Genomic DNA, 144,179 nt, shown 5'->3' with positions numbered 1-144,179 from the left:
ATTACGCAAATCAATCACTTCGTCATAATTTACCGCAGTTTCTTAATGAACAACTCAACAATAGTGCTGCTCTAAACATATGAACTAAAAAAGATCTTCGAACTTTATTTGTTAAGAAATAGAAAGTTAGTTTTTCATCATCACCAGTTTTTCACATTGTTATTTATTTCACGCTCGATAAAAATACTGATTTGTTATCATTAGTTTGTGTGTATAATATATGACATGATGTATGCTGCTGAAACTTTGGGCGGCAGAGCCTTGTCAAGTTACTCCCGGTAACTTTTAGCTTTGCTGTCCCACCATGTAATGTGGTAAATCAATAAATTGAATTGAACTGAACTGAATTGTGCAGTGGACCCACTAAAAATGTAAAGAATGTGGCATTGCCCACAGTAATGCACCAAGTTCAACACAAGTATTGTAGAACCCAGGTCTTTTATCTTACATGACAATCCAGTACCACTATCCAGTGTGAAGCTGTGACAAATAAATAGTTCCCATTTTTCTTAGCTCTCAGAACAGAGACAGTGAATTAATAAGAGTAGACAATGTTAACATGAATTCTGGGCTATTCTTCAATCAAACATTCACAGATAATAAAGGCACCTTCCTCAATGGACGTTGATGACAGTGAAAATTCTAAAACGTTGTCAGAGACGACATCAGCTTCTGCCTGTCAGAAAGGATTGTATGTCCAACAGTAATCCAGCTAACAGTAACAAAAATGTATAAAATACAAATTAACTGAACTAATGTAACATACCTTCTATATCAGACAGTGAAGCTTGTACCACCCCATCCACAGGAACCAGTGTCCAGACAGCAAAAGTGCTTGAACTTGGAGATAGCAGCTAATCGGAATGGCGACCTTTGTTTTCCACCCTGAAAGCACAGGTCGTAACATTGAGGGCAGATTTAAGAGTGGTGTCAAGATGTCTGCATGAGAGCGCCCATGAAAAGCGGAACATATAGGTTATACTCAAATTATAACATCACATTGTCATACCTGTTGGTGGCAGCTAGACTGTAACTAAGTGTCAGCAATTTCTTCATGAACCAGATGCAAGGCAAATCCATCATTTCCGCCTTCAGCGTGCACCTGTGGTAATTCACAAGTTAGATTATGAATACTGTTGTGTCGTTAATCGTGGCTATGTGCAGTAGGACAGCTGCACAATCGATTCATGAAGCTTGCTATTTTTATATCTGAACCTCGACTTAACTTTCCGCTCTCGTTGTTTGTCTTGATCCTCCGTGGCAAGTTCAAAATTTGTCTGTCGGACATCTCAGATTTTCATCAGACGATTTCGTGCCGAGATTCCAAATTGCCTCTGGAGTCGCGCGTAACCCATGATAACATTCGTGGACGAAATCCTTGGAGTGGTGGAACTTAGCAGGCACCTCTGTCAGCCAAGAGCTTCGCACTGCTTGGTCGTTTGGCAGCTTATAATAGGTGACACTTGAATGCCCCGATGAATTGTTCTAACAGCGTAGCACCGTCGCATTCTCGACAACTTCGCCCTGGCATATCACGTATCATACGCCTGGCATATCACGTATCATACGCCTGGCATATCACGTATCGCCGAGTTCACTTCCGTGAACTCGGCGATGAAGGATAAATGGCGAGCTTCGCGCGGTGAGCGGTTCGTAGAGTTCGACGTAATGGCTGAGGTGAGCGGCTTGTGGTCAGTGCACACGAAGAAGTTACGACCTTCCAAGAAATGTTGAAAATGACGTACAGCACTATAGACGGCGAGCAGCTCCCTGCCGAAAGTGCTGTACCGTGTCTCCGGTGGTTTGAGCTTACGTGAAAAATATGAAATGGGTTGCCAGACGCCATGCAACTTCTGTTGAAGGACAGCTCCTAAAGCAATATTGGAAGCATCCACCATCAGGCATGTTGGGGAGCCTGGAATTGGATATACAAGGAGCGAGGCATTCGCCAATACGGCTTTGATGGCGCTGAAAGCTTCGATGGCCGAAGGTGTCCAGTCGAGGGTGGTACGCGGCGCAGCAGAAGAAAGCATCGCTTCCAGATGGTGTATGATAGCCGAGCAGCCGGGAATGAAGCGCCGGTAGAAATTGACCAGTTCAAGGAACTCACGCAGCTTGCGTTTGGTGGTGGGCTGGGGGAAGTTCCGGACTGCCGCAACCTTGCCGCAACGACGGAAAAGTTGACGGAGGTGCATCATGTGCTGTTCCTCGTCGGCGCTGGCGACGAGCAAGTCGTCGAGATACGCAAAGCAGAAGGTAAGGCCTCGCAATGCTTCGTCAATGAATCTCTGAAATGTCTGTGCAGCGTTTCGCAGACCAAATGGCGTCCTCAGGTACTCAAATAAACCAAGTAGTGTGGTGATGGCGGTTTTTGGGACGTCGGAGGGCTGAACCGGAATCTGATGATATGCTTTGATGAGATCAACCTTGCTGAAGGTAGGGCATCCGTGCAGATGGGCCGTGCAATCTTGTATGTTCGGCAAGGGGTATCGATCAGGAACTGTCACGTTGTTGAGCGCGCGGTAGTCGCCACATGGTCTCCAGTCGCCGGTCTTTTTAGGGACCATGTGTAATGCGGATCCAGTACTCCATACTCCAGCCCATACGTGATATGATACGTATGATCATACTCCAGCCCATAAAAGGCAAGGTCAGAACAAGGAAGTGCACTTTCCAAACGATGCTGTGCCAAAAAATATTCACATGCTTTGTTTCCGGCTTAGCGAATAACATAACAGCTGCTCGCTTATGTACGATGCACAGAGGACGAAACAAAAGAAGCCAAGCGGCCAAGCCAAGAGTCCATGCCAAGCCAAAGACAGATAAACCGAGAGCAGTGACGTTGCTGCGCCCGTGCGCAGGGTTTGCCGACGGTCTGACGGGCTGGCGTGGGAACTAAAAACAATGTTTTCTAAAAAAACTACGAACAGTTGGACCAAGATATTTCGCACACATATTCAGTGTTCGCTAATGAACACACAGCGCGAGTACCGCTCAATTCTGCGGCGCTTCAAAATCTTCATATCTGACCTTTAAGTACGGTAGCAGCCCTGACGTGCCCGCTCAAAAGGGGATGCAATCGTTGCCGATCGTTCTGAGGGACTTGGTGTTGGCTTAGTAACAGCGTCCCAGGCTGAAGCTCGAGGTTGGGGTATGTGCCTCGACGTGTGTCATCTTCTGTGAGCTGCCGGGCTCTTAGCGACTCGTTCGTGCCGGTGAGCGGTCTGAATTTTCATGCATATATTTGGAAGGCAGCTACTGGTCGTGTAGGCTATGAAGTGTGAACGTGAATATGGCATCTGGGAATTCGATTTTAATGTTAACGAATTCGATGCTTTCTCTGAATTACTAGGCATCTGGGCGTCAATGGTGGCTCGTCCAGATTCCTGGTTGGAAATAGACCAGAAGCTAGGGGACGTCATGAGGAAACTTACACACACTGGCTTGACACAACAATAAAACAAAATTTAATATGACGTTTCAATTCCTTTCATATTTCTGGTTACCGTATGACACAATTCTAGCATGTATACAGACTGGTCAACCAACCATGATAGAAATTCATAGTAAAAAACGTAAGCCCCGGAGAGACATGCGGTCAAGGGATTTTTTTCTGCCAATACCTTTTGCCACATATTGGTAACATTTTTATTTCATTTCTATTGACGGAAAGTTGATTTCTTGAATTCAACTCCGAAATCTCCCAATGCAACCTAACGTTTTCTTTGCGGAAATGGGTTCCCCGTGGTCATTTCACTCAGTATAGCACCTAATCCCACTCGTAATGCAATGGCAATTGCCGAAATAAATTCGCCGAAAATCCGTGGAAATGAGCCCATGGCTCCGCCTCTTTTTTGACGGCTCGTAGTTTGAGCGCGAAGCTGCGAAGAAAGGATGTTACATTGAGACGCCACACGAGGTGGAAAGGGTTACGAGCCGTCGTGTGACCTCATTTTTGATGAGATAGCTCTGATTCCCGCACTCACCGAGCGTGTTTGTTCCGTTGGTAAGGCTTGTAACCCTTTCTCCCCTTGTGTGGCGTGTGTCAGTGTAACCTCCCACTTCAGCTCATTTCCGCAATGAAAACGTGAGGTTACCTTGGGAAATTTCGGAGTTCAATTCAAGAAATTAACTTTCCATCAATTGAAATGAAATAAAAATGTTACCAATATGTGGCAAAAGTTATTGGCAGAAAAAAATCCCTTGACCGCATGTCTCTCCGGAGCCTACGTTTTTTACTATGAATTTCTATCATGGTTGGTGAACCACCCCGTATATGGCAAGGGCGTGAAAGGAAGGGTAGCTGAGTCGATGAAAGCTGAGTGTGCACGTGGGGAAGTAAACACTGGAACTCTTCTGTGCACGTCCGCCTTTTTATTTCCTGTTTGTTAATTTCTTATGAGTGCCGTTACAGTGTTCTGTCGTGCTGATTGTGAGTACCTTATCATAAGCAGAGATAACCACAGCAACGTGCGGCTACCGAAAGCGTGCATGTCCGCCCTTGTCCTCTTTCTTTATAATAAATGCAAGGTCACTAGTCGCGTGACCTAATGACGTCATCGCGTCACGTGGTGTCGTGACATCACTGAATCAGTGAACGAATCACTAAAGCGAACTGAATCAAATGAACCGATTCACTAAATAGAGTTATTTTGCCCATCACTACAGTCTCGCCGTTTGAATTTAAGCCGGCTACAGGTGCGCCTTTATAGTTATTGCATCAGCCTCTGCAACAGACCTCTCCCTGTTTGTAAACAAATGACGTCATAGTGTTCTACAGCGCCACAAAGTTGGTAGAGTAGAACTACGCTCGAAGCTAGAGGTGAACAAGGTCGCGCCCAAAAGCGATGGTCTTGAGGGGATGGGCCTTTTTCACAGTAACCTATGCCCATGCGTATGACCTTGAGGCGCTGGAGAGGATTATCTCCGTCTTCAGTAGATGGCGCACTATGGGAACGACAAAAGTGGGGACCAGTGTGGAGACCACAGGAATGGCGCGACCTTGTCGGTCCCGCTCCGGACCGGTTTTGGTCCTTTGTGCTATCCACGTGGATGTGTTTTGAGGCGCGCCGAGCATGGTTCGTTGGAGAGCCGCTAGGATACGACGCGTCCCACACAACCAAGGCACATCCTGAGGATGTCTATATGATGTCACCAACTGGGCAATCAGATGTCCGTAAGGTATCCCGGATTGTCCGGATGACATACTATTGGACATCATTCGTACTTCCATTGCAACAGCCGGGGACTTGATTTCGGCAATCCTGGTGGCTTCCTTTATGACATTTTCGGGATATTTTTCTAGGCATCTCAGGATGTTTTTCTGGACATTCCAGAACGTTAATGCAGTATGCCCCCTGCCCCGTATGCTTTGTATAGATCTTATAATGCAAGCTGTTCCATCACACAAGCCTGTTCACTGTGACAAGACATTTTATTGAATATTCTGTACTCCCACTCAAAAACCCATCTGTATATCACCTGGCAATCAGCTAGCTAACAATGTATCAAGTTAACATCAGTTTTTGGAATGAGCAGCTGATCTAGGAACTGGTGTTTCATCTAAGTGGGTGAGCATCCTGAGTAACGGAGGTGGTGAATTTAGTTACCAGCACCATAAAGGGCATATAGATGCGAGCTAGCCCAGGCACTTTGGTACACCAAAAATGTGAAGTAGGCAATTGTACTGAAACAGATTTGCCACACAAACTTCCGCTTGCCCTTTTGAACAACCCAGCTGAACTCTGCAGCAACGCAGTTCGTCAGAAGGTACTCGAGTATCTTTCGTGTAGATTGCTTTACTTCACTACCGCCAAGCTGATCAAGCTCTTGAATCTGAAATCAGGAAATGTTCCAAAAGCTCATCACACTGACAGAAAAAGATTACCACTGACTTAACACAACACATAATTGAGACTTTTCCTCTCTTATGCGGAAGACTGGTGGTGTCCCTGCGGTCTGATGATGCTTCCTCCATATACTTTATCAACATGAGTAGAGCCTGAAAGGGTTTAATCTGCTAATTCCCCGAATTTACAACACAAATTGAAGGTTGCTTGTTTAGGGTGAGATTAGTTTTTTACAAAGAAAATTGCCCTCACCGAAACTTACTGAAAAATAAACCGAAGAAAACAAACTAAAAAGATGCACACTAGCTTGTTTGGCAGCAAAGGCAATTACTTCATAATTTCTATGAAACCTGCACAGTTTGTTTGAGTCAGATTTCTCCTGAACTTTAGCATGAAGGAAGATTTCTACCCAGAATTCGCATGAATTTAGATCGTATGGTTATTTCTCTGATTTTTCAACCCCCAATTTGGAAAAAAATATTTCCCGAAACCTTCAGGCTCCAGACATAAGCTCATGTAATTATATGACGCCTAGTTTGATATGTTTCTGCATACGTAGTGAAATTGACGGATAGAAATAGTTGACTAGTACCGCAATGCTTCTGTTTCAGGGATCACTAGAGCCGAACCGAAACCATGCGATGCAAATCAGTACTTTGTAAGCGTTTACACAGAACATAGGCATATCATGCATTATTGCATCTGATAAACATGGCAAGATCACGTTGGTAATACTAGAGGTTTTAAGGGATTCGAGTGGAGCACGAGTACACATTATGAATGCAGTTCAGATAACTATAGATAAATATCTGGTCACCTGCTGGTTCGGAACTTCTACACACGCCGCTTCCCCTTTGCCGTAATAGAGCTTCTGCAAAGCTTCAGCAACAAAATCCATAAGGAAGCACCTCACTACACAGGTGAAAAGGCGTTCACATTTTTATACGTTCGGAAGAGTTGAAGGACAGGAGGAAACACAATTCACCAGGCTGCGTAGACGCTAAGCCAACAGAAGTTTCAAAGTTAAAAACAGACTCCCAGTTGATGCCGATGCTGCTTGGTCGCATGTGACGATGAGAGCACTGTGGCTATAGTTAAGTTTCGGTTTGAAAGACCGGGAAAGCTCACGTATCGCAACGTAACTAAAGCCAGGAACTATCGTATTCCACAATCAGTTTTTGCAATACTCCGGTATTTGTAGTTGTCTGCACAACTTTGTAAACTTTTGGTATATATTTATTTTATTATTTTATTTATTTGTTTTATTATTTAATTAATTAATTTCTTTGTTTTATTATTCGATTTATTTATTTTTATGTTTGAGCATGAATTATTTGCACACATTTGCGCACTTTGGACAATTTCCTAAATAGTGTATTGAAGACACAGAAACCAAACAAAGGGCAATAACTGCAGTATTTGGATTCCCTCTAAGGTAGTGGGAAATTGAAGTGACTTGATACCCGAGCTCTCTAACTGCGCTGAAGAGTCTTATGACATCTACTGTTTTGTCTCGTCACACACAATACGCCAAGAGTGAGTGACGGGAAATGCTTCAATCCCCGTGTAACTTCGACTTGTCTGCTCAAACGTTTCTGCACAAATCTTGCAGTGGAATTTGTCAAAGGACTGTGCAACCACAGTGGCACTTGACATTAACCATTTTAATATGCTGTTGTACATATCCTTTTGTGTTCTGTGTTGTTTGGGACGACACACAATTAGTGTGAAATCATTCATTAGTGAGATCAGATTGAGGCAAGACTCCGTGCTTCATGCCAGTAAGAATGGATCATCCAAGAGATCCACAAAAAACATTAAATCAAGTAATGAAAAACAAAATGGGTATTGGACTAATTATTAAAATATTTGTGTAGCATGTCAATAGAGCTTAGCTATTTTGCCTTTTTGCTATACAATACGTACATTGTATTATTAATGTGGCATGCAAGCCGGGAGAGAATTACACCCACCACACACTTTGGAAATTCATACCACATGATGTCAATCGCAACTTCTGATTTGACATGAGGCATGAGTCACAGGATGACTGCAGGATATCTACAGGATGTACGGTTTTGTTGTCCCAACGGACATCACAAATAGACATCCACAAGACATCCTATTTACGTCACATTCCGACAAAGATATTCTGACCATTTCAGGACGTCCTCTGGATATTGGTGGTTGTGTGGGGTATGTGAAAAAGGTCCATTGCGATGGTCCCTGAGAGGGACGCGACCTTCGGTCCTACTTCTCTTTCAATGAGAGGCCGAGAACAAGTACCCGTTCGTGAACGGGCACCTTGAGTCACTAGAGTCACAGCAGTAGAGTCGTTCGTGGCACCTAGAGTCACTAAATAAGCTTCGCTTCAGAGTATCGACACTGAGGTCCAAGGGAGAGCAGGAACGCCATCTTTTTTCCGCACTACACCGGTACCAATCGAGTTGAGGGTCAAAGACGGATAACATAATGCTCCCTGTGCGATGGAGAAGCGTGTGTGATTGTTGTGCGATAATCCATGTATTGTCAACCACAGCGTACCGAGGACGGCAAGATGAGCTCAAGGCGGCTAACTTTGATGAGCTGGTAGCAGTCATATCCTCCAAACGCCCATTTTCACCGACGTCCCAAATCAACCAAAAGCTCATTTCCTCCGAAAAAATATTCGGAGCTTCTGGGCTTTTTGGTTGATCTGGGCACGCGGGGGGCAGTGACCCATATCCCCCAAATGCCCTTTTCATCCGAGCGCCCAGAACCATTGAAAGCGGGATACTTGAAAGGATACGCTTCCCCCGTTTAACAGGGAAAGGAGGAAGGGTGAGCGGTTCCTAAGTGTGCGGGAATCCAACGTACAGCTCGAAGCAGAGTTAACTGGAACACCACTTCGACTGGCGGAGCTAAAGTCGGGGAGAGACCAGCCCTACCAGAAATAAAGGAAAAACAGTGTTTCGACTGTCCCACTGTTGCTGCTGGAGCGTCCACCTTGCCATGAGCCGTTGACTCAGCATTACCCTCAGCTGTGATGTTTGACGATAGCGATGTTTGTTTGTGTTTTCGGTGATTATGTGAAGGTGTACGAAGGCCCCACGAATCGCACGGATGCGATGATTTTATCTCATTGATACACGCGAAGGTGGTCGCGTTCGCTCAGTGGGGCATTTTCAAATTTCTGATGAAACAAATGAGGATGCAGGAATTGCCTCAAACCCAAACAAACGTCGCGGTGATAACCACAGTTGATGGCAATGCCGAGTGCACAACTCTTTCCAAGGCGGACACCGTCGCAGCATAATGACGAATTTGGGTGGTCATTTCGTGGCAACTTTTTTTTTCCAGATCCCGAACAGTCATGTTCGCTTGGTCGAAACAAAGCCAATTGTCCTTTCTATGTTGTTCCAGCCTCAGAACATCAGTTCTCTCAATCTCGCATGTTCGAGCGCCGAGAATTTGCCAGCTAGCACTTTTTCGCGCGGTCTCGAAACTATCGAGCGGCGGGTTGCCCAACTATTCGCGTTTTTCATGACCTGTAGGTGGCGCATCTAAACTCCAACATGGCGGGCGTATCCATGTTGTCGCTTAGTTTCGATTTTGAGATTTCTGAACTGCAATGTTAATTATCGATGCGTTGAAGGCGAACGAGTATTAAACGCTGCTCATATACAGGGTGTGTGCAGAAAAACATGACCCGCATTTAGGCACATAGCTTGTTGCCTACCTAACTAACGAACTTCCGGTGGCGCACGATGGCGCATTTATGCATGCGAAATCTGCAGAAAAATTCTGAAAGCCATACTCAGCTTAAAAAATAAACGGAACAACGAAAACGTCGGCTTCCGTGCATCAGAATAGGGCAACATGGTGAACAACAGGGTGAATCTGAAAGGGCAACATGGTTATCGTAGGAGAGTTGTGTTCAAGTACCGCTAGGGGAGCTATCGGTGCATAAATCGAAACGATGTCCCACATGGATGCTCATCGGCGTACCCCTAGCGGTGCCTGCACATAACTCTCCTGAGACCGAAATGCACTACCATGCACTGTCATGACCGCCCTATTCTAATGCATGGAAGCGCATGTTTTCGCGTTCTGTTTATTTTTTTACACTGAGTATGGCTTCCAGGATTTTTTTTGTAGCTTTCGCATGCATAAATACGCCGTCATGCGCCACCGGAAGTTCCTCGGCTAATTAGACAACGAGTTACATGTAAAAATGCGGGTCACGTTTTTCTGCACACACCCTGTACTTCTGGCAGGCGTAACCGGGTTGTCCAAAGAGAAGACGTTAATTGTCGCGCATTATTTGCGAAGTTCCGGCGTGTTTGATCAACCACATTTCGTGAAGGTGAATTTCACGTTTACCGGTTGCGAGGTCGAAATAGCAAGCAGCGAGTGTCCTGCGCTGCAGGAATGTGAGAGACATGCAAGCACACGACATCTGTGCTGCAGTTCTCTTACAGCTAACATCTTCTAAGTGCGTAGCGCGTGTACGAATGTAGTTTACAAGTTACACGGTAATGTTGCGACATCCGTGTGTCACTGGTGCGCATGTTTTTGGGAAACCTTAACGAAACGTCGCATTCTTTCTGCATTCTTTCCCAAGTGATTTGACGAGCTCATTCAAATACAGAGTTACAAAACTGACTTGGTATACGTTTTCACGCTATCTCTTGCGCTTTCTTACACATAATAGCTATTCAAGTTTGAAACAAACTTGTTCTGTTTTGTATAGACAAGTTTTTGCTTCCCTTCGTCAGTTGCACAGAAGTGTGCTTCAGAAAAGAAAAAAAAATAGAAAGAACGTTCATCAGATATGTAGGCAGTACCGCTCCAGGAGCTCTGCCAGATACACACAAGGCTGATGTAACAGATTTGCTGATTTTGAGTCGCTCAATCCATTTCTTCCGAGGATGCGTCGAAGTAGACGGTATTCTATGTGTCGAAAGAAGAAAACGCGGAAAGACAAACTGGCTATCCCCTCGGCGCGCATAGTCGCATTGTGACACAGAACAAAACTAGTTTGGTTTAGTTCGCTGGTCGTTGTCTGCAATGTTTATTTCATCCATGATTTCAACAGCAAAATACGGGTGCAGCTCACCGATTCCTTCGAAAAGCAGCAACTTCTCCGCAAGTGTACGCGGGGTCGGCCGGGCGTACCTGGTTTGGCTATCCAAAGTTTCACCGCTGTGCGGCGTCAATTTGGCGAAAAACGCGAATATCCGGTGTCGTCAAATCGGCACTGCAACGGTGACGAGCGCCCTCATTGGCCCGCACGTCGAAGTTCACGTAATTTAGCAGACGCCGGAACCCGAAGTCGGGCGACCGCGATGCCCCTAGCTTGATCCAAGTGTACGAACTCTGCCCTGATTCAAAAGGGATGAGGCGAGCCTGATCCTGATCCTAAAATCACTAGATCCCTGGCACTCATGTTCGGGTGGCTACTGTCACGTGATCCAGTTCGGGAGCCGACCTAGCAATTTGTCATAAAATGACCACCCGAATTCGCCATAAGTAGGACAGTCGAAACATTATTTCCCTGTATTTCTCCTAAGCGCCGCTAAGGTGGTTCTCTTCCCGATTCGGCTCTGGATTCGGCGGTCGAAGTCGCGTTCAGTTCCGTCTGCCTCGAGCTGTACTTCCTACAACTCACCAGAGAGGGTCACGTAACCCTAGCCGTCACGTGGGTCCCTGGGTGCTGCTCATCCGGTGCTCGGAATGTTCTGTAACGTGATGTATGCGGCCCGCTGACTTCAACAGCTTCTTTTGTTCCCGTGCTTAATAATTCTCCTTAGAGATCTAGCATCTGTATCTCTGAGAGATGGAACAGATATGACTGATATAAAAATGAGAGCTGATGCACGGAATTTATATTAAAGAAGCCTGAGCTTGGGTGGGTAGAAATGATCCGACAGCCGGTGTGTACAAATCACGACCATCTCTATAATACACGACCATCACACTCGCACCTAGCCCCAGCGCCACTGATGTAGTTTCGCCAAGCGGCCGCCGCGCGTTTGTGGCGCTGAATACGGTACCCTCGGCAGACGACGCATGCTATGCGGATACCGTTGCTGCCGTCATTCGCGTTTGGTTTTTGCTATTTTTCACGCGGTGGCAGTGTTTGTCTCCAGTGCATCTAATATAGCTGAGTACTTTTTACGCATCTCTCGCTTAAAAAAAAAAAAAAAGAAAACGAATAATGAACCGCGGCCTCCGACCAGGGGTGGACATAAATGCACTTTTTGAGTATTTAAATATAAATACAAAATACTTTCTTGAAAGGGGTGTTTAAATACTCTTCATAAATACTTTTCGATATGAGTATATTTAAATATAAAATATACAGTATTTAAATGCCGTAACTAGTAACATAAATACTGTGATGAAGATGTCATCTGGAATTACAGAAATAACGATGAACATAACAACAAGTCAGCAAGGAAAAATAGCATTTATTTGTTAGATTATCACGGTAATTTTAATATTAGAAGTTTTTGACTGCATCACTTAGGATTCTTGTGATCGGCCGTACAATCAGATTCGCAGAGGAGAACAGCATTTTCACTGGTGTCGATGAGCAAAGGCTTGCATTAAATTTCATGAAGATGCTTCGTACAACAAAGTAATCAGCCGCGACCATTGTCTGCAACAACAGCGAAAAACTCTCCATCTAAAATCGTTTTTCGCCTGCATGCTAGCTCGAACTCTGCGTGTTCTCGGCATTTCAAGCCCGAAGACTTTAGCATCGGCGCAAAGCGCAAAATTCTCGGACGTGGCACCGTGGCTACGGTACCTATACGTTTAGTGATCACGAAGTTTACACAGCCTTGCATCTCCCAGGAGTGCAAAACGAACACAAAAAAGGCACCAAAAGGTAGCGTCGCAGAAAAGCCACCATCAAGAAAAATTCTCAGAGTGGCTTCTATCCGAACAGCATAATAAAGGTTAGCAGAGCATTGTAATGGCAAACCGCAAAAGAAGAAAAAAAAGTGTAAAAGTAAAATAAAAAGGGACCAATAAGTAGGAAAACAAAACAAGCAACTGCTGATTTAACACTGAAGTGCTTGCTTATACAACAAATTCTGTTGGACGTCGTAACAGGTGTCAGTCATCTCTTTGCCAGGAACAGTTTCTTCTTACGGTCGCATTCACCCATTCTCTGTAACTGCCATGTATGTTAACACGGAACGCCTCTCACGTGAAACGTAAAGTCTGAACGCACTTGCGTCTGACAATCGTAAACGCATGATAACTGGCCCAACACACAAGGTGCTGCTGCCAAGTTTATGTGTACGATGTACGGCACATAGTGCGCGAGTTTCACAAGTTTACATGCCACCTACGCTTCACAGCACAGCCTCTTTCTGAGTATTTAGTTTCAGAACTCTTAGCTCTACGTGAACAGAGAACCTGCGACAATACACAAACATGTACGCACGAAGAATTAACCACAAGGACCACTCATATTGCACACAGCTGAGCTACAACAAACGCTCTTCTGGGTCCCGCAAGTGGCGCCCCTGGCGGGCGCTCCGCGCGTAAATATTGCACTTCCGCTCCTGGAGGCGCGGACGGAAGTCCCATAGGCGGACGGGCGAGTGTTATGGTCGTGTATTATAGAGATGGTCGTGGTACAAATGAGATCGCGTTCAAGAAGTGGTCTGAACAGAGAGATAGTTCGAAAACGAATTTTATTCGTATGCACGTTCTCATGGGAGAAGCACTATCTCCGGAAGCTCATGGAGGTCCGCGTCATGAGGCACGGAAAAAGAACATGGTGGGAATGGTATGTCCTGTGGCTGGAACATGTAGCGGGACGGCGGAAAACATACAAATCACAAGCGCCTTCTGAGGAAATTGACAGTTCAGACGATATGTTGGTTTCATGCATTCATACTGCTTGCAAGCTTTTTCTATGGGTTTTGTTTCAGACGGCTAATAGAGCGTTTTCTGAACGTCTGTACTGTATTAACAGAAAGCATGAAAGAAAAGTAAAGGAAGAGGTCCTTTTTGTAACCTTTTTCGGGACCTATGCCATGGGCGCTTTCTTACTATTCGTTTTCCACTATCATGACGCACACAGTGCCTGGACTCCAGTCACTCATATAGAAAATATCTCTTTATTCGGATAGGATCACTTCTTGAACGCCATCGACATCAATAGTACCTTTCCTTGGCAAACTTCACTTCTGAGTCAGTTGCAGGAAGTACATTGGATTCCCGCACACCCAAGAACCGCTCACCCTTCCTCCTCTCCCTGACAAACAGGGGAAGCGTGTCCTTTCAAGTATCCCGCTTTCGGTGGTTCTGGGCGCTCGGATGAAAAGAGCATTTGGGAGATATGGGTCACTGCCACCCGCGGGGGGAGATCAACCGAGAGCCAAGAACCTCCAAACATTTTTTTCGGATGAAACGAGCTTTTCGGATTGATTTGGGACGTCGGTGGAAATGGGCATTTGGAGGATATGATGCCTAACCGATGAGCTGCTTACAAACGAAAGGGACATTTCACCCGTGTACGATAGATAGCATCGTGCGCTGAAGTGCGCCAGAAGTACGCGTGTGCGTGGGCAGCGTGGCGCGGAAACAAGATGGCGCTTGCTCGCTCTTGGAACTCAGTGTCGATAGCCTGAAGCGTAGCTTATTTAGTGACTCTAGTGGCACCCAGCCCTCTCATTCCGATTTGTTTCGGTTTCAGTCTGTTTACCAACATCATGACGACGTTTCTCTGGTAGAGGTCTATTACCTATCCTTCTGTGCTCTTTTTCTAACTACTTAGCTTAGCTTTTGTCGTTTTTTTTTTTGAATGCGTCTTTTGACATTTTGCTAGTGCTATATATCTTATGATAATCACTTTTAGATGAAAATATGAGCATAAATTGAAGTTACAGCATATATTTTACCGCATACGCAGCTGGGTAAAAAGCAATAAAAAAGTGCATATGCTAAAATAGGTCAGAGTAATAGATCAAACAATACCAGAAGGGTGTATAGCAAGCATGGAGGAAAGAAGAAAAGGAGGCGCCCCAACGGCTCTTCGAGAGAAGAGAGAAGCGTGGGGCAAGTGACATGTTGATAGGACGTGAGCTGTGGTGGCCACTTTCGGGGCCACTTCGGCGCGCTACCACCACACCTCTCCAAGTATTCCGAAACTATGCGTTATGGGCTCCCATAGAGATGTATGTAACCGAAACCGGAAGTGTAGTGTGGAAACAATGGGATGCGTGTCTGCGGTAGTGACCGCGTTTGGTCGTGTTTATACGGTATTGCGCTGTTTTTAATTGCAAATCGTCATCAGCTACACTTGGAATAAACTTCCAGAACTAGCCGAAACATGAAAAGTTTATAATACTATGATTATCTTGATAATCAAGCTGCGAAATGGAAAGCAAGCGCCAGAAAAATTGGTGCCCTATGAGGCATGTTCGGAGCATTTTGCCGAAACGTACGTCAGAATGAAATAAAAGGGTAAGGTATTACTTGGTGGACAGGAAACTGCAATAATATGGTGCTCTTGGTTTCCCGTCCAGATCAAAAAAATTGTTTTCAGGAACGAAATATCGTGCCGTCAAGAAATCTACCCACGAATGCTCGACAAGCCTCCAAAGGCGGCCTGAGAAAATCGTCATTGCGCTGCACTGTCAGATATGTTTTTGGGCGATTTCGTTTATTGTGCTATCGATCTTCGTAGTGCTTTGCCGTTGTCGCAGTATACAGATCAGGTCTCATACCTGAAGAAAACTTGTATCACATCAGTTACATAGCTATATAGTTATGTAGGAATAAAAGTGTTACACTGCTGTGTGGTTTCCACTGTAGAGTAGTTCATGGACTTGGACATCGCACTGTACAATATAACAATAATAATAATAATGAAACAAACAAACACGAATACATACAAGTTCCTGCTGGCGTCCGGAACGAAACTACTACGCACACACAAGATAGCAACACATATGATCACTGATGACAGCGTTCAATGTATGCAATATGTAGCTCCTTGAGGACTGTCACTGTAGTGCTAAAGCGGGCGATCAAACTTGCACCTCACACAATTGCAGACCTGTCGTTATTTGTTTAAATGAAAAAGGATGAAAACTGTTAGCACCTATTATTAGCATTCGAAAGTTTATCTGTATTGAACAGTGCCAGATTTACAGTGGTGGGGGCCCCGGGGCACTGTGCTGTGGGGGCTCCCTCGTGTACTCTATGTCTATGCAATGTGTTATACGGGGTCGATATGCGTGGACGGAGGACAGATTTTTACCAAGTTTCCGTTTCAGGAATGCGTTTCAGGCTCCTCCTCTCTTTAATTCCTCCATGATGGCAAGGGTGGAATGCTTCCCCATGAGATCTATAAGAGGGAAGCTGCCCACCTTGGAGTCAGGAGGAGGAGGAGTGTCGTTGAGAGGAACCCGAGAGGTCTGCCTGCCTGATTAGGCGGCATGTTTCTCGGGAAGGGAAAGGTGGTGGAGAGGAGGAGAGGAAAGGGTGAAGTGGACGACCGAGCGGAATCCGCTCGGGGGGATAGCTGCGTCCATGGGCCGACTTCAGGGGAACTGTGCAGGCGATACGCCTATTACACATCTGAGGGAAACCCAGGAAAAACCCCAGACGGCACAGCCGGCCCGCGGATTCGAACCGCGGACCTCCCAGTCTCCAAGCGCACGCGTTACCGCTGCGCCACCGGAGCTGGTACCTTGGAGTCACAAGTGGGTTAGTTGAGCATTCTGGGAACAAAATGGTACCTGTGATGCTCCAGCTGGACTTGGGCTTCGGGAGAGGAAAATGAGTTGCGCTGCGCATGCGCTGGAAGTGATGTCACGTGTCTTTCTTTGCCGCCGCCGTGCCTTCTGCTCGCTTCGGGTGCTCATGCGCTAGCAGACAGCGGTTTGTTTGCTTGAGGATGCGATTTGTGGTAGCGGTGAAGCAGCTTTGCCAAATATTCCGTTCAAGTTCCTCGCTGGATGTCCCGCTCGTCCGTCGATGTCCAACAGGTGAGGGGACGTTTCAGCAACGCCTGCGAGTTTCATGCTCGGTTCAAAAGGGTCTGTTCAAAATTGTTCAATGGGCCGCAACAAGTGCCAGTCCACTTTATCTCAGCTGCACCTTCTCAGTCCAGGCAGCAGCAGCACCAGGTGAATGTATACACAACTTCAAAGTGAATTAAGACGCACGAATGCAATTGTGAAGCTGGTAAGTACGTCTCATATGCTCTGTACACACATACCATTCGCGTTCAACGCACTTATTTTGCATGTGTTGTAGCAAATGATTCGGTGGCATAAACCGGCAGATTGGTGCGTAATGTACACCCATAATGCCGAGTTGGACTAATTCGGGTGGCGTGTTCGTACAATCTGTGCAATCGAACTGTCTAATTATCACCTGTTCTATCTTAACACCGAAGTCGGTATATGAGTAAGAAATATCGTGGTTTCGAAAATTATCAGTAATCTTTCGTTGTGCTTAATGATTCCTATTATTTTGTATTTGTGTTTTTACTCAGAATGATCACACTGTATTCTTAGCTGGAGCAACAAAATCACGAAACATGTGAGGATTGTGTTAAAACTGAAGACATTGCTTATTTTTACTGATTTCAGATTTTCAGGCATGGAGAGAAGAAATGCTGGATGCAGCCAAGAGTCATTTTACTAAAGGCACAGGGGTAAAAAGATTGAAAGATGGAAGTTTAAAGTGTTGTTATATTTGTAACTGATCAGAGAGCTTTTACAGAGAGGACACATCAAAGGAAAAGGTCCATCAAATCACAAGGTTCCGTCAGGCGTGGGGACACCTGCATTGCTTATATGTCTGCAATGTTCCAACCTGTCAAGGTCTCGTTTGTCTTCCAAGCTTCCTATTATGCACATGACTTTGGGCTGTGCCAGATCCCACTGACAAAAACAGAGGAAGATGCAATAGAGGTGGCCAGTGCAGGCACTTTTAAAACGCTATGTTGTACTGGAATGTCTTTTTTTTTTACCTTCAAGAAACTATTTGTTTGTGTTAGGGAAACTACGTGACGTCATTGCACTCAGCGTACTATGCAGCTCAGAATTCGGGGTGTGCTGGATGGCACGTTTCAAAGGATCCAATTCACTTCACTACAAGGCAGTACTTGTACATCACCATGAGGGACTATAATATACAGGGTGTGTACAGAAAAACATGACCCGCATTTAGGCACATAGCTTGTTGCCTACCTAACTAACGAACTTCCGGTGGCGCACGATGGCGCATTTATGCATGCGAAATCTGCAGAAAAATTCTGGAAGCCATACTCAGCTTAAAAAATAAACGGAACAACGAAAACGTCGGCCTCCGTGCATCAGAATCGGGCAACATGGTGGACGTAGGAGAGTTGTGTCCAAGTACCACATGACAATGCTGCATTCATAAGTAAATGATGTAGATGTGAAGGTCGTTAAGCATGAATTCAACAGAAATCCTCTGGCTGGGTGTATTTCCTGCTGCTTGGCACATTGCTTTCTTCACACCATCTGTGCATCACTATTCGTACACATTGGGACAAAAGTTTACGGAGCACCGGGGTGTCGCATGTCTTCATGGGAGCGACACTCTAGCAGCAAACAGGAGTGGACACACACACTGAGAGGTGCAATAAACAGCCAGTCACCTGTTTCTTACTCGATATTGTCCTGCTGGCCAGCAGGGGGCCGCTCCGATGAAGTGCAAGGCAACAGGTTCATTGATATGGTGTCCAGCTGGAATTTGTGGTATTTTGGAACGATGTATTGCTAACAAGCAAACGAGACCAGTAAAAATATCAAAAACTGGACCTAAACTGCGTGAGAGAACATCAGAGAACTGATGTTCTGAGGCTGGAACAACATAGAAGGGACAATCACATACAAGGCCTCAAGTTGCCTAAGAAATTAACGATGAAAGATGAAAGTCACTGAAAAGGTTAGGAAGGGAGTTGCCTCAGGACAGAAGCGGCTTCTGTCCTGAGGCAACTCCCTTCCTACATTCTACCGGTTCGCTGGATTTCTACCCATCTACTGAAAAGGTTAGTCAGCTGTAGGACTCGAACCCACACCTTCTGGTAATCCAGAAGATGTGGGTTCATCCTAAACTGCGTGTTTGGCTCACTCAGGTTACCGAGGAGCTATGTTTCCTTGAGGTGTGAAACAAAGCTTTATAAAATGAATCAACCAAGCTGTGTGATCTAACTGGCCTATACTAAGTAGACTGAGTAGATCTGGAAGACTTTTGCCTCTCTTGTCACAAACGCTAAATAAATGCAATGAAGCATACATTGGACCTCAGTTGCTGGGGCCAAGACGCATGAAAATTTAAACATTTGTGATTGTGTGCTAGTTATTTTCACGCACAGTATGATCTTCTGAATTTCCAGTAACTGTTCGAACATCAGGTTCCGGAACTGTTGTTCTTATTTGCATTTCTGCAGTGGTTGGCTTTCACATAGCTGCACCCGTTTTAACTCCTTGCATCTGTGTTGAGACAAAGCGGAGTTGTTTGGCATTTTTGTTCAGTAGTGTCACAGCAGGTTTAGCATAGCCCACAGGGGCGTAGCCAGGGGGGTTCAAACCTCCCAAAATCGTACCTTTGGTAGTGCATTTGGGAGAGGGAAACTAGGGCAAAATCCTCCTTACCCATGTAAAGTCCCCATAGAACCCCCCATAATATTTTCTGGCTACCGCACAGACAGCCAACACTAGCATGAGACAACATAATTTATTCCACTTCTTATTGGCAGAATATTAACACCATTCTTTTTTCTACAAGATTTCTCAGGTACTTTATAGGATATACAAATTGCCACTTATGTGTGTTATGTGTATGTATGTCATCACACTTAAATATATTTACCTGCAGTAATATACCCCAGACCAAGCTCAAAATGTGGGATATGGTCTTCAGTTGAAAAGTCATAATGCAGGAGAGCATACATTGCTGTAAAGTGTTTCACCTGAACCATTACCCAAAATGTAGGAAGTGGCAGTACACAACTGTCACATAGAATGACCCATCTGTGGTGCTATGTGTAGAATTGATGCACACTTCTCTTTTGATGTTAACATTGCCTTGAGTTTGAGGGAAAACACAGGACGAACACGGGACGAGACGAACACATAGACACACGAACCTGCAATGAAGCTTTAATACACAAAGTGAAGGAGAGACAGGGTAAAAGGAAAGTGTACACTTTGGTATTAACATCAAGTCAACACCAGCTAGCTTGCCTGCTCCTCCTATGTTCGTCACACTTCTGTTGGTGCCCAAATGCCTTAACAGCTGTTTTTGCATGCCTGTCATGAGAACTAGCAAGAAATACTCATCTTGCAAGAAGTCAGTATTTCCTAATTGAAAAAAGAGTGAGATCATCCTTCTTGCCTTTGTGTGTGAGGGAAAGCACTGAACTGCTTGTTTGGGCTCTGATAGAACTGACCAACAGGGCAACACTGTTTTGATTGTCGTCGTGTTTCCTCTCACCGTAACATACAGGGTGTGTGCAGAAAAACGTGACCCGCATTTTTACATGTAAATCGTTGCCTACTTACCCGAGGAACATCCGGTGGCGTATTTATGCGTGCGAAAGCTACAAAGAAATCCTGGAAGCCATCCTGGAAAAAATACTGAGCGTAAAAAAATAAACAGAGTGCGAAAACATGGGCTTCCATGCATTAGAATAGGGTGGTCATCACAGTGAATGGTAGTGCATTTTGGTCTCAGGAGAGTTATGTGCAGGCACCGCTAGGGGTACTGCCGATGAGCATCCATGTGGGACATCGTTTTGATTTATGCACCGATAGCTCCCCTAGCGGTACTTGGACACAACTCTTTTACGTCCACCATGTTGCCCAATTCTGATACGCGGAGGCTGACGTTTTCGTTGCTCCGTTTATTTTTTAAGCTGAGTATGGCTTCCATAATTTTTCTGCAGATTTCGCACGCATAAATGCGCCATCTTGCGCCACCGGAAGTTCGTTAGTTACGTGGACAACAAGCTATGTGCCTAAATGCGGGTCATGTTTTTCTGTACACACCCTGTATATTATAGTCCCTCATGGTGATGTACAAGTACTGCCTTGTAGTGAGGTGAATTGGATCCTTTGAAACGTGCCATCCAGCACACCCCGAATTCTGATCTGCATAGTACGCTGAGTGCAATGACGTCACGTAGTTTCCCTAACATAAACAAATAGTTTCTTGAGGGTAAAAAAAAATAAGACATTCCAGTACAACATAGTGTTTTAAAAGTGCCTGCACTGGTCCCCTCTATTGCATCTTCCTCTGTTTTTGTCAGTGGGATGTGGCACAGCCCAAAATTATGTGCATAATAGGAAGCTCGGAAGACAAACGAGACCTTGCCAGTTTGGAACATTGCAGACATACAGGGTGTCCCAGAAAACGTGTCATTGAGTTATAATAAAAAAACTACACCACCTAGAGTCATGCGGTCAACGGCGTTTGTTCTTACTGGGTTTTTGCCACCTCCTCATGTGAATGTCGTGTAACGTAAGTTTAATTATGTAAATTTTTGCGAGCTTAAGTCGGAAATTTGCCTAGTAAAGGTCACTTTTTTACCCCACCAATGTGAAGAGCGTGTCCAATTTACTCTAATGATGATTGACAGGGATATTCAGGAGCTATCCCATCGGAAAAAATAGCCGAACATCATGCTCTACGGAGGTCGCACAGAATAGCGCACGATGAATTTTTCAGCGCAATCTTTGTCAGTCCGACGAAAGGGGGTTGGAAACCCAGCCCACCGCGGCATCGCAGAAAGAGATAACGCAGACATGGCTTATCACGGCCGACTTTCGCTGGGATAATGCTTTCCCTCTCCCAATTTTAGGAACTGTTACATTTTCTACTATCACTCTGTGGGCTAGCTTCGGAACCTCCTTTCGTTGGACTGCGAGCGATTGCGCTCAGAAAGACCTCGCGCGTTATGGTCCGGTGCTCCGAAAAGCATGATATTCCGGTATTTTTTCCGATGGGATAGCTCGTGAATATCACTGTCAATTATCATGAATTTAAGTGAATTCCACACGCTCTTCATATTGGTGGCGTAAAAAAGTGACCTTGCCTTGGCAAATTTCTGAGTTTAGTTCTCAAATATTTGCATAATTAAACTTGGGGTACATGACATTAAGTTTACAAGGTGGCAAAAACCTAATAAGAACAAATGCCGCTGACCGCATGATTCTAGGTGGCGTAGTTTTTTTATTATAGTTCAATGACACATTTTCTGGGACACCCTGTATAAGCAAGGCAGGTGTCCCCACGCCTGACGGAACCTTGTGATTTGATGTATCTTTTCCTTTGATGTGTCCTCTCTGTAAAAGCACCTGATCAGTTACAAATATAACATTTTAAACTTCCATCTTTCAATCTTTTTACCCCTGTGCCTTTAGTAAAATTACTCTTGGCTGCATCCTGCCTGCATTTCTTCTCTCTGTGCCTGAAAATCTGAAATCAGTAAAAATAAGCAGTATCGTCAGTTTCAACACAATCCTCACGTGTTTCGTGATTTTGTTGCTCCAGTTAAGAATACAGTGTGATAATTCTGAGTAAAAACACAAATACAAAATAATAGGAATCATTAAGCACAACGAAAGATTACTGATAATTTTCGAAACCACGATATTTCTTATACTCATATACCGACTTCGGTGTTAAGATAGAACAGGTGATAATTAGACAGTCCGATTGCACAGACTGTACGAACACGCCACCCGAATTAGTCCAACTCGGCACTATGGGTGTACATTACGCACCAATCTGCCGGTTTATGCCACCGAATCATTTGCTACAACACATGCAAAATAAGTGCGTTGAACGCGAATGGTATGTGTCCACTAGTGTAACAGAGCATGAGACGCACTTACCAGCTTCAGAATTGCACTCGTGCGTCTTAATTCACTTGGAAGTTATGTACCTACACCTGGTGCAGCTGAGAAAAAGTGGACTGGCACTTGTTGCGGCCCATTGAACAATTTTGTACAGACGCCCTCACCTTTTGAACCGAGCATGAAACTCGCAGGCGTTGCTGAAACGTCCCCCCACCTGATGAACATCGACGGACGAGCGGGACATCCAGCGAGGAACTTGAACGGAATATTTGGCAAAGCTGCTTCACCGCTGCCACAAATAGCATCATCCTCGAGCAAACAAACCGCTGTCTACTAGCGCATGCGCACGGGAAACGAGCAGACGGCACTGCGGCGGCAAAGAAAGGCACGCGACATCACTTCTAGCGCATGCGCAGCGCAACTTATTTTCCTCTCCCGAAGCCCAAGTTCCAGCTGGAACTTCTGGAACCATCTGGGGCCAGAGTCGTCCCGCTGATTTAAAGCCGACTACCTCACTTGGGAATCCAGCTGGGACCATCCAGATTCAACTGGAACCATTCCGGCGCCATTCCAGATTTTCGCCTGGGATAAGCCAGTATCAATACGTCCTAATTTCCTTTAGGAATACCAATGTATCATACCATCGATATAAATATCGGTATTTTAATCGACATTTTGTTTAAGATCTGGATTATTAAAAATAGTTCAAATGCCTGGAATAGTCACATTTATTCCATTTGTTACACACCGGCATACACAACAAGTAAAAACTGTTTAAAAATTAACGTTTCGAATCCAACCGGATTCCATCATCAAAATGACGCGCTGGTGCCTGCCCGTGGTATTCCTACAATGGCCCCGGATGTTTGTCGATAGCGCTATCTGCTTTTTATTTTTTTATTTTTTATGTATATATATGCAAGCTATTACTTGTTATACAGGGTGTCCCAGCTAAGTGTATACGGATTTTTTAAAATATATATAACACTTTTTCCAAGATGAAATCAATTGCAATATATCATATGCTGAAGGGCACTCCCTCGGAGGGCATCAGCAAAGTCCAAAGGCAACGTCTTAATTAACTTTCATTAATTTAATTATAAAGGCTACAAAGTTGTCCCAATGAGAACATCTGTTCCTTTCGGTCACCTGATATCGTATCCGTTTTGAGAACAAAAATCCGTTCGATAGGTCGCCGGCAAAAAATTAGTGAAGGAACGCCATTTTTTTCTTTATTTTGTTCATTGCGCATCTTCGCAGACACGTATTTCCTTCATCCCCAGCGTGAGACATCCCCATGCGTCGAAGATGAGCTTTCCCAAGCAGCACAATGTACTGAAAGTCGAGTGCAATAGGGGTGGTCGGTATGTGTCTTATCAGAGTACTTCTGTTTCACGAGTGTGTTCAAGGCCTTCCACCTAACCGTCCACCCCTATTGCACTCGACTTTCAGTACATTGTGCTGCTTGGGTTAACTTGCGGAAACAAAACAAAAACAAATGTATCGGGTGACTCTATCGGAACTGGCCTTATCTTGGGTTGCATGTTCTGTTTCCTTTTAATCTTTTTCGAGGACGCGAGGGGCGATAGTGTGCTCTTTCTCTCTCTCACATTTGGGATGAAGGAAAGACGCGTCTTCTAAGAAGCGCAATGAACAAAATAAGGAAAAAAAATGGCGTTCCTTCGCGAATTTTTTTGCGGGCGATCTATCGAACGGTTTTTTGTTCTGGAAACGGCTACGATATCAGGTGACGGAAAGGAACAGATGTTCCCATTGGGACAACTTTCTAGCTTTTATAATTAACAAGTTAATTAATAAAAGTTAATTAAGACCCTTTGGGCTTTGCTAATGCCCTCCTAGGAGTGCCCTTCAGCATATGCTATATTGCAATTGATTTCATCTTGGAAAAAGTGTTATATATATTTTTTAAGTATCTGTATACACTTAGCTGGGCACCCCGTATACCTGTTGTTACTTGTTTTGTATGCCGGTGTGTAACAGGCGGAATAAATATCACGATTATTATCGACATTCAAAATTTCGATATTTTTGGGTACCCATTACGCAACTCGAGGGAGGGGGGATATATATTATGAATGAAACTCGAGCGAAAGAGTCCACTCCTGTGTTTCCTTCCTTCATGCAATGAACCTCTCTCTACCCGACAAACGACATCATGACGTTGGTAGACAGACCGAAACCAAGACAGATCGGAAGGGGAGAGCTGGGTTCCACAAATGGGCAGTTGTTCGCTGCCTCCTATTAAAAGAAAAGTAGGACCGAAGGCCGCGTCCTTTTCAGAGACCATCGTAATCCCCTCAAGACCGTGGCTTTTGGGCGCGACCTTGTTCGCCACTAGCATTGAACGTAGTTCAACTCTACCAAACTGGTGGCGCTGTCGAACATTATGACGTCATTTGTTTACAATGAGGTAGAGGTCTATAAGCAATCACAATAATATTGCTGCCGACAGAAGGGACCTTGTAGGTCGGCGTTACCCGCGTTGCCTCAATCGGCGGCGGCCGCACAATTTTGTGGATGCGACCTCGGGCTCGGATACGGTTACGATCCATTATCCAATCCAGCACTTGTGCGTCTTCATACAATCCAATACAACCGAAGGCTTCGCGTTTTTGTGCATGTGCGGGAAGTTTTGTCCGCGGAAGTGCAATGAAAAAGGTGTAGTATATTTTATTCGTGTCACAAGCCACGTGCTGAACTGTGCATGCTTGTAAATTCATGTGAATGCAATATTGGTTTGCATGAAGTTATGACAACCTTTCTTTCGAAGTTGTGACGCGATATTTATCGCAGCGATGACGCGATACTGCAGAAAAAGCCTTTCAGAGACATATATGTATTTTGTTGTCAGGGTTGTCTGTTAAAAGAAAGGATGTAGTTCCGTATCGGGACCACTGGCTTTTTTTAAAGAAAAACGAATAAAAACAAAAATCTAACGCTTTTACGTGAAAGAGGAAGTAATTAGTAACGAAATTCAACAGGAATGTCCCTCGTATATTGCGTAAAATGTATAAAAATTAAATTTTATCGCCGGTTTCTTGATGGCGATCCGCCATCTTGGCTGAGGACCTTACTGACCTAACCCGAGGCACAGTCTCGACGCCCGCACCGCCTAGTGCGTGCCTGGGGGGGGCGGCGCCCCCCCCAGACCCCCCCCCCAATCTGTAGAACCTAACTTAACCCAACCTCACTAAAGTGAGGTGATTTAGCCCATTTCGACGACCCTACCTTTCGCAAGACGGCAAGTTTCGAATCCGTTAGGCTTAGCATTCCCGTGTTTCTCCTGCGCTAAAAGTGAATCAGATGGGGTTGTTTAAATGCATATAAAAAAACTTCTAGTCCACAGAATTTTATAATTCTTACATTTTTAGATTCAGTATATGATATTCTTCCACTTCTATGCAATATTTACTTTCCTAACCGTTTCAGTAATTTTTAAAAACGAGTGGTCCCGATACGGAACTACACCCAAAGAAAGGTGGTGCGATTCATGTTTTACGAAGTGTGCTAATGGTCTACACATTGGCCTGCAATCTAATTTCTCCTCGTCCAGTGTGGTGTGGAGACTGCGAACACAATGTTTGGTTGTGTTAAAACTGTCGTGAATGCGTCGAGCAGAATTTTGTATAACTTCTGTGCATGTCAGAGCTGCCTCGAGGGTAAGATCTGCCCAAAGAGAGGAAAACATATAACCTTACGCCCGTATTCGACCGAGCAATGGCTTGGCAAACGTATTACGCAGGTGCTAGCAACAACGGTAATGGCAACATCGTATTGAGCTAGGTAGCAGTTAGATGCAAAGGTGCCAAAAAGAGTTAGGGTCATGGGAAACTCTTCGGACTTGTATTCTATTGACGCTCTTTTGCTCGAGCTGAATATTCAATTTCAATTTATTTCCTTGCGGTTGGGAGAGCAGCAAAAAGCCCTGTATTAAACCTGTATATTAACCTAAATTAAACCTATAAAGTAAACCTATATTAAACCTGTTCCAAAAATCTATACTTACCGACTGCTCATAGCGTATAGGAAGGCATTAAGGAGTAACAGCAGTGCATTCCTTCATATTCTTAAAGGGGTACAGAGGGCCAACCCAAAAAATCTCAGATTAAGACGTCTGATCGAAGTGTGTGTGTGTCATTTTACCAAATAGCGTGCAAGGTTTTGATATGTGCAGTTTGTTTCCCCCCAAAAAACGCACATAAACGTGGCTCCGCGCGTTCACCCTTAACTTGCCACTCTGGGTATAACGAGGAGAAGTATGGTGCCACGTCACCAATGACGTCACAGGGGCAACTCGTTCTGATTTGCTGGTCAGTGGGGGTCAGCGCGCTGTCCCTTCACCGCTGTAAACCAGTTTTACCAGTTCCCCCTGAGAATTTCGGATAGAAGGAGCGGCCAAATCACTGCCGAGCCAGGAGCAATGCTTTTTCAGACCTCCAGACAGCCAAGTAGCCCCTGTAGCGTCAGCGCGAGGTGCCAGGCAGATCACAGGATGGTACTGCTCTCCACCGCCGTCGCACACGGTCGCTTTTTGCGGCGTACTTTAAATTCAATTTCTGCTGTAATTATGACTCTAAGGGGTGAAATAATTCTTATGGTGCATCCTACTGGCCCGTGTCGGCTGACTGCCAACAACTTGAAAATTGCTCATAGTTGCTGGAAAAAGTTGTCCCGTGTGAACGCTGCCTTTGGGTTACTACACTAGCCGTCACTGCAGATCATAGTTTGAACAGAACGCCCATGTTATAACAATGTCCGACGATGGCGTACAACCATGGTAACGGGCGATAACAGTAGTAAACATACTGAACGAACGCTAAGAAGGACACAGGCAGAACACACACTGGTCAAGCATTCAACCACAACAAACATTTAGTGGCAACCCCGCCGAAAGGCTAATCACCAAACTCCCCTGACAGGAAGGTGACTTCAAACGGAGAAAGGATTAGGGACCTCTGACTGATATTGTTCTCAGTTCTCTTGTAGAGGAGGTGGTGTTCCTCTACATTTTACACTCTCTATGTAATAAGACTGAGTAACTTCCTTGCCAAGAAGGGTGCGATGCCGACCTAGAACCTTCCTTTCATTGTAGAGGGGTTTAGCAGTTTGCGCAAGACAGACTGTGCTCTTTCATCGGTGGGGGAGAGGTGAATATTTAGACTTGAATTTGCTGCAGTGCCGGGCAGGGTTGCGTAATTGAAATCATTCCGATTGAAATCACTGATATTCATCATGATTTTCTAAGAATAATTTCTCCTGAGAAAGAAACGGATTCAAAATTTAGAAGGGAGCTCCAGAACATGTGAAACGGGCACAAATATATGGTTAGTAATAATTTAGGCAATGCTCACAGTAATAATTTGTTGTTACAGTGATGCTGTCTATATGTACCCAGTACCCACAAAGCATCGTTTTCGACCAGACATCGTAAGGCAAACGATTATGGGCAACATTGAGCTTCACACCAAGCTTGCACATAGCCTAAATAATCCACTCAGGATTCTCTATCTCAAATACTTTTGGATGTAAGTTGATATGTTACAGTGGCCAGTGGAGTCTCGAGCACCCCCTACCTGCCACAGGCAGACCCATGCAAATCGTGATCGGGGGATAAAAAATTATATATATGGGAGGGGTTCAGTGTGACAGTTTTGAAAGTTCTTGCTGTTACAACAGTCCATCTAAGCAGCATACTTAAATACTGTTGAAATTATGAGCTTCTCAAGCTACTTCAAATCTTGTGGCACAACCTCACTGGTCATGACACCCCATATGTAAATGCATTATTAAACGTTAAAATATGGTATATTTTCATCTGTCATCTCACTGCATGCACAAGTATGGGTGTGTTGGCATACCCAGGATCTGCAGGGGAAATGGGTTTTCGTATCAAGTCGCACCACTTTGGAGGTCTGACTGCGCCACTGGAGCCTTACTACCATTCAGTGTCGTCACTAGGGGGTGCAGGGGGTGCGATTCGCACAAGGTGACATGACTGAAGGGAGTGGTGCCCTGCACCAGTAGCCCTCTCCAGCGACCCGAGGAGCCCTCAGCAAGAGCGGGATTTTTCTTTTTGTGCCGGTGGTATGATATTGTTATTTATCGCTTACCCATCTGTATGGTAAGAGATCTATTATAGGGAGAGGGGGCTGACGCAAAGAGGTCCCTACCGGGTGACGCATGCCCTCGTGACGCCACTGCTACCATTGTTGGAAACAGGTCCCCAAGGCCGCCATTTTCCCATGTATTTGTTCCTATCCCGATGCGTGCAATGCCGGAGGCCGCCCTTAGGTACCCCATTGTTACCAGAGACGTTGACTTGCATTGGATTGTGGCACGCTAAAGATCCAGTTGAAGCACAATCCAAGCCAGGCCAAGTCACCGAAGGAGAAATGGACGACTGTGCCTGCGGCGCCTGGTACGACAGGTACGCTATGTGATGCACGCAGCCGTGCACTAGATCCTTCCGATCGCTCAACACGTTTAAAAACGGGACCAAAAAGTGAAACACAACACAGAAAGTTGTTATACGCGTTTTATTTGGACATATAAAGACTAGATTCATTTGCAGAAACAACAAAAACATTTTGCCGCTAAACTTAGCACGCTGAAGTGATCCGCAATGGCAACAGTGGGGTATCTAGTGGCGGCCTTCTTCGTTGCACGCTTTTCCGAGGTGAGTTTGGGGGGCCTGGTTGGAAATACCTTTTAAATGTCATCATTCAGTATCTGTGGAAGACAGGACAGTGATCAGGGATGATGACACGACGTTTATTCACCAAGGGCAAGTGAAGGAATGAGCGAGCTATAGTCGCGCAGTAGCGACCAAGAATAGTGACGCGAGCGATGACACAATGAGCTGTCATCATCTTTGGTGCATTCAACAGCTTGCCGCCTGCGGCAATGGGTGTTGTTGCATGATTCGATGGTAGTTGCGCTGTCCCGGACTCGATTTTGTACAGACGCAAGCCCAAACCTTCTCATCTGAACTTGGGTGTGCACTGCACCATAGTACCATTGAATTTGTACAGCTTGCAGTAGCGCCAACTCGGAGTACCACGCTCGACAAGCACTTTTAGATCTGTGGGTAACGGCGTGTCCCATTTGAGTCCTCTTTTCCATATCGACTGTAGTAGCAGTCTCCCCATTATCGTGAAGAGCGGGACGAATCCCAATGGTTCGTAAATTTGTGCAACAAGACGCAAGACCTGTCATTTCGTCGTGGGACCCTTCATGCCGTCATGATCTTTTATAGGGAGGAGCATGACATTGGTTTCTTGGTTCCAAGGCATACTGAGAACCTTTGTAATGGCCCTGATCACCACTGCGTCCTTCTCAGACCGGAATCTTCTGCGCATTTTGGGACAACTTGATCCCCATTTTGGCAGCTTTATAGAAGCCTTATGGAAGACCTGCTGAACTTGGAGGTACACCTGCTCTTCCTCCTCAGGGCTTGCAGTTCCGAGATGGGGTCTGAAGAAGCCGAACAGTCTCAGGATATTCCTTAGCAAGCACCTGGAGGTGATGGGATATGGTTGCAGCCAAGTACCTGGAGCTGTTCGGAATGTGACCCTTGTCATTCGCCACGTTTCCACCTTAGGCAATGGTTTCCCCTCCTGGGGTGATGTCTCATACCAAAGATATTGCAGCGCGTCTCTGCTTTTAGGTCGAATGGCTATTTGGAGAAACGCTTTCTGAATGTCGGCGATTAAGGCAACGTGGTACACCCTGAAGTTCAGTAAAGGAGCGAAAATGTCCGGCTTCAGGTTAGGACAGGGCTCCAAGTTGTTATTGAGTGATGTGGCGGAGTCTCCATGAGAAGAAGGGTCGAGGACTATCCTTATTTTCGTTGTCACCCTTTCTTCCTTGATTACAGCATCATATGGCATGTGCTTAACACGCATTTTCGTTCATTGCATCTGTGACCTTTTCTGCGACACCTAAGGTTAGATATTCTCGAATGGCGCTGTCATAGCACTGCCATGAAATCATCATTGTCACTACCGGACCTGTGAACTCGACGTAAAATATCACGGTTATGTCTACTGCACAAAATATACCGTGCCAACCCCATTCTCAAGGAATCGTGACTACCATCCTTGTGTCGGGTTGTGTCGATCATCGAAAGAAGATTAAGACTGTAGAAAGTAAGACAGTCGCACATTATCATTCATTTCTAGCATCTACTATTAAACAGTGGATTGACCTGCCTCCTTCAATCATAAACATTAACGACGCTGCACATTTTCGTAGTGCAGTATGCGCATATATGCTGTAAAATTTATTTATTTAGTCCTTTCTGTGTTGCTGTTATCACGGTTTTTGATAGTGGTATATTTAATCTATCACATTAACATTATCTTTACTGTTTTTTTTTTTTTTCAGCAATTAACATGTTATAGTTATGTATGTGTTATCGTGCCCAATCCCCTCTGTAATGCTCCCCAGAGCCTTGAGGGTTGCAATAAATAAATAACTAAATTAATAAAAATATGTGGTCCATCATGCCTTTTACCTCCTGCTGGTGCACTGGGCCTACGTGCAGCACGATGACATTGTTACAAGCAGCTGTTCTTACACTGTTGATAGCAGCGTATGGCCCATGCAACGTCCATCCCAGCGTTTCTGTCGCTTGCACGCCCTGTGTAAGCTTGCGTGAATTCTCAGTGCCGAGCTGCCAATAGTAGTCAGCCCCGATGAGGATTTCAGTCGGTTGTGATGAATTGAGCTACATGTCAGCCATGGCTAACCCGCAGCGTTGCATCTGACTCTGTATATCTTCCGAAGGGACCTTGAGAGCCTTTGCACAGATCCGTCCAACAACATGGGCTAAGATGATGTGATATTCATCAGTGAACTGGCTCCTCAGCTCTCCTTCCATGGTATCGAGAAATTGCAGACACGGGGAGTGCCCAAAAGAATGAATGAACACACTTTCAGATTGAAGCCGCAGACAGCTGAGTGTGTCAGAGAGAGCTTTAGTGATGAAGGTGCGTTGGCTGCCTCCGTCGAAGAGTAGACGAGTAAAGGCCTTTTGCTTCATTTCTCGAGCCAAAACAGTGGCAGTCTGAAGCAGTACGACGCAGTTGGACTGACTGATACTGGTGACTCTTGCCCCGAGGCTGACTTGACTCTGACGACGGAGCGGCAGTATCTTTGCAAGGTGGTTTGTAAGTCGGGTCACATATACTGGATGCATGACGTCCGGAGCAAGATCTACACTTCAGGGAACCCCGGCACTGTTTCACTGAGTGATTTGGCTCAGTGCACCGAAAACACTGACGTTGCGCCACCAGTAATTTCTTCTTCTCATCAAGCAGCCTTGGACTTGAACATTCTGATGTTTTGTGTTCCGGTGCGTTGCAGGATACGCACTTACTTCCCTTTGAAGGCCTTGCTGTGCTCTGCAATGTTGTGACCGGAAAACTGCTTGCAGTCTTTGCAACCTGGGAGAGCTGTGACCTGGGACGATCATTGAATGTGCTCTGCTTGAATCGGGTACTTAACTCGTCGCGGTACTCGATTCCGTTGCCCAAGAAAATCAGCAGTGACTGTAATCCTTCATGATGAAATGGCAGTCCGGTGGATGCGGATGTCGACCCCTTTTTTGCAAGCACACTATTAAACTGCAGAGTCATATCTGCCGGTATGGCCCGAAGCAGAATTGGATATAACATGAAACAGTAGGACTCCGTAGATGTGATTAGGCATTCTAAGCCTCGGATGAGTGCTTGCACAGAGTTGTAGAGTCGTCGGAGCAAAGGCACTTGACGACTGGAACGTACAGGCTCAGTGTCTGCGAGGCTCTTCAAGTGTTCTTGAATTAAGACGGTTTCATTTTCGAAACAATCACGCAGGATTGAAATTGCCGTCTCATATGTCACGGCAGTCAACTGTGGGCCTTGTACCGCATTAGTCGCTTCATCTTGTAGCGCAGTCATGAGGTAGTTCATCTTGCCAGCTGAAGAGAAATGATTGTTACTATGAACAGTGGACTGAAACCGAGTCCAGAAGGCTGGCCAAAGATATCGTTTTCTGTCAAACTTCAACAGGTCCAGTTTAGGGAGTCGAATCCCTCGTCCTCGAGCGTTAGTAGCTGTTGGCGGCGATGAAGTGTCCGGAGGCTGAGCCCTGTGAGTTGCAGAGTCGCTGTGCCTGGCAGATAAGAACGCCTTCACATTAAAAGTAAGAGTGCCGATGCTGTTGGTATATTCGAGCTGCCTGGTATATTCCTGTCTCGAATTCGTCTTCGGTAAAAAGGGGCTCAAGTGAACTGTCAATGGTCGTGAGTGTATCGGTAAGGCTTTTCAGACGTTCCATGCGTTCTTCAAGCTCACCCAGAGGTACTGACTCATCGATGATGCGTCGTTCAATGTCAGTCAATATATTGGTCACTTGAGAATGCAGACCCTTTCGCTTCTTGATCAGCTGAGCTTTGTCCATCGTCGTGCGATATCCGTTCCTCTGTCACCCCGTAGTTGTACCGTAGCCTTCCATCTTCGTTCGCTGTGTATATATCCTGGTCATGGCACCAGCTTGTGGAAGATAGGACAGCAGTCAGGGATGATGACATGATGTTTATTCACAAAGAGCAAGTGAAGGAATGAGCAAGCTATAGTCGTGCAGTAGTGACCAAGAATGGTGACTCGAGCGATGTCGTAACAGGCTGTCGTCTTCTTTGGGACATTCAACAGTATCTAGCTTAAGTACTTTTTATATTGACTGATTGATTGAAGACTGAAAAATATGGAGGTGTGAGTCCTGCCAAAAGGGCTGGCTACTCCAGAGCATGTGAATAGAAAATAAACTAGAAAAACAGGACAAATGCAACCACAAAATGAGCAAGAAGCATGACGGAACAAGCAGGGTCCAACTAATGAATTAGTCCAGTGAACGAGTTTTCTCTTCTTTGATCATCATCCTTGAGCCCAGTTGGTGCAGCAGTAGTAGTTCAAATGGCCATATACTAAATGCATCAACGACCCTCAACAGACTGCACAATCTGCTTGTTGTTATGTTAGTGGATATCCTGAAGTACCTGAATCATTCTTCGTATGTTCCTAGTTTGTAGAAGGCACGTAAGGTTTAGTGGATACGTGGTGTGCTGCTGTGTTGGGCAGACAAGCAAGAGTGGTTGTTGTGTCGTAGGTTATCTTTATTATCACGCATCTGCTTTCCTCGTTCCTTATCTGGTTATCTTATACACGTTTGTGTTATCTTGTTTAGTTCATGCCGCAAGGCGGCGTGTTTGACATAAGCTATATAAACAGTGGATTTTGAAATAAAGGTTGTTGTTGGTTTGGGACCTGCTTGGCTGGTGCCTCCTCCTTCCTGCCGGGAACATCACAAAATGGCGACGAGGGCTTAAGTGCTGTACGAACCACGAGCCACGGCCACAGGATGAGCTTCTTTGGTCTTCAGCCGCCGGCGCCGTTTCTTCCATTGCCGGGGGACCCAGAGTTGCCATGGGAGCAGTGGCGCAGCATGTTTTTGAACTACTTGGCTGCCATTACCGACACTACGTTCACGGGCCCGAGGAAGAAGGCGGTGTTGTTGCACTGTTTGGGTGCAGAAGGGCAACGGATCTTTCAGGCTTTGGAGACGGCGACTGTTGTCATGAAAGAGGGCGAGGGAGACGGGAAAGATGGTGGCAAGGACGAGAGCAAGCAGAGTGAAGTGTTGGAACAAGCGTTGCAGATCCTGGACAAGAGGTTTGGAAGTGCGCCGAACGTAGCCGTTCTTCGCCACCGGTTTCGTGCGAGACGACAGCAGCCTGGAGAGTCAACGCAAGCGTTCGTCGGAGAACTAAGATGCCACGCAGCGAAATGTCAGTATGGGACATTTGAAGATGATGCCGTCAGGGACCAATTACTGGAAGGCACTGTGGTCCCGGGACTACGGGAGCGACTACTTATAGAAGGCGGACGGTTATCACTGAGTGCTGCGGTGACGTTGGCAACTACGTACGAAGAGAGCATAAAGGCCGCCAAAGAGTTTCAGCAGTCTGGTGAAGTACAAAAAGTTGACAAGTACCGGCAGCAGGAGAGAAGGAAAGGGAAATGGCCGCAAAAGGAAGCCAAGGGCGCAGACCGACAACCAACGGGGGGTCCTAAACCAACATTACAACGTGCCGGTAAGCAATTGGCATGTTATCGTTGTGGAAAAATTGGTCATTTCGCCAATGACGGAAATTGTAGAGCCATAGATAAGAAATGCAGAGGATGTGGAAAGATTGGACATCTTATCAAGGTCTGCCGAAATTCAAAGACTATTAACGCAATTCAGTCAAACGACGAGGATATCGCTGTATTAAGAATTGGGGACGGACATGCGAATGAGGTGTATGCCGAAGTTACTGTGGAAGATGTCTCCATGAGATTAACTGTCGACACTGGGTCAGCGGCTTCGTTAATGCGTCAAGATGTGTACAAGGTCAATTTCGAGCGGAAGTACCGGTTAGCACCACCGCCGCGCAAGCTGGTGAATTACAGTAATCAGAAGATATCTGTTACGGGCTGCTTCGAAGCTAAGGTTGTGTTCAAGGACAAAGTGGGGACGATTTTGTTCTATGTTGTACCAAGGGGAACAACCTTGCTGGGACGTGATGCCGTCCGGGTGTTGAACATATGCATTGAGGGCAAGTCGTTGCAGTGTTTGAGTATCGATGGGACTAATGAGAGTGTCTTGCCGACAGATCTAAGAAGAGAGTTCGGACAGTTGTTTGAGAAACGCATTGGTTTTGCAAAAGGATTTATGCATAAAGTGCATGTGAAGGCTGATGTCAAGCCTGTAGCACAGAAGTTGCGTCGGCTACCGCTGGCGTTGAGAGACAGGGTGTCCAAAGAACTGAATAAGCTCGAAAGTGAAGGCATCATTGAAAGGGTTGATGCATCGCCGTGGGTGTCACCAATTGTGGTGGTTCAGAAGCCGGACGGTAACATTCGACTTTGTGTCGATCTGAGGGAGCCCAACAAAGCGATAGTAGCTGATGCGTACCCGTTGCCTACAGTGGAGGAATTGCTGAATTCTTTATCAGGAGCGAACTACAGTCGACCCCCGTTTATCCGGACGATGCCGTTCCCGGCGAAATCGTCCGGATACCGGGGCATCCGGATAAATGAAACGACCGAATAGAGACGTCCTACAGAGCAAGGTTTAATTAAAACACAGAAATCTCGTAAATGACAGCTGTTACATAGTAGTGTAGGCACTCGATTCCTGCAAACTTTTGCTAATTGCATAGAGTTGAGCCACGCTGTTGCGCTGCTCGAAGAATGTCAGTGCGGTGGCAAGGTGTCAATGTCCGAGCCTTGTTTCTCACTGGCGTCATCGGCACCGTCTAGCTGCACATGATCGGAGACAACAGCAGCAATCACACCGTCATCAGTCACAGCTGCACACACGTCATCATCCTTATCGACGTCAACGTAGTCAGAAACCGCAGCATCATCTACGGCAGTCGCAGTGAGTTTCTGCATCAGGAATCCCAGCTCAACGGGCCGTAAGCAGCAGGCCCTCGGGTTGGAGTTTTCCCCTCTAGAACCGGACAGTTGCTCGAGATATTTCCAAATGACTCGACTGGTCAACGTGACGCACACAAATAGAAAAGGGGGTCATCGTGCACGGTTGTCTCCCCTACGGAGGAATGTAGGTCCCTGACGTGTGACGGGAATAACCCCAAAACAGCGAAAAGGGTGACGAAGTGGGGTCAGCTCTCCTCTTACTCACGGTAGTCCGGATAACTGAAGCTGGATTACAAGAATTTTCGACTTTCGTTCCCTGGAATTCTTGTCCGAGTCCGGAAGCTGAAGTCCGGATAAACGAGAACAAAATACATGGAGGAAAATCTGTTCCCGTGCCTTTTGTCCGGATACCGCGGGATCCGGATAAATGAAGTCCGGATAAACGGGGGTCGACTGTATTTTGCAAAATTGGATTTGGCGTCAGCATATTATCAAGTTGATCTGAGTCAGGAAAGTCGTGCGCTGACAACATTTATCACACATGAGGGACTGTTCCGGTTTCGGCGTGTGTGTTTTGGACTAGCGTCGGCACCATCGGTGTTCCAGAAACTGATGTTGCAGCTTCTTCGAGACTGCCAAGGAGTCGTTGTGTACTTGGACGATGTTGTGGTGTTCGGCAGTGATCGGGAAGAATACCGGAGAAATTTGCGAAGGGTCTTGAAGAAAATAGCGGAGGCTGGACTAACCCTTAACAGGAAGTGTGTATTCGACAGGCAGGAAATTCAGTTCCTCGGGCACCAGTTGTCTTCCGGTGGAATTCGGCCTCTGCAATCGAAAATTGATGCTGTCATGCAAGCCCCAGCGCCCAAAAATCAAGAAGGACTCCGTGCATTCATAGGACTTACTGGTTATTATGCCCGCTTCGTACCTCGCTACGCGCATGTGGTGGAACCCCTGCGTAGACTTCTACGTAAAGGTGCGTCGTTTGAGTGGAATAAGGAAGCGGACGAAGCCTTCAGGAGAGTCAAACAGCTTCTAGGAGCAGCAGGGGTACTGCGTCCTTTCGACCCTAAGTTGCCAGTTATTGTAACAACGGACGCCTCTAGCTGTGGTGTTGGAGCGGTGTTGCAGCAGCGAGACGAGAAGAGCCTGCACACAGTAGCTTTTGCATCGAGGACCTTGTCCACTGCAGAACGGAACTATTCGACAGGTGAGCGAGAAGCGCTCGCTTGCATCTGGGCTTGTGAGCGATGGCATGTTTACCTCTGGGGGAGACACTTTACACTTAGGACTGATCATCGCGCGCTGGTCACTCTTCTGTCAACCCGAGGGCAGGGACATCGACCTCTGCGGATTGTGCGCTGGACAGCCAGACTCCTGAATTACCACTACACGGTCGAACATAAGAAGGGCTATGAAAACGTCATAGCCGATGCCCTGTCTAGGCTGCCTCTGTCCAACAGCGAGGAAACAAAATTCGATGAGGAGGTAGTTTCATGGGTAACTACCTGTCTGACAAAGGCAGAAGTACAGCGAGCAACGGAGCAGGATGACCTGTTGAAGAAAGTTATCACATACATCAGGACGTCTTGGCCAGTGAAGCGGAGTGTGTCTACAGAGGAAGAACCGTTCTATCAGGTACGGGAGGAACTGTCCGTAGTTGATGGTCTTGTGTACAGGGGTGAAAGACTAGTGGTTCCAAAACAGTTGTCGAGAAGGATCATTTCCCAAGCTCATCAGGCTCACCAAGGGATGGTAAGGACCAAACAACGAATTAGGCAGGTATATTGGTGGACCAGCATGGATCGAGAAGTTGAAGAATATGTAAAGAGTTGTGCAGTTTGCCAAGCAGCAGATAAGTCTGCAAGAGTGTCACCGGCACCACTACAACCAGTACCATTACCTGAAGGACCATGGCAGAAGTTGGCGATTGATATCGTCGGGCCATTTCAGTGTGCTCCACAAGGGTGCAGATTTGCCATCTCGCTGATGGACTATTTTAGCCGATGGCCTGAGGTTGCTTTTGTTGGAACTGTAACAGCGCAGGTGGTCATTGGGTTTCTTCAGCGTGTGTTTTGCCGTGAGGGGCTGCCTAACGAATTAGTCTCGGACCACGGACCTCAATTTACGTCAGCAGTATTCGAGGAATTCCTGAAGAATCAGGGTATTAAGCACTTATTTTCGTCTGTGTATTATCCGCAGGCAAATGGATTGATAGAACGGTTTAATCGTGTTCTGAAAGATCAAGTGCAGCTTGCAGTTTTGCAAGGGAAGCCAGTGACGGAGGTAGTACAGCAGGGTCTGCTGGCATTTCGGTGCACGCCGCATGCTACAACGGGATGTGCTCCAGCAGTGCTCTTGCACGGCCGAATGCCTCGGACGAAGTTGCACGTGGTTGGCATAGCAGTGCCTTCAACCCCTCCCGGAGTTGATCTACGTCGGAAGGTGAGCGACCGACAAGAGTATATGAAAAGATACACGGACGCGCGTCGAGGTGCAAAGTCACCACAGGTTAATCCCGGGGATTTCGTTCGCATAAAATTGAAGGAAAAAGGCAAGGCAATGCCTCGGTTTTCAAGGCCATTGAAGGTATTGAAGAAATGCGGGAAAAACTCGTTTCTGCTTCAGGATCGTCGGGTGTGGAATGCATCAAAGTTAGCACTATACTCTCGGCCTGTCTCTACGGATACAGCCTGTTCGTCAGAGCTGTTGTCGCCTGCCATCTACAGTGGGGTGCAAGATGTATTGTGTGGTGATGTGCAAGCAGCTCAAGAACCTGAAGGACCAACCAACATAGACACGGGGAGTGATGTCCAGACCCCAGAGCCAGGGCCTCCAGCTACTTCTACTGAGGAGGGGGATGAGGATGCAAATGTGCAGGGAACTGTACCCGAGGGACAGCACACAAGTCGACCTCGGAGAGTGCGACGACCCCCAGCGTATCTCCGTGATTATGTTTTGGATTAGAAGTAGGAATTTTGAAAATGTGTGGAATGTTGGGACGGTCTATGGTTGCATTCTGTGGTTCTAACTAAATTAACTTGTTTAACAAATACTAACAGTTACGTTAAGGGGGGAAGAGATGTTGTGTCGTAGGTTATCTTTATTATCACGCATCTGCTTTCCTCGTTCCTTATCTGGTTATCTTATACACGTTTGTGTTATCTTGTTTAGTTCATGCCGCAAGGCGGCGTGTTTGACATAAGCTATATAAACAGTGGATTTTGAAATAAAGGTTGTTGTTGGTTTGGGACCTGCTTGGCTGGTGCCTCCTCCTTCCTGCCGGGAACATCACAGTGGTAATGAGCGTTGTACCCGATACCAGAACGAAATAACGGAATACTGCTTCCTGCTACTCCACAAAAAGGTAGCACAATACTAGCATCACTATCAATCTGAAAACGTAACACGATACCACTACTGCTACCAAATAACAGTAACACAAGTACTATGCAGCTACTTTTCCACTACCGTACCCTTATCTAGACAACACCATACGGTATGCATCTTGTTGCCGAATGTGTCTAAAGACAGTGCAATATTTATGTTCCCTCACATAGCCAGCATGAAGTACTATATGGCTGCATAGAGCCAAGATATGTTATTTCACTATCATCTTGAGCTTGACATTTTGCGCATTTAAGATGTAATTTAATACATATAGCCCACATGCACATTTAATAATTTCCCTCTTCAGAACACGAGACTGTTTTTTCGCAATCCCAGTGTTTTATTCGAGATACGCGCGAATCTCGGCCTCAAACTTTCCCGTCCACCTACTGTCGACAGATTGGTCAGTTCTCCCTGTGGTCAAGTCACGCAGGTGCCATCACAAGCAACCACTCATCGAGCCATCAATAAGTAGCTACCAGGTGGTAAAAAGATGAGACTAATGGCATAATGTTTGCTCATGCTTTCGCCAGGGCCAGCACCTCCAGGAAGAATAGACAGCGTGTTGGCATACCGCATCAAAGCTTCGGTGTCGCAGGAATGCTAAGGAGTTTCTGTTGTTGCCTACCCCTGCTTTCATTCTTGCAACCACATGATGGCTTCTCTTACAAAGCATTTGACAAAATGAAAAGTTACGTTAATACGCTTTTAACAGGAACACATGTTCCTCAGGTAGAGTCTACCTGTGTGAGATTGCCTCCTCCGTAATGAGGCATTTCCAGGGTGGGAAAAAAATAACTTTTCCCTAAACATGTCAAACGCTGTAACCAATGAAATGCTTAAAACTAATCGCCTATCTTCCACCACCAAGCAAGGGCGCAAAGAGCATTAATAAGCATGTTGACATTCACAGACTCCTGAATATTATTGTTATTTCTGCATTTTGTGTTGTTCACATCCCGTACAGTGTAACCCACTTAACATGAGAAAATAACTAGAGTGCATTCAGCAAACTCTACGCTAATGTAGTTCTATCTTGACAGCAATGCTTCACTTGCAACACAAACACCTTTAAGCAAATTTGACAGTACGTTTGGAGTGCAGTGACTGCGATATCTCATTGAATCTCAGATATATTTTCATATTTTCGTTTCAAAGGAACTGACTGCTTTATTTAGAACTTGTTTATCTGCTCCAAACGATAAAGTTCCAAAACACAGTTTGGAATGTGCTATCAACATGCTCACACTAGTTTTGCTACTGGTTGTATGATGGAAACTAGGCCTGTGACCCATATTATGCAGTGTACGAAGGGAGTTGCCTCAGGACAGGAGCCACGGATATTTGGAACAGAGACTGTTCTTCTGGGTGAAGAACAAGAACAATAATTCCCTGTTCGAAATATCGGCGGCGTCTGTCCTAAGGCAACTCCCTTCGTACTTTTCTACCAGTTCGGTGAATTTCTATGTATGTTTCTAATATGTCTATGCCTCACAAACAAACAGTGAGAAATGCACAGAATAAAGCAAGTCATATTCCCGAATATTCGACTGCACTTAGCTTGCGGGTGTTAGTGAAATTCAGGAAGATCTTCACATCATAATGTTGGGATGCAGCCAAGAGAAACAGGCTGAGGTTAGACAAGTAGTGTTCTGAAGAATTAAGACCAGGGTGTCGAACCGAACCAAAACGGAAATTTTCATGACACTATTGAACACGATGAATAAACACGGTATATAAAAATAAACCGGTTCGCAACAAAACGCTTTGGACATAAAAGAAGTCAGCATAAGAGTTCCTCTCAATCCCCAAACGAAGACACATTGGTACCGTATTCCCCCGCATCAACCGGCATGCCGGGAAAGACCGGGGGAGGCCAGCATGCCGCTAAACCCCGTATTATGCGGCATGCCGGAAAATCCGGGTCATCTTTTTTCGTGGCGAGGAGCATGTAAAAACCCAGACTACCTTCCATTTTGGGATCAAACCGGACAAAATAGCGTTTTCCGTGAATAATATAATGCCGTCAAGCAAGGGCACACACACAAAAGGGATTAGCCAGAGTGGAAGCTGCCTGTGACTAATACAGGCACACACTCCTTTCTCATGAGGTCATCAGGGTGATCTAAAAGAATGGGGAGGTCAGTTTATCCCTAAACGGCGCTGGGAAGCAGTGTAGCAGTTCGGTAGTGTTCTCGTCAAATTTGACGGAGATGGACGCAGCAGACACCTCTGGCATTGGTCAACGGGACATGGAAGAGCCAGGAAACAACGGGGCGGCACGAGAACGGCACCGTGGCCGTTCCCGCAGCCGCAGTTATTCCATTGCCTTTAAGTTGGACGTCCTCAAGACACTGGAAGAGCTCAACGGGAATATCAGCGCTACGGCAAGGGCCCATGGAATTCCTCGTCAGTGCATCCAAGACTGGATGAAAAGCAAGGACCAACTTCGCTCATGCACCTCACTTAGTGACATCTGCATTCGAAAGTGAAGAAACGTTCCTTCAAGTGAGGAAGGGAAGAAGAAACGGGCCAAGTTTCCTGATATGGAGCAGGAACTTTCAGCATGGATAACACTCCAACGTAAGAACGGCTTTCCAGTTTCTACTTGCACGATAAAGTCCCGCGCCCAAGAAATACTCGAGAACGGCGATGGTCAGTCCCAGGACTTCCAAGCATCAAACGGGTGGCTGGACCGCTTCTTGACCCGATACGACGTTGTGTGCAGGACGGTCACAAGCGTAGGCCAGAAAGTTCCGGAAAACGCAAGTCTGTTGTGCCGCAGCTTTTTTTACTTCAACAACAGTGTTGTTGGTGGTTTACCACCATCGTGCATAGAGAACATGGACGAGACTCCTCTTTGGTTCGATCTGCCACAGAACAGGACATTCGATTTCAAGGGAGTCAAGCAAGTGAGATGTAAAACTACCGGAAAAGAGAAGCTGAGATACACCGTTGTCCTGAGTGCGATGGCAGAAGCTAAAGCCTATGATAATTTTTAAAGGGCTCAAGAACGTCCCAAAATGTGAGTTCCCAAAGGAAGTTGTGGTGACTATTGCTATGAAGGGCAGCATGACAGCAGAACTTATGAACACTTACAAACAGAAAGTTTGGGGTGCACGTCCGGGAGCCTTTTTTAAGCCCAAGACTGTCCTCGTGATGGATAGTGCGCCAGCGCATCTGAAGAATACCACAAAGACAAGCTTCAAACAGCACTACAATACGTCACTGTCAGTCATTCCAGGAGGCCTGACACCTCTTCTCCAGCCGGCGGACGTCGTGTGGAACAAGCCGTTCAAGGCGGCCATGAGAAAACGTTGGGAAGGTTGGCTGTGCAATGGGGCCGCGGAGTTCACGAAAACTGGGAAGCGACGAAGCGCTTCCTACCTGACCGTCGTGCAATGGGTAACGGAAGCATGGGATACGGTATCCCACGATCTCATCAAGCAATCCTTTGTGCAATGTGGATTAGTTGGAAGCCAAGACCAGGACGTGCTTCACAGCTCCTTGCGGGAATTGATGTGTACAGGTAAGCCATCTCGTCAGGCAGACGGCCCATCCGGTCTCACGGACATGGTCGTGGTTTGAAAGGTAAATGCAGTTCTACTTATTGGTAGTGCAATTGTGTCGTGACACATTGCCTTTGTGTTGTGGATTGACTGGTACACCGCTGTGAGCTCGGACAGAGTAAGGCTGCTAGGCTTATTTTCGACATGCTTCAGCACGGTTTCAGATCGATTCACGCTGCAAATGCAGTGTGCCAGCAAGTACTGTCGTCTATGTAACGCTGTCCATCTTATTAGGCTACCTTTACGTGTATCTTGCTGGCACTGTGCGTCTGAAAAAACAGCTTTCAGGAACAGAAAGTAGCAGGACTACACCGCTTCATTAGCATGGACTCTATTTGAAATAAGTGTTCATCCATTTCTCCTTTCTCTCGCTACAGGGAGTACTTGACCACTAAAAACATCAATGCAGACAACAGCAGTAAGCTATTAGCCACGCATTTTCTGATAAAAGCAGTGTTATGGAACATATAAAATAGAAGTGTTAAACCGGTTCGCGAACCAGTTCGGGGCTGCGAACCGGTTTGTATGCCATTGGATGCTGTTATCATGGGCTGTTTAGAAGAGCGGTCAGTCTGATATGGTCTTTCTGTTTGCGTATTGTCGTCTTTCAATAACGGTTCGATCACCCCATGATTAGTCATATATGCCGGCTCTGCGTGACACGGGTCCAGGTCGTCAGTCATTTTAGACATGCTCTGTTCGGTTCCTGCTGAGGTAAGAACATCAGGTAGGAAAGCCATATCATCCAGCAACTGTTTCATGAATGGTGTGGAATTGATCGCTTGCAGGTCGAGAGAAAAGTCCTGTCATGATAATGCCCCAGTTTACTTGTTTCCTTGAGTTGTAATGGACACAGACAATTGTTTACTCTGTGCTTCCATTCCTGTCGGCATTGTGAATTTGAATACGGATATTAAGACACTTGTAGGTTCTGTCTATGTCGGGGTAGTTTGGGTAGTACTCCATTGATCGCTTCATTTCAAGTGTAGAAATGAGCAACCCACGAAACGCATCCCCACTTGTCAGTGGACTGCAGTCAGGCTCTTAGAAAAAGAAAAAAAAAAAACAAATTAAAGGGGCCGTAAACAGGATGCCAAACATTTCACAAATAATGATACCCCATGAAAGAATGCAAGTCATAATACCGAAATATACATTTTGTTCGTCTCGTGCCAGCTCAGTGGCCCATATAACTGCTTTCAAGGATGAGTATAACCAGTGCGCCCCTCTACACCACGCATATGTCACATGGCTATGTAGCCTTTTGCCGTCCAGTCGGGGGCCGAGCTCCGAACATGACGTTTCAAATTACCAGCCAGTTAAGTCTTCATTATAAGCTGTGGGACGGAGTGCTCCGCTTGTTTGTGTGGAACTATATTTTGCGCACCGTGGTTCCGAAATTCAGCATCATGTCATCTCCAACATCTTCAGCTTCGCAAACGTCAACAATTGCGTTGCTATCATATGGCGCGATTCGAAACTGCGTACCTCGCAGCCACTACGTGACATGGCCAGCACGGTAACCACCGTGGCATGTAAGCTGGTGACGCAATGGCGCGTGGCTCAAACCAAAGTACGGCAGCCCAGTCGTCGGAACCATGCGAAGATGACAAAGATGACCCATCGCACACCTACCTAAGATTCTGGAACTGTAGCACCGGATATTCATTCGCACTCGCGGTGTGCTGCATGCTACTGCATGGAAAACGTAGTGCACGTGTGATACCTATATGTAACGCATTTCTTTTCCACTTTGAGGTTGTAACTGTGTAGACCAGGGTTGCGGAATGGGGTCTCCCATTCCGTTCCAATTTCATTCTGAGGAATGGAGATTTGTGATAATTCGATTCCTTTCAATTCCTCGGAATGAAAAGGTATGGTCAGTTCCCACTCCTGGAATGGCTTGGCAACCCGATTCCATTCCGTTAATTCCCTCAAAAAAAGAAAAGGACCGGTAACCATACTGGCAAGTCCATATGGTCCAGCAGTGCTAGAGGAGGTTGACATTACCAAGCACGGAAAAGGCACAAAGACAAGGTTATTTCACTCTTGACCGTGTGCAGGTGCGGTGCAAAGGGTGCGAGGGCAGAAACCAGCACGTTAAAACCAAAACTGCCACTGGGTCACCCAGACCATTCCATTCCCATTCCTATGACAGTTTCCGCCATTCCATTCCAATTCCATTCCGGGCTCTGCTAAATCTGGAATGATTCCGGAATCATTCCAACTCCGGAGTGCCAACTCTGCAACCCTGGTATAGACTTTGAATAGAAGAGGACCCACATTCATCTAGGCCATTTCCGCGAGTGAAATAATATCATACGTGGAACCCTTCATCGTAATTGGTGAGGAAAGCGCCACATCAAAATGACGTAAAGTTAGAGCGCATGGCGGAGCTAAAAAGCGAAAGAGGGCAGTGAAAATTTCATCCACATACAAGCGCCTTTTGGTTTTGAGGGCTAGTAATAGACCTCTCTCTGTTTGTAAACAAATGACATCATAGTGTTCGGCAGCGCCACCAGATTGGTAGTGTTGAACTACGCTGGAAGTTAGAGAGGAACAAGGTCGCAACCGAAAGCCACGGTCTTGAGAGGATTACGATAGCACTCGAAAGGGACACGACCTGCAGTCCTTCTTTTCTTTCAGTAGGAGGCAGCGAACAAATGTCCATTCGTGGAACCCAGGCCTCCCATTCTGATTTTGTTTTTGTTTCAGTCTGTCTACCAACGTCATGATGATGTTTCTCGGGTAGCGTTTATTGCTACCCTTTCACTGCCTAAGTTGCAAGAATATAACACAGGAAAATGCGCACCTTGTATACCTGTTTGCGGCCCCTTTAACAACAAAATAAACAATCAAATTGAATATCGTAAGATGCCATTGTGAATAGTCTAACTGAATGTTCTTGCATATATGGAACTGAAGTACATACAGTATGTGGCTTGCAGAAAGTATATGGTGGCTCTGGAGATCATGTCTCTCAGGGTCCTTCTGGGCTGTGACAATATTAAACAGGTCCTTTAAAAGGATAATGTGTCCAGTCACCTCTTTCAGAGCTTAACCATTTAGTCATTTCGTTTTGCAATAGGACAAGCATTTGCTAATAATTCTTTATGTTTAGACCATTGTGCACAAGAGTTCAAGGGGGAACCAGTTTTGCTAGTGCTTTTTTTAGTAAACTTGACCAATGAACCAGTTTGGTGAAGTCAGAGCTTGGCTGCCTAGTGGGCATACCATGTCAGAATGATCCTTGTTTTGTGGATGCGCAACTATCCATCCCTTCTGGATGTAGTTTGGGGATCTAGGCTGAAGTTAATATGAGAGATGAGGTTTTCCATTCAGAGCTTTCTGGAAAGTGTTCCATTTGACGTTATCCCTTGCTACAAATAGACAGAGAATCCCAGAATTCAGAAAATTCAGAATTCAGAAAATCCAGAATTCAGAAACAGTTTTGAGCGACACGTTTCTTTCATATTAGCAATCTCCCACAGTTCAAAGCAGCACTAAGCACTCTGGGATTTTCTGAAGTCGTCTATCGGTTGAAATATGTTCATGCTTTTATGCCGTTGTGTTTAAAAGTGTGACAATTTTGGGAAGGGTGTTTTTGGGGGGTTGGACGTCTAGGGCAAATTGATGTAAAAAATTGGCAAATCACTGTCTGGGGAAAGGTAATTTGTGCAGTGATTTGTCATAAGGTATGGGTCATCAGGGAGGCGAGCAATTAAGAAAAGAATGATGGGCAGGAGATGACATCTTTGGATCTTTCAATGAGGACTTGAAACAGGTCGAGATGGTCTGTCTCGAACATTGTAATGTTTCACTGTGCTTACGTACATGGTTGTAATTAAACATTAAAAAAGTTGCTACCCTGAGCAGGCCCTTGCTTGTTCCGAATATAGAATTAATTTGCGTCGTCCTGCCACCATTCTCTCACGACAACTTCACTGCTGGACATCAATGGCGGTGCCTGAGCACATGGTGGATGAAGTTGGCTTGAGCACTCCCTGGCTTTGGTTATAGAAAAAATAAGAGTCTGCAAGCAACACATCTTTTTTAGTGTTGTAATAATAAATGGGTAACGGGTAACTTCTTTATTGAGTCATATAAACAGTTATGATTGCTTTTTAGTTTTGCCCATTATTATTTACAAAATATATCCGAAGTAATATTAAGAAATATGTTTGAAAAATACTATAATTTCACACCTGTAAGCTGCAGTTATCTGTTGAAAAAGTTTTCAATGCTACTTTGCAGCATGTACGCTAGTGTTTTTTATCTCACTAAGTGTACCCTCTGCGAATGGCTTCCCACAATACTTGACAGAAAAGAAGCTTTCTTCTTCATATAGAATGGTCAGTGGGATGACTAAAGCTTCCTATCTTTGTGCCAGAAAACTGAAGCCTCCAAAACATGAGAACTCTAAACCCTGAGGCCTGAAAACTCCAAACTGAAGGTCCCAGTAGAATGCCTTCCTCTCTCCATTCTGACTCATTCTTAAGAGCCTGTTAGCCCCAATAATACCTCTACACACTTCAGAGCTTAGTAATGTTTCACAGTACCGTGCATATCCCAGCGATTTTGCTAGAAAAGCAGGTACGGTCCCAGCACAGCTACAGTCACAAATGGAAATTATGGATACAAAGCAGTGATAAAAGTTTCATGGCAACCAGACAAACCTGTTGCGTGATGTATGCTCAAGTTTGCCATTGGGTAGAATCTGCACGGAAAGTACAGGGTGTGTGCAGAAAAACATGACCCGCATTTAGGCACATAGCTTGTTGCCTACCTAACTAACGAACTTCCGGTGGCGCACGATGGCGCATTTATGCGTGCGAAATCTGTAGAAAAATTGTGGAAGCCATACCCAGCTTAAAAAATAAACGGAACAACGAAAACGTCGGCTTCCGTGCATCAGAATAGGGCAACATGGTGGGCAACAGGGTGTATGTGAAAGGGCAACATGGTGCACGTAGGAGAGTTGTGTTCAAGTACCGCTAGGGGAGCTATCGGTGCATAAATCGAAACGATGTCCCACATGGATGCTCATCGGCAGTGCCCCTAGCGGGGCCTGCACATAACTCTTATGAGACCGAGATACACTACCATGCACTGTCATGACCGCCCTATTCTAATGCATGGAAGCCCATGTTTTAGCGCTTTGTTTATTTTTTTACATTGAGTATGGCTTCCAGGATTTTTTTGTAGCTTTCGCACGCATAAATACGCCGTCGTGCGCCACCGGAAGTTCCTCGGCTAAGTAGACAACGAGTTACATGTAAAAATGCGGGTCATGTTTTTCTGCACACACCCTGTAGTTTCAGTGAACTCATATAAAAGGTGCTTTTAAAGAGTGTCTAAACCAGGGGCCTAAACTCGTCGAATCGAGGGCTGCATCGACCTTACACCACACCTTGGAGGGCCGCACAAAAAAGACATGGCTGTAATTGCCATAAAATACCCTGACATGCCATCAAATAAAAATATGCTGAGAAAACAAGAGCAGTGTAGTTATTGTGGAGCCAGAGGGTGTGTGTAAAATTTGTGATTGTAAAAACTCGACTTGACACACAAAGAGCAACTTACTTACTTTGTCACAAACGATGATGACTATGTTCAGGAGCACTGAAATTATCTACTGCTTACACACTGTATTGTTGCCTTTGCTTACAGTTTCGACTTGGAAAAAGCAATACAAAAAGAAAAGAAAGAAAGAGTGTGGATGGTTCCGGGCTTGCTACTTGAATATGACTCCTAGAAATTCTATTACAATCAATACAATGGCCCTTGTGTATACTGTTCTGTTTTAGTTTATTTTGTGTTCTGCCTTTCTCTGTTTCTCTCTGATTTCCTGCAGATGGCATCCAGAGTAGGCCGCTGCTTCTAAACTCTGACTAACTAAACTGACTCTGACTCTAACTAAATAAACTCTGAAAAAAAAAAGAATGACAATCTCATCCTTAGCCTCATATTAGTTAGCGTTAGTTTACCAACGTGCATGCGAATACCAGGTTTCAGTGATCATATGTTGTTGATGTTCAACATTTACAAGAAGTGTCCACATACTGCTGATGCGTGCTGCTTAAAAACAATGGCTGAAACTGTGGTGTCATTCTTATTATTTTTTTACAGGGTAGTTTCCTTCTGTTCAGTGGTCAAGGGCAACTCAGGCCAAAGAATAGCTGATCATGTTGGAGACCCCTGGTTTAAACGATCCTCTGCCAAAAAGCGAGAATGGTGCAACGCTATCTCTTTCTGAGCGACGATGTCTGTCACACAAACAGGCGTGAGTACCTTCTGGAAATTTGTTTATATGGTTAAAAACATGTTTTAAACTTGGTTCCTTGGACATATCTGTTGTGTCTAGCATCCAGCATACAGACTGCAACTTATATGAAGGTGTGACTTATGTGTCAGGAATATTGCCACACGTACAAAATAAGATTCCTGGCGGCCTATCCGTGATGCAGCTAATGTGCATGAAATTACGGAGTATGCTAGCTGTGCAGAGTTACATGTCACATCTTATCTATGCAGCGCATCACTAACTTGTGCTGAAATTGCTAAACATGCTAAAATGGAAGAACAATCACTGATGGTGGCTGGCTGTGTTGGTGTAATGGAGGACTCTTACCAAATAAATACCACAGAGCAGTTCAGCACTTAACATGTTTAATCAAAGTTCTACGTTGTTGATTGTTGAGTTGTACAATGTGCTGTTTTGCATATTGTTGCAGCATGTACCAGTATGTGGGAACAGAGGAACATTTTAAGAACTTTGCACACCTACAAATCTCTGTCATTGCATTTGCCCAGGGTTTTGCTTCCTGGGGCCATTGGAATTCTGTTGGCATATGTGACACCCTTGTTAGCTAGCTACTGCCATGTATATTCATATCAGAAATTTCTGGGGTGTGTGTAGGCAGTGCTGGGAATATCCATGTATTTGTCAATTGCAGAGGCTGATTTAACATCACATCCTTTATGATCACACGGTTCGGATGGCGCACATTACACAACACAGTGAATACTTGCACTTGAATGCAGCTTGCATCAACAAGTCCGGCCAAAGACAGGATACTTTTTCAAAATTCCAAGTTAGCACTAAAGTAAGGTTAGTATGAGCAGTGTCCAGACATGAACGGTTGGAGAGAGAACAGCAGGAAGAGGTGAGACACAGGGGGTTGGTATGAATCTTGGGCCGACGTTGGGGGAACTGTGCCGACGTTCGTCTGAAAAGTCTGTGGGAAATCCCAGGGAACCTCATACAACACAGCTGGTGGTAGGTGGTTTGAACCCACCACCTCCCAGTCTTCAGCATGGCCTTGGCTACCACCAATGAGCAGATGGTTTTACCCACTTGGCCAGGCTGCTAGTGACTAGGAACTTGAATGGCATCTTGGATGTTTAGTACCATGCAGAAGTGCATGCCTGTTATGACAAATAATCATCTTGCCATAGCGCTGTTATGGCAGTGCAGGCTAGCCTGTTGCAATTCACTAAAACTGTAGTGTAGGCATGTGCAAATATAGTTATTTTAAAACCCAAGGGAATACTTGTATAACCGGTCCAGATACACAAGAAGCACATGTATTTATGGATATTAACATGAGTACAGCACGTATACGTGATATATTTGTACGGATCAGAATATGATGTAGCGCCTCAATAAACCACTTCAGAAAATCCCAGAGAGCTTAGTGCCGCTTTGCAATATGGGAACTTGCTCATAACAAAGGCAGAGAAGGTCTCAAAACTGTTTCGGTTTCTCCTGTCTTGGTGGATTGTCCGCGAGGTGTCAAGGTGACGAAGGCGAAAACGAAAAGTCACGGAAGTCACGGACAGATCTCCATTTCTCATTACAGTAAGCTTCCAGGATACAATGGGTGTGCAAGGAGTGCTGCGATTTCCTGAGGTTGTCTGTTGTGCTTCAGAATATGAAGCGTTCACTTTGGTTGTTCTGCATCGAAGTGGATGTAGAAATGTTCACTTCGGTATTCGGTATATTTGCACATGCCTACTGTGATCTGTTGTACCGCGTTTCAGTGACCAGGCCATGCACTTGCTGATTCATCTAACAGCATTTGACAAACCATGTTTTCGTTTCATTGTTCACATTTTTACAGTGGCATATCATAGGGGAAACTACATCTACATCTACATCTACATCTACATCTACATTGGCATATTCACTTATTATTTAGGAGTGTGAGACTGAATGGTATGCAGCAAACTGAGATCCCCATCCCACATATTTGATGCTTGAGCAGCCCATCTGTGAAAAGAGTGCATTATGGGTTGACACTGCCTCTTCACCTAACATATGACTGAGACATCACAAATATGTTCATCTCAGTGCCACTATATTTATCTTTACAGTATTCTACTTTCCACATCTAACACTATCCTACCCTTTTCAGTGTATCGTGAGGGACAGTGTAACGTGGACACTACTAGTAGTTGTGCAGTGCAGTGAGGATGACTACTGAAGATTTTTTGAGAATGAACGTCCTGTCGAACCATCCTGCCGCATCATCGTCCCAGGTTATCTATGTACGTTTTGTGCTACTTATGGTGATATGGAATCTACAGTGAAGCTCAACTGAAGAATAACAAGATCACCATCAGGTAAGTGCAACAGCCTATCAGTAACAACTCCATTATGCACCTTGTCAGTCACGTTACAGTCGACAAGAGCTGCATGATAGATCACTACTGCATGGCAGCTGTTGTGACAGGACGAGGCCAAGCCATTTTTGAGTGCACAAATTTTGTGAGTTTAAAAGACAGTAGAACACCATTAACGTGTACCTGGTGGTGACACGAAAGAAGTACATAAAATGCGGTACTATGGGATGGCATAACCGAAAATTGCACATACACTGCCACCTGCTGGCTGATGAATGAGAAACACTATTCGAGGGGCAATTTAGAAAAACAGTCCTAACACTTTATTTCATGATAATTGGCAGAAATCTGTTATTTTTGCTTGCCAAACAGGCTTTCCCTGGACTTTCTCTATTTCCCAGTTCATGAAGGCCATGCCTTCATTGGCTAGGCTTTGTGGGGAGGAAGTAGTGCAAGGCGGACCTTGTGTTCTTGCAGTTTCCACGTGACCTCGCGCTTCTCCCCCTCTTTGAAAGGAGAAATGTTCGGCTGCACCGAAGGGACAATATGATAACTGGCCATGTCCTTCACACCATGATGTGCAGTCTCTATAACCTATAACCAAAATGGCGGCCAGGACAATGCGAAAACAGTATGGATTAACTGACAAGTCCACTGCAGCTTAAGCAGTTATTGAATGCATTAGGTTGAATGACAACACTGTTAGGGACTCAGCTCAAGTATTTTTAAAGCCAAACTAACTACAGCTTACGTGCGTAAGTTTTATTGAGGTTAATGATGAAGATACAGTTAATCTTGAGCTTACTTGATTCCTCGCTGTGCGGGTAAAGCCTCATACTACATTGTCCTTGCCAGGGTGTCGAACCGAAACGTTTTTCGTTCTGGTTTTCGTTCCGGTTACATCATAAACGATCCGTAACCAGTTCTGCTCCGGAGCAAAAAAATAACGGTTAATACCGGTTTTTAACCGGTTCCGCTTCTGCTGGGAATATTCATCCCCACAAAAAAATAATAATCATCAAAGTTACAAAATCTAAACCCGTTTATTCCGCATACATGGTATTTAATATTAATAGACAGCTGTGAAATTGGTAGCTCCTGGTTCCTGTAGGTTACTGTCTGTTCCTATGGGCTCTCTCCTTTCTTGGAGCGCATGCTACAAATGGACTTGTTTGTCGTGATGTCATACGTAAAGTACTTTCTTGCTGGGTTGGAGCGATTGCGTCCCATCTGAATGTCTGTTGCTAATGTCTAGCCAGCAAGCACCACCGCACGAGTACGACGCAAATCGAGGAACACCTTCACTCACAAACGCGCTCGACGGCTCCGTTTTATTTTCTTCGTGCCCTGTCCACAAAAGAGTTACCACTTTGCACGGGCTTGCCCTCGAGTATACGTAAATGTATTCAACTTAGCTGCTCTCAAACAAGGGACGCGTTGCGCGACATTACCGATAAAGAAGCCGTTATGCAGCCCCCTTGGGTCGCTGTTTAGTTGAGGAGAGTTTGGGGGGATCAAATGAAAACGAACACTACGGCACATTGCTAGAGAGTCACATGTACCTCGAAGTCTGTGTGCGTGCGCCAACGATAAACCATTACAAACGCAGCCTAAGGATCATGCTATACCGACATACATTCCACTGTAACCGTAACCCTTGTATAGTATCCATGACATGACTTCAGAGCACACGACGTCTGTTTCATTCGCCTACCCGTAGTCCAAACCGGCGAAGTTTTTTCTTGGACCGAAAACCGTTAAATATATTTTTCGGTTTCCCTCCTGAGCGAAAAAAACATATACGGTTTCGATTCCGTTCCGGTTCGCACCAAAATAGCGTTTTTTTTCGGTTCCGGTTTTCGGTTCGCTCCGACACCCTGGTCCTTGCTGAGTATAGAAGCTCAGAAACCTGACATATACCGAGAGTTCTGTGGTTGTGCTGAAATGTTGGAGTTGTAGCATCCATTGAAGCTGTCTATGTTACCTACCTTTGAGAATGAGGCACCAATGCAGTCTGCTTTCTGGATACGTGTGTAAGAGTTCTGAAACACAACCTGGCCAAAAAAAAGTCTGGCAAGATGCGAGTGTAGTCACATTGCACTTGCGACTTGCCGCCTCTGTTTTTAACCGTTGAGACAGCTCCATGGAACAGCGTTGATGACAGCAACTGCAAATATACAGCAGTGTTTGTTGTTGCTCTGCTGCAAGATCAACAATGTCACAGAAAAGTTGCTGGTAAGATGGTTGGGTTTGTCATGCGATAGGACAGTACGCTAGGGAGAAACCAGAACTTGGCTATGGGCATGTACGGTATACAACTGGTAAAACATTCTGGGTGCAGCCATGAGGTGCTATTCATTGACCAAGTCACTGAAGATTCAAGGCTGTGTAAGTTCTCATTGGAGCAAAACACAATAACCCCTACACCGTTGTCACAGCAAAGATGTACGTAGAGGTTTTCTGGCGCATGTGTGACTATGGCCGTGACACGCCAGACAATTGTGAAAACTGTGACTTGTTGAAAGTTAAATGATTATGTTAAAGACAGTGCATTATACAACTTTCAGAATAAATGTCAACATGATACAATACATTTTTTAATCAGGTTATATATCTTTTAATATGCCAATATGTCTGTATGAAGGGTAAAAGATGCTCATCACACTGCAATAAGGCTGGGTGCAGCTGTAAATGATATTAATAAAACTCGTGAAAATGACGACGGTGATGGGACTCATGTACTGGGCACATAATAAGGATATGAAGTGCAGAGAGTGGTTCCCCACACTGCTCACAGCAAAGACATAACTTACCTTGTAGAGAGCCCCTCAAGTGAACACCAGGAAGCCTGGCATTCCATGACAAAATATCCAAATTCCATTCTAAAATACTCGGAATCCCATGTGTTACTGCGTCAGAAATTGTGCATATGCTGGTCCCATGACATCACTCTGTCGTAAATCCCCACATGAAAGGTAACATTACGACGACTTTTCGTGGAGTGCAATAAAAGCTGCCTCCAGTTTGGTTAGGTTATTACTAGTGGTGTGCGAATCCGAATATTTTATGTCGAATCGAATATCGAATCGAATGGGGGAAAAAGTTCCGAATACCGAATCGAATATTGAATATTCGTGCAAAATTTACAATATGTGACTTTCGCAATAAAAGTTTCCACTTTGTGGCCCATGGCTTTAGTGTAATTTTTCTGGCATTAACTGTCACAAGAAAGACATGCAAGTCTTCTGTTTAAAGCCCCCTACTCTTTAATTTTACGTCAGAGTGCTTCCTGCTGTTCAGGTGAGCCTACACTTACTGGAGTACTGGAGTGGTTACCTTCATTTCAAAATTTTATGTCAGGCAGTAGCACGTTATATAGATGAGGCTGTAATTGTTTCAGACAACCACAGGCCATTTGTGAAACAAACGAATTGGCATCCTGCCTCAGCTTTGCCATGAACACCCTTTAGTTTCTTTGCTCTCACCCTAGGAAATTGCACTGCTGAAATTTTAGACATAAAGGACATCTTTAAAATGCCCTTCTTGTTTGTGGGCTGTAGTCATTACTCAAGAGTGTTAACTTTTTAAAGGCAACCTCACAAACATCAAATTAAAGTCCCCCGTCGGCACCGCTAAACTGTATGTGGGAGGGGCGCCACCCCTTCCACGGACGATGTCTACAAAACTAAGTTTGGATAACGTTATCTTAACGTTATACACTGTCCGGCCTGTGTTGATCCTGCAGCAAGGGCAGTTTTGTAAAGCAGGCTTCACCTCATGCACGGAAGCATCAGGTGAAGCCCACTTTTGGGTTGTCGTTCATATTCGTGGAATAGTCGAATATTCGAAAAATCGAATATTGGATATTCGATTCGCGAATCGAATAGTTCGAGCGTTTGATATTCGATTCGAATTCGAGAACTCGAATATTCGCACACCCCTAGTTATTACGTATTCTCAGGCATTATGTGCATCCAGAGGTGACACACATTCCTACAAAGCACAAAAATATTGCACTCCCCTGTTCTCATATCTTGTATCGAAATGTGAATTCACTACAGTGCATCATTGTTAAAGCTGAGCTGTAGCAAAGCAGCAACATTTTCTCCTCATGGCACTGCTGTTAATCTATGTAGCTAATAATTTCTTTTCGAAACCAGTTAATATGATATCTTTCTGCTTCATTAGCACTTGCTCTGTTGAATGCTGTTTTCAAAATCCAAATTGACAATGATTCAGTAAGGACCATGCATCTAAAAAGGAAATGATTCTGCTGTGTGTTATTTTTCTGAGACCTTTAGAAAATGCTAGTAAAATAGAGTTGGGTCTATAGTTGCCAAGGGAGTGGACATTGCCTCCTTTATGAATAACAACAACCTTGGCAATTTTCAGGTCCGTTGGAGAAATACCCGTTGTTAAACCAGGTTAAAGATGACAAACTGCACTGGGAACGGGACAGAGAGAAGAGACGACAGGATAAGTGCTAGACTTCCAACAAAAGAATTTCTCTTCTCTCTGTCCTGTTCCCAGTGCTATCAGGGAAGGATAACAGACGTATTTTGGTTACCGTTTCCATTTTCGATACTGCTATATTTTCGTTTCTGTTATCCTTTTATGATTCCGATCTTTCAATTTCATTTCTGTTACGTTTCCGTTACTGTTTCCGGTAATGGAGCGGTTGTTACAGAGCTGCGCGATGACAGCCTGTCGGGCTCTGTCAGCACCCTGTTTTGCCCAAGTGCTGCTTCGGTGTCACGCGTACACACTACACAAGTAATTTTATGTCGTTTGGATGCGCACATCTTGCAACATGTGCGCATCCAAAAATAAGTAGGAACATGTCTTCAGTCACTCGGAGTCCAGCAACTCAAGACGGCATATCCTTCATCCAATGTCGCATTTCTAAGTGGACACTATCAGTAGTAAATAATACTGCCATGGCCACGTTGAAATGAAAAAAAAGAGAAGAAAATTACAAAATAAGTAACTAAAAATCGTAGTGCCTCCTCCTTGTGCGATGGTGGGGTATGATGTTGATGTCATGAGCTATGAGAGCTGGGACGAGGTAAGCGACGGAGGCACCCTCGAGATCCAGTATTGCGCGCTTTCGTGTAGTATTTAGAGCAATACAGGGAATGGAGTCATCAAAACGAAAACAGAAAAATGAAAAGTCACTCAAATGTCATCGCACAACAGGAATAGCCATTACCCGAATTCAATACCGGACGATAAATTTGTTTCCGTTTCTGTTTCCGGTAATGGAGGACCATGGTACGTGCAGGGTGTCGAACCGAACCCGAACCCGAACCGAAAACCGTACCCGAACCGTTATTTTTGCCGGAACCGAACCCGAACCCGAACCCGAACCCGAACCCGAACCCGAAATTTTCATGACACTGTTGAACCCGAACCGGAGCAGAACCGTAAAAAATAATAGCGGTAACCGGTTCGCAACAAAACGGTTCGGACATAAAAGAAGTCAGCATAAGAGTTCCTCTCTATCCCCGAACGAAGACACATTGGTATCATCATCACGCGCCTATATCAAGGATTTCAGAAATTTTCACCTAACAGTGAGACGACGACGTATAGTAAGTATACTTTCAGCGTCTTTTTAACATGTTGAAGCGCAGTTGTCCTTGTGAGCGCCGCGGCTAGCGCCCCACGCACGCGGTGCGGCATCTACGCTTCAGAGACGAGGTGCCACGCGGACGAATGAAACAGGAATGGAGTAGGCCAGTTATGTAGCTCTACAAGCCGAATATGTGATCAAATAAGCGCCCAAGATTTCCCGTTACACGTGAGCAGTACAAATTAAACAAGTCAGAAACATGAGAAGTGGAGAAGGAGCGTACGCAGAACGGTGCCTGTTTGATTGGTCGTGGCTTGAAAAGTAAATGTGGTTCTGCTTATTGGTAGTGCAGTTGTGTCGTGACATATTGCCTTTGTGTTGTGGATTAACTAGTACACTGCTGTGAGCTCGGACAGAGTAATGCTGGCAGGCTTATTTTCGACATGCTAAAGTACGGTTTCAGATCGATTCACGTTGCGAAGGCAGTGTGCCGGCCAGTACTGTCGTCTATGTTACGCTGTCCATCTTATTAGGCTTCCTTTAAGTGTATCTTGCTGGTACTGTGCGTGTGAAAAAAGAGATTTTGAGAACAGAAAGTAGCAGGACTACACCGCTCCAACAGCGTGGACTCTATTTGCAATAAGTGTTCATCCATTCCTCATTTCTCTCGCTAAAGGGCTACCTCACCGCTAGAGACGTCAATGCAGACAACAGCAGTAAGCTATTAGCCACGCATTTCCCGATAAAAGCTGTTTTATGGAACATATAAAACGGAAGCGTTGAACCGGTTCGCGAACCGGTTCGCGAACCGGTTCGGGGCTGCGAACCAGTTTCTGAACCGGTTCGATTCTTGGCGTGGCCGAACCGGAACCGAACCGGAACGAAATCAAAACAACGTGAACCCGAACCCGAACTGAACCCGTATTTTTTGCGGTTCGACACCCTGGGTATGTGTTTCCGTTATCTCCAATTTGGGTAGTATACCGTTTCTGTTTCCGTTACCATTACCGTTACCCTTCCCTGGTGCTAGTTCATTATGCAAGATCAACACCAACATGCCCGCTTTTTTACTTCGATAAAAATGACAAATTTTATCAGTCTCACCCGCAAACCGTCCTTATCTGTGCAAGTGCTATTTCTCAGGTTGAGGAATGACGAACAAATTCAGTGATGGAAGTGCTGTGCCAATCACAGGGTGCTCTGCTATCTTACGCCGTACAGGGTGGTTTTGCACCACTTGCACATAGGCAACCACTTCGCAGTCCATGGAGATTGTGCGCGTCACAAAAAAACGAAACCCGAAGTTAACGGGGCGCTACAACGTTTGACAAAATTTAAACGTGGGAAGGAGGTGTTGCAGCAACTTACTAGCCTGCTAATTGGTCGAAGTTGATGCCAAGCTAGGCCTAGCCTAGCCATGCAGTCTCCGGATGCACATTTGCATCATCACTTTGACTGTCCAACGATTGTGCAGTTCATTTTGTGTTATCTTTTGTCGTTTCCCCAAGCAAAGGGACATGTTGCCAACATCAAGTATAGTACACCAACTAGCTTGCATTTTGCTTCTATGTTCATCGCTCTCTGAGCTGAGAGGCACGAGGTGATCTCCGCACTTTTTAGTGTGGTCTGTTTTTTTAGGACTGCTTTTCAGTTCCTAAGGGTGGCTTGGCATGTCTCTAGATACTGTTTAGGCCTATTGCTGATGGTCAAACTTGCTGCCTTGGAGGATCGCTAGGCTCTTCGACAACGTAACGAATTGTGTACGTGAACACGCAGATCTCTCCCGCTCTGTACTGACACCTCGAAAGTGGCTCCGCTAGGATAGGGCTGCCACTCCCCCATTTCGTGCCTTTAAATTGAGTGGAAAGTTTCCCAAGGCACAATGAAACTGAAATTAATGTGGAAAGCATTCATTCCACATCATAAATTAGTAACCTGCACTCCCGAGGTTCTCCAAGACGTTCCGCAACTAGTTTTTTCCAGCGCCAATGGCTGCGCCTGAACGCTTTGAGACGCGTACATCACTGCAAATCTCTTGATTGGTTTAGGTAAAGAGATGGAACTTGGGATGTGGCTGCATGTGTGTCAGTGTAAGTCCAATTGTGATAGCATTGGGAAGTCAGCTTAGAAGTAAAAAATTTATTAAATTCATTTGTGAGTTCAGTCCCTTGCAATGGCTTCTCGTTTAGTATGTTAATTGTCTTCGAGATATCTGCAGAAGTTTTTGTTAGAAAAAAAATCTTCAAGTTTTTCACATTTCTGATTTTTTACCACGCCCATGTTAGAAACATTATTAAAATAAACACACGAATGTTCTACTGCTGCAGGAAACTTGCAGAAAAAAGACACGTTTCACGTTAGCGACAACAACAGATATGAGCACTTAACAAAAACACTGAAACATTCTGGTATGTACTGGTTCAGACGTAGTGTCTTTGTTGACAGATCTTAACGTGTTCTGAAGATCTGTGAAGATTTCTGAACATGCTTCCATGCCTGCTGGTGGGCTTCATGTAGTGAGCACACACTGCTGTGATTTAATGATGGCATATGGAAAATAAAATTAAAAAGAAAGACAGCATATCCTCGTCACACCCGAGCGCATGCTAGGAATGATAGAGCACACCTCGCATGCATAGCTGTAATCATTATCACAAGAATAAACAGGCTACAAAAAAAATGCCTCTATCCCTTTAACTTTGGCTGTACGGATGCGTGCATTACAGTGCACGCTGGGACTCTTATCGTGATGATGGAAAATTGTGATGTGGTAGGCCAGCACAAGAGCTCATTGCTTGAAATGCTGAAAAAATACTTTATTTATGTGCACACAAGCAGCACTTGATAGTCAAAATCTCAAACTATGTATGGAAAGCACTGAAACAATTGCGAGACACAGTAAGGCAGAGGTACGTGTCGCAGTCTGCACATTTAAATTTTGTTCGCTGGCTGCATCCAGGATTTCTGTACCAAGATGAGGATTTTTGGCCCATGAGCTCAGGCAGGTGCTTAGCAGATGCTCTGCGAACATCTATGCTGGGTAATGGCTTTATTCGCGGCGAGGGGTCCGCTGGCGGTTCATCATCATCGCTGCACTCCGGGTCCTTGTCAACAGCAGCCAACAGTGTGTGCGCAAGGTGCATTTTAAATTCTAAAAAATTCGTTGTGGTCTTCTTGGTTTGTCCGAGAGCCGCAGAGTCATCCCTGTACTGCAGCCAGGAATTTAGGGCAGCCAGGTCCAAGAAGAAAAGTAGAGTCCTGACTGTCCACTTCCTTGTTTTTGCTGAGGAGGGGTAAAAGCTCATCATGCGATCACACAAGTCCACCCCCTCCCCATCTTTTCATTGTAGGCTTCAACTTTCGGCACCACGTTTTTCACTCAACAACAGGATCTTCCCCAACATGAGTTGATGCAAATGTTATTGTTTTGGTGTCACACCATTTCACAAGGCACACACCATTGTCATTATTTACGGACTGACAAAAGGAGCCTTTTCCACTTCTGAGAAGTGCCTTATCATCAAGGAGATTCAACCCCTTCGGAATCCTGTTTCGCATCATTGTCCCAGTGCATTGAATGTTGCGAGCAGCGAGTGTTTCAAGTAGAGGCATGGTCGTGAAGTACATGTCAAAGAAGATTGCACTCCCTGGAGGCAGTGTTTCACTCAGGCGAGGAACAACACTTGGTCCGAGACCCAGACTTCTTTCACCTTCTTCCTGAACCGTCTATTTTCCTTGGTACAATTCAAAATCAAGCACCATTCCAGATGGACTGGCAAGCACAAAGTTCTTTAGTCCTGTTGGGTGCGGCTTCCCTGGGACATACTGACGAAGGGATGTGGCGCCAGTAAATGGTATCATTTGTTCGTCTATGCTTGCACACGATGATCTGGGAAGACGCCTGCAGGCTGCCTTTGTGTTGTTCACGAGTGGGCTCACCCTCCACAAGCGATCTTCTTTTCGCTTCTCTGCACTTACTTCTAGGTCATTGATGACCTTGATGTTGCTGCATATGGCAAAGTACCTGTCCCTCGTCATTTTGTCAGTAATAGCTGCTACCCTTCTGCTGCGTCTCCAGTACAGTGGAATCTGAGGGTAGCGAAGACAGCTCATTAGGAAGGTGGCTCCCACAAAGTGTTTAATTTCAGTCGTTGTTGTATTAGTGGCTTCCCTTTCCGCTGCATGTATGAGATATCTGTCATTTCTTTCATTCTGGTGAAATCTTCTGCAATGTACTGGGAAAAATAATCCTTGGGGGACCAGCTTTGTCTGAGTTCTGAATCACTGCTCACATCGTCTGGGACCTCATTCAGTGTCGAGTTAAATGGCACTCCGACTTTCCAAATGGGTCTCCTCCGCTGCTTGGCCTGCCTATCGACTTCGACGTCGTCATCCTCTTCTGAAGAAGTTTCAGAAGCACAACCTAAGACGGTAAAAAACAAGTTAATTTGGTCTAAAACTGAGATGGTGCTGAGCTTTACCTTCAACAGCTATGTCCTGACGCTCCACAACGGGGTTGTCCACAGCGGTGTCGTCATCAGATAGATCAGCGTCAGATGTATTGCCATTTCCAATCGACAAAAGTATGCTCTCTGCGGTTTCCTCGCGTATTTCTGCAATAGTTCAAACTAAAAATAAAAAAGCTCCAGTCTGTGACACGACATAAAATGAGCTGGCGAATGCAAAAGCCACATGGCTGAACCCCAGCGTGCATCGAAATGCACACGCAACTTGCGATCTAGCCGCCAAAACATGTCAATACTGTGCAGTTTCACACCCAACAAGGTCGCTAAACACTACAGACCCGTTCTAAATACAATTTGTATCAAGGCAGTGAGAAAAAGCATGATAGAAATGCGAACTTACTCGATCGCTTCGAGTAGAACGTCTTCGTCATTGATCTCTATAGTGTAGGCGGGATCGCGCATAGGGTGCTCCACAGCGTGGTCACCGGCCTCCATATTGGTGGGCACAACGCACTTCGGTCGTCTGCATTTAGTTCAAGCGGTACTGCCCATATTTTTAAAAATTTCCTTTAAATTAAAGGGCATGTCATGCCAGTTTGTTGCAGCTTTGAGTACACTTCACGCGGACAGAGAAAGAGGGATAATTTTTCGCAGGTAAGCCCTTTATTTTGAAGAAAAATCTGTTTATTCGTATCGCGTGCATCTGACAACTCTGACTTGTTTGCACTTCGCTGGTGCTATTGCGTACTAAGAAAGCATGTGTGACTGCTCCTACAGATCTCAAGACCATGTATTTTCTATAAACAATGCGCTTGTGCTTGCAGGTTCCCCTCACAGTCACTCAGCTGTGCCGACGAACCTGATGCAGAACCTACGCCAATATGCCAATTTGTTCCACTGTTCTTTTAATCTGTGAGGTACGGTGGAAGCAAATAAACTGCTGTGTTAACCTCGTATGTGCAGTTGCTCCTACAGCGTGTGTGATAAGTCACGCATGTGCATGCTCTTCATGCACAGCGCTTCGAATTTCTGTAATGAAATATGCTGACAGCTGAACAACTGCATAGCACTCGTGACAATAACGTTATTTTAAGATGAGGAATGGGGAGTTTCATTGCCAAGGTCTATACTCCACCTCATTGCTGGTGGCGATGTGGTGAATAAAATAACGAGCCCCTTCAGAATAAGGATTGAGGTCTTATTGTAGCACACACACACAGACACTCGTAGAGCATAATACGATAATGGAAAAAGTCAAACGAGAACCGTACAATACCAAATCACATAATAATGAACGGGAACCGCAGAACACCACACGAAAACCGGACAACAAACGGAAAAAAACCCAAAAAAAAACGGAGGTACCTTACAATGACAGACAGTGTGAAACCTTTCTGAGTAAAAATAATTAACTTTATAGGTTGACATTCACCAAATTCACCTTCATGCGTACGCGCCCTGTGCACGACAGTTACGACCCCCTATTCGGAATACAGGCAACGGAGAAGAAAAAGAAGGCAATTACCATTAAAAACTAGAGGAACACGGCTGAAGCACATTTGGAATACATCAGCACACTGTTTCCTAAGAAAGATGCGTGCTAATGAGCAATGAGGAGCATTTAAAGTGCAATAAATACTCCAAATCAAATCGCTTCCCATTGTTTCCTATGGGAGCAGCTGGCGCGAGTGGGCCCTCCAACATGGCGGCCGGTTGCCGCACCTCTCTCCCACGAGCCCCTCTCCTATGCGAGATCCAGCCTTTATACATAGAGATCAGTGGTCTTCGTAGAGAGAGTCGCCATTTTGAAATGCCCTTGCGCAGGTAAAACAAACGCGCGGTTAGAACAAACGACACCAGATGGTAGCACAGACTGTGCATCACCATGTACAACCGGGATTCAGTCGCAGCAGCTTCATTTTCTTTTGCTACGCGCGAAATTGTCGTGTGCATTATAATGCACGCCAGTTGTCACGAGGATATGTTTTGATGTAATGATGACTTGCATGGTAAACATTGGTCAAAAACATTGTAAACATTAAACATTTTTTGCAAGGTCAATCTTATTTCCCTCAAATAATCGTAGACATATATATTACATAGGAAAACTGCTTCAGTAACTGTAACTTGTTGCATCTTAACAAGATTAAATCCAGTCCCTGCAGATGATACAGAAGCACAGACTCACATGATCAGTTACCTGAGTTTGTGTTCCTGTGTCGTGTGTTTTACACTCCTCGCACTCAAGGAAATGTGGTCGCAGTTCACATTTCAAACCGGAATATCACATTTCAGTTCTACACATACCCTGTAGAAGTGTCTTTTTTTTTTTTCTTTCGTGTGGAAGTGTTTTGGCGTTTTTCGCATGTTGCTTTGAAATCGTGGATTTAAGTTCGAATCCAGACTGTATGGCAGCTGGTTGCTGCTCGAGGGGTTTGTACACCTCCATTCGCCATGAGGCGTGCAGGGGCTTCAGAACACTTGCACGCACATTGAGTCTGGCTACAGTGGAACATGGACTTTCCATCATGTTCTGTACAGCCCTCGCATACAAGTGTATGAAGCAGTCCTTCGTCTCTCTTATGCTATTAAACACTGAGTCATTTGGCTACAGGTCTCCTGCGCAGCTTGCTGGGATGAACACGTACTGCATATTATTGTGTGTGAGCTTCTATAGTACTGCAGATCGAAGATGCAGATTGTGACCTGGCCCGCATCTCCTATTTTCCTCCAGCACTTTTCTACATGTGGCACGCTGACATTGTCCACAAAATAGAGTATCGTCTCCTCATTGCTCCAATGATTTGGACTGTGAAACACTTCCCAGTCAATGGGGAAGTCAGATTTAGGGTGGCACTTGTTAGTCTTCCTGGGATAACTGACCTGTGGTGGCAGAAGATCCCTGAAGAGCCTTGTCGAAACCACAGCTGTGGTCTCTCTCTTGTCCTCTAAGCCGACTACATCAACTTGCTTAGTGCCACTGGAGCCCATGGTCCACTGTGCCACGGGAAACAGCTTGACACCCGCCTGGTCCCGTTTGATCACCAGTGCGTCAGGCACATTGAAATCCTTCGTCTTTTGTGTGACTTCTTCTAGGAGTGCTGCTTTTATCTCCTCGAAATCCTTGGGAAGCTTACGTGCAGCTTATGTAGCGTTCCATTTCACGAAACCAATGTGCGCAGGAAAGGACTTTGCCCAATTTGTGTCGTGTTCCAACATGCTGCCGTGTTCCTTCAGTAAGTATGGATTTCTTGCTTGAACAATCCCAAACAATACATATGGGCCATACAGATTAGAAGGTCAGGAGGAATTGTAATTCCTCCTGACCTTCAAAATTAAGTAATGCAACTGAACCTGTTCAGAAAAACCACCCAGAACAACCGTTGCTCCTCTTCGGCAACAAAGCTGGCCTCTGTGAGGACTGGTCATCTCGCATCAGTGACTCCACGTAAGATCGCTTCATTCCTCGCATGGTACTTTTGGTGATTTGTCGTCCATGTTAAGCAGAAAATTTCAGTGCTGCTGGTTGATTTTCAACAGCGTACTTGCCAATCGCATATCTCTGGATATCACAACTATGAAATAAGCAACGTAAGAGCCATGGCTATGTTTTCGTTTTTCCTGGCTAGTCGCTGACGTCAATAGGAAGGTTGGCTGCTTAAACACCGCTCTCTCACCTGAAGTATGGCGCACATCGAGGCTTGGCAGTCCTGATACACGCAGGACGTCCGATGGTGCACTCGGCTTGAATTACTTTAGCAGCAGCATCTCAATAGAACTGTTCGCTGCGCGGGGTGACAATGGTGGAGAACTACATACGTGAAGTATGTCCACCCAGTAGGGGTAACGGGGCACATAGGATGGTCATCATTTGAAGGGTGAGAAGCAAAAAGTAAGATTAAGCATGAAGTGTGCCTCAGGAAATTAGATGAAAAGATGTGGGCAAGAAAGGTTCTGTCATATACTTTTAAAAAAAAGTTGTGAGAGCAGCACAGATGGACCAGCGGCATGGCCGAGTGGGCTAAGGCGTCCGCTCCTTGGTGGTAACCAAAGTCGTGCTGTAGACTGGGAGGCGGTGGGTTCGAATCCTACCGCCGGCTGTGCTGTCTGAGGTTTTCCCTGGGTTTTCCGAAGACTTTCCAGACGAATGTCGGCACAGTTCCCCCTGAAGTCGGCCCAGGACGCATACTAACCCCCCTGTCCCCCACTCCTTCCTACTATCCTCTCTCCGTCTGTCCACATCTGTACACTGCTCACAGCCACAGTTGCGTCGCGGCGCTAACACGCAAAAAAAAAAAGAAGAAGAAAAAGCAGCACAGATGCCATTTTTGTGGGCGGGTTAGGCCAGACCGATGTATTAAAACGGTCTGGCCATTGGGAGGAGCTTAAAAAGGGGGCTCAACCTGTCTGTCATAGTAGCACGCCTTTCGCTGGTGTGTTTTTACCATGGGGGCTATCACGGTACCTGACACGACACCCGGCTCCGGTCTCTTGCGCCAGCATTTGTTCGCATCTCAGTCCACCCTCCAACTCTCTTTCCTTACGCTTGGTGACCACATTCTCGCAAAAAATAGAATAGAAAGAGGCACTCAGCTGTGGTAAGGAGTGTCTGCTGGTAGCTGAAATTGTGGTCTGCGTGGTATTATACTGTTTTTAACTGTAAGTTATATCCGGAATCAGCTGCTTTGTTCATCTCAGCTTTGGCAGCTGCCATAATGCAGCACCGAAACAGAAGGGGAGTGAAGTGTGATAATTCTCTTTTTCGTAGTGCTTGCTTCCTGATGCAGGACTACCAATGGCAGTGACCGGAGCTCTGATTTCAAAGCCCGACAGGTACATGTATTCAAGGGCTTAATCTCGCAATGAAAGGCACCTAGAAAAACACTTTTCCATCAATATTCTAGTGTGCAATACAGTTTATGCATGAAGCCATGAACCACGTCTATCAAAATGCCACCACCCTTTAACATGACATGTCAACACAAATCTTTCAAGCAAACTCATCATATGAAATTATTCAATGAAACTCTTCATAATAAAGTACATGGTGGCAACCTATAAAAGTATATAAATGACTCTGTGCACATGCATATTTGTTGCATAGTCACGTATTCTCAAGTCACTAAAATTGTAGTACAGTTCAAAGTGTAGTTTACTGCTTTGGAAAAATTTTTCACCTGCGCTAAGTGTTCGGCACTGCACGCCAACCCAGGTTATGCTTTGATTCGTCGTCACCATCGAATAAGCTTATGACTTAGCTCGCAAAAGAAACAAGAATGTTCCTCGCAACAAAACTTGAACTGTTACAAAGTTTACCAAACTTGGTATACCCAATAATGAAGCTTTCACATTTGGTTGAATGCTTTTGAGACGACTTTCTCCCTTCCGGCAATCATTTTCTTGTTGAGGCCAGCTCACAGTACCTTTGGCCTTTTGTGGAGGCAAAAAGGGGAGAAAATTATTTCACAACTGAGTGTTTACTGACTTCACCTTTATGCAAAAGGCATTTATCTCACCTGATTTTAAAATTAAAAACATTACATTGATTGATTGATTGATGTGCAATCCAAGATGCATATTTCAGCTACATCATCAGGGTCATTTCAGGTTGTTATAGTATTACAGGATGGTATGGAGTTGGTACACAGTATTAGTGATATAAACCAGCGGTGAGAAGACACGGATGAGGAATGAGGGACAACACACACGGTGGACTACCACCTGCTTAATCAGCAAAAATGAATACAAAAGATTACACTCCTATGCAACCTTGACTTATCTCTGTTTGTGACGAGGAATTCAAGATCGACATGTGCCCGCAAAGCCCGCACGTTCCCATCACAAAAATATAGGCAATAAAATCCGTTCATAAAGCAACAGGGATGGGAACGAATGCACATGAAAACAAGGGCACTACAATAAAACAGCAGCTGGATACCACAGATGAAAGGCATATAGCCAAGACTAACACGAAACATGCACAGCTAACCCAGGTCAAGTGAAAACCTGCACTCCTTTATCGGTGATCGAAAGTGACGGCTCGCTGACCAGCACTCAATAAAAGGCCTTTTATCTTCCTTTTTCGTCATTAAACTGTTGATTGTCAAGTGTGTGAAATGTGAAGGATTATTCTTCATATTATTATGTTCAGCAAGCACCCAGGATGCAATGCGTGTGCAAAGAGCACTGGGATTTTCTGAAGTCTGTTCGCCAGACAGCGATGCTCCGACTTTCACCAAGGTTGTCCAAGTGGTTTCAGCGTACCTCATGTCAGACCCCAAGTGGATCCGTCTAACCTACTCTTAACTTTGAAAGGTGCCTCACTTCAGTGCATTATGATTTCCAAGTGGTTCCAGTTTAACGGTTTAACAACGGCTCTGACTAAACCCACTTGAATGTCTAAGTGGACACACCTTGACCATAAAATGGTCCTATTTCAAACCACTTTGCTTTCAAAACGGTTCCCTTTTTACCCATTTTCTTTCAAAGTGGTTCCATTTTGACCCACTTCGCTCACCAAGTGGTTCCCGATAGTATTCCACTTGATATTCCACTTTGGTTTTCTCTCTGGGAAGTATATTTATTTATTTTTTTATTGTATGTACGTCAAAGGCCCGCAGAGTGGGTACAACATGACGGAGTGGAAGATAACAAAACAAAGGAGGCAAATGAACATAAGAAAAAGAAAAAGTCAGGCACGTGATACATCCCATAAAAAACAAAAAACAATGGGCAAACATATCTGTACAGGTCACAAGGCACGAACAGCAAAGCGAAAAAAGTTATAAGTAAGAAGAGGATTAACTAGGGCGAGCAGAATAAATCCTGGATTGCTTGCTTAAAAGTCAAATGATCACTAATTGTAGCAATGTCATGAGGAAGATCGTTCCACCAACGTGAAGTTCACGGAACACAAGACTCGAAAAAACGCTGAGTATTACATCGGTATTCTCTAACCTTAAACACATGATCCACACGGTGAGATATATTTCTAGGGGGCAGCAGTATAGAGGAGTAGAGGAAGCTATTGTGGAAGGTTTTGTGAAAAAGTAGCAGGGCAGAAATCCTACGACGAAGGTCAATGTGGTTAAACCGAGCTTCAATTTTATCGCAGAGACACTGCTGTCGGGACGATAGTCACAGGCTATGAACCGGGCGGCCCGGTTTTGAACCTTCTCCAAAGAGTCTATGAGGTACACCTGATGAGGGTCCCATATCGCCGCGGCATATTCAAGCTTTGGCCTCACGAATGTCGTATAGGCTAACTTTTTCACCGACACTGGGGCCAGTCTCAGAGTCCGCCGAAGGAATCCTAAGGTTCCATTAGCGGCTGCTATAGTCTGAGAGATGTGATGAGACCAAGAAAGCTTGCTACTTAGATGAATCCCGAGGTACTTATATGAGGTAACGTGTTCAAGCAGAGACGAACCACAAGAGTATTGAAACATTGTGGGGGTGGACCGCGTGAACGTCATTGATTTACATTTATCGGCGTTAATAGGTAACTGCCATGAGGAGCACCAGGAAGCGATCTTATGAAGGTCATCTTGGAGTGCAATTTGTTCTGACGAACTTGATATATAACGATAAATGACGCAATCATCAGCAAATATGCGAATACGAGATGTCAATCCAGATGGAAGGTCATTAATGTAAATGAGAAATAATAGGGGGCCAATAACCGAACCCTGAGGGATTCTGGAAGTTACTCGGTCTAGTGAGGACGGGGAATTGTTAACCAACACGAATTGCTTTCTGTTACTCAAAAAGTTCCGTATCCACGTAAGGACGAGCGGGTCGATGTGCAATCCGGAAAGTTTTGATATTAAGCGAGCATCTGGGACCCTGTCGAATGCTTTAGCAAAGTCAATAAATATTGCATCAACCTGGCATCTGCCATCCATGCTGCTCAATAAGTCATGTGTTAGACCAAGCAGTTGGGATTCGCATGAATAGCCACGTCGAAACCCATGTTGGAAAGGGTAGAAGGGTAGAACATTTGTTTCAAGGAACGTCATTAAGCGAGACACTATTATATGCTCAAAAAAGTTACAAGGTATACTTGTGAGAGAGATGGGCTAGTAGTTATGAGGTTTCACTGTTTAGCCAGACTTGAAAATCGGAATTACCTTCGAGATAAGCCAGTCGGATAGGATATCCCCCGTAGAATGTGATTGGTTAAATATAAGCGTTAAAAACTTGGCTGAGACCTGTTTAGTGTTTTTTAGGATTTTGGATGTTATTCCATCAGCACTGCAGGAGGAGGAAAGTTTACTGTTATCAATTAGTTTTAATATACCGCGGTAGGTAAAGGATAGGCCCTCCATCCGGGGGAAGTTGTAGCAAGGGGATGAAGGCATAAGTGTAAGGTCCTCACGTGTGAATACCGACGCAAAGTATCGGTTTAGGATAGAGGAACAATCTTCGTCCGGGGCCATCACACCAGTGCTGTCAAGCAGCCTTGTAGGGGTAACAACACGTGAGGAAATAGTTTGCCAAAATTTTTTTGGTTGGTGTTCTAGGAGTGATGGCAACGTGTGGTTATAGAAGGAAGCTTTAGACTGCTTTACACACTTCGTAAATTTTATAGCGATTCCAGGCACGTGAAGAGTTAGAAGCTTTAGCCAAACGGAATAATCTCTTCTTCTTGGCATGAAGTCGCCTAACAGTAGCACTATACCAGGGAGCTGAATCCGAGGAGGGGACAGAACAAGTGGGTATGTGAATCGATTCCAGTTCCCTGAGTTTCTCCCTGAACAAGCACCAGTTGTGTTCAACAGATCGCGTGTTAAAGTCCATAGCGAAGTCATCGAAAAATAAAGACAGTTCAGTATTGAAAGCTTCGAAGTTGGCAGCATTAAAGTTCTTAATGACTTTGCGCTGTGTATGAGAACGGTTATGTGCCGCACAAATAGAAAAAGAGAGAAACTTATAATCACTTAAGCCATCAAATGAGCGCAAGTTGGAAATGTCTTGTCTAGATGTTAGTACAAGGGCGAGGCAGGAAGCTGAGGAACGAGATACTCTAGTAGGGAAAAGGACCATTTGTTCTAGATTAAAGCTCAGGCACATATCTAAAAAATCCTCTTCTGATGGGGGAAGGTGTACTTGATAAGCAGGATGCGCCCAGTTAATGCTGGGGTAGTTAAAATCGCCCATCAAGAGAACAGGATAAGACGGGAAACGTTCCACAAGGTTTGCGAGTGCAGCGCTCAGCTCATAGTTGAAACAATCAAGGTCAGGGGGACGGTAAGAGACGATATATATAGACATAATAATTGATTATTTTGAAAGTAAATAATTGCAGTAGACAGCCGTGGATATCAGGTAATATGTAAACCACACTTGTAATATTGTTTACGTGTAATTGTTTGCAGCATTGCCCATGGCAATACACTTCAGAAATTGTTCCACGTGAGGTATGAGCTACATATGTAAATAAATGACAACACACATACACAGCAGTCATGCCATTCTATGTCACTATATCTGCATAATAAAAATTGCGCTCAAGAGCAGGAACACAGGAACGGCGGAGACAGATCTGTGGATATGGCACATTTCAGACACCGCATGTTGATGAAGTACACTGAGCGTTCGGCTGCTGCTTCACAGTGTATGTCACGCCTTCACAAGGCTGGGACTTAACTGACCACTGGTGGGTGTCAATCTTACATATGTGTTGTTGTGGAATGCAAACACCAGCCTAATGCCATTTTGAGATTTTCTTTACTTGTGCTCCACACACATTCTTAGAAAATTTGATCAGGTGATCAAACAGCTTGTTCTTCATGAGTCTCAACAGAGCTGATATTTGCCTGTCTACTCTCTTATTTTACTTCCCACCCTGCAAAGTTCCTCGAGCTACATGAAAAATGTTGGTATTTTTTTCGGCCCCAATCCAGTAGGAAGCTGCCTACACATTGGTTCGTCCAGCATAATGGTGTGTAATGTAATTTAGAACAACTTCAATTCCTGGTAGTGTTGCACACTCTTGAAGAAATGCTTTCAGCAGCTCTTGAAACCTGCCTTCATTTGGTTCATCCATGAGTGTCTGCAAAGCCTTCAGGTAGATCTGGAGAGAAACAAACATGAATACATTGTAGATTATTCTTTTCGGGACACATTTTTGGCTCGTGTGACGAAGATTACAGTCACTGGAAGAACATGAGTTTATTCGATACTGGAGCATCGAATAAAGCAATACAAGCTAGCTGGTGTTGTCTTGATTTGAATATTGCCTTGAGTTTGAGAGAAAGCACAGAACGAGAAGAACACGCAACAGACTTTTGTGTCTGTGTGTCTGTTTCAGTCTGTTGTGTGTTCTTCTCATCCTGCGTTTTCCCCTCAAACTCAAGGCAATGTTAACATCAAATGTGGTTATCTCTCTGTGTTGAAAAAGGCTGAAAAAAACTGATTCTGATGAATATACTAGCCAATTTCCACACGACTTCTAACCTTGCACAGGGTCCCTAAAGGTCATCGTGCCAGGTAGGTTAGGGGCTTCTGATAGAGTTCCTGAGGAGAGAAATGGGTTTGACCTAGAATGCTACAATCCTCCCTTCCAACAGATGAACCAGAATGCACCATTCACTGAATGGCTGTTCGTGCTGTCACAGAATGTTGTATGACCTGCTATTGACCTCAAAGATGGGCTAAAACTGTGGGAGATTCTAGCGCAGTTTATGTGCATAGCGCACGGTGGTAAGGTGATCCGTACTTTACTTAGCTGGTACAGTACCTCTTACAGTTAATTGCAGACAGTTGCTGCGCCCATGACGGCGTACTAATTGACGCGATCGACCGATCGCAGTCACACCAGTCCTTTCACGAGGTACCAGATGAGTTACTCTCAATTGTTGCCGCGAAGCTGATGAAGACAAAAGTATAGCGTCTAAAAAGATCCCGACTGACAGACATGTCACGAAATTTAACCGCTGTGTCCTCGTCGTTCATCTCTTGTTTTAGTCATCTATCGTCTCGACCTCATTTCTTTTACGGGACTGAAAGGAACCGCCATGTACCGACGTGCTTCCGTGAATCAATCTCGAGCGGCCTTTTTATCCTGCCATGCTAAACAACTTTAATAATGCGTACTTTATTTAGCGTGTAAAGGACTTTCTACAGTTAATCGCAGACAGTTACATGACCACTTAGAGGCCGCGTTCACATGTAGCAACTCGGTAGCTCCACCCACAAGCAACCTTACGGTGACAGGAGAGATTGGGTTCGAATCCAGCTGGTGGAGTCTTTTCCTTATCAATCGTTTGTCAAATTATAGTCTTTTTTTTTTTTGCGCGAATAGATCAATATTACCTTCTAGAATAGCAATTGACATATTTTCGTGACGTTCGTAAAAAAAGAAACAAGTCATTTCTGAGCCGCACGTGCAGGATTTGAACCCGCGAATGCAAGAATGAAATCCTCCACGCCCTCGGGAGCCACGTGACAGTACTCCTCTCGCTGATTGGCCAGCGCGCGAGCAACTTTTCGTTCGAGGAGCGATTACGAGCAACTTGAGTTGCTGGAGGTTGCCGGTGTCGGCGTGTCGGCCGACTGCCAATAACTCCAAAGTTGCTTATAGTTGCTGGGAAAAGCTGCCCCGTGTGAACGCTGCCTTACTATTTGATGCGATCGCCAGATCGCGATTACACGATTATTACAAATGTTGACAGCCAAATCAGCTCAAAAGCCCCAGTTGCATGAGAAATTTTCTTTCACATTCTATCCACAAAAGCACTGAGTTCGTTGTTGGTGTCTCAGACGCTTTCTTTTTACGGGGCTGTTTCCCGGGCATCGTTGTCTGACGGAACGGCTTCGCAGTTGCGGCGTGCTCAGATACGAAGGCAGCCATCGAATATGCGCGGCACTGCATCTTCTTGAAGCTCTGACTTTCCACGCTTTTGTGCAGCACTTTATCGCCGTTGATGACGAGTTCGTCGTGCCATACGACATCGCTGTGGTCAAAGTGCTTCTCGCAGACACGTGTGAGAGTCAAAACTGAACTGCCCACCATCAATGTGATTGATGGAACGTCTCTACTTCTCACACTTGTCAGAATACGCAGGAAAAGCGAACATGTATACCTTACCACCTCCCGAATAACCAGAGCGACATTTGGTAACACAGTATGTCTCTGGCATGCTGCTAGCACACGGTTATAACGCGACAAAAGCCGAAAAGCGTGTACTGCAATGGGAGACGCAGGCTTCTTTCTCCCGCGTTCCGATGGCAGCGCCAGCACGCGGGCGCTCCGGTCCCTGGGCAAAGCTTCCCCATAGAGTTACGGAGAAGCTGCGTGACCAGGAAGCTATCAAGGGACCGTGATAATACCCTGGCATTCAAACACTAAGAAAAACTTCAATGAAAAAGTCTCTGACTTCGCCTGAGCATGATGAGATGCGGCGACCAGGTATCGTTCTTCTCGCAACAGTGTGTGAGTGTGAATAAATGATGGTACTTAGGCGATGGCAGGTTCCAATAAGAAAATGAGATCATCTCAAATGTATCAAAGTTCCAAGCACTGTGCACTTATCTGCATGTACAACACATGAAAGGTGCAAAAATACTGACTTGTAAAACGTAAAAGGTGTAGGTAGCCACATATTGAAGCACACATGATGCTTCAGGTACGAAAATTGCATTCAGTTTTGGAAGTGCTTCCTCCGGGTGGGAAGGCCGTGACTCAGTCAAGTTCGCACCGTCAATGTCACGAACCTCATCCCATCACTGCTCCCGTGGTTACCAAGGCTTTGATCTACTAACACGGGACGTGGCTCATGATCACTAGGAGTGTTCACCAACATCGAAAGCGGTTCGCTTGACTGGCCCACAAACATCGAACGCGTTTCACTGCCGGCATCACCATCGTTGCGACAGTCATATGATGCTCCTTCAGTTTATCACGCAAAAGCTTCCCGCTACAGCTTGGCTCACATGACGATGAAGTGTTCGCCTCGATGTTCGTTTGCTGCATCTCATGATAAACACACTTTGATCGAGGAGTAGCTCACGATGTTCCTAAACCGAAGTTAAACGAAGAAAAACGCGTTTGAGCATTACAACGCTTTGCATGCTTTCAAACTAACAGCAAGCTTCACTCTCGATTCCGAATAACACATCAAAAGTATACTTACAATTCATTGACATAACGCCGTTGGCAGCAACATTGACAAGGCCTCGCTGGAGCACATGCGATCGCAAGAAGACCGTTGGAAATTGAACCGCGCAGTCAGCAGTCTCGCCCTCCTCCTCTCATTGCCGTGAATCAGTTCTCCCTCCACTCATACAGAGGTCTCTGACATGCTCCCATGGGGACGTTTTTCGGACCTCGTTGCTCGACGTAGCAAGTATAAGTTCTGAAGGCATCCCCACGGATCCCTCAATCGAGCCAGCGACGTTGGGATCTATTTGGGACGTCCCCAAAACGATACGTGTTGTCGGGGAAGTGCAACAGAAGGTTTTTGTTTCTTATCATGTATCAATTTCTAATTTTGTCTATCATTTTGTCATTGACACGATAAAAGCTGACGAACGCAAGACGATCGCAAACAACGCCGCCGCCAGACAGATCTTGCAGACTTGTATACGCAACTAAAAAAAGTACCGTTCCCTTATGAAAAAATGTATTGCTACTATATAAAATGTCTATGGACTGCTCAGCACTGTGGTTCCAGGGAATCCTCAGTCTTAGAGAAACCCGAAAGAGTAAAAGAACTCGAGAGAGCAGTGCAGTGCATCGACAAATTTTTGTACCCCATATTCAAAGGTGGCAAAATAATGAGGGAACAGTTCAAACAGGCTTTGAGGATTTTTTCTTTGCGTAATCGAAAGAAACATGGGCAACTCACCCTTTGTTTTGTGTCGAGGCGAGCAGGTCTGTCGAATTTACGGAGGGTCGCGTAATAAGTAATAAATAGTATCTGTTTTCGCTTCGAAAAATATTTTTGTTCCAGCACACTTCGCAGGAGGTTCTCCTCCACCGTTGTCGCCTGCTGTTTTTGAGAAATTGAAATCAAGTAGTTTTAACTGCTATCTTTTGGCGCTCCCCAATGTTCCTAGCCTTTGTACTCCAACTATGGACTACCATGTCCGCAAGGAAGAGAATGTCTTTCACAGTTCACTTCCTAGTTCTCATCATGCTGTGATAGCAGCATGATGAGAACTTCTAGGATACCCGGAGCGGTGAGTTAAGTGAAATTGCAAAATTCCCATATTGGACCCCCCTCCTGGAAAGAGTGAGGGGTGAACGTGCGGAGCCATGTTTATGCAAGTTTCACAAAACCTTTTGCGCTATTTGGATGCCCCTGTGTACTCTTTTAAGTGCCTTGCTTATGAAAGGAATGACATTTACACAAGGTTAGTTGAGTTGCCCCACTCTGGTCTTGTACTTAAGAGGTTCTTCCTTGTGGTGCTGTTCCTGACTTTATCCTCCAAGGTTTGACACTCATGAACACTGAAAATGACTCTTGGAGGATCTCCTCCAGGACACTTCTGCTGGCACTGGTGTTGCCTGGTGCTGCTGCCCCTCCTTCTACCCTTCCTTACATGTACTGCCATGTGTACTCCACATTGCCTTTGCTTACATACAAATTGCACATCCCTCACAGCTGCCAAACACCATCTTGGAAACTGTTCCATGGACTCACCAGTCCATGTCACTTGCAGCAGTACGCATTCATAAGATAGAATATGGCATGCTCAATTTTAGTTTTCTTGGATATTGGCTCAGAAGAGAGCTAGTAAATCTAAACTCATAATGTCCTGGGGAAGGTACATCCTCATTTGTCCATGCACCTCAGTAATAGCGAGCGTGCTGCAGCCCCTTGAAACAAACACTTATCCTGTTGTGTTGTGTCCGTGTGTTCCTTAGTGTTTGTTCACTGTTTTTACGTTTAACCGACACGCTCTTTTTGTCTTGTTTTTATATAATTTCTAAACAACCAATGCCTTGACACAAATCTGTGATGCACGCTTGTTGATAGCACAATATAATGCTTCAGTGTGAGTTACCAACAAGTCCAAGTTTCAACCCGTTTTCTCTTTATAATGCTTATCTCCTCTCTTTCTTCCCCTATATGTTCTTTCCTTCCCGACTTGCTGGCTTGTATCACCACATTATTGAGTACAACATTTCCCATTTATTCTTCAGGCGACCCAAATGCCGCTCTTGCAATTTGTGCTGACGCTGTTTGTGCGAGCATTGCAAACTTTGTTCCCTCGTACGAACCTCGACAAAATACATATCCAACCATCTGATTTTGTCTTGACCATCGTTTAAACGTGATGCACATGTCACACACCGCTTATTGGTTCAAGTACTACTCGCGACACGGTTGTCTGAAATCGCCTGTCAGTAGTTCTGCAGCCCATACTTCCCTGATTGCCCTCGAAAATGTTGTTCCAATATTGTATTTAAATGTGGACCCTATGCTGCACGTGTCTCTTACTCGAAAGTAATGGTGTTGTAACACCTCGAGATTTGAGATGGGATAAACCACGGGGTGCTGATTTCAGGCAACCGTGTTGCAAGCAGTACCTGCCATCATAGGTCGGCGCGATCATGATCGCGGCAGCCTTGCCAGTGCTTCGTGATCGCACTCATCATCGCGATCATCAGGCTTTGTACGATCGTGATTGCGCCGACCTATGCCTTCCATTGATCCGTTCAACTTCACTACAGACTCCACTTGTTGAGGCAGAAAAGCTTGTGCACTGCATGGCATATCTCTGTTTCTTTTACGGCTGCAGACTCGATGAAGGCTTCGTTTTAAACTGTACAAAGTCTTCCATAAGCTAACTTTTCGGACACCTTGAAGCCCTCTACTGACGTCCCTTGCAATTTGTGCACCTCCATGAATGAAATCGTGTTACTTGTGCGTGGTTATTCCTCAAAACATCTTCAGACTCGAATTATATTGACTTTGTGAAGGCTGTTACCAGAGCCTTCTTCGAAGTAACCGACAGTGTCCGCTCGACAAGCAAAAGTTCCTTGAAAGTGAAAGGCCTGTTTTACGAGTTAGAATGATGCCTTTCCAGAAGCTCTAATTTCACTGTTGCAACTTCAATCATGGATGTAATTTCGTCTCATTGTTGGAACGAATGAAATCTCACTTCTTGAAGGACTGTGAGCTTCACGCATTAGTTTGTAACAAGAGTTTTGCCATGGTACTCCGTAAAGACATCGTCTGCCATTATGTGGAAGAACAGTGCGGGGCTCAAAATACGTTACATCAGAGTGAAGGTGTTTGTGTTAACAAGAACGTCATTAGGCTTGGAAGGGAGACCAACACCGCACTATCAGATATAGCTGATAAGCTCCGTGCTATTGAAGACCAGCTAAATAGCCATACTGTGAGGATCGACACTACGAATCCATCATGAATTATGCTGCAGTACTGCACATGCTTAGAAGGGACAAAGCATCCCCTCAGTGACATTATCACTGGTATGTGCACAGTTACCAAAGCATTGTCTTTGGTTGAAGATCAACGTCACAACCAAGTCGCAAGGGCTTCCAGAACCGCATCATTTCTGTCGGGGAGGCACTCACTACTCTTGTGGGACTGCACAATGATGTGGCTAGGGGTAGCTCAAGTGAGGGCTGCAAACAATGCTCCGAGAAACTTGAAGCGATGTTGGAACATATACAGCTTCTTTCGTCATCAACAGAGCAACAATTGAGTCACATGAGAGGTATCCTTCGGGCTCCATGGGCTTTCTTTGGGTACGGAAGCAACGTTGCTATTTTTCATATACGGGACGTTGACGAGCTCAAGAGCAAGGCAGATGAGGAGAAGGTTCTCATCACCTGCTCTGATGTTTTTTAGTTCTGTGGCTATTCCATAAAGTTTCCTGTTCAGTTCAGAAAACATAATGGTGTCATCTCCATATGTGCTTACCTATATATTTGTCGACGCCCAAGGGACTCCCTCTTGAAATGTCCCCTGTTGTTGCTTTTTAAGCTGCTCTTGATTCATCCAACTGATGACAAAAAGAACATTGAATATACTATTGATGTGACACACCTGTTCTAAAAGTTCCTTCATTGTTTCAATAGGTCAGTCGATAGGTGAAATATCGGCTATGGGAGGTCTAAGTTGTGCTGTCTGGAAGATGGACTGAATGGTGGCTTTCTTCACAATAACTCAGTTACTGTTGGCATTACCTTTCTCTAAAGTCTTGAGTAGTTTGTGGTTGAAGCTATGAGACCCCACGGACACACACTTACGGCTGTTAATTGCCACAGCCTGTACGATCATTACAGAAACTTGACAACCTGATGTAGGTGTGTGTACGAAATACATGGTGTCCACACCAACTATAGTCATATTTTTTAAAAGATGGGGCAATTCTTTGCTGTTATTTTTTAATTACAGTATCTTGCAACATATCTGAAGCAGGGCAGTTATCATTCACTCCTCCGCATTGCTGAGGCTCAAATATCGTGTTGTCCTTCGTGTTGTTCGTTCAGCCTCTACAATTTATGTGGCGATATTTGGCAATGCGGGCCACCTTAAAGCTGCACTAGTGACCCCTTTTAGTATTGCCCTAATTAATTCTCACAAATAAACTCTTTCTTTACGAAAGACAGAAGTTTGGTCCAATGACAAGGTATGTTTCCTTTGGTGTGCTGATGGCATTGCTGTTTTCACAAAAAGGACCAAGCGAATCGAGCGCGAGGAAATGACCCAGGAAAAACTGCAGGTATGGAGGCCACTTTCGTCGCTCCCACAGAAATGTGCAGCAACTCTTGATCTCCCTCATATTTATAGGCAAGTGAAAAGTGCAATTCTGGGGGAGACTCCTTCTTGAAGTGGCCCTTCCAGCTGCCTTATAAGCTTATCTTGGTTCATTCACTTGATGAGAACAGTGATAACGTTGCAGTGGATGTGATGATTAAACAGAGAAGGACAAACACAAGTTTCACAATGCCGGTTGCATGCTTCAGTTTCTCGTAGTTCTCGTGAATAAAGCAACCACTCAGTGCTCGATTTATGGGGACACAGATGTGGCTATTCGAATTTTTGACTGGCTCATTTGAGCTTATTGGCAAATAGGGACAATGTGCAACATCCTTGTTTTATTAAATAATGGCACTTGAAGGATAGGCACAAGCAGGGGGATTGAAACCCACACCAAATAATTCGAATTATGAGCCCCTTCACAATGAGAATTGAAGCCCTATGGTGTCCAAAAAAGGTCAACTCGGCAAGTTCCAATAAGCCAGGCGAAAGTTCAAGTAGCCACATCTGCGTCCCTATAAATTATGCACTGAGTGGTTGCTTTGTTCACGAGAACTCTACAAGTGTTTCTGTTACCCTGTACGAAAGATGTGGTTCACACGTGGTTAAACTATGGGCAGTCACATACCACCCTGTGTGATGGTTGGCGTACGTCTATGGTATGAAAATAATATCAGCATCCTAAACATCGCATGTTCATCAGCCATATCTGTTCGTTTATAGGTGACGCCTATGTCTGCACCAAATCATTTTCCATTTTTTTTGTATTTCTCAGCACAGTACATTGCTGTTTTTCTTCTATTGTTTGTACCACCCAGTAATAAGAACTGGATATCTAAATATGGTTGCTCTGCGTACGATAGCTGTGAAAAAAGTAGTACGAGGATACAAAGGACAGAAATAGAAAGTCACTTGTGGAGATATACGTATTTTAATTACCACGTGAATTGCTACACAAAAAAACAACACTAGGACTCTCAAAAACATCAGTAGGCCTTGTGTTTGTCTCCTGCAGGTTCGTAGAGTGAATACTGGTGCCAAGCGGTCGACACTTCAACCATTGTTTTGTTTTGTGCTTCTTCGTAGGTACATCATCCACACCACGTGATTATCGAATACCTTTTCAATAGAACGAACGGTATTGGACCGTTTCCATAAGTGAGACAATATGCAAGAACAAGGAGGTTTCACCATCTATAAAGGGGCTCATTGAACAGCTTCTGACTGTGGTTAGGTCGAGCTTTGCACTGATGCCTTCCAGATAAGCATTGGCTAAACATGAAACAGGTGTGATAGTTCGAAGAATTATCACAAAAAGAAAAGAATGTTTTCAATTAAATGCTACTTTGCCCATTAAGGAAAGGCCCATAGCATACATTGTTCAAGAAGGAATGACAATTAGTTTTGGTCATTACAAAGTGCATTTCAGGAAATGCATGCAAGCAGGGGAACGATAACGCTTCCGTAACACTACGTATTGGGTATGTTATCCGGTATACTAGCGGGGTTTAAATGATCCCTGACCAGAGGTCATCACTATGTATATATCTGGTATCGTGTGTGCATCACTGCACCTGAGAAGGGAGAGTACAACCTTGGAATGAGGCTGAGTGATTCCTTAATGTGCTGCAATATGGTGTAAAACACCACAGTGCAGATTTTTTATTTTTACGCAACAGGAAAGTAAATAATGGCTCCAAGCTACATGCAACACGTTTAGACTCTGTGGCGCAGCGCACTGTTCCAACCTAGGGATTGAAAAGTTATTTTGCTTACCCCTCTCAATTCCTCTGCGGCGCCTTCACGGCCGCGAAGTATAGTCTGCTTATAATGGTCTTCCATTGGATGTGACATAAAATGGTGCTAGAAGCTCATTGGGGGAATGGCTGCACTGGAAGTTCCGGTGGTTTCATGATTGCACGATTATTACACATGCATTTCTTTGTGTTTCTCAAAATGAACTTAGCAAGCATGGTGGAGACAACAAGCACAGAGGTTTTCTGTGGCTTTTGAGAAAGACTCAGTTCAAAAGCCTTGCCTTCGAAACTCCGCCAGTGCTGCGGTTTCACGGTAGTTGTCGTTTCGGGGCATCCATGAGATGAGCAACACTCATCTGACTTTGACGCACAAGTAAGCGAGCCTTTACCGTTCATGACGATCAATCATATTTGTAGTTTATATATATTTAACCCTTAAGTGCACAGTGCTTAGTGGATGATTTTTTTTTACAAAACACCAATAAGGAGTGGATATGACTTAACAAGTGGGGTGAATCAGGGTAGTTGGTTGAAGTACATACCTGAGTGGAACTGTAGCAAGGAACATGGACAAGTGGGTTAAAACATAACTGACAGGATACCTGCAGACTCGCAACTAACAGAAGTTTAGTGGAAGCAGACAAGTACATACAGTACACAGAGAAACCAACCAATTGCAACATAGTAGTAACACGTGAAGAAAGATAAAAGTCACTGAAAAGGTTAGCCAGCTGTAGGGATCGAACCCACATCTTCTGGATTACAATCCAGAAGATGTGGGTTCGATTGATTGACATGTGGGTTCGTTGATTTCTTAGGCAATTTGAGGCTTTGTTTGTATCTGTCCCTTCTATGTTGTTCCAGCTTCAGAACATCAGTTTCTCTCTAACACGTGGAGCGATAACGAAAGGCATTCACACGTGTAATCTTAACACACACATCCCACGTGTAACCTTGCACATAGTGCATCCGACCTTGGAAAGCTTGATATGTGTACTTGTAGGGCAGTACCGACATCTGCGAAACAAATTCAGAGCTTCAGGCATGCGTCTCCCACATCGTTCAACCTCAAATCGTCTGGCACACCAACAGTTTGCAACCAGGCAGATGAAGCAGAAGAATTAAGTACTGCAACAAATCCCGCTTCTGAGGCAGGTTTTTCTCCAAAGGGTATCCACTGAAGGTCCCCAAATGGGTAGTGCCCATTTGATGCCGGCGGTGCCCTGCTTTAGACGTTGTATTTTGACGGAACCCATTTGAATTTGTATTTAAATAATGAGTGCCTCCCACTCATTCACACAGCGCGCAGCTTGTAGGTGGTATCGGACAGGCACTGGTAAAAAAGAAAGTTCTTCTATTGGTGCACCCGTTCGGAATTATTTAGCCTGGGGATTTAATACAAGGATTAGGGTCAACGGCAGTTTTGGGTAGCATTCATGAAGTGACATATAATAGAATAATATACTTATCAGCCTCAGCTATAAAGGGTGTCCTCCCTAACTGTAGAACTGATCGCTGACGCATAGAGCGCGTGAGCGTACGTAAGCCCCTTAAAAAGTAAAGGGCCAGCCAGCCTCATGCTCGAATGACAAGAGCATATCGAGGTCGTTTTCTTTGTGCATTTGAAATAAGAGGTAAAACAACCATACTGACATAGTATTTAAGAATCACCAATAGGTTGAAAATGGGTCGAACTCTCTCTTTGACCTTTCTCTTGCCCGTGCTCTGTCTTTTGTCTACAGACACCTCACTTTAGGGCAGTGGTCAGTGATAACACGATAACGCGCCTTTTACATTGAGACCCCGGGCTCGGAGTCGCACCGTTCCAATCCAACTTAATTAAAGACGCTAGAACCCCCGTGCCAGTCCAACTAGTATGAAGCGTTGTTCGCTGCTTAACGTGTATTCGTGTCTATACTAACTGGTAATCAACAATTGCAATGACTTAAATGACTTAGGCTAAGGTGGCAGGCTTGGTTGACTGTTATATTCATGCCGAGGTTCTGCGAACAACCAGGTGGGTTAGATAACCACCACGACATGAGCGACGTGCTGGCGAAGTCAACCCCAACCTGCAATTTATGGTTTTGCTCCTATCGTAACCACTACTAATCTTGTCTTTCATATCACGCAAAATTTTTCAATATCTTAAACGACGTTCACGCCTTCCTGTCCACTTCAACCACTGTACCTCACAAACGGAAGCGGCTTTAACCTGCCTGTTGTGCTTCATTCCCACCCGTGGGCACTGAACCGGTTCGTGAACCGAACCGTTTGGGAAAAACCGGTTCGAACCATTATCGTTGCCTTCCGGAGCTGAACCGGAACAGAACACGTATCGTTGAACCTGAACCTGAAGTGAACTGATAAACTTTTTGGTTCGACTCTGTGTTTTGAACCCACCACCTCAGTGTCTTCAGCACGACATTGGCTACCACCAACGAGCGGGACGCCTTAACCTGCTCGGCCATGCTGCTGGTTTAAGTCGATGTGAAGCTTTATGTACGTACGTAACTACATCAAACCTTCCCCTCCCTTCTACTTTCTCCCCTACCCTGACGTTTCGAATCTTTAGTTACGCTATTCACTACATCGTTAATTACATTAGAGCTTTATCCCACTTCCCTGAGTCTACCTATTTGTCCTAAACAACTTTCATCAACCTAATGGACACAGGGCCTCTGGAAATTTTTTTTTTATAAGGTTATTTAACGCTTGGTTTTACTGTTTTTGAAATACAGATGGAGTCAGCGATTTCGAACTGCTCTGCCCTGCTCCCACACAGAAAATAATCGTCTACATATAGTTATAAACCCCACTTCAAATGCACTTCGATTAACCCTATCAAAAACTGTTCTGGCTAATTTCGCCAACACCAGATCGCTTAAAACAGGAACAAAATAACAACTTTATTGCTAGATGATGAATGGGGAGTTTCATCGCCAGGGGCAATACTCTACCCCAATGCTGGTGGTGACACGGGGAAAGAAATAATGGTATCCAGAAAGGTATCTAGAATGGTATCCAATCTTAAAGGGACTCTGACCAGAAACTGTGGGAGCTCTTTCGTACCTGTAGTCGATAAAGCACCCAACAAGGACTCTCCATGCAAAAATTCACGCATTAAAACCCCACGGTTTCTCTAAACTCGAATTTTAAACATTCGACTTCATCCGAGTGCAGCACGCCTAGCATCAAACCGAGAAAACATACATTTATATAGAATATCCACCCCGGCCCACCATCAACATGACGTCAACACGGGGGCCACTCGCAACACCCACAATTGGCTCAAACGCGTCACGTGGTCACGCAATATCTGTCAATTTCCTTCATGAAATGCATTTCTACGTTAATATGTTTTTGTTACAGAGCCTCAAAAAGAAAAATATACCCTGCATTTATCACCTGCAACAGTTTCTACGATTTTCTTTTCAATCTGTACATGGCGTTCGATATATGCTTCCGTATCCGGTCAGCTGTAATGGATGCCGTATGCCGAGCTTGCGAACTGTGAACTTGTGTGACTCCCGGTTCATCCTCTTTGTTCGGGTCATTGGGTTGGTGTTGGAGTTGGTCACCATATTCTGAACGTTTCACCTATCGTTGCGGTGTACTGTTCTTGATCTGCTGCGAAGCGACGAACCACAACGGCAGTCACTCGCCTCAGCGAAATTTTGTCTGCTGCATCTCAAAGGAGCATGGGGACCTGATGATACCTTCAACTAAAGAAACCAAATGTGCTCTCGTGTGGTCCTTACGGAAAAGTAGTATCAACAAGGTTAGCACATTTATTTTTCAGTTCCAAGTCTACGTACTGAAAACCATGCAGGTGCAGTCGATCATTCTCGTAGCTGTTGTGTAACGCGTATGCTTTCTTACATATCCCACAGAACCCTCCACTTTTTCAACCAAGTTATCTTTATGAGATCCTTCTGATGGCTTCTTACTAGGCTATGCCGCTCCGAAGCATTGAGATGACGAAGCGTCGTGGTAGCTGCACCGCTGCACCTCTGCCTTCGAAAGATGAATCAGTCATTCCACACTGTGCTTACTGGCTTTGTATAGAGTCTGGCAAATCCGACAGACTTGGATTGACTTTTTCAAGAAAGTTTGAAATGTAAGTATGTGTATATTGGTTTCACATATCCACCACATATTGAGCGTGTGTATGATTGTACTTTATATGCTACAGCGTATCAGCGTACATTATTATTCAACACGTAGTGTGGCAAACTCGACATCAGTCACACAAAGCCAACAATTGCCTTTTCTTCAATTGCTTATTTTTATCATATCATGTTTTTGTCTATATCTCAATTTACCAACCAACAAAGTATATTATTTTAGTATAATCGTCTGATATTTAGCAAGTCACAGTTTTACCATGGTTTTGGCACACTATAGCCCGAGTTGCTTATGCGTCATTAAATTGAATCATCATCATCTTCAACTGCCATTATTCAGTTGAAGTGCCAGGTGGATATAATGATATGGCGAGATATATTTTTTTGCTGTCATCCTGGAATTGCTCATTTCAGAAGAATAGTCACCGTGAAGTTTGTTTTCGTTTTCAGAAACATTAAGAGGACTAAAACCAAACACTTTTCTTTCAGAGCATCCCTTATGCACCTGCATTTCAATTCCAATCTGTATTACAAGAATGACAGACCACTCAACAGAGATGAACATCTGAAAGTGAAAGAGCTGGAACGAAGATACGTTAATCTGTGTCAAAGGTTCTTAGTATGTGTGCGAGTCGAGGACATAGGTCTCAAGCTAATTCCTGTCTTCAGAAGAGGTGGCAACTATGCTCTTTCTATCTATTAACCAGCTCCACTTTTTAGGGTTCCCTGTAAAGTAATGGAGCACATCATGTACTACCACGTTGTCAACCAAGTCGAGTCTGTCGATTTCTTTTTTTAAATTCCAGCATGGCTTTAGAAAAGGGTATTAGACAAAACTAACGTAGTGGAATTCGTTCACAGCATTTCAAACTGTCTTGATTTCTGGGTCCACGTAGAGGTATTTTTTTATTTTGTAAGGGCTTTTGACACTGTGCTCTATGCCCGCGTGTTGGCTAAAGTAACCTAATTAAAATTTGATCCTGCTACCTGGATATGCAGTTTCTCAACTAACCGTAACCGTGGCGACAACTCGTGAGGAGAACCTATCATATCGCCACCATGCAGCATTTGTTATGTTACAATCGCTTCACATTTTAATCTAGTCAAAAGCAAGGCCTTTTGGTGATCGGTCTTGTATGATTACGTGCCCCTCCTTTATGTAACACCACACTGGGTTCTTCAACCTATGAGAGATAAATAAATATATCCAAGTATATTGTCTACAAGGCTCGTTATTCCATTTCACCACACTACCACAAGCAATTGTTAAGAGTAGTGGCCCAGGGTGTGAAACTCGCCACTAATCATCATTCAAACAAAGTTCATAATGTAAAATCCTTTACTCAGAACACTGGCTTAACACAACAATTAAGAATAAAGAGAGTAAACGTTTCATTGCCTATCCAGGTGGCATTATCCCTCCAACAGAGAACAATCAAAAACAACATCAAAGGAGTCAAATCGGTGGTTCGCATTCCTTTCATCCAACGTATTTCATACGCTATTTGGAGGGCACTGTGTCCATCAGGCATTTTGACTGTGCATATCAAGTTGAGTGCATAGAATGTGATGCAACCTACATTGGTGAGATAGACAAAAGATGTGGGACTAAAAGAGCCAGTTGCCAGGGCTACTAATGCTTAGCTTAACTAAACAGGACCGAATCAGTCTACCACTGCTGTCCTAACGGACATATATTTTGATGGTGCAGTAACCTTTGCTCATGACTAGCGATGGGGCCCTAGAAAGTTCTTAGAATCCTGCTTTATCAGGCGTGATGCTTCAGCCTGTAATACATACCGTGTCCCCCTATCGGATGTGGAAGATTCCCTCTTAGATAGGCTGATGTGCTCATCTTTGGCCTCTGTTGTACTGATGATGCCACCCGGATAGGCGACAAAACGTTTACGCTCTGTTTTTATTTGTTGTGTTGAGCGGTGCATGACACAGCGTATGTACGAGGTAGCTCCATTTCAGAAGCCTGAGAACACTCAAAGCAATTAGTGTGCTAGCACCAGATATGGTGTACAGCATTACATATTTGCTTTTGCTAGGGCAACTAAGAAGGGTGGATAGAAAGGCAGTTACAACCTGTTTCCACAAAAGACACTCAGATTCATTAGCAATTTCCTCCAAGAGAGCCAAGGCTTTTTCTAGATTACTAGAACATGGGTACCTGGTTATAAATAACAAGAATTCATCTACCAGAAGTCAGTGTTTCACACACCCTGCTTTCCATCAACACTATTAAAAGGTGTGTCCCTCAAACCTGCACAAAATTCCTGGAGAGTCTTTACTGGACACTGTTGCTGTCCCTCTCACCAGGTGCTCTCTATGAACCCGATTCACAGTTCTGGATGCACTGCCTGAGCTAACTTCAGCATGCTTTCCCAACACGAATGGTAACTGCAATGAGGAGTGTTGTACTTACTGAAAGCAACATGAAATGCTGTACCTTGACAGGTAATGTTGATGTCCTTCTTAAGACCGTAGAGAGATGTTCCTTGCTCCCTTTCTTCCAAATCTTACTACTATCAGACGCAAGCCCACTTGCCACCAAGCCAATGAGTTGTGCCTCACAGTCAGTGCAATCAAGGGAATCTATCACTGAGGCTCAGAAAAGCTGTCTTCCATCGGGATCTGATCCAGCACTGAGCCGTGAGTAGCCCCGTGAAAGTACCAGGGTTTCTTCGAATTTTAGATGTGCCAGCGTTTGTTTTCCTCCCCTCCTTCTTTTTATATAGTAGCTGATTACTTTAGCCTTGTACTGCTTTGGAGATTGAAGATGTGGAGATGATGTAAGAGGTGGAAGTAGGCTTTATGCAAAATGAGGCAAAGTGTGACTATGTACAAATCTTCTGAGAATGTTTATGTATCATTCACACAAAGAGAGGATACGTGTTACATCTTTTTCCGGTTTTGATATTTATTTATTTATGAATATATCTCAAAGGCCATTGCAGGCATTACATGAGGGGGGACATCAACATGGGTCACTTAACAAATACGGAAGTTACAAAGAACATACATATTTGGAAGAGAAGACTATTTTTCGTTCGTTCATCAGTCGTGCTCAAGAAATTGTTCACTGTAGCAATGGTACACAGTGTCACAAAAGGAGTGCTCATCTATCGTTCCGCAAGACTCATTAAAAAGGACTAGTGTTGTGTTTCAACACAACATATTGAACTCATGAACCATGCATCATCCTGAGAGCTATAAATCATCCTAAATACAGATGCTGAATTATTTTAAATGTGATAGACGAGCTGTGCGAAGAGGTACCCCCAGTTAGGATCTTGGGTACTTGAAGCCTGTGGCATTTTCTGTGGGAAAGGCTTGCCAGACCCTCTTCACTGCACAGGCTGGGATGACCATGATCTTGTTTTTCCTAAGCTTGTGCCATACTCACCTTGCAAAATGGCGATACGCAGTGTATCTGCATCGTCTACACAGATGTACATAAAATATAGTTTAGGCAAATAGGTAACCGGTTACAGTACAGTGTGTGTGCAATGTCATTTCTACATGTACCTGAGAGCAACTGCAGTTTACCTGCCCACACCTTGTACATTACTACACATGCTGTGTTCTTTTAGAACCCAACATTGTTTTACTTTTCACTGAATCGACAATCAAGAACACTCAATATCGCTAAAAACCTACGCTAAAACCTTATGCACAGGGCAATACATAAAAACGTGACTCAGGACACAGCACACTGACAATTACAGAATTGCTTATATTGGTTTTCTCCAGTTCAGAGTCGTGTACTGTATAGCCTTTTTATGTGCTGCGCCCTGTACTGGAGTTTTTAACGACTTTATTGCAGGACCAAACCAGTTTTGGGCGCCCAAATTTTAACATCGTTCGACAAGGACACATGTGACTTACTTGTGAATATAGTCGCTCATAGGTTCGCGCTGCCCACGGAGTTCAATATGCGACCTTCAGGACAGTCATATTGAAGAATAGAAGTTGGAAATCTTTGTGGGTTGTAATGCACTCATACTGCAGTCATTCGGCAGTGTTTTCGAGCTCCTTGCAGCACAAGCATTCGATCTCCTTCGGCATTATGACACACCAGCCACACCGGCACCATGAACAGCAAGTGCGCATTTGATATCAGAACACGAAATTTCTGAGAACGTTTACATGTTCGATCACAGTGTGCATTAAAAAGCTCATCGCTTACCTGAAGACAGGCGACTCATGCTGTTTGCTTCATCTGTGACTGATGTTCGTAGAGCTCTAACTTCGTCTCGCATCCGCGGCATCGGCGACGTTTCGAAAGCCTACCGAGCTGTTCAGCACGCAGAATTTTCTTCTCGATCGCAGAAAGTTCAGAAAGAAGTTCCGGGCTCAAAGTCTCCGCATTTCTTCCTTCGACGCCCATATTGAAGATCGCTTTCCGGACGGATGCTGGCGCTCTCACAAACTCACTAACAACAGAACTTCCGGTCCGGGCGCCCAATGAAACGTGGCCCTCGTGATTTCGTCACGCACACAGAAATTGGCGGATGTCCACTGCAAAGAGGCTAGATTTTGGCCCCGATTGCGCGAGTTGAGGGGGAAAAGCGAAGCCGGTTTTCAGCTCCCCGTTTGGCAAACTTTGCCCCTCGCGCACAGCCAAAATATTTCGCGTGTGGCTTGGAGGCACTTACGAATAAACGCGTTCGTATTAAGCATATTCGTGACACACAGGTCATCGCTCTGAACGACAGCGATGAGAAGCGTGAAAGTGTTCGCTGGTGTCAGCCACTGCGACTGTCAAGTGCTGCATAAAGAGACCATGAGGACTTATATGAGATGTTGGTACTTAATTCATCTTCATAATGAACCCTGAGACTGGGGAAATAACACACAATACACGAGTCTCAAATACAACTGAAAGTTTTGTTTTACCCCACACAGATATATACATCAAGGGGGAAGGGGGGGAGAGAAGGGGAAGAAACATTTTCAACTGCTCTGTGTAGGAAACCGAAGGACTGCTAATGACATTCCCAGACGTACAGATATCTAAGGTTTCCTGTAGAATTTGTTTCATTGTGTCAGCCTCTTTGACCACAACCCTGGCCTCCTTCCAACCCGACTCACAATTGTTGCATTCCTGGAGATGTTCGACAAACTTAGAATGGGGATCAGCTTTCTTTACGTTGCCCACATTCTCCCTTAAGCAGTCGTTTACGCACTTAGAAGTCTGACCCACATTGCAAAACCCGCAGGCCATGGGGACCTCATAGACAGCTGCCTTTTGACAGGGAAGAAAAGGGGACTTGCGTTTCTTACATGGTGATGCTTGAGCAATGAAAGGGGTTAAGCGATCTAAACGAAAAAAGTTTGAAAAGGTCACTTTCACATTAAATTTATTTGCAAGCGTTTTCAAGTTATGGGAGAAGGTATGGAAAAGGGGGATGACGGCGTGGGTGGATCAAGGCTCGACGGTACGAAGGTCGCGTGATGGCTGACAAAGGTCGAAAAGGCTTCAGAGAAGGCTGTCTGAGACACAAGTATCTCTATAACCTGCCTCTCCTAGCTGCTGTAGCTGGTTGCTGAAAAAGGCGAACACATGATGGCAACAAGATTTTTTGAGGGTGCTGGACAAAAGGCACCGGACAAGGCCTGATTTCACATTTTTTGAATGGCAACAATTATCACCAGCTCGCCTGCTTTCTTGCCGCTCTGTACTTAATTCCTTTCCTCCACATGTGTGAAGCATCACTACTGCAGCATGGCCCTAACCACAGCAGCGCTTTTCTGGAGGAGGGCAAGACCATTCAATCAGATAGGTGAGACCGCTGACCCTGCCGACTTTTGGCAGAGCTAAAGAAAGGCGATCACTACACACCATTGACTTCTAGGAAGGCAGTCGTGTGTTGTCTTTCTTTAGCTCTACCAAAAATCAGCAATCTTGATGTCAACCAATTAACTCCGGCTGCAGTTCTGCTGGAAGCCACTGAACACTGAAGGAACATCGAACAATGAAGCAGTGTCTCAATATGTTGGATGGCGGCTGTTCTCGCGGGAACCAGAAAAAATGTTCCCGGAAAAAATGTCTCGGAAGAAATGTCCCCGGAAAAAATGTTCCCGGAAGAAATGTCCCCTGGAAAAAATGTCCCCCGGAAAAACTGTCCCCTCGAGAAACATCCACTTTTGGTACGCGTGGAATTTTTGCGAAATCCTCGGTTGCGATATTGCAGGTCTTGAAGTCCTCGGGCTAAAAATAAATACTAAAATTCCTAACCACTTACTAAGTGTTTCTACTTGGAAAGCTCGACCTACTTTCACTTAGGATTTCTCGTAGCGAATACACTGCAATCAATTGTCACGTTCGTTGATACAACGTGCACACTTGGCTGGGATATTCTTATTTTGTTTCTTTCTTCTTATACTAAGAAGTATATCCTGCGTGACGTCGTACTGACTGATGTGCAATCAGAACGCCGGGATTTTGAGACTAGATTTTAGGCCTGATGACACAGCTATCATTTCAGGTTTGAGGGAATTAACGTCTCCCTAGTATTTTTCTTCATCAACGTCAACATAAGAGCGGGCCGTACTTTTTTCTGTACCAGCTCACGTGGAGTAGCGGTTTGGGTGTTCGCCTTTCACGTCGAGACTGGGAGGTGACACGGGTTCGAATCATGTCACCAGGTGTGCTCTCTGAGGTTTTCCCTGGGTTTTCCGTCGGACTTTCCTGACGAATTTCAGCTCACTCAGCCCTGAAGTCGGCCCAGGTCGCATACTAACCCCCTGTCACCCTCCCTCCTGCTGTCCTCTGTCCACGCCTGTACACCGTGTACAGCAACAGTTGCTTCGCGGCGCTAACACGGAAAAACATTTTCTCTGCTAATTAGCACAAATGTGAAGTGTCACACAAAGTAGTACGCCGTCCAGTTTCAACAAATCAGGAGAGAAGATGTCATTCGGAATGGCCAGGAGCATGTCAAGTTCTGTTTTAGAAGAGCGCAGATCGACGTGCAGGGTGATGTGTAAAAAGGAAAATAAAATGCGGGGGGACAACAAAACTGACAGGCAAGAGTGTATTTTAATATGTCTAGCGGTGTCACATCTCCGGAGCCCCATGACTGTACAGGCCGCTTTGTTGCAAGACACAACGAAGTAAATTTACCAAAACTGACCCACAGCGACTCCCTAGGCAAAGAAATGCTGTGTGTGAGTAGTCATTTTAAAATGGAATTTAATACGAATAAATTAAGCGACTCGTTGAATAACCGTAATTGTATACATATACAACATATATTGGAATACAAACATGTACGGTATATGTATGCTTAAGTATAGCGCCTACTCTTTTTTTCCCTACATGTGCCGGGGGGGGGTATATGTTTATCCACACGAAAAGGAGATGCCGGCCTCACATGTGCAGCTTCGGGACTACTCAAATATATTCGGTTTAGTAGAAGCATCAATTCGATTTGGAACTCGAACATTGAATTCCATATTTGATTCGGAAATGGAATAGGATGTACGATTACTCGCTTTGGTGCTCAAAAATCCAAACGTTCACACCGTCCTAGTAAAAACTTAACATCCGAAGTCAACCATTCCACGCGTACCAAAAGTGAATTTTCCTCAGGGGACATTTTTGCCGGGGACATTTCTTCCAGGAACATTTTTTCCGGGAACAATTTTTCCGGGGGCATTTCTGCCGAATGCTGTGCAGTGAGCCATGAAAGTGATGATCCGCTGTGTAATCATGTTAGGTGCACTCGGATAGTTGGAAACAATGCTGGTGATGTGGTCAAGTCCATTTGAGAGCTGGAGTAACAGCAGCTGTATCCTCCAAGGCATAGCTGGTGGGCTTGAATCATGTGTCACCTATGTGCAGTATCCAAGCTGACACAGGCGCCAGTGCATGCATAAACCTGTTCAGACTTTACCAGATACAAACATATGCAAGTCTGTATGCACATGAAATAAACTGGACATCATTTCTGAACTGACAAGCAAACAAATTAACACAGACATCGCTGTATTACATTGCATGTTCTTACATAGAACTGGGTGGTGTGAGAAATGAAACCAGGTTGTCTGTGCAATTATTGCTTTTTGGGGCAACAAATCAAAAATCAAAAGCAGGCTCCCAGAATAGCTCAGTCCACGAGAACGTGATTGTCATCAGTACCCGGTCGCGAGACAGTACACTGGCGGTATAGTGGGCAGCATCTTGACGCATAGCTTAGAACTTGTCTACGGAAACGACACAGAAATAAAGGCTGCAAAGAAAAAAAAGGAAGATTCAGTTTTACTGAGCGTCTTCAGAAAAATAAATCCCAGGGCTCATCCCATCACACAACAAATGGGAATTTGGGAATGTCACATGTCCTTAAATGGCAGAGAATAAAGTTTGGGTCCCAGGATATTAGACAGTGTTAGTAGACCGTTGATAGTGTCACCGTGAATATACCATACCTATCATGTCCATGGCAGTGTCCATGAATCACAATATTATCCGTTGGTTGGATATGGTAGATACGGTACTTCGGAAGTTGCGTTATCGACGGTCTACCAACACTTGCTATTTTCGTGTCACAAATTCTGGGATTTCGCTCTGTATCACTGAAAAGACTGGAAAGTATAAAGTGTGTGGCGCAAAAAGTTTGCACATTTGTAAGCAAAAAACAATACAAATACTGGTTGCTCCATAAGTAATGCGTAACAGTTCCAAATTTATTTGGCGGTATCGTGATGTCACATATGAAAGTTTGAGGATCTCGTATGAAATTTGAACCTTCTCATTATTCCCTTACACTTGGTTACCATCCTCCCTGTCATAAGACTGAAGCAGCACGTCATAATGTTGACCGTGGTAGAAGCACAGAGAAACACAACAGGGGTCTAAGCAGCACAACAAGTATTCAAGAAGCACACATTTGGTGTCACTGCTGCATGTGGTATATCAAGTTTGTGGGCCCTTCTTGCAGCAAATGTTCGCTTGCAAGTGGACACCTTTACAAGTTGTAGATTTTGAAGCTGTAGATTCCACAGTAAACGAAGACTGGAGAACATTTGCACAAACTGGTCTTTACATGTGTCACTGCAAAATGGAGAGCTGAAGCTCTGATCACACAAACGTGCAGAAAGCAACCTGAGAACACCCTTTTCGTGTAGCACCTTTTTTAGCAGATTGCAGAAAGAGTACCTCCAGTCTTGAAACACACTTGAGACAGTTTGCTGAAGGTAACATGACACCTGTAAATAGTTCCCCAGGTACATCAGCACAAACAAAACAAGAAACTGGTTGTGAGAAACAAGGATGTGGTCTTCGGAAACCGGTGTTTGTGAACAGGTGTACATGGTAATTCCTTTAGGAAAAAAAGTGAACAAGACGGCCAGCTATGTAGTAGTGAGCATTGTCCTGTACGAGTCTGTGTTCCTCGGTGAAATAGTTTGTAATGCCTGAATCCACATCACTCAGCATGTCCCTACCCTGTTCTTCATGTTGAGTGCTCACATCTGACGACACAGGATGATGCAGCAGCTTTTGAGGCTCCGAAGGTTGTGCAGTACATGGCACATGATAAATCTAGACTGCAGCCCTAATAATTACTGCTCCTCGCGCTGACTCACATAAGCAATGTCATGCACAACATTTCTGTGGTAAAGCCAGCCATATGCACATCGTGGCATGTCACAAATATTGTGGGACAGAGGTGAACAAAAAGCAAGCCTGGACAGCTGGAACAGAAGCAGATAGTAGGTCAGTGGCATGGTTCTGGTGCATAGGACTTGCTGCAGAGTACACTGCTAGGAAATTGGAAGGCATGTGTCATGTTTGTGCTGAGTGTAATGTCTCCTGAAATCATCAAGAAATCATATTTGTAAGATGTGTTTTCGATAACCATAAATTAGCATTCACCTCCTTGTTCTGCACGTTTTTCCCCCTGTTATAACTCGGATGGCTCGGATGCGCGCTGATTGACAAACACGGTTATTCTCTGAACAAGTTCCAACCGAGAGCGACCAGCTCTCCCCAAGGTACTTTTTCAAGTAAGCGAGTGGAGGAGAAGACTAAACAGGATTGGCTCACGTCTGGAATCCCTTATCCAAGGCAAGACAAGGAGTAGAGGGTGCTACCTTACAACCCTACAACACCCACTACATCTATCTGTCTGTCTATCTATCTATCTATCTCTATCTGTCTGTCTGTCTGCCTCTCTGTCTGAAGCTCACCGAACTGTTTGTGGCTTGATCCAAAGTGGGCTTTTCCACAATGGCCAATTGAGTATCTGAGTGATGAGTAAAACAGGGGATACTATAGCAGATACCATATAATATAATTCAAAACGTGTTTACTAGAGGCAAGACTTCGGCAACAACTCCTGAGGTAGATGGGGCCGATATGAATGTCACGTTTGTCACTAGGTACGTCTATGAAACAGTTTGGTCGCAATATTCAATGTAATGTAACATAACCTACTGCACTGTACCCACTACACACAATGAAGTAGGAACTAGGGAGTGGACAATCTAGAACGAAAATGATCCACACTTTGGCTTTATATAAGATGTCAGGCATGTGGTTTGCAGAAACAGGAGCACAAATCCCCATTTTGTCTCTCTCATAGCTTTGTTTATCAGTGTTGTTATATTTTCGTTATGCTATAGTCGAGGAGGCATCCAGCCTGTGTTTGGGCTTTTGGCAGTGTTTGGCTCTCTATTATGGCATGTTGTTATTTAAGTCCATGTAGTTTCACTTCATTATATAGCTCTGAGGGAGAAATCACTGACACAGAGACGGCTTACCGCGATGGAACTCCTGTGACGAATTGAAGTGAAATATGAAAGCAAATACAAATGATTGTGTTCTGCACCTGGCTTTATTTGAGTTTTGGCACAAGCATACCTACCGTGCAGAACCAAAGAACGGAGCCGACAGTTTGTCACTCGCGCAAATGGACAAGCGGTTCTGCGCTTTTCTGATGCTCTGGCAAACTGGTCTTCGGTGAAGTGTATGCAGCATAGTCAATGGTCCTTTGGCCGGTGTTCACCAGCTTCAGACAAGTTGACGTACGTTTCCCCAGAAAACACCTTGAATTCATATTGGAGCCAATTTCAAAAGTGCACAACAGCGCGACAAATGCACTTGACAGCGTGAAAAACACACGTACCTCTTGTCATCCCATTGGTTGGGAAGTGGAAAAAAATGAAATTTTGGTAGTTTTGTTGCTGCGCTTCCTGGATGTGGTACAATGTGTACTTACCAGAATCGTATGCACACATTTGCTACAAACAATGTGGATCAGTTGTACCGAGATGGTTTGTGACACTTGTGTTATTATTGGTCACAAGGTAAGGAATTAATGCCATAATATTATACTTCTATGGTTAATGTCAAATGTTTCACCAGAGAGACTTCCTGGAGTAACCTCTATTTTGCCACAAGAAAACCCACAAAGACACACATGCAGGGACTGCAGAAAGTACATACTTTTGTGCTCAGTGGTGTGCAGAGCTCAACAAACCTATGTTCAAATATCTTTTTAAAATAATGATCATATTCACACTATCGTACTTACCTGAAATGCTGTAGCGACACTCATTTTTTGGAATGGCCGTGGGTTGATGCGGTCTGGCCTTAGCTTTGGACAAGCCTTAAAGGTGAGAGCCTTTGGCTGATCCATTTCCACCACTGCACCCCAGTCCTTCACGCTCACTGGTATGCAGTGGTGTCTGCAGTTTATATATTTTTATCAACCTCTTTACAACTGTGGAAACCGAGACATACCTGCAGTTCTTTCTTTTTCAGCATGGCATTTCTGAGGCATTTAACCAAGTGGGGAAAATCCGAAGTAACCTACAGCCTCCTGGCGAGGTCACTGGAGTGGGTGCACCTGGGCTCTCCAACATGAATTCCAAAATAATATATATTACGATTCCAGAATACGCCCTCTGCGGTTTCGACATCCACGTTGAGCCTTGTCTTTTCCAATAGGAATTCAATATGCATTCAAGGATTAGCTTCTGCAATATGTTCCCTGCAGCACTCTCTTTACTGAGGAAACAAGCAAGGGCTTGCACCCATTTCCATTTGGATGGCTGGAACGTAAAGACTGATCTCCCTTTCTGGTTATTTGCTGTTCAGGGGTGTATTTTCCGAGGTCCGTGAAGCCATAGATCTTCAGTGTAGATTTGTCAAGTGAAACAGCTTCTGTAAGCTTCATTTCATCTTGAAGCAGGACTCCTGGAATGTTATAGCTAATATTAGTTCAATTCTCTGCTTACAGAAGAAGTCATTTAATGCAAAAACTTCTGATGTGCCACAAAACCTAAGAGTAGGTGTAGTCATTTGAACATGGCAAACATTCTCCTTCATAAGTGCCAAGTCCTAAGATTACACTTTGTCAGATACAAAATGTGGCATGATACCATAAACTACAATTAATTCAAACCACAGGCAGTCAGATGTTCTTGTTGTGAGACATTCATCTAAATGTATGCCGTAAAAAAAGTCATTTGTGACTGGGGCATACTCGCAGCTAGAGATAGTAAAAGGATAATGGAAAGAATAAACATGGGGGGGGGTATTTGGGAGAGGGAGACGAGAATGAAATCCTCCTCCCCCATATGAAGTTCTCATTGAACCCCTCTCAAAATATTTGTCTGGCTACGCTACTTACATCACTATTTAGCAGAACTAATGATAGAGTATTGATATGAGGATTTTAATGGATATTTGCATACCACAGTATATTGTATACTGTAGTACTTCAGAGTAGATGATAATGTGACATACCATGTCTGTGCTGTGTGGACATGCTGTCTGCCTTCACCCTAATACATTCAAGGACACTTTCTTGGAATCCACATAGGCATTGATCAGGGGTGGGCAGTAATAAATTTTTTTTTCGTTATATAATACTAATACATAATACTCCACAAAAACACGTATTATAATACTAATACAAATACTTTTCGAAAATGTGTATTATAATACATAATACTAATACTGTATTATAATACATTATGGTAAAGGAATACATAACTTTTTGAAAAGCCCAGGGCGTACACAACATTGATTTCACGATTTACAGTGCCTGTTGTATGAAACAATAGATGCATTACTGATTATTTGGCTTTAATAACATTTTCTCAAAAATTCAATCTTTGAGTCAGTGGTGGATCCTGTGGGGGGGGAAACAGTCAGTTTATACACTGGATTTCCCTCTCTCCCCTCCCCTAATACGCGCCCGACAAAGACACCGCCCCCCCCCCCTCCTCAAACCGAGGGTCTGGATCCGCCCCTTCTTCGAGTGCTCTCCTGTATGTTCGAAGCAAAGAACGTCTTGCGGCATATTGAATATGCCACAAGACGTCTAAGACATGTCCCTTCTAAGCCTAGCCAGGGTTGAGGGCAACTGTCCCTCCTGAGCTGCCTCCCCCCTCCCAGCGTGGGAGGGGGGGGGGCAAAGATTCCCCTTGTACCAGAAGTAGAACCCTGTCCTGGTGCGTACATTAACCTTGGACACAGAGCTAGAAACACTTCCGATTGTTCCTTTCTTCCTGGGGAGTTTTATGACCAGAGAATGTACACTGACTAATTCGCGAAAGAATAGTTGTTCAAAGAGATGACGACCAAAAACGTGTGGTGTGCTGACCCACCTGACCGGATTATCACCATGCTGATAGCGCATCCGGGGTGAACGAACACATCAAAATCCGAGAAGTATTACTGGGGTATTATAATACTTGTAATATGCGTTTCTGCGTATTATAATACTAATACAAATACATTTTTAAAATCTGTATTATAATACGTAGTACTAATACAAAAATGTATTACAGTAATACTATTATAATACAAAGTATTATAATAGTGCCCAGCCCTGGCATTGATAGTGTCCAGAAAAGGCAGAGGAAGGATATCACGTGTTCTCAAGTGCTTGTAAAGCTTTGGACTTTTGATTCTCATGAGCAGGAACACGTTGATCCAGTCCATCGTGCACGAGGCTGTGTACGAGGCTGTGCAGCTCGTGCACAGTCACTTTCAGTAGTCAGCTCCTTCATTATAGCACACTTCTGTTTCATTCTGTTTACATCTTGTTTGAGCCTCAGTGCCTACAGAATATCATAATGGTTGCCCACATTACATTATGACATGAACATGTGCATGATAGAGGGCCCATTAGAGTAATGAAATGCAGCTGCTACATGGCAGAAAAAGACTTGGCAATTCGGTACCATTTTTTGAGATAGCGTCTATTCCTCAGAACGTTCCTTCTGGTATGCTCGTCCCACATTCTTTCCATGACTTTTGTGCCGTGCTTTGTCTGAAGCCTTCTTCTGCTCTTGTCTGCAGAAGATGCATGTCTGGATTTTCTGCCGTGGTCCTTTGTCGCCCTTCACCACAAGGTAGCCGAGGCATAGTTCAGAACAGCTGCAAGGAGTCAAGATCTTATTCACACTGTCATACTCTATCATTCGTAATGCTCAAGGCAGTGTAATATTATCGCACCTTTCACTGTTACGTATTCCAGGGCATGGAAAAAGGCTGTTCACGGGCTGTTCAAAGAAATGGGAGTGATGAGAGTTTTTTTTCTTTTTTATCTAATGAACACTTTCATTTCAAGTTTCTCTTCGATTATCACCCGCTTCATTGCTTCATACTTATTGTCCACATACACAAATCCAGTAAAGCGCTTTTACATGTCAATTGAAACAGCCCACTGTGTGTCAGGTTTCAGAATTTCTTGTGCCTCTGCCATCAGCGCAGTGAACAGCGTTTCATGAGATATCGTTTCCATCTCTTGTACCGTTTCTGCAGTAATACCTTCTGTGCTACAGACAGCGGTATCGTGATGGGAACAGCTAGGTGTTGCTTCATCGCAGTGCTGTAATATGGTGCGTAGGTGTTTCTGTGGTGTGCGCTTTGTCACAGGCAGTTTTCTATTCCTTGCCGCACTGCTTAGGTATGCCACCAGAAGTCATGGAACTGCATTTTGCTTTAGCACTGGACGTGTCCTTTCTAGCCTTTCCACTGTTCCATCCTTCAGAGCAGTAATGTAGTACCGTTCAATATCTTCCTCTTGGAAGTGCACCTCACATACTTTGTCTTTCTCTGTGAGGTCTCTGTCCAGTCTTGGGATATTTATTCGCTGTTTCTCCATGATATTGGGGTCCTGCAGATTGATCACAGAGATCATAGTGTTGTTTAGCGTTTAATTTTTTTTAAATGTCACAGCCACATATAAAAATACCTGTTCATTGCTGGACACACAATGACCATGTTTATTATTCAAACCTGCACTTTAAGGTCATGTTTACAGAGTACTTGGGTGGACACAAAGCACTGCCAAAGTATATATCTCCAAGAGCCAGCCTCCAAGGTAACGCGAGCGCCGCCTGCGGCCATGGTTATAATCTAGTAGGTCGTGCTGAGGGGCCCTGGCGGAAACTGGCTCACTGCTAGAGGTGTGCACCGATGCCGTTTTTGGCGGCGGCAGCGTTCAGAGGAGACCGGCGGCGTGCCCATCAGTGACGCATTTTTTGAATATTTTAGCGATACCTGTTTACCTCACGTAGGTGTCCCCTTCGGTTCTTTTCACTGTAGAAGTGCATTTGAGTTATGCACTAGTAATAGAATGCTTAAAAAGCAAGCGAGCTGGTGCCATACGTAGGTAGAATGGAGGTTCAATTCAACGTGAACACTATGATCAGGGGGATCATCCAAATGAAACTAGCTCTTGTTCACTGGGTTTTCATATTGAACTGTACCATGAAATCAGCTGCGTTATGTATTCCCAATAAATGACGCACATTGTCATGCAGTCCCACGGACAGTCTGCTTGAATAAAATCATTTGCAAGTCAGTTTACTCAAACGTCTTCCTTCCCAGATAGTTTCAACTTCATAAACACTAAATCCCACACATTAACTGTCAGTGCTACAGTGCAGCCCAACCTCCCCCAGAATTTGATATTGAAAGAACACACCAGATTAGCGCAACTCATATTTATTAAAGGTGTAATTGCAGGTAGCAAAGAATTCTAAACACACACAAATCAGATTATGCAACACATGCACCAGAGAGCCTGTTCTGCCAGTATGCCATGCAATTATGCAATGCGAAAAAAAGAAAAGAAAATAACTCCGCACATGCACTCCTGACCTACACCCAAACCATTGTTGCATTAAATTGATACTCCAACATGTCATTACAGTGCTCATTGAAGCACACCACAGGACTAACTTTATACAATGCAAAACATATGACTGCCACATACACTGCTGACATAGCATCCCCCCCCAAGCAAAAAACAGCCATTAAGTGGCATTACAACCCTACCACATACACACAGCTTGAAATATGTATGTCAGTACAAACAAGATGCATTGCAAGCAGAAAATGTCCCATGAACCATAGAATTCCCAAATGCTCCGCCACCATTACACTTATGAATTAGTTGTGGGAACCCGTGTTTCCACAACCTCGGGGCGCCAGCCCGTCCGTTTCGTCACCTAGGAAGACACAGCAAGCAAAAGGTTCAAACGACAAACAACAAAGGTTTATCTCATACCTTGTTAGTCACACAGGCGTGATCCCAACCGCACAGCCTCGTCAAGCCTAAGTCACGCGAACCACACGCGCCCGTGTGCCCATATCCCCCTCACCCGCCACGCCCCTCTCTTACGTCGCTCACACCTTCACCACCTTGCGGCGAATAAACACAACCGAAAAGAAAGAAGTGCCTACACTCCCCCACCCTCAAAGTGTCCACTCGTCTATAGTTCGTCGTCCGGCATGTCCAGGACTACGTCCTCATCTGTCCTGCGAGGGAAGGACGCTACGAAGACACCGGGTGTCGTCCGGGTTGGGGCTCCGGGAGCAGCATTGGGGCCAAAAGGTCCGGGGTTGACGAGTAGGTCAGGGCGGTAACGTCGAATGGTGGCGATAGCGGAGGAAATGTCAACAGGACACCGGGTAGCGTCCAGTTTGGCGAGATGAAGCTGGCTTCGACGATGAGTGCGACGGTGTAACTCGGGAACGCCGCACAGCTGGCACAACTGTCGACGCTCATCCTCTGAGAGTTGGATTAGGGGATCGTTGGGGTGCCTATCTGCCAACGTTAACCCCCGGAAGAGAAGCGGCACTCTGCTGGGGTCTTCACCTCGAAGAGGGCGAGGCTGCGACTGCCACTTGGACCGGGAAGCCCATCCTACCGGACGTCCAGCGGAGACCACCGTCCACATGGACACCGATCTTCGTAAAGGTGTCCCACAACCCAGCCTCGGTGGGGAACGGGAACGTCTTGAAGACCCACCAGGCTCAGCAACGGATCTTGGGTGGCCAGAGGCTTTCCGACCACACATGTTCCCACGAGAAGACATTGCGCCTGCGAGAGGGCAGAAGGGGAATACGGTGAGAAAGCTATTTCAAACCGCGAGAGCCTGAAAAGGCTCTCCTCCAGAAGATTATAGTTGGAGACTGTGAAACAGCAATCACACTAAGAAAGACCAAGTATTCAAGAGCACTAGGATTTAGCGACTAGGATAGTGGCAGCTACGTGCGCCGCTTGCGGGGACGCAAACTGTAGCGCCTGGAAGGTCCGGGAACAGGATCCTGGTCCAGGTCTAGAAGAGGAAGCTGACCGTCTGCTTCTTCACTCTCGGGGTCCCGGAGGTGGTAAGTCTTCAGGTCCGAGATATGTACTGGCCCTGTTTCTTCGCCTGTGTCACAACGACGAAGCCTGTAAGTGAGGCCGGAGGAGCACGCACTTACCTCGAAGGGGCCATCCCACCTATCTGCGAGCCAAGCTGCAAAGCCACGTGACGCATCACTAAGCGGGTGAGTCCGTAGAAGGACAAGGTCACCGACGCTGTAGGTGAGATTCCGTCGCCCACGGTTGTACTGGCAAGCCTGGTCCAACCTTGCGACGTCCAAGTTCTCCCGAGCTGTTCGAGCTGCGACGTCCAGTCGGCTCTGGAGGTCCTCAGCGTACCTTGAATAAGGAGGCTGGGTACTGCCATCCCGGAGGCCCAGGGCATTCTCTACTGGAAAAGGAGCCTCTCGTCCCAAGTTCAGGAACGCCAGGAAGCCTGTAGATCTGTTGACCGTCGTCCGTGTAGCGAACGCCAGCTCAGTCACTCGAAGATCCCAATCACGGTGGTGCTGACTAGTAAAAGCAACCAACATCATCTTCAGGTTCCAATTAACACGTTCGGTAATGTTAGCCCGAGGGTGATATGGGGAAGTCTTCTTGTGCTGAATGCCTAAGACAGCGCAAGAATCTGAGAACACCTTACTTGTAAAGTAGGTAGCGTTATCTGTGATGAGCTGAGCAGGAAACCCGAACCGGCAAAAGGTGTCGAGTAGTCGTTCCCATACTCTTTGGGAAGTCAGCGTCCTGAGAAGAAACAGCTCAACCCACTTTGTGAAATGATCAGTAACCACGAACAGGTATTGGTTACCTCTAGGACTACGAGGAAAAGGTCCCATCCCATCACAAGCAACTATCTGCCAGGGCCTATTGCTCTGAACCGGCTGTAAGCGCCCGGGGGGTAAACCACCGCGAGGTTTTGCTCTTTGGCGTATCGGACAAGTACGAACATACTTAGTTACGTCCTGCCTCATTCCTGGCCATGTCAACATAACTTTTCATAAGTTTTCCTGCCGCTGCTGTGACCTGCCAAGGCCGAGTCATGAAAGTAACGTATGAAAGACTTACACAGCTTCCGCGGCACCACGACTCTGAATGGGGATGTACCGTCGTCGTCATCCGCCTGCGGTATGTACCTGAACAGGATGCCATCCTCGCCCAGCAGATAGGAGTCGTGCCGTCCATCAGACGTTCCGGTGTCTGCCGAGACCTGCTCAGCTAACCATTGAGACACCCGCTGACAAAGGCCATCCGCTCTGTGAGCGTGTAGGAGCTGCTCTCTGCTCACGACCGTGCCCCAGGACGAGAATCCGTCCCATGCCACTTGTGCTGCTGCTAGGAGTTGAGAAGGCGCCTCGGTGCCTACCTCTTCCCCCTCCGGTAGAGGCGCACGGGATAGTGCGTCCGCTACCACGTTCGTGGAGCCCCGCCTGTACTCCACGTTGAAGGAGTAGCCTTGTAGCTTCAGGGCCCACCTGGCAAGACGTCCAGCTGGGTTTTGGAGCCGCTGCAGCAATGAGAGTGCCTGGTGGTCAGTCTGGACGGTGAAAGTGCTGCCATCCAGGTAGAGATCAAACTTCGTGAGAGCGAAGATGATCGCCAGGCACTCCTTTTCCGTGACGGAATAGTTCCGTTCTGCCGGATTCAGCGTGCGACCTGCAAAAGCCACTGGACAGAGAATAGCGTCATGCTCCTGCAAGAGAACTGCGCCAACACCATAATCGCTAGCATCTGTTTGCACAACAAACGGTTTATTTAGGTCGGGCAAATATAGCCTGGCCGTATTAGCGATTGCATGAGATAGAGCTCGGAAGGATTGTTCCCGCTGTTCTCCCCAATGCCAGCGTGTGTCTTTGCGCAACAACTGGTTAAGCGGCCGCGCTAACTGAGCACAATTAGGAATGAATTGCCGGTAAAAACCAACCATACCTAGAAAACGCTGCAAGGCTTTTACGTTACCGGGAACCGGAAACTCCATGATCGCCTTTAGCTTGTCACCGCTAGAACTGATGGTGCCTCCGTCCACCACGAAGCCGAGAAGGCTGATCCTAGGCGATGCCAGCTGTACCTTGCGGGGGTTAATGGTTAGCCCCGCCTGTTTCATCCTTGCAAGGACGATTGACAGGTGTTCCAAGTGTTCCTGAAAATTTCTGGAAAACACTACGACATCATTCATGTACGCCATCGCGAAATTGTACTTCGCATCTCCTAATACGGTGTCCATCAACCGCTGGAAACTGGCTGGTGAGTTAGACAGACCGAAAGGCATCCGTACGAACTCGAACAGACCCCTATGACAGGTAAAGGCTGTCTTCGGGACATCCTCCGGGGCGACTTGGATCTGCAAGAACCCTCTGCTACAATCAAGCGTTGAAAACACCGCAGCGTTGCCCAGGGAATACATGATTGATTCGATGGATGGGAAGGGATAAGAGTCCCTTACAGTTACTGCGTTAAGTCGACGATAGTCGACGCATGACCTTGCCGTACCATCACGTTTCGGAGCCAGGACGACAGGAAACACCCAAGGGCTCTGGCATCTCTGAACTGCACCGGTTTGGAGCATTTCTTCTAGAGCAGCGTCTAACAAAGCACGCTTATGTACGCTCAAAGGTTTTGGATTACAACGCCAGGGCCTAGCGTTACCCGTGTCTATGCTATGCTGTAACAGAGACGTCTTACCGGGTTTTTCCGTAAAGATACCGTCGTACTGCCGCAGTACTTGTTGAAGCTGACGGCGCTCCTCCTCAGGACCATGGAATGACCCCAAGATAGTCGGGAGTGCAGACGGTTCGGTGGGGACTGCTGCAGCTTGCTGTGCTGTGCAATCGTCCGCTGCCGTTGGTTGCCGTTGCCGACCAAACAGGGGTTGGTCGCAGATGAACAATGTCCCCTTTGTGTCCGTAAAACCGTTTCGGCATGGAATTAGACGTTTCTCCGACATACTGCCCCGCAGGGGCGTCTGCTCTAGCAGGCGCTTGGTAGGTTGCGACACCACGGACCCTAGCACTAGTGGCTGGAGCCACCCACGTGACGGCTGTACGTGGTTTAGCCGTAACCGGGGAAAAGGAGGTCCTGGTGGCTGAGCCAATGCCGAGGTTTTGGACCGTTATGGCCCCTCAGTGGAGGCAACACTCGACTTTGGCTCCCGCTTCTCACAGACGGTACCTTCGGAGTGACCCGACCGGGGGAAATCACCCAGTTGCCTTTTCCTAGCTTCCTCAATTCGTTTACTTTCCTGTCGCCTTTGCCTGTCCTAATTTCTACCTTTTCCTGATTTCCGCTCATTCCAGGCAGCGAGGGTTAACCTTGTGCATCGAATCACCCTTGGTCACGCTGCATAGGGTTATAGCAGCGGTGTACGGATAACGTGTCAACCATTTATCACGTTCCCTCGTTGGGCTCGGCCGGCACCACTGCCGAAACAATCGGTAATCATATGGGTTCCAAGAAAATTCAAGCTTCTGATCGTCCTCCTAAACGTGGACGCACCGAAGAAATATCTGTAGGGCTTGTCAAACCCCAACACTCATTCCCGAAGTTGCTTGTCATACACTCTGGAAACTGGGCAGCATATCCCCTTTCATTGTTGGTAAAGTACTGAGCAATGCTGTAGGCCCAAAATACAAAGCAAGGAAATTGTCCTCTGGAGACCTGTTGGCCAAAGTACAGGACATCATCCAAAGTACAAACCTCTTAAAAATGACCAGCATCATGGACATTCCGGTAACAGTCACAGCTCACCGCTTCCTGAACACTACTCGTGACGTAACATCCAGTTCGAGCTAAAAGTATAGCTGAGGAATTGTGGGTTGGAGCTCACTCCAGAACACATTGTTTCACACAAAGATGACGTTGCTCCATGGAAGAAAAAGGAGATCCGGTGTAATTTTGAGCTGGGCAAATACAACAAGAAACTTACGTCTTCCTTTGTCATTAAAGCAGAGTTCCTGGAAATAAAGAACACTTAGAGAGGTTTTGCAGAATTCTATACAGATGGCTCTAAGTCACCTTACCGCGTTGCTGCAGCAGCAGTGACAGAGACAGGTCACGTGCGCTCTGTCAAGATTAATCCCAAAGCCAGCATATACACTGCAGAGATACACGGAGTTCTGCTCGCACTTGAATGTATAGAAAAAAAAAAAAAAACGGAAAGGAGAAAAAGGCAGTCATCTACACAGACTCCAAAAGTTTGATGATGGCAATCAAAACAAAACAACCAGCTAAAAATGCACTTTTGCACCATCTTCTGTTGTGTATCCAAAGACTTATCCAGAAAGGCTGTATTATACACTTCTGTTGGGTACCAAACCACCAAACCATGTTGGTACCTCAGGGAACGAGCTTGCCGATGCCACGGCGAAAGGAGCTGAAACTGAGGTACAAATTATGGCTATACCATTCCAGGACCACCGAACAGTGCTCAAGAGAGCCATGCTATCGTTATGGCAGGAAAGCTGGAATAAACAAATACAAAACAAGTTACACATGATCAAACCAACGGTTAACGAATGGGGTAGCAGTCACAACAAAAACAGGTTGTATGAAGTTACATTTGCAAGACTTCGGATCGAACATACCAACATAACACATCGTCACCTACTGTTAGGTGAAGAACAGCCAGAATGCCACCATTGTTGCGAACCTTTGACAGTAATACATATTCTTTTGACATGTCCTTGATATGAACATCATCGCCGCACTTACTTCTCGGCATTTTATCGATATCACATCCCTTATCACCCTTTTCTCTTGCTGAGTGAGGGACCAGTTGTGCCACACATAAATGTCATCAAATTTTTAGAAACCACTAAGCTGATAAGTAGCCTGTAAAAGCTTGGATCATTTAATAGTTTTAGAGCATCTCTTTTATGACGTGCTAAACAGTATTTTTATTAATCCATCCATACCCACTAATTCACCTTGAGCTCACATTAGTCATTGATTTGGCGCTTTTTGGCCTTAGTTGCCCTCACGCCACTAAACTTCCAACTACACACACACTCCGACATACTGAACGTGACATTTGGTGCAGAAGATTATGTAGTATACATTATATGAATTACAGTTAAGAGGGTGTTTTATTTTAAAAGTGAAGTTGTTTTTGTAGCTATCAATCTGTGTACACGAAACAATAAATTTACAGGTCTGGTATGGTGTTTTGCCACAAGGAGCACAACTAGGGGGTTGATGGTGAATCTTTGACGTTACTAGTAGGTTACGCAAATTCGTCTGTCGCTTGAAAGCGACCGTGGGTGCCTACGGGAAAACTTCATTCAATTTCCTGTCAGCGTGAAGGATATTTAAATGGCGGTTTAGGATCGTTTTACAGTTATTGAGAGATTTATGGAACTGAGTGGTGAAAACTAAGTTTGGGCTTTCTATTCTAGTTTTAAGTGCTAGTAGCACACTTCTTTCCTGTAAGTTTGATTTGTGGAGGGCATCACTTACTAGAGGGATGGGATAACCACGGTTTAGGAAGTTTCTAGTCATGTCGCGTGCATGTTTAGAAAAATCTTCCTGGTCTGAGCATATACGTTCTAAGCGCAAAAACTGTCCATAAGGTATGTTACTTTTCTGTTTCTGGGGGTGGTAACTGTCAAAATGGAGATACTGTCGTCGATCTGTGCGTTTTTTGAAAAGCTCGGTAACAAGTGAGCCCGATCTAAGAGATACGGCTACGTCTAAGAAGTTAACAGATTGGTGTGAGAAGTGACATGAAAATTTAATTTAATGATGCAGCGAGTTGAAATGCTCAAAAAATCGTTTTAGAGACGTTTCACCATCAGGCCAGATGATGAATATGTCATCGATGTATCTATAGTATGCTAGGGGACGCATATCAAACGATTCTAGTGCTCTACGTTCAAATTGGCCTATAAAAAGGTTAGCACGATTTGGGGAAACTCGCGAACCCATCGCTGCTCCGTGGATCTGTACATAATGGGTGTCCGAAAAGGTAAAGTTGTATTTCAGAACCAACTCTAAGAGTGGAATTGGCCGCTATAATTCCACTCTTAGAGTTGGTTCTGAAAACCCCCTGTTTCCTTGCATTTTAACCTTCCTGAGCACGACTTAACCTTTTAACGGGCGCGAAAAACTTTGCAAGGTCATGCATATTTCTGTGCTAGAAATATGTTATTCAAGCCTTACAACACCCCAAAACGCAAAATGCATTTATCTCCCCCCCCCCCGTTCCATTTCGAGCTATGGCTGGGACAACACCTGTCCCACTGAAGTTCCCGGCAAAGGATTGCTAGTGGGACAGGGTATGTCCCAATGCTCCTTGAAAGTCACTGATACTAACGACAGAAGTGCTATTTGGCATCCACAGGTTTGCTTCATTTTACCAAATGAAACCCTCAGAAGCAGTTGATGGAAAGGGGGACATCGCAGGCCCTACACATATATTTGGTGCGGCTTTCCCCGTCTTTCGTTGAGCACCAACGGCACCTCCTTCGTGTGTCACATTGCTTGGGAAAATGGTTTCGTCCATTGAGGGGAACCTCATCAAGGACACCAGTCATTGTAGTGCCATTCCTTTGTCCCAGCTTTCGTTTGTAGTTCTCCTGCAGAGATCTGCGGCCAGTGCGGAACGTTTGCCGTTGGATGAGCTGACGGCCAACGAGGGTCCTGAACAGAAGGTACTCGACTGTGTGATGAGCAGAGTACTGAATGAATGCATTGACCATGCATGCGTCAGTCATGAAGCAGAAGATTCGATGCCACCATTTGTTGGACCCTGCCTGCTGGAGCTGGAGTGCTGGAGCGAGCGCAGGTGTGAACAAAGGGTCGAGCTCGTCACTGTCGGAACATTCGCTACCCGACACTTTTGGAAGGCTCCAAAACACTTCCAACGCCTCCTCGGCACTCAGAACTTTATTTTCTGAAATGAAAATAAAGTTATATAAATGCGAGAGCACGAATATGGGACAAAGGCTAAGTACAGCCACAGTCTGTCGCGGCGGAGCACATTCGACTCGAACGTAAGCCTGACACTTTTGGTGCACCCACAGTAAAATAGCCACACAACAGTCCCTCCGCATATTTGACAGCTATATTTCTGGCCACTACCTTCAAACGGCCTTATGAAAACGTGGCATCTTAGAAGCAATTACCTGTCAACAGAAAATCGTCGTCGTCGGTGCACGTTCATCAGAATCGTCGACGAAGTTCGACACTGTTTTTGGCCTGTTGCTCCATCTGTTTGCGGCTAATGAATATACGAATAGTTGAGCTATCTTCCCTGCGTGGCGCTGTGCGATAAATGGGACTAGGGTGCTTCGAAACATTTACACCCAACTGCGACACCATGTGTCCCAGTATCGCAAAAAGGGTTAACACACACTTAAAGATAGTCATCTTAGAATCGGGCTTTCCTGACAACAACAAACGCAAAAACCGAGAGTCATTTTTAATTGCTAAATTCCAGTCCTTGACTCTACATGGTCTCAATGTTTTTTCTGGCCCACTTTATCATCTTGTTTCCCCGATTTTCCCGAAGGTTCCAAAAGATTGCCCGTCTGCTAAACATAAAAACTCTTGACCTGTTTTTCACCTACTGCAGGAGACCACGTGTGTATCGGTCATTTGACCACCTGAAGCAATCCCCTTTAGTATTGTATAATGCACCCCCCCTTTTTTTACCAACTCCACTGCCCTCTAACTTTAAACTGTGGTACATATACCTTGTGTTCTCAACAGACATGTCACAATTTCTCCTGATTTTATTTTTCTTTGCTTATTACTTTTTCTTTCCTTTTGTTTCTTTTTTCTTTTACCCATTTTAAGAATGTCCCACTTTTGCAAAACTCCTAATAACCGATAGCCTTTTCTCAGTTTCTGTATGTTAGAATGCAGGCTAAACACGAGTGCTGCCATTGTTTATCTTTTCTCAAACCCCAGCAGTGTAATATTTCTTCCAGCGGTCTTCTTTACGATGTTCGCTCACCTGAGATCTCTCAACGGTTTTGGTCTCCGGTAACGCTCCGACTGTACATCGCTTTCTTTTGTATTTTCTTTTTCGCACCCTGAGTCCTCTCTAATAAGAATTTGTATTTCCTCCTCACCACCTTCGCTGTCCCCTTTCTCTGATGTACATTAGTATAAACATCTCTACGAAGTGTTCAATGTATCGCACCTGATGAAGGACGGCCTCCGTCCGAAAGCTTGTTTTTCAGTAAAATAAAGGTTTCAATCTCTTTAAATACTTATTTTGCTCCTAGCCACAATGAAGCAGAGGGATGTTACTAACGTGAACCAACGCTGAACTTGTTGCAGGAACCAAGCAGTTGTCAACGCAGCCTCTGGGAGCTTCTTTGCATCTACAAAGTATTTTGAGCCTGCAGCGACAGCATGATTTAAGACAGCCACGGCTGAAGAAATATTAATTTTGTCATAATGTGTCGCATCGAGATGTTTTGCCTTCAGGTGCGGTGCCAGCTTCGAGCCGTGCATCGCGTCTTTTTTCACCGAAACCCTGATGTACGACACAGAGACCTGATAAGAAGAAAAGCCACTTGGTTTAGGGAAGAGTGTGCTTGAAGTGCTCTTTATGCACGAACTGTCTGATCACTATAGATACCTCGTTTGTTGGAATTTTTTGTTGGCAAACCACATCATCAGGAAGGTAAAAGCGTTGCACACGAACGAGGTGGCCTTTTGTGTTTTTCAAGATGTGTGGTGCATCGGCTATAAAGTAGAGCTGTCTTGTGGAACCAGCATACGGGTGAACGCAGAACACCGTTGCATTTCCAGTGCGTGATGCCATAATTCCGCAAGTTCTCCCCAAACCCTTGTTGCTTGGCCCCATGGCAGATTTGACAGCGTCCACAGTGAGGCCAATGGTTTCAGATTTCTTGATAAAGTCAAGCGTGATGTTTTTCAGTGTGTCCGATGACACACAGTCACTTAGAAAATGTATTACTGATCATGAAATTCAGCATGACCATACTGCATGGACAAAACGTGTTGTTCCCTTTTCACCAAGCTAGAGGAGAAGAAACTGCAAGCGGGCTGGTGGACAGGTGGATGGACGAAGCCTGGCTTCGTTGTCCCTAATGTCTAAACCCCCTACCTGAAGCTCAAGGAAATGTTGCTCGCTTCATTCATTAACAGCTTTATTGTATGTTCACATTCAATTCTGTGGCTGTGTCGTCTACACAGGAGCTGCAAAACCAGAACTTCTTTTTGACATCCGCTCGGTTTACTGCAACACAGGCCCTGCATTGGAAGAGCATTAAAGTGTTAGCAGAGATAGAATTTCCAAGCAGCAGTATGCCTCTTACCAGTGAAACCATTCAGGGCAGCGGTCGCAGCAAACCATCTTTATCTCTCCATCATCGTTTTCGTGGCAGTTGCCACACAGCCACAATTCGTATTTCTTCTTAATTGCCACTAGGAGAAATGGTAGCATATACAGGGTGTCCCAGCTAAATGCGAACATATTTTTTAAAAGTATATATATCACTTTTTCCGAGATGAAATCAATTGCATTATAGCATAGGCTGAAGGGCATTCCTTAGGAGGTCATTAGTAAACTCCTGAGTCAATGTCTTAATTAACTTTCAATAATTAACTTTTTAATTATAAAAGCTACGAAGTTGTCCCAATCAGCACATCTGGTCCTTTTGATCACCCGATACCGGAGCCGTTTCCAGAACAAAAATCCGTTCGATAGATCGTTCGCAAAAAAATCGTGAAGGAATACATTTTTTCCCCTTATTTTGTTCATTGCGCATCATCGGAGACACGTCTTTCCTTCACCCTCAATGTGAAAGGGTGAAAGAGCACACTATCGCCTCTTGCGTCCTGGAAAAAGATTAAAATAAAACAAATAACGCAACCTAAGATAAGTGCAGTTCCGATAGAGTCACCCGATACATTTGTTTTTGTTTTGTTTCCGCAAGTTAAAGCTAATCTTCGACGCATGATGCGGCACTGCGCTCCTTCACCCTCTCACATTGGGAGTGAAGGGAAGACGCGTCTCTCGAGATGCGGAATATAATCACTCAATCAAATGGAATCAAATTCCTTTCCCAACTGACAACATGGCATAGATGCAGGCTAGCTGGTGGAAGAATTCTATAATTTGAGTCGTGTGTTTGTGTCGTCCCTCTATTGTGTCCAGACGCAGGCTTTTATATTACTGAGCGCAATGATCTGTACCTGAAGACATGAGTAGATTCCACGCATCATCCGAGAAGTATGGCTGCAGTTGATGCAGTCACCCTGTAATCACCCTGTAGAGGTGCTTGACACCCCTACATGTGCAGCCTGCTCTACCGAGGGCAACACTTCCCACCTACTCCTCCACTGTCGCCAGTTCGCCGCTCCCCGTGCCACTCTGATGGGGTGGCTAGCTACCCTAGAGCTGAGGGAAGTCTCGCTGGCAACGCTATTAGGCCCTCTGCAACGCCCCATTCAGTGGCGCGTCGGAAGGGAACTCGTACGTTTCCTACTGACACAGGGCTCGCGCTGAGCCTGTGACTGCGCCTCGTTTCTTTCGACCTTCTCGTTTTCTTTCTTTTCTTCTTTTTATTTTACCTTTTTGTAAGCGGGAATAGTAAGTCGGCTTCTGGAGCCAGGCTAACCTTTCCCCTCTTCCTTTTTTTTTTTTTTGCAATAAACCTATATCCCCCCCCCCCCCCCCTGTAATCAAGGCGTCCACGTGGCAGGAGCTCTGGTTTGACCTCAACTTCTGCCTCTTGTAGTATGTGGCTGCTCTCCAGGACCTTAACAGCTGTACGGTTCCCCACAATTCTAGTCAGGAGGACTGTATAGCAAGCGACAAGCTTCAGTTAAGAATTTGCCAGTGAAAGCTACGTAGAAAATGACTTACGCGTGTGTTAAAGCAGTTCAGGAAGCTGGTTATATGGCACCACAGATGTTGCCTTCCTTTGTCGCTTGCTGGTGCGCGTGGGCTTGCTCTTTGAGCTGTGGCTTGCTGGGCTTGGTGCTTGAATCACCACTAGCTTCTTTGAGCATGTTTTCCAGTTGCACAACCGTCGCGTCTCGAAGGAGGCAAACCCGTGTTTGCAATAGTTATTTCCTCTTCAATAATGCGACTACCTAGTGTTTTCCTTCCATCTAGTGTTTGGTGAACGACCCGCTCAGTTGTTCATTCGGTACGATGCGCCGCAGCGCGCATACGCGTTTGCGAAGTAACTTTCAATTAAAAAAACATTATTTGCGTTTAACAAAAAGTACATCTGAGATTTTTTTGCTACGTCTTGCTAGGAAGACGGTGCATCGAATGACACCTTGATCACGCTTCTATCCCGACCTCCTCACACTAATTTTTTCGGTCAAATATGTGCATTTTGTCGAATTTTCACAATTTCCCGATTTTTTAGTGCGTCTTACAGTGCACCGGCGGGGTCGGATTTTTTGTGTTTAAACTACAATACAGGGGATATACGACAAGAAATTTTGAGGAAGAAATTCCAGAATTCTGTATTGCAAAAAATTCGTAAACAAACTTTGCAAATTTTGTGCACGCCACAAGCGTCGAGCCCGTCGAGTGCGATGGTGAGAATTGCTTACATACGGTAAAATGAACTCTCCCCTGCCAAGTAACACGCTTTTCAATATGCTCGGTGCCTTACGTGGGCCGTAATGCCTTCCTAAAACAACAAAGGTTTTCGTCAAGCACTGCAACTTTGGGGGGCTCTGCACCCCATAAATTTCAATTTCGTTAGAAAAGACCAATGTCCTGTTCCTTTCGTGGTCATAAGGAACCACACAAAAAAAAAGAAAAAAATTCACATACGATTCTAGGGGGGGTCGAGCGGCACCTCTGGATCACTTTGCGTGGAATGGCCCGGTTGTATTTAGAGAAGATACGTTAAGTGCAGTGAGGCACTAGTCTTTCGGTGGTCGTCCCCTCACCTTAACGACTGAATGATATTGCAGGGACATACACAAGGCCATTGTTTTGATCTAAGCCTGGAACGGATTGTGGTGCCGTACATTTCTATGTGCTTTCTGAAGCTCATGGAGTGTTTGCAGATTCTGAGCCCAAACAACCTTGCCCATTGACCTCTGGCCGTTCTCCATCGGGTTGAGATCTCGGCTGGTCCCTGACTACCCATGGTACCTTACTAGTGTCAGGAAGATCCACCTGTTAGCAGGACTCACACTACGGAAATGAACATAAATTTCTCTCCGGTTGAATCTGGTAGCGATTGGTAGCATCTCTGACCTGAAATTGAAGTGTGTGGATTCGAATCCCACAGCTGGTGCATTTTCTTCAACTGCCATTGTTTGGTTGAACATAAACTTTGTTATACAGGGTGTTTAGCTAAAGTGATAAATTCTAACTCGCGACGTGCTCGTCGGACGATTGTGGGACTTCCGGCAATTACCTTGTGGGAACTTTTGCCGCCATATAGGAAGGCTTTGGACATTTTTTAATTGCGGGAAATTTATTTTTTTCAATTGAACTTTGAAAATTGCAAAGCGAACCTCACTTTTTTTTTACAGAGATGATAACGGATAACGACAGTCTCAACAAAAATTATGTGCAGTATCGGGGAAAAAAAATAGTCGAAAAGAATTAATAAAAGTCCCGCTTTAGCCCCGCCCGCTCGATTTTGGCAAAGAAGCGCGCGCCAAATGTGCATCTAGATGAGGAAGTGCCCTGGCTTTTGCCTTCTTTGTGATGAGACGGTTGTTTTGTTTTCTTTGTGATAAGACGATTGTCATGAGCATCAAGGTCAAAGCGGGGGAAAGAAACGTAAAACAAGAGGCGGAACATTTCGTCCTCTCTCCGCATCTCCTTTGTGCTCTTCTTTGCGACAATTGAGCAAGCCGGGCTAAAGCGAAAAGCAGGACAAGACTTGGAATTAAGCATGAAGACTTCAGTCAGGAAACTGTAGCGGTGTCAAAGGAGGTCAAACAGTACAGTAGATGGAGGATCTACTGCAGATGACAGGTTGACTTAGTGTAGCAAAGTGGATGCGGTACAAAGACAATGAAAGACACATACGCAGCTGGCAATCTCTCAACTCGGATTAACGCAAGGCAAACGGAGGAAGACCAAGTCCAAACATCACTCGAATGAAGACGGGGTGATCAACCAGCAAAAAGGGATCAAGTTCAGCTAGGCCCATGGAGAAGCCTACAGCTCAAATCCCACTGTGTCTGAAGTACCTTATAGCTGTACGGTCAACGTGCCCAAAGGTTCAGGCTTCCAAAATTTCTCTCAGTAGATTTCCTCTCGTTCATTCAACGACTGAAATATGGTGAAAGTATCCCCCATGTCCATTTTACTGCGTTGTGTCAACATTATCACCATACCAACTACCCCGAGCCTCAGCGTTGCTATTACCAGAGTTTTGAAAAAGATTTAAACAGAACCAGTGGAAAGGGGTTTTGTCTAGTGTATGGTTGTAGCTACGGCATGGAGGAATCTGTATTTTGCTAGATCCTTGTTAGAGTTAAGTAACTGAGTAGAAGTAAATTTGTACTTATATTTAGATACTTTCGTGTGTCTTGAGCAAAATATTGGATATATTTTTATGCAGACACTTATAACTGTAACTGAGTTACTTAATTTTACAGTTAGCATATACTCTTTTTTGAGTATATTATGAGTACTTTTGAATCAGGAAATGACTGACAACAGTCATTACAGTGCATTTGCTATTAGTACAGTAATATGCTATCAGTCAGTGCTAGTCAGGGTATGCCCAATTTGGTATTCAAATAATGGTGTTTTATGGCTCATAACTGGTATTCATATGCAGTATCCACAAAAATAGACAAAGGAATGGAAAAGTGATAGAAGCACGGCAAATTAATTCAATTGGTAAAATATAGACAGTAACTAAATATACTGACTAGAGCACTGCACGGGCCTAATTTTCAGGCCCGGCCCTAGCGCGGCTGCTACGGCCCGCACCCGGCCCGGGCCCGACGTCTTCTATAGATTTCCAGCCCGGACCCGGCCAGAGCCTGACTCCGCCGGCCCGGGCCCAGCCCGTACCCGACTGTTTCCATGCTCAGGCCCGGTCCAAGCCCGCCTCTGCTCTATGTGTTCTCGAGGCTCGGAGGCGTATTTAGATTTACTAAAGAGCACAAATGGTACTGTGGTACTGTGATGTTACACGTAAGGTTTGTCTGCGCAGTGTGGTGACCTGTTGCACATGCCGCAGGGTAGGCCATGCGGATAATTTGGACCACCTGGTGTTCTTTTGACGTGAGCTATGCTCTGGTCTCTGCTCTGATTTCCCTTCAAATCCGCGTATTGAAAGAGCACAGGAAAAGGACCCAGCTAATTTGTGGAGAGTGAGGATGTACGCTCTATGTTTTACAGGCTGTGTTTCTCTGCCGGCAAGCAGCTGTGTGCTTGGTGCTTGCTTGCTTGGGAAGGCAGCGCGCAGTGGCGCGTGGGCGATATGTATGTACCTTGCGGATCAAGAGAGACTCATTTCCGCTCTATTGCGCATGCACCGGTGTTATTCCCCCTTCTCGAACACTCACGCGAACGAAATATGTCAGAACACCTAACCTAACTGACCCTCGTGCCGGACTTACTCAGCGCGCCCGCCACACCAAACGTCCCCAAATGTGTGTGAGTGGACGTGTTAAATCCAGACCCATTACACGAAATAAGCATGATCACATATTATAAAGTGATGGTTCTCAGATGAGAATACCATTATACACGATACCCAATGAAAAAAAAAAAAAAGGTGACATTAAAATTCAGTTGTCCAGTCTCGCCAAATACGTTGTCAAGCCCGTACCCGGCCCGGGCCCTGTGGCTGAAACCCAAGTCCGGCCCATGCTCGCATAAAAAACGCAAAACCTGGCCCGTGCAGTGCTCTAATACTGACTATATTTTTCAAGGTATCTGTATCAGTCTAGATTTTTTGACATGGTGTATCTATAGCTGTAGTTGTACATGCTCATCTACCTAACTGTTACTCAAATACTTTTTTAAAAGTAACTTTAACAACCCTGATCCTTATGAGCGTTTGAAGTACGTCCTCGTTTGTCCCCGTACGGGCGCACCGAACGGGTAACAGACTAACAGAAGCGGTCATGCCAGCTCACTGGTACTTTATTCTTTCGTACACTGAAGACAACAGAAGGAAGGAGTAACGCGTAGACTTACAGGTGTCCAGAGGGGATGCCTTTTGTCGGGATACTACTGTTTGGAATAACACGTTCACAACAGATATCCTTTGTTCGAGTCTATCTTTTGACTCCACGTACCCAGACCAATTACGGTCGACTTTTGCGAAGTCCTGCAGATATTCTCGTAACAGCGTCTCTTCTGTGGCCAAGTCCTCTTCGGTGACATTACTGCAGCAGCCGCTGGAGGCTTCCGCAGGTTCGACATCCATCACTGGATCCGAACTCCTCGAAACTGGAAACCCTCCGCTTTCGGGGCGCAAACTTTTGGCGCGCGGAGAAACGGCAGAGGAGGAAGGCAGGTAAGGGCTCGAGCGACGCGCAAGTCATGTGGGCTGGGAAATCACGTGGTCCTCCAACTTGAGGAGAATGCCACCGGAAAGGCTCTGGCTACGTTCCAATACCCCGGTTAGTCGACTGCCTAGCGGTCTAACCGGAAGTGCCGCCATGTTAAGTCTCGTTCCAAATCTCGCCAAGTCCGCTATTCAGTCGGCTACCGCCTAGTGCGCATCGATGCAGTCTAGTTATACGCCTGACCATCTGACAGCCGGGATGGCTGACAGCGGGAAACGCTAGTACCTGCTGCGCTTGCGCCGTACACATTTCTTGCGTGAGCAACGAGATGGCGCCAGAGGCGCCTCGGCTAGGCAAGCCTGTTCCAATAGTGACAAGGAAAGGGGTCTACTCAGCTGCCTAGTCAGGCGACTTCGCGGGCGCGAGGTATTGGAACGCAGCCTCTATTCCGAAAAGGCACCCTATTCACAGCCGCACCGTGTTGTCAACATTCCAGGCGGGCAGTCCGCCAGAGTCGCTCCAATATTCCTCAGAATCCGCTATGATGCGAAAATAGTTGCCGAACACACTTCTCTGTAAAGTTACATGTGCCGGCAATTGTTTCAGGTGGCACGTGAAAATAATCACAGTGATAATGACTGACGTTCAGGGCTTCACATTCCTTCATTTCGTTAACCGGGAACGGAGATGCATAGAAGACAAAACGTAAAACATCACGTGTTCCTTCTTTTATTCTCACATATTCGAACATGACATAACTCCGATTTCTTGCGTATAAATATGCATACGTACGGACACAATAATGCAACAACAGCGCTTCTTGCACTAGGCTAAAGTAACTTGAAAATTTGACGTGGTTACTGAAGAGCATCAAAAGAGAGGTCACCATCGCAAGGTACTCCATAACCTGCTAGGGTGCCAATGTTCTTGATATTCAAAACAGCTTTTTGCGTGACATCTGAGTCCTTCATTGATCGTCAAAATACCTTCCACCAACCCAGGTTGGAGGTGGTTCCGCAGCTTGTTTTTTTACAAGACCCAAATGACTGAACGTACGTTCTCCCTCTGCATTTGAGTAAGGGAGAGCCAGCAATGAGATGACGAAGTTACCTAGCTCCATGTAGGGATTTTCATTGCAAGCGTAGCGGCCTGCCTGTGTTGTCGAAGTCTTCTTCCATGCCAACAGTGTAATATTCCTCCACTAGTGCTCGATCCTGTCAATGTCTGCGGAGCCCACATTCAAGTCTTCGAGAAGTTGCGCAAGAGACTCTTTGAGTACACTCTGTGACTCTGGACGGACAATACAGACATCTTGCAAATTACGTCGATGTTCCCTGGAAGACGCTGTCTCTGCTCTACCAGGGCAACGACGAACTTAACGCAACCTGATATTATCGTGAACTCTTCGTGGGAGCACATTCCATTTTCCTTGATGTTCCGTATTTATTTTTCCAAAAAGGTAACATAAGTAACGCTTCGGATCTAAGTGTCCCTCTAAAGTCGAGGTTAGTGGACAGAGCTTTGCTGTTGGCCCCACTACCTTCTTGAACAAGGATGTGTGAGGTCCTTCAGAAACCTCGCTTGGTGAGCATCATTGACCTCAAATGCTTTGTTCACTCTTTGCACGTTTGCGATACTGGTCTCAAGAAAGTTAAGTACGCGAGGTTCGTGTTGTCATTGAACAACTTTGCTGCATAGCACTTTTCAGACAGCCTCATATCTCGAAGTGAGTCTTCAATCCGAGCCATTACTACAAGAATCTCCCAACTGCACTCCCAATCGACAGCCATCTCGTTGAGCATGCATGTACAATTTTTAGCCCCAGTCAGCAACGACACGTGGGATCTACTCTGAAATAACGTTGCATGTTCTAGCGGTGTACGTTTGAATCTATGTTGTTATGCAACGTGTTTGAATCTATGTTGCTAGGCGTGACATTCAAACTATCCTGGGATGAGGCCACGGCAGGAGACTGCTCCTTCTTGAGTATCAGGAGATGATAACACAAGCAAGCTGCTGCAAGTGCTTAGCGTAGACACCTCCGGTCGCGTATTTCCAAACCCGCTCCTGTACAACAGATCGGCCCCCGCCGCCTCCAGTTAGCGCGGCGGCGGCGGCAGAAAACCGCGAACATGGCGGCTGCTGTGCTATGTTGCTATGTTTCACTGTTTGTGGTCGGAGCGTGTGGACGGCTGGACGGTTAATGAGTGAAAAGTAAATGATAGATGTGTTTAGGTGTCTTTGGATGACGATAAGGAACGTACAAGTTCTCCGAACATTTATGTGCCTTGCTTTTGAGAACGTGACACCATGGATAGTCAACGTTTTCAGTGAAAGTGACGATGTGCTGCTGCTTCGTGTCTCTAGTTTGCGATGGCATGAATGCCCATTGTCGTTCAAATTATTGTGAGAAACAAAGCGCGAAGAGTGAAAAACCAAATATAGGCTAAAGCTTTGTTGTGTGTCACCTTCGATGGAGTGTATCAATATGAAAAATAACACTTTCCAATCCCGTCGTAACGTTATTTACTGCGATTCTTCATAGCGACCGCTCTCTCTGAAGCTGTTTACGAGAAACATTGGAATTAAGTCATTAAAGAAATAAACCGTCGTCGAATTATGACATGGTCATGGCGCATCTTCAAAAACAGCAAGACTTACTGTATGTACTGAAGTCTGTACATAGTACATGCACAAACGATAACACTTCTGTGCGAATGGAAACCTGTGCGTCCCAACTTTTTGGGTTCGGGGGGATGGTGTGATTCGGGTTATGTTTTCCAACTTCTAATTCGTTTAAACAAAATACAGAAGCCGACACTGAAGATTTTTGTTTAAGTTTAATTTGTACAAGCTTTCGCGTGGAGGTCCACGCTTCCTCAGGTACCAAATTCGGAAATTCTAATTCCAACCAGAAATTCTAATTCGTTGTGAAATGGGGTCCTGTTAATACATTCAGATGATGCCCTTTTCTTTCTGCTTAGACTTCTTTGCTGATACTTCTTGGACTCTTTCATGTTGACATAAAAATCATGTCCACTAGTTATAAGTAGAGACACTGCACTATCTTTACGTAACTAATAGTTTTGACAACCGTACAGTGTACTACGACAAGGAATCTACTGAGCTTTTCTCCTGATCAGTGTTTCTATTCAGTACTTCTGACTACAAGCACGTAATTGTGGCAACGAACAGGAGAAATAGCATGCATAATATGCACGAACATTGGTATGTTCAAATACAGCAAGTGTACCAAATAGCAACAAAATAAAACAATGAAAGGATACAGCAAAGACAGAAGCCATTGAAAGAGGTAACATTTCCTCGAGTTTCAGGAACACACCATACGAAGAGGACAACACAAGACTATAGGTACATATCCTGATGACATTATGAAGCATGCTGGATTGCTCACCTCACAGTGAGGAATGCCATTCACACTTGGAGAGATGGAGTTGTTTGGAGAGATATTTTCATTTTTTTTATCAATTCATTATTGTGTAGTTAGATAAGACATTACTTGATTTTCTGTCATAGCACAAGCCCCCACTGCACATTCAACAAGGAATATTCAAAGCTAAATTTAATGGCTATCTGTGATATTAACTACAGTCTGTCAATTAGATTTTCGTCTTGTATCTCATGTGTCAGATATCTCAATTGTCATGATCATGTGTCAATTTCGGATCTGCCTGTATATCTTCGCAGCGTGATTTCCACTGCACACTCCACAGTCAGCCCTTTGTCACTCGCCATGTGAACCTGCATGCTCCTTTGTATGCATTTCACGTAAATTAATTCTGCTGAGCTTCCCTCTTGATTTTCCTTCTGATATCCCACTCTCAATAGTAGTGAATTCATCAGACACTGAGGAGTGCCTGCGTTTAGTGCATTACGTCATGTTGTACTTTGTCTTGCTGGTTGTTTTGGTCAAATTATCAGCATCCCTTCTGCTGTCAGTTCTGAACAGAGTTCGAGGTAACTCGTTACAAGTAACTCGTTACTGTAACTAAGTTCCTTTTTTGATAACTTGTAACTTAACTTGGTACTTTTGCGCCGTGGTAACTTTCAGAGGAACTCGTTCCTTTTTTTGGTAACTTTACCAAAGTAACTTAAGTTAAGTTCCAAGTTACTTTTAACTCGCATTTCACTCACGTCCACACATTTTCTTGCTTTCTCTCCGGTTCCTTCAGGGCATGTTTTTCCATAAAACCTGATATTCAATGAGTGACAGTATTTTATTCAGGAAGTAAGAACCGCTGCCATTGAAATGAAGCTGAACCGTTGTGCGCCCACAGGGGGCGTAAGGTGCAAGGCGTTCGAATAGACCTCTACCAGAGAAACGTCATCATGACATTGGTAGGCAGACTGAAACCGAAACGAAGCGGAAGGACGGCTAGGTTCCACGAACGGGCATTGAAAGAAAAATAGGACCGAAGGTTGCGTCCCTTCAAGGGATCATGTCGTAATCCCCTCAAGACCGTGGCTTTCGGGCGCGACCTTGTTCACCTTTAGCTTCGAGCGTAGTTCAATTCTACCAAATTTTGGCGCTGTCGAACACTATGACATCATTTATTTACAAACAGGGAGAGGTCTATTGTTGTGCATAAAGGAAAACGATCTAAGCCAGCGTGTTGCACTCCTCCGCAGGCAACTCAAGGTCTAACTCAACTGCTCACGCGCGCTGCACTTGCGTAACGCTATTTTGTGTCCGAAGTAACTTGGAAGTAACTCGTTCTTTTTTTAAGTAACTCGGTAACTGCGAGTTAGATTTCATGCGGAAGAATTCGCTATTCTTCATTCGCAATTCATTCGTTATTAACTTAGTGTCATTTTGCACGCGGTAACTTAACTTGTAACGAGTTCTTTTTGGCGGGTAACTTCTCAATCTATGGTTCTGAATCATGTAGGAAATACAATACAAGACGGGGATTTGCTGGGATTTTCTTCTTGTGGGAATGTTGGGGCTCAAAAGGAGCTTGGAACTTAGCCCAAGTTACTTTGACAAAATAACCTAAAAAAGGAACAAGTTCTTCAAGAAGTTACCGGAACTCAAAATCGACGAATTAGGTTTAAAAGTATACAGGGGGACCCGCAATGTAGTCAGCTTCTCGTCAGCTCTCTGAATAAAGAAAGGTAGCTTTACAGTAATGAGTTACACCCAACACTGATCCTTGTTGTTATTATTAGAGCATGAATCAATGTGCACTAAACACTGCCAAAATATGCATGCAGCTATGCAATGAAAATCTTCGAAATATGCAGTAAAAATCCTTAATATGTGCACTGTTTTGCATTGTTTGTGGTACAAAAGTAATGCACCAAAATCCTATTTTTTTTTACAGAAAAGTGAGTATTTTGTTAGGGATAATAAGGTAAAATAAAGCCGCATTCCTTCTGCAGAACACAGCAACGGATACTTGCGCCACAGGTATAAATCATGGAGCTAAGACGTTTGTGATTGATAAACTAGCATAAAGCAGTTACGCAAAAGTTCAATAGATAAACGCAGTCTAGGTACTAAACGAAACCTCTGACGAAACAAGCTTGAGTATGAGCAAAACGAACATACGTGTATGTTCGTGTAAATCCCTGCTCAGGTTATTATCCAGGAAAGAAGTGATAGTGGGCAAACAAACCTCTAGGTCTACATGTTTACTGGTCAAGGCCGGAGGGGGAGGGGGCATATCTTTATTAAGAAAATAGATACGAAAAGTTAGCCAGGCAAAGAGCCGGCTTGCTATTCCAAAAAAGAAAAAACTAAAAAGAAGGAAAAGGTAAAAAAGAAAGAAGGAAAGAGACACGAGAACAACTGCCGAGAGAAAACCGAGGAGAGCGGCAGTGACAGTCCACTTGTTGGGGTGCAAGACAAGGCCAAGGAGAGCAGCCAACGAAAAGTTGTTACAGCCAATCTGGAGTGATGGCAACGAAGGGTGTTCCTATGGTGAAAGTGTTGCTGACAATGTAGTCATAGTCAATGTGTAAGTGGCAGTTTCGACCCGGAACTGCAGAGCACATATGGCACACCGACAGCGAATATGTAGACGCCGTAGGCGTTAAATAATAAAAAAAATCCAGTACCGGTGTTCAAACTCACTTGACCTCATCTTGGTCGTACTCAAACCATCATGTCGCTACTTCCTTACATCACGTACACGTATGCATGTAAATTGAGGTTTAAGTGCCACAGGGTGCTGTGTTTGCAATTCCAAGAGCACTGCAGCCGTGTAAAAAACAGCATGCGCTACCGTGCTATGAAAAAAATGCATAACTTATTCATGTCAGATGTGTCATCTTTGTCTTCACCATGTTTCCTAACGTATGCCAGCTTCCACAATCTAAAGCGCTGACAGACTGATATTGTAATGTTGCACAGCTGTGTCCTTTCCATAAAATCACTATATGTTGCAGAGTGAATTACTTGCTTGGTCTACATGCATATCATAGTAACTGAAATAAAGTTGTTGTGTTAGTAACTGAACATTTGTTTTGGTACTGAAACCTTATTGCACACAGTGGCGTATCTAGGGTGTGGACAGGTGCCATGGGCGCCAGGTGAACAGGGGCGCCATTATGTGGTCGGGTGTGACTGTGCCAGGTCGGGCACTCAACCTGGCACATTCATAAATGATCTAAAGCACCCGCCATTAGAGAGGTTGTAGTGTGAAACCTAGTGCGGACCACACGAAAACGCATCCCCAAGGACATCATGTTAACCATGTTGCCATGGGCGCAGGTAGCTCTAGATACGCCACTGATTGCACACATCCTCCAATGCTTGAACAGCCTTCTCCCTATCTTGCCACTACAGTATCTTTTTATTATCTCAGTCTGATGGGCAGAACACGGCACGTTAATGATGATAGTATCGCATGACTAGGGATACGGCTTTGGTTTTATCCGATAAGCTCTGAAAACGCCCGCCAGTAATTTTTAAAATGAAATTTTGTACAAAATATTGAGACTATTCTGATCCACAACGCCAAACTTCCCATGCCAAAAGTCATGTATTGGATTGTTGTAAAGGGCCACAAAGGGACCGCGATGAGCACTATGGCTTTCAGCCTTTTCAATGGTCCTGCCAGGGAGATTCAGGACATCTAATGAGAGTAGGCCATTGTTGCACGAGCAAGCGTGAATATAAAAGGATGTCCAGTGTCCGATGCTAATATTAGGCATTTACCAAGTTGAAATAATCAAATAGAAGTACATGCAGGTCCCAGATTGTCAACACTGACTTCTAACTTGTATAGTACATACTTCACTTCAGTATAACTGGGTATTTTGCATATTGTGCTGCCAACGCACAATGTCAATGTGCAAACAAAAAAGTTGCACGCTGCATTATAAGTGTGGTGCACACGCTCATTTTGTTGTTTAATATTTGCTTCTGATATATATGAACTTCAACAATTGTGACCATTTGCCCCGCTTCCTGGAACCTCTGAACAAGTGGATTTTCTAATGTCAGCCACTGCCATGTAACCAAATTATTGTGTTTTGTGTATCAGGGCACTAAAGGTAATCTGCAGGCTGTTCGAAACGTATCCGTACACACTTAACTGTTGTGTTTACGTCACCACGGTACAGACTTAAGTACGTGCACTACGTCTTGCTGTTTTTGCAGGTACGTCATGGCCACGCCATAATTCAACGACGGTTTATTTCCTTAATAATTGAATTCCAACGTTCCTCATTAACAACTCCACAGAGACTGGTCACTATGAATAATTGCAGTAAAGAACGTTACGACGCGATTGACAAGGGTTATTTCTCTTACTGCTACACTGTCCATCGAAGGTGCTTAAACACAACAAAGCTTTAACCTAAATTCGGTTTTTCACTGTTCGCGCTATGTTTCTCAAAATAATTTGAACGACAATGGGCATTCATGCCATCGCAAACCGGAGACACAAAGCAGCAGCACGTCGTCACTTTAACTGAAAACGTTGACTATCCGTGGTCCCACGTTCTCAAAAGCAAGGCACATAAGTGTCCGAAGGACTTGTACATTGATAAATGTCATCCAAAGACACCTAAACACATCTATCATTTACTTCTCACTCATTAGCTGTCCAGTAACGCGCTCCTAACCACAGGGGTGACACAAACCCGCCATTGTTGTAACTACCCTCAAGCGGGTGCTTTTGGCAAAACTGCCATCTTGTCCTGGTCGCACGTCATAGAAAACGTCATTTTGAGGTCATGTGACTTTCTTTACGTGTCGTTTTGCCGCTTACCGGCATATTTTCACCGTCATAACACCAAGAGATGACCATATTTTGCCAGCGTAAGCTATGCGGTGCTTCTTCCGCAACATGGTAGCCCATTTCACCAAAGTTTACATACATCACATCGGCTTCGTAAGTCTTAACGCGCGGTCGTCATCACATCTTTGGAAGCTGTCAACAATACGAGGCTTTATGTGTAAAACTGCGCGTTTTACTGTGGGTTTATCGGATAAAAATAATTACCGTGATCGAAAAACATCCAAAACGTCGTCCAGAAACAACAACCGCATTGTTTACAAACGGTTTGGAGACCGATCACGGGCGCCGCCATCTTTAAGGTCACGTGCGCCTTGACGTTTGCTGTGACGTACGACCAGGACCTGTCCAGGATGCATTGCGTTCGCCCGCCACGCTTCCGTCTACTGAGCAATACATTGGATGCCACATCTGTGCTCCTAACCACCGAACACAAATATAGCGGCCGCCGGAATACGCAGTATACCACCGCCGGCGCGCTAACTGGAGGCGGAGGCGGCGGCGATCTGTTGTACAGGAGCGGGTTTGGAAATACGCCCTCCGGTCGCTTTCCAACTGTGTTGTCCATGACCTAAAAGATTTCCATCATGTACAACGGCGAGCATATAAATGTACACAGCATTACATACATATTCATACATTCATTGCATGCTGTATAGGAAACCAGCTGGTGACTTCAGTTCATCACAGTGAGACCAGACGAACTATGTTACATGCCAATCTATTGTCATTTATGAAGTATCGTGACCTTTTGGTTTGTGTTATACTGGAGAAGCAAAAAGATGATCGAATCAGAAATCATTAAGCACCTTGAGTGTTGTAACGGTTGTGTTCCTTGGTGGCAAGCATCTTTGTAAATGTTGTACATGTCGCGCTCCTTTGTGTGGATGCATGTGTTCTTGGAAGAAAATATAAGAGAGAAAGCTGCAAGAAAGAATGTGTGCCCGTGTCTTCTTGAACGACGCCCTGGTGTATGTTGACGAGAGCATGATGTCGGCATGGCGTAATGGTAGCACACGTGACCAGAAATATGAGAGTCGTGGGTTTGAGTCCCGCCATTGGCACTCACTGACTTTCTGCCCACTACTGTCTGCTACATCATTCTCAATCCGTCCGCGTGGGAACTACACAAGCAAGCCCTGAACTTCTGAGTTTCTGGAAGTTTATTGGTCTTTCCCCGCCTGCCTTCATCTGTTACCTTGTTCTGTCTTCAAAATGTGTGTACCTCTATTAAACTTTATCTGTGTTTGAGACTTTGTGTGTGAGAGTCTGTTCTTCGTTGTCTCCTGCTTGTGCATTTGCCATGATGAACTCATACACACATCCACATTTACCTCAAAAAGGTCCCACAGCTTGGGGGATTTCCTGATATTTTGTTGTGGTCCTTGACGGAATTGTAGTTTTTCTTAATATGTTTTCCACTTCGTGTAGCATTGTTCCCATGTTGCGATGATTCCAGTGTTTGCGAGTTCACTGGCTATGTCTTTCCACACCTGCAATAAATAATTTTTTTCGTTCCACTTTGCAAATTTTTGATACTACTCATATTACCCCAGAGTTTCCCCTTGACATATTGCAACATCATGCAGGTAGAATGAGCAGATACCTCTTTTTTTCGTGGGTGCAATGTCAAACTGGCGCATGCGTGATTCAACGGCACGCATCAATGCAAGTGTTGACTTGTTGTGCCACAGCTGTGGCGCTGCGTCTCGGGGCTGCCGTGTAAAATCGCAGCATCAATCTGCATTAGGAATCAGTGTAATGTGCATGAAAGAATGAGACATGTGACTAGTCATAATACAACAAACAGGAATTTATGCGGCTTGTGGAATGCTTTTGTGCAATAAAGCAACTTCCAGCAACATGCAGAACAGTTCCGGAATATGTCTAATAATAGCTACTTTCGAATTGCAGAAAAAAAAAGACACAACAAGGAAAAGAAAAAGTAATGCACTACCGGTGGTCTACTGCGCTGACTCCACGACATCTGAATCTATCCTAAATGAACAGACGTGTTCATTTAGGATAGATGGCAGTTGTGACACTTGTTAGATTTTATTTCTAAGTTTTAAACATTTATTTTGCACTCGAGCTGCAAAGACATACATAGTTCAAGAAAAGTTTCAAGAAAAGCGCAGTCTGCTACACTGGGGACCACACCCTGCACGGACGCCAGAGCAGGTGCAGTATTTTCATGCACCCGCGCTGAACATTTCGCACAACACTAAAAAATGTACTGCAGACCACAGGCGGAGAGTTTTCATTTTTCCGGGGGGGGGGGATATGTTTATTAAGAAAAAAAAAAAAGAACGGAAAGATAAGCCAGATGTATGTCGGCTTGTTATTAAAAAAAAGTGAAAGGGGGAAGACACAAAAGGCAAAGAAAAAAGAAAGCAAAAGAAAACAAAAAGAAGGAAAAAAAATGAAGAACACAAAACTAAAGCTGAAGAATCACACACTCTGGCGGGATACTATGATGTATGCAGAACTGGTATAGAAATAAGAGGAAGGAAGAAGAAAAGAAAAAAAACCCAGAGAGAACGTAAACAGTGAACATGTGCACAACTGAAGGCATTACGCCTTTGAAGACTGAGTGCAAAAGGAACAAAATGCATTGAATCCTCGGTGTTTGACCCGAAATGCGCGCAATATAATGAACATATGGTCAGTGAAACGGAGCAGCGGGAGTTGAGCCCGCTCCCAACGGATATGGGTTCCGAAGAGACTATCCTTGACTTTGCTGACCAAGAGCGAGGGAGGCTCCGCCCCCAAATGGCGGGCCAATAGGAGGACTCGGGAGGCGGAGCGCTGCGGCCTCTGCTCTTGCCTAATAGATGGCGCATCGGTAGCGCTCGGATCGGGGTATGTGAGCCGCTGTCGTCTGCTTCTTCCGGTAGAGCTACGACCTTGAAGCCTCTGCTCTCGCGTAAGAGATGGCGCTATATTGGCGCTCGATAAGGGCACGTGTGGTCGTCCCAACTTTGAGCCTACACCTTGAGACTGGCCGGTAACCTAAATTCCGATGACGCGGCGATTGCAAACCATAGTGCGTAGTTTTGACGATTATGCTTCATGGATGTATTATTTTGGCCAGTTCGACGTTTATGAAAACGGAAAGAAATGTTCCTGCTTTCTCGCACTGAAATAAATCATTTAAAATAATTGTACTGTGTGTTCTTTTTTTCTTCTTTTGTAATAGTTACGCAAGTGTACTGCGTAGTTTTGACGATTATGCTTCATGGATGTGTCATTACATTACCAAATTTTTGGCCAGTTCGACGCTTCGCTCCGCTCTTATGCGTGAACATTGTCTCAACTCGTGAAAAAGGAAAGAATGTTGCTCTACACCTCGCACTTAAATAAATCATTTAAAATAATTGTACTTTGTGTTTCTTTTTTCTTTCTGTTTTTCTTCTGTTTTTTTTAAGTAGTTACGCAAGTATACTGCGTAGTTTTGACGATGATGCTTCATGGATGTGTCATTACATTACCAATTTTTGGCCAGTTCGACGCTTCGCTCCGCTCTTATGCGTGAACATTGTCTCAACTCGTGAAAAAGGAAAGAATGTTGCTCTACACCTCGCACTTAAATAAATCATTTAAAATAATTGTACTTTGTGTTTCTTTTTTCTTTCTGTTTTTCTTCTGTTTTTTTTAAGTAGTTACGCAAGTATACTGCGTAGTTTTGACGATGATGCTTCATGGATGTGTCATTACATTACCAATTTTTGGCCAGTTCGACGCTTCGCTCCGCTCTTATGCGTGAACATTGTCTCAACTCGTGAAAAAGGAAAGAATGTTGCTCTACACCTCGCACTTAAATAAATCATTTAAAATAATTGTACTTTGTGTTTCTTTTTTCTTTCTGTTTTTCTTCTGTTTTTTTTAAGTAGTTACGCAAGTATACTACGTAGTTTTGACGATGATGCTTCATGGATGTGTCATTACATTACCAATTTTTGGCCAGTTCGACGCTTCGCTCCGCTCTTATGCGTGAACATTGTCTCAGCTCATGAAAAAGGAAAGAAATGTTGCTGCTTTTGTTCTACACCTCGCACTTAAATAAATCATTTAAAATAATTGTACTGTGTGTTTCTTTTTCTTTCTTTTTGTAAGTAGTTACGAAGTATGTAAAAAGGAAAGAAATGTTGCTGCTTTTGTTCTACAACTCGCACTGAAATAAATCATTTAAAATAATTGTACGGTTTGTGTGTCTTTTTTTTTCTTTTTGCAAGTAGTTACGAAGTATGTAAAAAGGAAAGAAATGTTGCTGCTTGTTCTACTCCTCAAACTGAACTAAATCCTTTGAAATAATTATACTCTATGTTTCTTGTTTCTTCTCCTTTTTGTAAGTAGTTACGGAAGAAAATAATTGTGCTGTGTGTGTGTGTTTCCTTTTTGTAAGGGTTCCGGGACATTTGATCGAACGTCGTTTGGTCGAAAGCCGTTTGATCGAACGCGGGACATTTGGTCGAAAGGCATTTGATCAAACACCGTTTGATCGATTCTTTTATTCGTTCGCTTGGAGCGTTGATGTTTCACTCTGCGTAATCCGCTCGCCCATAAACACATTCGTCATCCTAATCCACTTTTTCGCATCCAGGAAGCGATCTGATGGTGTGCTTTTTTTTTTTTGCTATTTATTTGCATTAAGTGCTGAAACTGCGTTTGCACGAGCTTTGAAAGTAAAGTTAGACGTTTAACTCCACTCTCCTCCTCGTGGCTGATACTGCCTGAGCGCATTGCTAAAAGTACGCCCAAACATTTTATTTTCCAAAATGCTCCGCAACCCGGGACAATTTATTCCTACGCCCACGCTAACGTTAGACATGTTGTTCGCTGCATTTTTCTAACCTATCTGCCGGAAATATGCAGAAGGTATCAGGGCCTTGGAGAATTGCTTCTTAATCTTAACACGTTGTCTGTGTGTTCTCAGAACACACAGACAATCATACAGACTTTCCCAAATTGGAGTTCTAATTTCTCTTCTCGCTTCCAAGACTTAAGCAACGGGGGTGGCGATGCCCTCATTCGCACATTGTGCTGTTTTCTAGACGGGCGGAAATCCCTGAACACACGGGATGAGCGACCTGTAGCCTCTAACCATGACACCCTTCACCGCTGGAGGCTACAATGTGGAACTCGAGAGAAGCCCACAAATATGGGAGGATGGGGAACCGGAAAAAATGTTCCCGGAAGAAATGTCCCCTGGAAAAAATGTCCCCCGGAAAAAATGTCCCCTCGAGAAACGTCCACTTTTGGTACGCGTGGAATTTTTGCGAAATCCTCGGTTGCGATATTGCAGGTCTTGAAGTCCTCGGGCTAAAAATAAATACTAAAATTCCTAACCACTTACTAAGTGTTTCTACTTGGAAAGCTCGACCTATTTTCACTTAGGATTTCTCGTAGCGAATACACTGCAATCAATTGTCACGTTCGTTGATACAACGTGCACACTTGGCTGGGATATTCTTATTTTGTTTCTTTCTTCTTATACTAAGAAGTATATCCTGCGTGACGTCGTACTGACTGATGTGCAATCAGAACGCCGGGATTTTGAGACTAGATTTTAGGCCTGGTGACACAGCTATCATTTCAGGTTTGAGGGAATTAACGTCTCCCTAGTATTTTTCTTCATCAACATCAACATAAGAGCGGGACGTACTTTTTTCTGTACCAGCTCACGTGGAGTAGCGGTTTGGGTGATCGCCTTTCACGTCGAGACTGGGAGGTGACACGGGTTCGAATCGGTTCCGGGACATTTGATCGAACGCCGTTTGGCCGAAAGCCGTTTGATCGAACGCAGGACATTTGGTCGAAAACCATTTGATCGAACGCCGTTTGATCGAAACGGCAGCGGTCGTTTGATCGATTTTTTTAATTGGTTCACTTGGAGTGTCGAAAATGACAAAAAAAGACAAGGAAAAAAAAGCTGCAGTACTAAATGCAGTTATCCTAAGGAACATTTAACTTTGTGTAATCTGCTTCCCCGTAAACACTTTCCTCATGCTAACCCTCTTTTTAGTGTCCAAAAAGCAGTACAAGGGCCAGGGTTGTTCACCGTTAACCCGTTGGACAACCGAATAGGTTTTTCCGCTCCGACACATAGTGAGTAAACATGCTGTACTTGTCAATCCCCCAACCCATTGTGAAATAATAATAATGTCAAGTATTAAACATTTTGGCAAATGAATTAAAAAATAAGTAAATGACATTTTTGATTATTTATTCCCGTCGAATGTGAACAAATTTTAACAGTGGATTATTGTTTGTAATCAACTGACCACTGTATAGGAGAAAGAGTAGTTTCAGTTTATTTACTTTTCGCCTATGTGCAAGTGAACCTAAATTTAGTTCTTGCAACAGCCATGTAGCCGAAGAAGTCCTTCGAAACTTAGACAAGATTATAGGGCAGCAGATCTTTGTACTTTCTCTATTTCTTCGGATATCGTGCATGTGTGGTGATTCGAGGCTGCAGATGCATACGCTAAGGTCGAACTATGGTTTTACATGCTGTTAATTTAATATCTCTCGTTGTACCATGGCAAAATTTCGTTCGTAGCACCCACAGACTTCGAGTGGCTTTGCACATATGACTATCCCGTTTCAGGCAGTTCCCTTTAAATATGTCGCCAGCAATAAGAAGGGTGCCCAGAACAAGGATAGACTATCGGCTGCTCTCAACCTGGGGCAGCTTTCTTCAATATGTGTCCTACTGATTCGTAAATGACAAACGCCTGCAACTAACCAGTGGTCTCCCCTCTTCGGCTGCAAAAAGCAAAAAAAAAAAAAAGAAGAAGAAGAAATAAAAAAGCAGAGGACACTGATTGCCTGCTCCGTATGCTCGAGTCAAAAGTTACAGAAAAAGTGGTGCGGACAACACAGTGCATGCAGCTTTGAATTCCCTTCGAACAAACGGCGTCGATGAACCGGCTTTCGATCAAACGGCTTTCGACCAAGCGGCGTTCGATCAAACGCCTTCGATCAAACGGCGTTCGACCAAATGGGCGGACACCGTTCGAATCATGTCACCAGGTGTGCTCTCTGAGGTTTTCCCTGGGTTTTCCGTCGGACTTTCCTGACGAATTTCAGCTCACTCAGCCCTGAAGTCGGCCCAGGTCGCATACTAACCCCCTGTCACCCTCCCTCCTGCTGTCCTCTGTCCACGCCTGTACACCGCGTACAGCAACAGTTGCTTCGCGGCGCTAACACGGAAAAACATTTTCCCTGCTATTTAGCACAAATGTGAAGTGTCACAGAAAGTAGTACGACGTCCAGTTTCAACAAATCAGAAGAGAAGACGTCATTTGGAATGACCAGGAGCATGTCAAGTTCTTTTTTGGAAGTGCGCAGATCGACGTGCACGGTGATGTGTAAAGAGGGAAATAAAATGCGGGGGGACAACAAAACTGACAGGCAAAAGTGTATTTCAACATGTCTAGCGGTGTCACATCTCCGGAGCCCCATGACTGTACAGGCCGATTTGTTGCAAGACACAACGAAGTAAATTTACCAAAACTGACCCACAGCGACTCCCTAGGCAAAGAAATGCTATGTGTGAGTAGTCATTTTAAAATGGAATTTAATACGAAAAAAATTAAGCGACTCGTTGAATAACCGTAATTGTATACATATACAACATATATTGGAGTACAAACATGTACGGCATATGTATGCTTAAGTATAGCGCTTACTCTTTTTTTCCCGACATGTGCCGGGGGGGGGGGGTATATGTTTAACCACACGAAAAGGAGATGCCGGCCTCACATGTGCAGCTTCGTGTCTATTCAAATATATTCGGTTTAGTAGAAGCATCAATTCGATTTGGAATTCGAACATTGAATTCCATATTTGATTCGGAAATGGAATAGGATATACGATTACTCGCTTTGGTGCTAAAAAATCCAAACGTTCACACCGTCCTAGTAAAAAAATTAACGTCCGAAGTCAACCATTCCACGCGTACCAAAAGTGAATTTTCCTCGGGGGACATTTTTTCCGGGGACACTTCTTCCAGGGAACATTTTTTCCGGGAACAATTTTTCCGGGGGCATTTCTTCCGGGGATATTTTTTCCGGGGACATTTCTTCCTGGACCCGGGAGGATGAGATATGTGTACTTAAGCGTATTTTAAATATAAATACGCCTAAAACGGTATTTAAAGTAACAACATTAAGACATGGATGTGCCCAAGCTGCTAGTCAATAAACGGACGTTTAACTACCTACTCTTTGTGGTTTCTTTCTTTTCGCTTCAATCATTATCTCCGAAGGGCAAGAGCAGCATTTTCATTACAACCGGGCGATGAACATTACGGTGCACGGACATTTCGGTGCATGTCGGTGCGCAACATGTCGGTGCAACATGTCGGTGCGCGGACAACAGGGAAGAAAAAAAAAAAGGCGTTGGTAACTTGGCGTACTTCCGTAACTACTTACAAAAAAGAAAGAAGAAAAAGAAACAGACAGTACAATTATTTCAAATTATTTATTTCTGTACGAGGAGTAGAACAAGCAGCAACATTTCTTTACTTTTTACATACTTCCGTAACAACTTACGCAGGTTTAGCAGTTAATGCAAATAAATAGCAAAAAAGAACACAGTACAATTATTTAAAATGATTTCAGTGCGAGGAGTAGAACAAAAGCAGCAGCATTTATTTCCTTTTTCACGAGTTGAGACAATATTCACGCATTGCGTGTCATCGGAATTTAGGTTATTGGCCAGTCTCAAGGTCGAGGCTCAAAGTTGTGACGACCACACGTGCCCTTACCGAGCGCCAATGTAGCGCCATCTCTTACGCGAGAGCAGAGGCTTCAAGGGCGTAGCTCTACCGGAAGAAGCAGACGACAGCGGCTCACATACACCGATCCGAGCGCTACCGATGCGCCATCTATTAGGCAAGAGCAGAGGCCGCAGCGCTCCGCCTCCCGAGTCCTCCTATTGGCGCGCCATTTGGGGGCGGAGCCTCCCTCGCTCTTGGTCAGCAAAGTCAAGGATAGTCTCCGAAGACTGGCAGCTGCGGGTGCCTTTTCGACTGCTTCGTTTCATTGATCTGATTGCTTTGAGCGAAATTCAGGCTATGTGTTGTGTCATCATCTGTGTTTCTTTGCCTCACCTTCTACTGCGATAATGAGTATGGTGGGCGGATACATATTTTACAAATTGCAAGATGCATTTTTGGAGTTGGTGCCTCTTCGCTCTTTGGTCCCGGGCACGCCGAGCCCCAAAGGTTGGCGTCAGTCTCTTAGCGGAACTTCCCGGGGGAGGCGGCGCCCCCTCCTCTAGTTCATGTTCCGGGGGGGGGGCAACCCCCCCCCCCGCAACATGAACTTTGAACATGAACCGTCAATTCCGTCTTGGGTTCTGCTGTCAAAAAATGATGTATCCACAAAGTCCCTACTGCTGTGTCCCAACAAATCAGCCGCCTCAAAGAAGCTGACTTCCAGTCTGATGCAGTATATACACACCTGCAAAATCTCCTCAATCCCCCAAAACCCATGAACCCTGAAGGCCCAATGAACCGTCGGGTGGTCCTACCCCTTTATCATGGTATTTCACATGCCTTAGGAAAATTTGCAACCTCGCAAGGAATCAGAGTAGCCTACTCTGTTCACAACAAGCTGTCCACCCTCACGCCCTTCATGAAATCTGGTCAAAGCCACCAGTGTACCACATCCCACACAGAAAAGTTCGTAGACTGCAAAAAGTCGTGCGTATACCGTATACCTCTTCGGTGTGGGGGTTCCTACATTGGACAAAGTGGCCGTTGCCTGAATGATAGTCTTTGAAAAAAACGCTAATAATGTCCAAAAACAAATCAAGTCCTTCTGAACTTTTTAAACATCCGGAGGCCTGTTCAGGTGGTTCTGCAGACACTCCCGGAACCACATCTTTAATCTCCTGCAAAGACAAACTGTCCCGCACCTTACTAGAATCCTCCCTAATAGCAACTACAAAAGGGTGTGTGAGCCAACCTAGGATTGACCTTCCAGAAGGCTTCGTCACTCTCCTTGGTCCTGTTACCCCCGGATAACTTCTCTAATCTTGACTAATTCCATTTGAGATTAAACACATTTTGTTCCGTACCTTATTCACTCTTGTTTTTACATCACATGTTTTCATTTTTATATAATTTACTGTTACTGTTATCAATATTGTTACTTTTTATCAACCTTTTTGTAATTTGTGTTGCTTTGGAATACCATTCCATTCTCTGCAAGCACACACGTTCCTTTGTGCAGTTATTGCCGCTACCGTCTACCGTTAAGAGGTTCGTATTACGCGCATCATATTCACTTACGCCGAGACGCCGAAGTGTACGCCTTGTTTTTACCCTGTCTCTCTTGCACTTTGTGTATTAAGCTTCATGGCTGGTTCGTGGGTCCATGTGTTCGTCTTGTCCTGTGTTTGCCTGCGTTTTCCTTCAAACTCAAGGCAATGTTAACATCAAGTCAACACCAGCTAGCTTGCCTGCTTTCCGCATATGTATCCATTTCTCATGCGGTTGATCTTGACACATAACATTGCCAAGTTTTCCCCCTTCGTGTGTCACAGATTGCTTGTACGGCGTTTGCAGTATCTAACAACTTTTATACCTATTATACTTCGTGTCTTCGGTTCTTTTTACACCTGTCAGTCGTCCCTTTAAGTATCCCGAATCGTTCTCAATACTCTTGCACCAAGGTGGGTTTCATGTCCAGTGGCGTTCGTTACAACACTAGTGCAAACAAAAAAACGTCTCCGTTCGAGACGCTCAAACCGACTGACTCTCAGTCGCCGGTAAGCGCCGCCGCGAAGTTCAGTAAGAGTTCAGAGACAGGAAACGGCGATCCTCACATTTCTTCCGTCTCATATTGCCTTGCTTGGGCTGGCAACCCAGACCAATAGTAGTATATGATCAGCTCAACTGGCCCACAACTCACACAGCGGCCTGGACGCCATTAATGAGCAATTAGAGCAATTTGGGACCCCCACAGTAATTAGGATAATTCAGGGAGTCATTACACTAATTGGGGAGCATCTAGGACGTGTCCAGACCACTGTGTGAGTTGTGGGCTAGTTGAGCTGCTAAAAAATAAAGAAATAGGTAGAAAATAAAATGAAAAGATAGAAAGAGAGTGGAGAGAAACAATTTATTCGAAAATCAACGCTGCCGCGGCGAAGAAACGGCTCCAGGGTGACCAGCGCTTGTTGACGTCGGGTAGTTGCAGAGATCGACGACAGGTGGCCACTTAGTTGCAAGGCATCACACCAGATGGCACCACCATCATAGCTCTAGAGGAGAAAGACAGAGAACAAGATACTAGCGGCAGGTAAAAATTGCAGCACTGCTAAACAAGTCTAGGCATGCGAGAGAAAAGGTCTAACCGCTACTGCTAAAACAGCACGGAGAAAACAGTACACATTGGGGAAAAAGGCTTACGGGGACGATCGCTTAGGCCTAACCTCAACGTCACAACACTATGCAGCTAACACAAGGCGGGAACCACTGGGCACACATCGCTAAACATGCGTCAACACGAACAAAAGGCTTGCTCACCGCAAAACAAGTCTAAACATGCGAGAAAAGGCTTTACACGAGCGCGGTCAAATCACTCGTTGGTCACCGCTAAACACGGCAAACATACGAGGAAAAAGGCTTACGGGGGCGATCGCTTAGGCCTAACCTCAACGTCACAACACTACGCAGCTAACACAAGGCGGGAACCACTGGGCACACATCGCTAAACATGCGTCAACAGGCTTGGACACCGCAAAACAAGTCTAAACATGCGAGAAAAGGCTTAACACGAGCGCGGTCGAATCACTCGTTGGTCACCGCTAAACACGGCAAACATACGAGAAAAGGAGCGCGTCAAATCACTCACCTTTTCCCCCGCGGCAACTTCCAGGAAGAAACTGAGCGAGCGCGGGGAACACACGTCTGCCCTGTACGACAGCCAGCCAGAAACTGAGCGAGCGCGGGGAGCGCACGTCTGCTTTCCACAGCAGCCAGAGAGAAACTGACTGAGGCGACGCGCAGCGGCAGCTATGGAAGCGCGCGCGCCCTCTGCTCCACCCGTCCGCGCATGCGCGCGCGCGCTCCTAGCTCCCTCTGCGCCGCCCGCTGGTGTTTTCGGTTTCGCCTCTCCGCTGCGCGCGCGCGCGCTCCTAGCGGCGACAGGTGGCTTTTGAGTTTTGGTTTCACTCTCCGTTCTTTGCGCGCGCGCGTTTATCTGTATAAAGGCAGCGCGCACCGCGCTCGCGTCATCATTCTGACCGATACGTGGATAACGCCTTGTGTGGTTTATTCTCCTGCGTTTCTCGTCGTCGCAAGGAAAAGACAAAAAACGAAGAACTTCGCGAATTTATTCGCGGCATCGTGGAGGAAGCCTTTCAAGTCCACCGCCTGGAATGGTTGCAAGCGCGTCAAGAAATGTGTCAGGACAAGATGAAGACGCTCGACCGCATCTTAGCGGCGGACAGACTGGCGAAAAAGAAGTGACGACGTCAAAGTGAAACTCATAATTAAAGAAATGGCGTTACACTTAAACAAGGTGACGCTGGCACCTTCCCTGTTTTTGGAATACGAGCGGCGGCTTCAGACCACGCCGGCCATCTACGTGCTACGCGGATTGGAAACCAAGGTGCGGAGCTTGAGTGCCGGGAGCTTGGACGCTCACTTTGAAAACGTTTACCCCGAAAGGGTGTCTTCCAAATTATGCGTCGTCCTGCTCGCCACATCCGACTTTCTCGGCGACATCCAATCGAACCCCTACAAATTCTGTCATTACGACCTGTCTCATTCGATGCTCTCCGTGGACGGCCAGCAAGTGCGAGCCGAGTACGACTTTCAGAACGACCTCGTCAAAATTCCCTACTTTAACTTCTTGCAAGAACTGGGAGAGAAACATTTCAAGTATTGCTACGAGTGATTTAAAACGAACGGGTTCCTTCTCTACTTCAACTTGGACGTGGACAAGTGTTCTTCTCCTTCGCATATGAACGAGTGGCGAAAAGGGAACGTTCGCCTGCAATTACGCTTCGCTAAAGCCCTTCCACACGCGGTCACCGTCCTCTTGATTTCCGAGTGTCCCAAGCTCATGTGCGTCGACAAGGACCGTACGGTCACCTTCCCATAAGAAAAGATGTACGAGAGCGACATCTTGGAACTCGTGTCCCTGAACCCCCTCGCTTCCTCCATGCTGAGAGGCATTTGCGCTTCCGACGAAGCCTTCGTTTTACGCAAGCCCGGCTATTTAATAATCAATACGGAAGAGCGAAGAAGGCGCGGGCAGCACTGGGTGCTCTACCTGAAAAACTACGACGGGTCTGTCGTGTTTTTCGACACCTACGGACTTCCCCCCATCGAAGCAAACCTTCGAAGGACTTTACCTGTAGTGGACGAGTATAACGACAAGTGTATTCAATCACCTTTTTCGCCTTACTGCGGGCTTTTTTGTATCTACGTAGCCACGCGCATGTCGAAACGCTACAGCTTGAAAAATTGTGTATCCATGTTTTCCTGTAACCTCGAAGAGAATGACGAAACAATAAAACGTCTCCTCGTGAGCGAACTTGTTTCGTAAAAATAGGCTATTTATTTTTTCACAACATACACAAGACGCTTGCGAGACGATCTTCCAACGTGCTGACCCGACGCTCGTCGTCGCCGGTCTGCACCGTGACGTCGAGGGATGTGTGGAGAAGCCAGTAGCGATGGACGATAGGTCGGTTGAAACTCGCATTGATGAGACACGGGTCGACTGTCTCTCCTCGTCTATACTTTTCCAACAGCTCGAGCTTGTAATCTACGAAACGCTTCATTTTCTTTGCAATCTTCCCACTGACGGTGAACAGACGTTAAGGTATCGTCTTGAGAATCGAGCGAAAGTCTCCCTCGCAGCTATCGCCGTGAATATAATCGCAGCAAGTCCCGATACATTCGCGTTTGCACAAACGTTGCAAACCTCTGCTCGGGCGTCATGACTGAGACGGAATGAGAGTAGACAACCTTTTTTTATTTCTCGTTACACATGAATTAGGCTCCAGCTCTGGTTTCGTAGCCGGGAAGACAGCCCAAATACGGACGAAGGCTCGAGTCTAACCAATGGCTGGGGTTTCTCGACCAGAGTCCACCGCACGACAGGTGGTCAGTTGATCGCCGATCCGCAAAAAGAAGGTCTTCGGAGGAGGCTTGAAGGTTAGGACCAGAGGTAGATCTCCCGTCAGTAGCCATTCGTAATCTGCAACGAAAAGAGCGTGAGAAACACGTGTTTTTTAATCTCAAACACACACGTACAATCTTCTTCAGTCACAGAGTCTTCTCTTAGTCTCCATCAGTCTCCAGTCTCCATCTTCCTTCAATAGTCGAAGTCCTTCGCAACGTACGTCGAACGGTACCGTCCGACAGCCGAGAAACGGGCGAATCAATTGGTCCGTCTAATGCTTTTGCTCTGAAAAAAAAAAAAGTGAACGATTATAGAACGTATTAAAAAATAACGAGGAAGCGTACCTTTGGACCACAATCCACCGCAATTGGTGCAGAAGAAGCGGGTGCTGCCAATCTCCCGAAATATGTGAGGGGGGAAAAAACCGACTTCACGCGCAGCAAAAGTGTTGTACACTGGAAACGAAACTCTTCAAACATTTCGACGATGATGACGTCATGGGTATTACTTACGAGGATCTACCAAGCTGATCATGATGGCACGAGAATGACGATCGAACGTTCGCTTCGTCATTTATAGTAAAGCTTTTCCTCTCCCTCTCTATGACGTCATTGAACGTGTTTGGACATGTTAAGACGTGTTTGAACATGTTCGGACACAGGCAGTGAAGTTGCCCCTGGACACACTCGTTCCTCTCTCTTCCTCTCTATGACGTCATTGAACATGTCTGAACGTGTTTGGACGTGTTTTAACATGTTTGGACGTGTTCAGACACAGGCGGTGAACCGTCGAAGTCGTCCCTGGACACACTACTTCCTCTCTCCCTCTCTATGACGTCACTGAACGTGTTTGAACATGTTTGGACGTGTTTGAACATGTTGTGACGTGTGTAGACACGAACCCCGCAATACGAAAAACGTCAAGCAGTACGAATTAGACTGGTGGTTAGTGTGTCGCGCCCAGTGTAGAAGGATCCTGGGTTCGAATCGCACTCTGGGACGGTTACACAGGATGTGACAGCGGGTCGTCTCTCTCTCTCTCTCCGTCTTTGTAGTCCTTGGACGTGTCTGGTCTCGAACCCCCTGTGTCACCCCTCCTCCTCCTCCTCCTCGCACGATATTGGAGGAACAAAGGGCGGCATCTTGTCACAGAAGCAAAGTGGCGGATTTACGTAATCGATGGATATGACGTGAATGGGGATAGTGCGAGCGTGAGAACCCTGTACTATAAGATGGTCATCCCCTGTACCCCCCCTTGTCCATTATTCTCGAATCAAGAGCGCCGAGACAATGCTGCATACGTTCCAGACAATTTTGGACCTTCTGGTCCACATTCGTCTGCCATTTGGTAAGTGTTTCTCTATCTCTTCTTGTTTAGAAATAGTTATTTTCTAATACCTAACGTTCCTCTGTAGGTTTCACTGTGACACACATTGTACAGCTATTCTTCCAGCTGATCCCCGGTGCGGGGGGAGATGTGCCCCGCTTGGATATGGAGACGTTTTTGCAAACGTTCGCCATCGTAGGCGAAGAGGACATTGAGACGGCTACCACAGAAGTGCTCATGGCGTGCTACACCAGGGAGTGGCGAGAAATCGCTGTGCAGCGGGGGCTAGAGGGAGAGCTCTTTTTCAGAATACCCCGAAGCTTAGAGGAGCATACTTTACCGCTAGAAGGTACTGCTCCTTTAAGCTTCGGGGAAGCGGAGCACCTCCTCTACTCCCTGGTGCACCAGTGGAACAGAGCGAGTGCAGCGGGTTGGAGAGAACTCGCTGAACTCTGGATGGCGAGTCAAATACCGTGAGTGTTTTTCGATTGTGGTTTTTGTTCGTAGAATCCTTATTCTGGTCCTTTATTACTAGATTGGATCCCTGGGTTCTTATGGAAGACCATGAAGAACCCATGTAAACACGACAGACAGACAGACAGACAGCCAATAAATGCATATCGTCTTTCGCATCACGCGACTTTCTCTCTCTGCCCCAATACAATAGAAGAATAGGAAACCACAGATCCTGCGTATAAAAGCGAGCGTGGGATAGACCGCAGTTAAAGATGATGATGTCGACGATGTCACCACAACGTTCGGTCTGCTTGCACAGGAGGTAAGTGCATTTGTATGTGTTTAGATCGTTGTTTGATTAATGCCTCTTTTTCTCTATTTGCTAGGTACACTCGGGAGAATTATTTCAAACTGGGGGGGAGGGACTTCATGCCTAACATGAGGTCCGATTAGGCTCCGCGAACTTCAAAATTTGGGGGAGCATCGCCCACATTATTCAAAATTGGGGAGGGACGAGGATTCATGGCTAACATGAATTCTGATTAGGCTTAATGGGGAATTGGGGTGCGTCCCCCGCACCAGTCAAAATTGGGAAGGGGTAAGAGAATTCATGGGAAATATGAATTCTGATTAGGTGTAATGGGGAGATTAGGGGGGTACATTTTAATCTGGCCTTATTCAAAATTGAACTCCTTCTTTCATTTTTCGTTAGATTATTCCAAAAAGGGGGGAGAATTCGTGCATAACACGAATTTCATTAGAGACCATGTTGATTATACAAAATCAAGGAGTTCTTAAACGGAGAATTATTTCAAATTGGGGTTAAATTAAAACCTTCTTTCATTTTTCGTTTGGTTGACATCGTCAACATCCTATGCGATATTGCAATGGCGTCGAATAAGACATGGCGCGGTGTCCAAAGTACAGACGCCACTAGCGCAATGAGTGGGGAGGAGGCGCCCTAGTTCTACGACGGTTGATTGAAAGCCCACGAGGGGCATTCATCCTCGAGGCGAGGCGTTTCGTGGAGCAAAATGTAAGCTGACCGGTTCTGCTGTGAGAGTGTATTCTATGTATGACATTGTTTTTCAGGAACCAATAGCCGCTGTCGTCGCATATCATGCAGCACAGGAAAAGCCATCCAGCAATCTCCCCGATAGCCCAAACTACCTTCCTGTATAGCAGTAGGTCCCCTCCTTGTACAGCATTGGGCAAGAAAGACCGTGAGCGCCCTTGTGAATCGAGTGACCGTGGAACAAAGAGCAGGCACCTATCGACCAACTTTTTTGTTTGTTTGTATTCAATAAAGATGTTTCAGTGAAAGAACACACAGAGTCTCGTCAAAGTTATTCGGACTGTTTAATGCGTTGCATGTCAATAACCAAGCGGTATTTCAATAAATCAATGACAAGGTTGGCGATGTAGACTGCTTGCAAATGTCGCTGCTTCCGCAGGGCGTGCTTAATATGAGCGATGGCACGAGCG

The 144,179-nt window shown here is 45.1% G+C and overlaps 2 long non-coding RNA genes across 3 annotated transcripts; one reads left to right on the top strand and one right to left on the bottom strand.

The window, feature by feature from the left end:
* The first annotated feature begins 25,321 nt into the window (after positions 1-25,321).
* On the top strand, positions 25,322-111,398 carry LOC135387148 (uncharacterized). 2 transcript variants are annotated; one of them, XR_010420892.1, is made up of 4 exons: positions 25,322-25,378; positions 49,272-49,425; positions 51,560-51,767; positions 111,338-111,398. It is a non-coding gene; the product is annotated as an uncharacterized LOC135387148 (long non-coding RNA). The 2 variants fall into 2 exon arrangements; XR_010420893.1 differs by lacking the exon at positions 111,338-111,398 and adding an exon at positions 97,210-97,231.
* On the bottom strand, positions 109,373-110,136 carry LOC135388510 (uncharacterized). Its single transcript, XR_010421439.1, has 2 exons — positions 110,005-110,136; positions 109,373-109,943 (listed from the first exon to the last, which is right to left on the bottom strand). It is a non-coding gene; the product is annotated as an uncharacterized LOC135388510 (long non-coding RNA).
* Positions 111,399-144,179: the final 32,781 nt, after the last annotated feature.

Source organism: Ornithodoros turicata, chromosome 3, assembly GCF_037126465.1.
Source record: "Ornithodoros turicata isolate Travis chromosome 3, ASM3712646v1, whole genome shotgun sequence".
Taxonomy (NCBI): domain Eukaryota; kingdom Metazoa; phylum Arthropoda; class Arachnida; order Ixodida; family Argasidae; genus Ornithodoros; species Ornithodoros turicata.
This window is presented reverse-complemented; position numbering and strand designations above follow the sequence as displayed.